General features: G+C 38.0%; 2 protein-coding genes and 1 long non-coding RNA gene across 8 annotated transcripts; 1 reads left to right on the top strand and 2 right to left on the bottom strand.

Moving 5' to 3' along the window:
* The first annotated feature begins 4,095 nt into the window (after nt 1-4,095).
* On the top strand, nt 4,096-6,687 carry LOC136755560 (uncharacterized). Its single transcript, XR_010817685.1, has 2 exons — nt 4,096-5,538; nt 5,696-6,687. It is a non-coding gene; the product is annotated as an uncharacterized LOC136755560 (long non-coding RNA).
* Nucleotides 6,688-16,814: 10,127 nt separating this feature from the next.
* On the bottom strand, nt 16,815-85,148 carry LOC136755558 (sodium-dependent phosphate transporter 2). 6 transcript variants are annotated; one of them, XR_010817684.1, is made up of 12 exons: nt 84,749-85,146; nt 45,635-46,194; nt 42,914-43,054; nt 41,731-41,816; nt 40,135-40,231; nt 39,482-39,601; nt 37,643-37,855; nt 30,337-30,934; nt 29,796-29,981; nt 27,132-27,216; nt 25,375-25,459; nt 22,401-22,514 (listed from the first exon to the last, which is right to left on the bottom strand). XR_010817684.1 is itself a non-coding variant. In XM_066712254.1 (11 exons), the coding sequence occupies exons 2-11, from the start codon at nt 45,921-45,923 to the stop codon at nt 22,350-22,352; spliced, it is 1,980 nt and encodes a 659-aa protein (XP_066568351.1). In that variant the 5' UTR covers nt 45,924-46,194; nt 84,749-85,148; the 3' UTR covers nt 16,815-22,349. The 6 variants fall into 6 exon arrangements, 5 of the variants coding, with proteins under 5 accessions (XP_066568351.1, XP_066568346.1, XP_066568350.1 ...); XM_066712254.1 differs by lacking the exon at nt 27,132-27,216 and having other exon boundaries at nt 16,815-22,514; nt 84,749-85,148; XM_066712249.1 differs by lacking the exon at nt 25,375-25,459 and having other exon boundaries at nt 16,815-22,514; nt 84,749-85,144.
* A 2,738-nt stretch (nt 85,149-87,886) lies between these two features.
* Nucleotides 87,887-94,999, bottom strand: LOC136755559 (albumin 2). Its single transcript, XM_066712255.1, has 15 exons — nt 94,908-94,999; nt 94,461-94,515; nt 93,718-93,850; nt 93,206-93,417; nt 92,791-92,926; nt 92,593-92,690; nt 91,785-91,914; nt 91,320-91,540; nt 90,758-90,890; nt 90,417-90,514; nt 89,870-90,014; nt 89,499-89,722; nt 89,069-89,201; nt 88,294-88,345; nt 87,887-88,044 (listed from the first exon to the last, which is right to left on the bottom strand). The coding sequence occupies exons 1-14, from the start codon at nt 94,963-94,965 to the stop codon at nt 88,304-88,306; spliced, it is 1,818 nt and encodes a 605-aa protein (XP_066568352.1). The 5' UTR covers nt 94,966-94,999; the 3' UTR covers nt 87,887-88,044; nt 88,294-88,303.
* Nucleotides 95,000-101,303: the final 6,304 nt, after the last annotated feature.

The following is a 101,303-nucleotide window of genomic DNA, read 5'->3' as shown; positions in this document are numbered from 1 at the left end:
AAAAAAATTGACGCATGTCCTTGCAGCTGTTCTGTGTACACATTTAAAAAAAAAAAAAATCACCAACTGAGTAAATGTTTTTAAATATAATTTAAATACAATCAATATTATGTAAATAAAATCTACTAACGTCAAAGCCTATGAAACATTAATTCACTAGTTTTTCACATAGTTTACTATTCATGTTCTGAAAAATAGTGTATTTATGTGTTTATGTATCTTATCTGCTCATTTTATTTATTTTTTGAAGATATTGGCAGAGAAAATAGTTTGGGTTAAGGTTGGATAAACCAACCAAACTACAATAAATACATAGTAAATAAAAATGCCTCAATCATGTCAACTTGTCTTCACAACTGAACAGGTCAGTGTTTAAATATATTGAAATATTTCCAGTATTGTATTACACAGAAATGCTTCCCAAGTTACAGAAATTATTGCTGTCGGAGTATTTGTTAAACACAACAAACACTTATGTCCATATCCAGCAGAGGGCAACAAAGACCAATATAATGACAATACAAAGCCTATGATTACAGTGTATTTTGTAAGCATCTGAATTCGAGTTTGCTTATGGTTTCATTTAAGCACACACTCAGAATAACACCAGCAAACAAAACAAGGAAGAATTCACACACAAGCTCCCCTACCCCTTCTTTCTAGATAGACATAAATATATCGGTAAGAATCTACTTGTTAACCCTCTACTGAATATTGTAACTCGAGGATAACAATCCAGGTTTTGCTGCATTATACACATACAGATTCTTCAATTCCAGGCTGCCATTTGGTCAGGTGGCTTTTTTGTTGGTCATTTCACTTCCTCCATGTGCCTTGACTTGCTCTCGGACATCTTGCCTTGTCAGTGTGAAGAAATACACCCCAAAAACAGGATTTTCAGCATTTGTATCAAAAATTCATAATTATAGGTAGGTCAATAATTGTTTTCATTATTAAAATGTATTTCTTTAGTGTTGCTATGTAAAATGAACTCCTTTTTGTATGTAACCTGGAGGTAACGTGCAATTATGACATTGGGTGATATTAAACTTAGAATTGTATTGTCATTGTAATGTTATTTTACCTATTATAATGAACAATGTCATATTATAACACCATCATATTGCATCAATTACATTTTAAATTCTTTACTTTTGTTTAACCGTTCCAGTGAAACTGAGTCAAAGCTGTTCACATGCAGGCCCACAGAAAGGCGGATTTGTGCAATATTAGGTCTATTTCTGAGGTGCCCCAATGGAAAGGCAACCTACAAGATCTTGAGCATGTGAAATAATGGATTGAGTACTTCAGGCAATTACTGAAGCCAACTGTGATACAGCACTCTACTCAATGAGTGGCTTTGTTTGGGTCACAATCTGAGCCATGATGAAATGGAACAGTCCATTGGGTATATGTTTCTATTTGTCTGTGTTTGGTCTTCCACAGTCCTGTATGTACTGGAAATCTTCCAGTAGAGTTGATTTTATTGCCTCCTTAATTTAATAATGCATGCAATATCAGTTCCTTGAAATGACTAGTGATATATGGTTAGTTTTCACAGATAGGGGCATTTAACACCAAGACATTAAATCATTAAGCACAGGGATTTTTTTTTTTTTTTTTTATAGAATTCAACGGGTATTTCTGAACAGTTCGTGCACAGTTTGCAGAACAACAGCAGCCAACCGTTAAAAAGGTTGAGAGATGCTGCTGTACACCATTCTCTTCTAACAAAAAGATAGCTACTCCATTATTAACCCCAACAATAGACAAAACCCAACCCTAGGCAAAAGAGTCAAACCAATAATCATGCAATCATAATCGCACATACACACACCTTTCACCTTTCTGATGGTAACTCATGATGCTGAAGAAGTTATCCGTACGTTTCCTTGACAAATTACCTTTTATTTTTACTGCATCTCCTGTGTTTGAGTAAAAGGCCCAGCCCTCATGTTGCCCCACATGCTTGTTTTTCCCAAGACAACATGTTACAAATCTCCCTTGGGTTGTTGCACACCTTTTTGTCTTGAATCTGAACATTTTCTAATCCCACTGAATCCTCTTCTCCAGAGCTCCCTTGTCTTGGTACAATACAACTGCAGCTCTCAGCTTCATATAAACACAAAAACTCCAGATTAATGTTCTATATGACGGCATGCCTGGAGAACTACCAACTGATTCAATAATTGTATTTGTATCTGCAGTTTACTGACAATCCTTCCTTTTCCTGCAGAGGGTGATGAAGAGCTTTTAGATGCACTTCAATCTCAAAAGTACTGCAAGATGTGTTTGCAAATGTTGCAATCAGAAACCCGTGAGATCAGATAACAGAAGAAGAATACATCAATGTTATTACATAAAGCGGCTCATTATGCAAGCTGACTAGATGCACAAAGTGCTACACTTCTGGCTAAACTATTACTAATGTTCAAGCACAGCTTGTGGTGGTGTCTAAGGAACAACTGTGCTATACCTGGTCCAATATGCAGTGGTGCATGGCAGTGCATGTGACCACATTCTCAGTATTTCCCTGGCTGGTGCTGCAGAAGCTATATCAGGAGTCTTAGAGGGACGTTTCAGTTCAGATCTGCCTGGCATTGATTCAGGCTCTCTATAGAAAGGAGACGTATTAAAGGACTAATGCATAGAGAGTAGCACTGCATTTGACAACATGTGAGAACACAAGGAGTCATGAAGACTTCACAGAAGACTAATTATTTTTTTATTTTTGAAAACTGTAAAAGCTGAAGCATAACATAAAAATACATTAATACATAATAATAATTCTAGGTTGAACAATCCAAAACGAACAACCACTGAACAAGCATTTAATTTTTTGTTTTTTTGTTTTTTAACTCTTCAAGAAGATTTAGAAGTAAAAGATTTATCTAACAAGTCTTGAAGATGTAATGCATCCAAAAGAAAAAAAAAAAAAATGTCCGGAATATGTTGCTAATAAGTTATTAATAAAATAAAATAACTGACATTGTTTTTTGCAATGATTTATTATTATTATTATTATTATTATTATTATTAATACATATTATTAATTATATATTAAAGGGAAGTATCACAATTCCTAAAATTATGTTTTTATGCATATTTATGTTATGTTCTTGAGTTTTCACAGTTCAATTCTGTCATATAAGCAACTTCTAAAGCTTAAAAATGGAAAACTCACCAAATGATGGCAGATGTCAAAAAATGCCATCCGTCATAACATGTCATAACTTAATGGATACTGGAAACACTGCAAGAGCACTGGATTTGATTTCCCTGCGACAACTTCAGTCATGAGGCTGTTCAATGCTGCATTAATGTTAAGGTCTTACCCAGTAATAATAATCCTGATTGAAAAATCTCCTGAAAAATGTACAATCATCAACCAAACTCATAAAATGAATGTTAAAATTTAAACAAATGTATATGTGTGCATGTGCATTCAGACTAAAGCTCAATGGTAAGGCTGCAAAACTTTTTCCCCCTCTCAAAAAGCAATCTGTGTCACAACAGCATTAGAGAGAGCTCTTTAGGTGCTGATTGCAGTTTCTACAAATGTATTTACAGTATGCTATGAAATGAGTATTGCATATTTTAGACAAGGTATTACTTTCCAGCTTTGCTTTTTACATGCATCATGTTCACTTTGCAGATTTTTCGGTTATTATTATAATGCGGAAATTGAGTGTAATATATAAACAACACATTTTGTTACATATTACCAAACCAGTTTGTACTGGTTGTTTTTCGTTGTGTGTTTTTGTTCTGTTTGGGTATCTACAGAAGTGAATGTTTTCATTTCAGTTCGGACAAAACGTGATATTGCTGTAAAAATAGTCTTGTGAATTGCTTTGCCACAGTTCCGGAATGAGGAGGTGGGTACATCACTTTCATTTATGGGGGAATCATGTAAAAAATAAGGTATAAAGCAATGAATAAATGACATGCTTCACATATTTGATGCAAATGTTGGGATACACTGCATTATCACTGCAGCTGAGATTTCTTCCCCTTTTTTGAAAGTGGGGAAAGTATTTGCACAAACAATCTCCAATATTTGCGCATTAATCTCGTAGTTGCTGGAAAGGAGGAAATAATCCGCCTTCACTGTTTTTCCCCACAACCATGGACACAGCAACACTTCATTTTGTCCATGGTAACTATAAATATTATCAAGGACTAAGAGTGTGAAATGGTAACACTCAGTTCACCTGAAAATAATGACCTGAATTGAATCTGGTGATTTTGTAGTTTTTCTGCATTGCAGGAAGTTATGACACAACACAACACTGAAACACTGAGAGATCATATATGCCATCTTTTTATATCTACCATACTTTGGTGAGTTTTACATTTTAACATTTTAAAAGTGGCTTAGGCCTATATGATAGACTTGAACTGTGAAAAGTGGTATGCATATTATACACTATAGCAACACCTAAAGACGCATAAATATTGGGAATCATGGTAGTTTCCCTTTTAAGGACTTTGTCTTGCTTTTCCACATAAAATATACAGAAAGGGGAAATTAAATTAAGATTCCATTAATCTATGTTGTACTTAGAAGTATAAGAACCAACTAACCAGTTGTACATGCGAATGTTGGTCTATACAGTTACAAAATACCTATATCAACCCCCCCCCTAACAGTGTTGAAATGGAAGGATTAAAACAAACAACTCTTTGTCTGCATTCAGAAACTGTCAAATGAAATGTTTTTGAGAAGAATGACAGAATGTCAGTGTTTTGTTTCTTACAATCCTTGAAAAAAATACACTAAACTGGTTTAGCGCAATCTGCTTAAAATTCCAGTTCTAAGGCTTCTTATATACTTTTATGGATTGAAAAAATGTAAATGCACTGTATTTTTTATAATCTGCTTGGTCACTGACGAAACCTGCTGCTTGGGTTCGGCTCAGTAAATAATAATGCAAATTGGAATTAATGCTTGTTTTGAATATTGGTTTGTTCCACAGTCATATTTCTCATGCAAATAAACGGCTTCTTGGCAGACAGTGGCCTTGCATTTGTTACAAGAGGTGCTGGGAGGGGTGATTGGTGTTGCCTATTAATTGGTGTTATTTATTATGTTTATTTTATTATGGAGTTTGTGGGTTTTTAATTTCACTTGTCATTACTTTTGTATTTGTTATATTACTTGTTAATTTTCACTTGATTTGCTTTGCTTTTTTTCACTTAATTGTTTTCACTTAAAGGCAACATTCAGGCAACTGCAGACACCAATTAAGGATACACCCGTCTGATTGGGTGGTGTCCCCCACTCCTTTAATTAGCACAACTGTTTTCATTAATCTCCAGACCCCTACTGAAGAGCACCTGCTTTAAAAAGAGTGCAGAGAGCAGGAAGGGGAGACCTGGGACTGAAAAGGAAGGAGGACAGCACTGTGGGGAGCCAGGCAGGAGGGTGTGCGACAATGGGGAATAAGACTAGAAGACAGCCTTGAGGAACAGAGGAAGCTGCAGATGGGAACAGGGGAATTGTTCATGGCAGGATAAGTACTCTGATGTCTTGTGGTAAAACTCTGCTTGGTTTTGAATGGGTTTTGGCTGATTGCTGTGCACCCTTCTTGACTCCTGGCTGCCTCTGTGTAACATGAGTGTGGTATCCTGAGGAGAAAAGGAAAGTTAATTTTTGAGAATTGATTTCCTATTTTCCCTACTTATCTGACAGGGCTGGTAGAGATGGTGTTCCCCGAGTGGTCAGCTGGGCCTGAGATGGAAAGCAGTGCACCTGTGGAGAGACACACTGGCGAAAAGGATAACGGAGGGATGTGAATGGGAAAATAACCACTGTAGTGTGTGTGGTTTCACTTACTCGGCCTCGATGACGCGTCCCCTCTGAATGTCCTTTCCTTGTTCCTCTCTCCCTGCCTAGGATTGGTGGCACTGCAGAGCCTGGTCCAGGGGCTGACACCGTAGGAGGGGGACCCCGTACTGCCAAGCCTCCTAGGAATCCACCTGCCATGAACTCGAATGGATATTGGAAGACTCCTTACAGCATACTTGCACCTTAATTCCAGGACTTTGACTTTGGGGGGCCAAGACAGGCTTTACTTTTAGCATAGTTTTATTGGGGAATTTCTTGGGATTAGTTTTTTAGTATTTTATTTAGCCTGTCTTTTAAACCTTTTTCTACTTTTTTTTTTTTTTGATTGCTAGCGCAATTGCCTGTTATTAAAGGCGGTTTTAGTATTTCTAATTATAGGTAATGGGGCCTCTAGGCCGGTGGACTTCGAGCCCCGCCTGGCAACCATCGTAATAAACTTGTGTTGTAATTCCAAATATTGACACTCTGGTGTGTACATTGGGATCTTGCTAAAGCCTGCGTGGGGAGAGGGGGGAATAGTGAGACCCCCTCCTCACTGGAATAAAATAGGGGTGGCGTGGTCATGTGATGGTGGCAATTGTTCCCCCCTTTGTCATCGTCACACATTCACCCCTTGCATTGTCGGATAATAACAGAGGTGTTTCCAGCCCTCATAAGTAACAGGTGGACAGCTAGGGTTTCAGTGTGTTCTTTTTCCATTCTCTGCAGACTCTGAAAGCATAATTATACAGTTAGGCACAGGTCTTGGGCTTGACAGTAGACAGAATAGAAAAAGGATGCCAATGCATATCCCCTGATTGTAATATTTAGGAAGGAAATAATGGATAGAAATGTTTCTTTGTGATCCCTAAAAAGATAACCATTACCACAAATACACAAAATAATCACCATCGTTGTCATCATAGATATATATAATAATATGTAAAAGTAACATTCTTATACATTTAATTATTACTATAAACACACTGAAATACCCATTATTCCGTAATATATTATACAAATTGCGGTCTTCATTTCTTGCTGTTTACATGTTAGTGTCAAGACTGAGTCGTGTTGAGGAGTTCAGGGAGCTATGCATACTGTATATATAGGGCTGGATATGTTGTTCACTGGGACATGCCTATGGACCACCAGGAAAGAAACCAGAGAATATCCCAAGGGGGTGGGTTGGGGGGCAGACCTTAATGGAGGCTGCTGACCAGTGTGGAAATACGGGCAAAGGAAGCAGCACAGCTTGAATTACCCTCCAGTGTGAAGAGATTGTGAACTGGTTATAGTACAAACAAACAGTTTTAATAATTGTAAAAAGGCATGTTGTGTTAATCAGGCTGGATAGATAAATTGTAAGAAGTTGTCATCAAAAAGATCTCTGGGTGGCAGGGAATGGAAACTGGTGTCACAAAGAGGAGTGACGTAATGACATACTCAGAGCAATCATGAACAATGATCACAGCAGCAGAAAGGAGAGCAGCCAGCAACCCCACTAAGAAATGCATCTAGAAACATAAATGGACATTGTTTTTTGTACGTGTTGTCTTTGAGGGTTTGCTGCTGTCTCAGTAGCAGCAATTAGTTGATATAGAGATCTTGTTTAATTAATCTGATGCATCTGCCTCATGTAATGCTATATGGTCACTTTCAGCGAGACATCAGAGCACAGTCCCTACTAGAAAGGCAAGGGAACTAATCAAAGCTGCTCAAATGCAGGGTTAAGGAGGATATGAGATGCAGCCCCCAGCCAATACAGCAAAGACAGGCAAGAGACACTACTGACTTAATGTAGGCAAAATTATTCATATCTACGAGACGAGAGCTATTGTTCCGCATTTGCACATTCAAAACTGCCCTTACATTTGAGCCTTCAGCGCTCAAATGTTGTTGTGTTTTCTGTTGGGAGTTTTATGTTTTATTTTGAAAATGCTTCCTTAAGTTCCCTTAAATTTCACTGTAATTTCACTGTAATGCTTTAATCTATGTATATTTTTGACTTTAGGGATGCAGAATCCTAGTTATAACCAGAATAAATGTTGATTAGTGTCCGCATACACATTCATGCTGGTTTTATTCACAAACTGGTTAAAAACAAACATGCAGTGCTCTGTAAAACTACTAGTTATTACGGGCAACTATTAATTAGCTATTCACTCAACACAAAATGTTGTGAGCAGCACAAGCACCTTAGTATTTATAAAACCAACTGAGAAGCTTTTCTGGAAAATTTCGGCAACACCAAAAATATATGAAATTTTAATTTTGCTAAAGAATGATCCGGTTCATGGAAACTAAATCCCAGGCCGTTTAGCCACTGAGAATAAAGTGCACTTGCAATTAATAATGATGTGCAGTTTTACACAAAATTGTGAAATGAATGTATCTGAAAAAATGTATGTGTGTGCTCTAGGAAATATTAAGAGCTTTCCCTGGAGTCTCCCTTCAACACATCAGCACAGCAACCAAATGTCTGTAAACGCATCTTTGTTTTTTAAAGAGAGGGGGAGAGAGAGAGAAACATTACTCTGTAGCTTTCATTATAGTAACAGTACGTATGCACCATCTGTTTTGATACCAGAGTTGGTTCTGATCCAGAGAAGGTGGTGAATTTCATTACATACATTTTGATGAAGATATACACAAGTGATAGCGAAGGTCAGGTGTGTCAGAGAGTGAAATAAAGGTCAGGGAGGCACATGGCTACATGACAGAGAAGCCCTGGCATCAGATAAATGATTTTATTAATAGCTGCTTTGACAGCATGTTCAGAGCTGACAGGTGGTGCTGCTACAAATGCATTGGAAACATAATGACTTTTTTAGATTTAATTTAAAAAATCAGTCTGATATTAGGACACTGTATTTTCTATAATGTTGACATTCTTTGGACTAATGCAGAAATCAGTTTACACTACTTATTTGCACTAATCTATATATATACACACACACACACACATTGTACAGTATTTGTAATGCGTTCTTATTGTCAATACGTTGTTACTATTTAACAGACTTGCTATTTGTACCTACAACAATTACTATTTTACTAATTCATCAATGATGCTTTCTTCATACAATACAATATAATAATAATAAATCTCTATGATAATAATATGTTAGCCTCACACAGCTGTAGTTTCAGAATGCCACCATTTTCTGTGCGAATCTATTCACATTTCTCTAATGTAGGAGGGCTAGAGCAGGTGTTTGTGCATGAAGTCTATCCTCAGCAGACTACAGCTCTGTAGAAACTGCCTGTCAGTTGCTAATCTAACCAGACCATTGATCTAAGACAAATTAGAGTCTAAAACAGACTTCAGGCATGAGGTGACAGGTATCTAGCACCAACGCATCAAAGACCCTCAGAGATGAAATGGTACTGATGTCCATACACATGGTTTCAGACATGCTTCATGTTTTTCCTTGAGAAATCAATCAGTGAGCAGGTGGGCTGGTCTGCATGGTATCCACTGTCTCGGTTTCAACAGCAGTCGGCGGTGACGTCAGATGTGTTGCAGAGTGACTGTCAGACCAGCCCACCTGCTCGCTGATTGGGTCAGGAAGACCCGTCACTCAAACCTGCTGGACCAATGGAGACCCAGGATCCGCGCCTCCCTGTAAATCCCGCCCTCACGACAAAACCGCGCCAAAACTCGTAACGAGAAAAATAAACCGAAAGCGAAGAAACTGGCGCGAAAGCAAAGATCGCAGCATCGCAAGCAAAGACAGGGACTGCAGGCGAGTTTTGATATTTTTACACCCAGATTAAAATTCCCAACAACGCTGGGAATATTTTCTCCACTGAGTTTGAACTGTATTGATACGTGTGGATTTAAAAATAAACTGGTAGAAAAGACTGTTACGTTATATACAGTGTTTTGCGATTACGTATACACTTGTTTTGCAGAATTTGGCTCATTGTGTCAAAACTCTACACACAAGCCAAATAAGACGCAATACTTGTAGATAAACATCTCACTTCTATGTCAAAATGAAACTCTGCAATCAAAACCTCACAATCCTTTTTCAAAATGGCATTTTTGCAACACAATGATACACACATGCACCATTTGAATCATCACTCTTTAAAAGCAGCAACAACACACTGATGTACTTTACACAAAACACTGCTGTCTTTAGTACTTTGTATACCTTTTACATTTTCTCATACAGGCTTCTGTGAAAGATTGTTCCAGTACAGTCAGGGCCGGCCTTTTGGCGATACAGGCGAGATTTGATTGTGGGGCCCCCACCTCGCCGCAAAACATTTTAGTGGTGCCCATCTTTATGGCGGAGAGAAAATGTTTAGGTAAAACTAAGAGACACCCAAACATTTGAATAGTGCACATTACAGAACATGTATTGCATTTTACAGTTTTTCCCAATTCTTTACACACTAAAATTGGAACATGAAACGCAATCACCGGAACCTGAAACTCTTGTACCAAATCCCTAAACCAAGTCTGCAAAATTGCAAGCACAATTCCTGCTTTACACTCAGTTTCCAATTCTATATCACACTTGCAAAACACAGAGGTCAATGAGTGAGAGTAAGAGGAGGAAGACGAGGATGAGGACGAGGAAGGACAGTTGTCTCAGTTGAGATCAGGGCCACATTGGTTGACCATGTGCTCAACCATGGATTGAGTATGAGGAAGGCTGGGCAGAGAATTCAGCCTAACCTGAGCCGCTACACGGTTGCATCTATCAGAAATGAGAACTCGTAGGTTACCTACCATCTACACTGTGCTCTTTATGAATGCATACTGTAGTATACTGCAGTCCGACATCTCAGTAGGCCTATGTTTCTCAGTGATTGTTGGCCAATGTTACAGTAATGTAATTTCACACTAAAAGAAAGTAGATTATTTTATCTTACTGTAACCAATCATATCATATTTGTGGATCTTCTGCAGAACTGAGAGATGGCCATATTTTGGAAATAAATTACAATGTTTTTGTTACTGTATTGCATTTGTGTGTGTTTATTTATATATATTTTAGTAGGTATACATTCTGTGTCAACCTTTTACAACCAGCTACAGTGTAACACTGAAAATGCAAAAGGCATAAATCTACTGATGGGATATTCATAGTATTGTTTTGTGTTGAGCACATCAGTGTGTTTGTTGTTGGTTGGTAGACAGATCTATTCATATGACGTGTGTGTGTGTGTGTGTGTGTGTCATTTTGATGCATTTTGGAAAGAGATAAAACAGTTTTGGATGCAGTGTTTGCTTTTGCTAAAGATTTGTAGACTTTTGCATTTTGTGTTTGTGGTTTTGTTTTGTGTTTAGAGTTTTGGGAAAATGAGCCAAAGATTCAGCAAACGTGTGTAAACAATTGGGAAAAACTGTAACATACACTGAAATAGATTTAGTAATGCATACACATTTAAATAGTACACTGTGCACATTGAAATAACAGCAACAACTAATAAAGATTTTGGGTAAAAAACACCCACGCCATAAGTACTCAGCACTGACAATATTATATTACACATTAAAACACAAAATGTATTAAAAAATACAATACTGTCAAAAATAATTAGCTGTAGTAGTTAACTACTATTCATTAGCTATCTATCAAAGTGATCACATCACCAACATTTTCAAAAATTTGATTAATTACTTAATCTGATTGAGCTGGATTATAATTGCAAGCCATAGGGGGGGGGATGGGGGGAAATATTGCATGGGGGGGAAACGTGGGGGGCTTTCTGCGGCTGGATCTGCCAGAAGATTCTTTCCCCACTTTTGATATGAAACAGGGGGCAAAAGTTAAAATCAGGGGATTGTTTTCTTCATTGTAATCTCCCCACAGTGCTCTCATGAAGAGGTCACCCAACCCCAACCCCCCCGACCTCACTTCACATCAGTCTTTTAATACTTTTTCTTTTTTTCACATTTCCCCCGGCATGCATTATGCAAATGTGCAAATTGTGATTGTGTGGATAATTGCAGGGTGAATAACATCTGCAAGTACACGTGTTCTGTGTCGTGTCTGTGTTGGGACTGTGAAATACAATGTGTTAGTTACACATCTGCGGTGCGCCGGGGTCTCTAATGGGCCTGCCTCGAGAGGGCGGGTCGATGGGGTGAGACTACTGACGTGGGCAGTTGGGGGGGTTTCCCGCGGCACCCGGGAACCCCGTCAGACCCCCGAGTGGTTTTCCACGTCACTGATGGAGCAGCTAGCCGTGAATGTCATCTACAGTGAGGGAAAAAGTATTTGATCCCCTGCTGATTTTGTACGTTTGCCCACTGACAAAGAAATGATCAGTCTATAATTTTAATGGTAGGTGTATTTTAACAGTGAGAGACAGAATAACAACAAAAAAATCCAGAAAAACGCATTTCAAAAAAGTTATACATTGATTTGCATGTTAATGAGGGAAATAAGTATTTGATCCCCTATCAATCAGCAAGATTTCTGGCTCCCAGGTGTGAGTGAGGGAGTGCTCCTAATCTCAGCTCATTACCTGTATAAAAGACACCTGTCCACAGAAGCAATCAATCAATCAGATTCCAAACTCTCCACCATGGCCAAGACCAAAGAGCTGTCCAAGGATGTCAGGGACAAGATTGTAGACCTACACAAGGCTGGAATGGGCTACAAGACCATCGCCAAGCAGCTTGGTGAGAAGGTGACAACAGTTGGTGCGATTATTCACAAATGGAAGAAACACAAAATAACTGTCAGTCTCCCTCGGTCTGGGGCTCCATGCAAGATCTCACCTCGTGGAGTTTCAATGATCATGAGAACGGTGAGGAATCAGCCCAGAACTACACGGGAGGATCTTGTTAATGATCTCAAGGCAGCTGGGACCATAGTCACCAAGAAAACAATTGGTAACACACTACGCCGTGAAGGACTAAAATCCTGCAGCGCCCGCAAGGTCCCCCTGCTCAAGAAAGCACATGTACAGGCCCGTCTGAAGTTTGCCAATGAACATCTGAATGATTCAGAGGAGAACTGGGTGAAAGTGTTGTGGTCAGATGAGACCAAAATCGAGCTCTTTGGCATCAACTCAACTCGCCGTGTTTGGAGGAGGAGGAATGACCCCAAGAACACCATCCCCACCGTCAAACATGGAGGTGGAAACATTATGCTCTGGGGGTGTTTTTCTGCTAAGGGGACAGGACAACTGCACCGCATCAAAGGGATGATGGACGGGGCCATGTACCGTCAAATCTTGGGTGAGAACCTCCTTCCCTCAGCCAGGGCATTGAAAATGGGTCGTGGATGGGTATTCCAGCATGACAATGACCCAAAACACACAGCCAAGGCAACAAAGGAGTGGCTCAAGAAGAAGCACATTAAGGTCCTGGAGTGGCCTAGCCAGTCTCCAGACCTTAATCCCATAGAAAATCTGTGGAGGGAGCTGAAGGTTCGAGTTGCCAAACGTCAGCCTCGAAACCTTAATGACTTGGAGAGGATCTGCAAAGAGGAGTGGGACAAAATCCCTCCTGAGATGTGTGCAAACCTGGTGGCCAACTACAAGAAACGTCTGACCTCTGCGATTGCCAACAAGGGTTTTGCCACCAAGTACTAAGTCGAAGGGGTCAAATACTTATTTCCCTCATTAACATGCAAATCAATGTATAACTTTTTTGAAATGCGTTTTACTGGATTTTTTTTTGTTATTCTGTCTCTCACTGTTAAAATACACCTACCATTAAAATTATAGACTGATCATGTCTTTGTCAGTGGGCAAACGTACAAAATCAGCAGGGGATCAAATACTTTTTTCCCTCACTGTATATATATTACACACACACATATATATATATATATATATATATATATATATATATACATAAGTTTTAAAATAGCTGGCGTTACAATAGTTTTAATACATCTTAAAGGCGGGGTGCCTTATCCCAGGGATTTTATATGGAACAATTATCCAGTCAAGGAAGGAAGGACAGCAGCTCCCGTCTAAAAACAGTCCATATTCACCGATGTCTCAAAAAAAAATTATTAGAGAAAAAGTGAACATCATAATGCTTATGCGTTTCGACTTATCTTCCTCAGAGCAAATATATACATACACACATTATGATTTACTGTCACATAACAACAATACCACAAGTAATAGTAATCACGCAATACATGCGCTGTAAAATGGTACAGATTCAGGAAGATTTACCGGGTTTATAGTGGCGCATTAACATCTGCTAGACAGACATTTCTTTCTGACTGTCACGTCTCGATTCTACTTACAAGTACTGCACGTTGTTAATACAAAATAGTTATAATAATAGTAGTAATAATAATAGTAATACAACTGTTGAACCACTTCACCATCTTAATAAAAAGAAAATTATACTTTCTGCATGTGTTTGCATTGCTTTCCAATTCATTAAAATGCAAACAAATGTTTATTAATTTTATACAAATGATATCAGTCTAAATTGGCGGGGGTGGGGGGTGCCTGCAGATCGAGTTGAGCTCAGCGACGAGAGCGGGGCGGAACATGTGCGCTTGCGCATTAAAGCATCTCTTGGTTGTGCTGGTTATTGTGTCGGGTCTCTCTCCTCAGTCTGTCTGTGTTTCTGATGCTCATTTCTTGCCGCATCCGACACGTGTGGAAGAACGCAAAGCGTCCTAATGACGACAAATACTGCCGTAAAGATTGCAATTTGCGACACCTCGATATAAACGATATAGCATAATATGAAATGATAGACGTTTTTCTATCGTCATACGATATATATCGTCATATCGCACAGCCCTACCATGTAGTTTTGCGGGCTTTCTAGACAGGTGTGCACCTTGCAAAACTGATGATAGCTCTTGAACAGTTATTTGTAAACATCGGTGTTTTGTATTTTAAAGAGAACATTCTGGGGATTTGTATACATTTTATTTTATGTTTAGAAGCCGAGTTAATTTTGAAAACAACGTTGTTTTGAGAATAAAAATGGTGTCTGTATAACAAAGGTTTCTTAGCTGTATTAATTCCCAAAACAAACTAATTATAGAAAGAATGAAAAACTTAAATGTCTTGCGTTTCTTGTGATGTATAGGTTTCATCTGATCACGCTGTGATGTGTGGGTGAGTGCTGAGTCCAGACGAGTAGAGCGGTTGCTGTGAGCCTGGTACTCTGAGGGTTAATAGAAGCCTTAGGCAGTACATTTTAATCGAGGATTTGTTCTAATCAAATTACTCGAATCGTGAGAGCCGTAAAGTGGAACCTTGTAAAAGGCTTCAGTTGCAATTACATTGACCTAATAATCAGAAACAGAGACACGTTTAATCATGCTTAAAGGTCAACTCGCAATAGATAAATATATAAGAAGGGGTCCCTCTCAACAAGTGTTAGATCCCAACCCTAACACTTTGTTTGGAACCAAGCAAAGATGTTAACAGTCTGCTAACAGAAATGCTAGGAGCTAGATCAAAAACCGTGGAGCAATACTATGGATGTAGAGCAGTACATTAAAGTACACTTGCATTTAAAATAACTTGGTGTACCATGTAGATGTAGTTAAAAAACATAATCATTGAATTGTGTTATAAATTGTAAGTCACCTTGGTTAAAAACTGCACTGAAAAAATATGCTCACATCGAATCATAAATCACATAAAACAGAGTAAGGGGAAAGTGACATGCAAAGGATAAACATCTGTGACAGCCTGGCTTTCACATAATGCGGGACTCACAAAGGCTATTCGAGAATATTAACATTTAATTTGAAAAATAAATGACAGAAATCATCAAAATCTTAGTAAGACAGTTTGAAATAAGTTCCATCATTATCAATGTCAGGGCATTCTTATCAGGCAAATCTCACTGGACACAGATTAGCTTGGTTTGTTTTGGCGGCGAGCTTTGCAAACTTTGCAGAAATAACTCCCAGCATACAAAGTCTGATGATTTTGGATGCCACATATAGGACCTTATCTATCGGCTCTAGTAATTACCAAGACTGGTCACATATGGGTGAAGGGGCAATGTTGTGCTGGAACATCCTGTGCTAAAGGTTAGTAAGTGAAAGGTCATCAAAATGTATCTGTTTTGGATACCTCACCCTCCGGTGACTCATAATTTTATCTCTATTACATAGTCACATGGATTATTTAAATGTTTTGTTTTGCGTGTAATGCAAGTTAGAAGACACTTTGGATAGACCACCTGTTTGTTCTGCCACAGTACATAGAATAATACATTTTGAGCCAAAAAACTAGCATGAATCAAACCATCAGTCCTTATTTATTCATTAAAGGAGATTAGTTGAAGATAGCTCACACTTCCTGACTGGGATCTGTATCACACAAATGAGTTTTGATGTTGACTCTATCCATTGGTGTGTTTCTTGAACAGGACATCGCTATCATTGCAAGGTCAGTTAACAGTCTTCATGACAGGCAGAAGATACACTTTCTTTGTGGACCATAAGCTGTGACCTTTGAAGAGGGACTATCCTCAGTTTGTTGCTATGCTGCATTAGACAAATTGTGCCACCACAATATCACAATCCCCCTCATATATCACTAGTGCTATGGAGGGATTCAGTATACATTGGTTCTATATTTATAATAATTTAAATGAAGTTAATGATTAGATAGACACATTTACCTTGAATTGTGCTCAAATTAATTGTACTTTAAAAATGGTGAGGAAAGGGGTAATACTGCTCTCTTTTGGGGCAGGTGCCAGGGTTCAAAGGCTATACAAAATGTAGGCCAGGAACTGAAACACCTACTACTGTTTTGCACCTATGTTGAACTGTACAATGTTTTTGAAAAATGCATAGAAAAAAACTCTTAGATGCTCCTGATGTGTGGGTTTTCTAGGGTTTAAGACCTTGATGTTATTTTCTCCATATAACATGTTTTAAAAAGTGACAATGATAGTACATGTTTTTAAAGATTTCCGGTCACATGCCAGTGAATCTTTTATACCAACATGAAAATGCTCATTGCTATGTAGTTTGTCGAGACCAAAAAACACACACAACATAGGTATTGGTATTCTTTGTAATTTTAATTCCCATAATTTAATTTTTAATGCTGACCATTTTCACTTAAAAATAAAGAAAAAATACAGTACAATATATTGAAAACGAACAAACAAACAAAAATGTTCTGTTAGTTTTAAGTCCAGTTACTAGCAGCATTATTTCATCTACAGAAGACAGGGGAACTGAAAGACAGCCCGGGTTGGAGAGACTTTATAGCAAAACAATTGCAGTAAAAGTACAACACAGAGCAAAATTAAACAACTGGGTAGGTCAAATATGCCCTATGATATAGTCACCAAAAAGCCACCATATTGATAAGCAAAACATTGAAAACATGCGTTAGAGCCAAAGGATTCAAGTTTGCAACCAAACCCTGACAGTAGTAACAGACTGAAGATACTGGCAGCTTTTATTCATATGGCTGAATCTGTTAACCGATACTTTTAATTTTACTTTATGGTAGAAATCCCTCAGTGGAAACATACCAGTCCCTTATGACGGAGAGAGAGGCCCCCATTATTATAGATGAAGGGCATAACCATGGCATGAGAGTATGACATAGCTCTAGCTTGAACACTCTCTCATTTACACTCCTTTGACATCTTCATTTGATCTTTTCAGAGCCTCAAAGTCTTATGAATCCACAGCTCCCAGTTGAACAGTGTGGATACACTGGTGTATCACCAGGAGGAAGAGTTGCTCCTTGAAAGGGCTTTTTGTTCTTGTGGGGAAGAGACATTTTGTAATGGTTTTGTACACTAAATAAACAATTATTGCCTTTTACTCTGTGCAATCTTGCACATGGATGAAATAATTTTACTGTTTACAATAGCTTGACATATTAACATTTATTAAGTTGCTTACAGTTGACTCAGGACACAAAGAGCACTCTGCAAAATACACGCCAAATGATCAAATTCCAATTAATTAAACTGTCAGGAAAACAACAAACAAACATGTTTTAAAAGGCATACATAACTCCAACAAGTTGATTCGGTAAGACAATAACACACAGCACACAAAACTGGATTATTTTGACCAATCCAACACTTTCATGTTGTTTATCCGTAACAGTTATATTGTATATTCAAACCCTAGGAGTAGTCAAGCATAGCCAAACAGGGCAACAGTGGTAATGTGCAGACCTACAGAAAACACATCTTTGAGCCCAAGTGTAAGCCATTGGTGCACTCACCTGCACACAATGTGTTGTGTGTGTGTGTGTGTGTGTGTGTGTATTTGTGGTTTCGATCATTTTTCCAACTGGACAGCTCTTAATTTAAAAGTGAAAGTTGTAGCTCTCGCTACGGTGAGTGGGAAACAAAATTACAAAGCCTTTTATATAGAATAAAAATAAATAAATAAACCATTGGAAAAGTTGAACTCAAATCTGTCAAAAACCATCATCAGCTGGGACAGAAAATCATGCTCTTTCAAAACACTCAGGAATCTGAAAATACATGATATGGGAAACTTCCACATTGTTTCTGAACGTTGTTCTGTACTGAGCCCTGGAGGTAATTTAATCAACCAAAAATGTTAAAAAGGTTAACTAAGATATGGTATAAAAATATATTCAGATGGTACTCTTTTTATGTATGTGTATTTATTCATTTATTTAATCTCAACCATTAACGTAATGCAATGCTCAACCATGTAGTGCTGGCTTATTCATATAAAAAAAGAAAAAAAAAAAAAAAAAGAATGCCACTACTCAAAATTTTAAAATAATGTTTTACTCTTTCTAGACACTTCTGGTTATTTATTTATTTATTCATAAATTTACAATATTTTCTCTCATTGGTATCATTAGTCTGCTGTTCTGCTGTTATGCTATTACACAATAAATATCAATCTACTGTATCTACACAATATAAAGAAAAAAAAAATCTGCTTGAAAAGGCAGTGTGCACTATAGATTTGTTCACGTGAAAAAACTTGCCATAAAAAACAGTGACACAGCACATTGTGTAGATGTAGAAAGTGTAAGCTATGACACTGGCTAAAAACTCACAAGCATTAAATAATTTCTTCCAATATGTAATATAACGCAGCCCTGCGCAAACCCCTTTTACCCAAGCTGAAATAAATTCAGAGATCATATTGATTATCACTGGGCCTTTTTGACCCCAGTCATGAAGAACAGACACATTGAAAACACTCAGTTTTATACAACCACGTCTGAAGAGAAGCATTACTATATCTTACGAAATAACATGCAAACAAATCAAACGGTATGAACTCTTGTATCGTGGGACACAGGACTGACATTATTAGAACTTTCAATGTCCAAACCTGCCCTTAGTGTGTTCACACAGACCTTGTGACACTACACATTTGACTTTTTAAGGCCAATGCACACTACATCCATGTCTTAAACCATATTTAGTATATTACTCTTTCTTACAAATTCACATACATCCTTCACACACAGTACAACAATGTTTAGCACCTTACAACACTTTTATTCAAACTGAGGGCAGACAACCAAACGACTTAAGACATCATACAAGCTTGGAAAAATATCTTAAAGTTCCTATACATAAACAACTAAATTGCATTAAAAAACGTATGTCTACTGGTTTCAGAACAAGAACTTCAATGCTTGAATACATTGCTACTGGGCAATAGGCTACACTAACTAACATTCTTTATTTTATTTTTTTGGGCAAAGTTTTCTACAAGATTTGCCATTGCTATATCACTGCAAAAGCTACACATAGGTGACATACAAAAGCAGACACTGTTCTTCTGTGTGTAGTATGATACACGTGCATAGCATGTAGGGAATGGATTGAGTGTGCATTGACCTTTACACTGAGTGAATCTTAGTTGTATAAGTAATGGAAATTAAATGGCAAATCCTGTTCTGTGTGTCTAGTTACTTCATCAACACGTTAACTCAAATACACAACAAAGGGAAATATTTACACAGGGTTAAAACATTATACTTCAGTGAAAGTGGGAAAAAATTATATCAAATGAACCCCATTGCTTTGCTAAATATTGTGATACTTTACAGATAATCACTAATCTCTGTACTATTGTACCAAGACTGACAGACTCTTTGGGGTATGTTATTCTTCTTTAAATCTGGGAACTCAGAGGAATAACCAGTGTCCACAAAAAGTAAAACAAACAAGTTACTTTTAATGGATCTCAATTTTTGCTGTTGTTGTTAAAGAGAATACCATATTTATCTTTTGTATTCCTCTGGATCTTTGGTAAATTGGATTCTTCTCAAAAAATGGGCCATGAGAAATACACTCTGGGCCATTTCAACATGATTCAACAGCAGAGAAAGCCTGGATTTTAAATGCCATCACTTGCAATCTACAACAAACCCAGGACATAGTTGTTCAGAGCTAAAGTATCCATATTTCAATATTGAAATGTACCTGCTTAGCAGATAAGAGAAGTGAAAACTGAGATCAGTCAAATTAACTGATAACCTAATTACTGGAGGAGGTCTACATTAAATGTGCTTTAAAATAGTTTACAGATCTTCCTCCTTCCACCTTCAACAATGGCCTCTTTCTTTCTTTAATTCATTATATCAGGTATATAACTCAATAAAAGCATAATAACAATTTAAGAGAAACATTTCTGCTTCAGCAATACTCGGTTTTATTAGATGGATATTAGGTTATGCAATTCCATGCCTATTCCAAATACAGTAAACAAAACAATATAATAATTTCTAATTTAGTGGATCAAATATTTATTCATGTTCTGTGACAATGGAATAAGTCCAATCCCGTGTGAAATGTATGGAGCTTATTACTAACACAAGTCTCTTTGTAATACTGAAGAATGTGAGCCATACCATGGAGGTTTATTTCTACAGTAAGCACCCTTTGCATTTTTTTTTTTTAACTTAATGATGTTTTCTTTGATGTTAAAAGTATAATATCCAAATAGTTTCCTAGTTGCACTCTGACTCTGATGTAAGAATGCAAGTTTCCATGTTAGAAATGTGATGTTTCTCCTTAGTTCGCTCAGTGGTTTGCGTGGGCAGAGTTTGGTACAACTCTAATTGGCACAGTCATCTTCTAACCGTTGAATCATCGTGCAATGAGACCTCCGGTAAAAAAATAAACTTGGTAAGAAAGTATTTACAGTAGAAATTACATTATATTACATTATTAAAAATATGTAATCCATCTCAAATCTTACAGGAACCTTGTTTAATAATTTTTTTTAAATCATCTTTGTTTATGGTAATTTGAAACAAATACAGTACTATGTATCCACAACCCCCTTCCCTCCCCCTCCAAACAATTAAAACTAAAAATGTCAGTGTGGGTGAATGAGTACCTCGCTGAAGACCATGTCACTAGGACATGCTGTGTTTGCTTAACCACACTTTTTGTTTCTTAAAGCAAGCTTCATTTAAAAAAAACAAAAAACAAAAAAAAACTACTCAAATGATACAATATTTACATATTCTGTTTACAAGTTTACTACACTGGAGGAAGAAAAAAAAAAAGGCTACTTAATAATAACCACCAAGATTCAGGTAGTGTAACATTATTCTATATGTATAGATATGTTTTTACTATATATATCTATATATCTGTATATATTTATGTCTAATTCTGCAAAGTCAATACCTATTTGTGAGTAATTAACCTTTCTTAGCTTTGAGCTGAATTTGTCTCCATTTATTTCCTGTTTTTAATAAACACTTTAAAAATCCCTGAGGGAAAATCACATGGCTCTGTGTTAAGCATATTCAGGCCACAGCACCTATTTAGAGTAAATGCTTATTATTGCTAGCTTTAAAAGGGAAAATAAAAGTTTGATATATGTATCTTGGAAGAGATGTCAGATTCCAAAACATGTCGTATTCCCATTGATCTGTTACCTACACACATAAACCAAATGAAAATACATTAAACATAAAAACAGGCAAACTGAAGTTGAACTGGTTGCTAATAGAACATTAGAACATTTCACTTTTTTTTTTTAATTGCACAAAATATGTAGGATTTGTTATGCTTACTTTAATCCCTACACAAACACTGGCAAATAGCAATTTAGTTTACATATTTCAGCAGCCTTGAAATCTCTTTTATAAATGGTATGTTATTGTGCACAAGTTGCACTTTACTTTTCATTAAATTATCTTAATTGCTCCAATCAAACAGTTATTGGGATCTGTAACTTCCTGCCACTGCTCTGAAGCTCTACGGTAGTTGACTTAGCAGAATTAACTAAATATATATGTTGATATAAAGATATATGTAGATTTTTTTCTTTTAAATGCACCATGTTATATCACCATGTCACAAAAATGACACACTTAGTGTTATGTACAGCAGGAAATCATGAAGATAGAGAACTTTCTATGATTAGGCAAATACATTGCTTCTTTTTAGTTGAGGGAAAAAGATTATAATAAAATCAATCTGGACATTTTCCATGACAGCTTCTGAACCCATACTGGTTTCCGAGCTCCTGTGCTTCTGCTCCGCGCTGTCTGAGCACCAGTTTGTCTAGTGCCTTTCTCGGCCGTCTCCATTTGTGGTGTATATTCAGACAAACGGAAGAATGCCATACACAAAGAGGGCCATGACAGCCGCACTAAACAAGCCTGCCACGGGGACTGTCACAAACCAGGCCAGGAAGATATTCCTAAACAAATGCCAATCCACAGCCTTCCTCGACCGGATCCAGCCCACTGCGACCACTGAACCCACCTGAATAGGTTATAACAATTAAAACAAAACAAAAAAAAGAAAAAAGAAAATCAGTATATGCTGCAAACCAAAGACAATGTTAATTGTGTTAGTAGCTCGTCAATTTCAAGAATAGCTAAGATTACTAAGTAAATATTGGTTCCTTGTCAATCAACTGCAGTAAAAATAAGTCTGAAATCAATGATTTGCTCTATTAGGATAGAATTTCATCTCACTGGCTCATTAACATTTTTACAGAAAATAGAGAAGTAGTGATACTTTGTAAACTACCCAAAAACATTAAATTAATATATATACACATATATACTGACTTCAGACTTAGATATACTTTGCCTAATGTGTATTTAATATAATTCATGATAACATATATTTAACTCATTCATTCAACCGATGTTAAAACGTAAAGGTGATGTAAATGAATGGAATGATCTATGGCAGAGAGTGAAATGGAAATGAATCTTATACAATCTGTTTGATTTCCTTTCTGCAGTGATTTATCCAAGTTTATCTCTGGCAAAATCCTCCTCTGCCGTTTCCCCTCGTGTTACAGTAATACCCTTTTCCAAGAAAGTACGCTGGCCCAGGAACCCTGGTGAAACTCAACCTCGCTGCCCATGACTTTCCTTATATGAGAACTGTAACCTGAAACGTGGCAGCCAAGACGGGGAGAAAATATAAGAACAGAGCTAATTCTGGAGAATGAATCATAAACCGTGTCAAACAACACCGGATAAAAAGCTACGTTTATAATGTCACACTTGTTTACAATGTTAGGACATTATTTTACCCATTTACTACTTAACTACTGTCAAGATGTGGTTGAATAAAAATCATTAGTGTTTACCAATTGTTTTATTTATTAAATATATACATCTACCTTGTTTTTTTCCCCACTTTCAATTTTAATTGATAAGCGCTGGGTATATATTTGTTTTGAAAGGATAGATCATATTTGCATTTTGTTCTGTGATTCTATTCCTGCTCTTTGGGTTTGGTAATTATATCTGGCATTGTCTATGGTTAAATTGTTCTTGTACAATGACTAGCTATTCCACCAAAAATGGCAATAAGAAATTGTGTGTTACAGCAGTCAGAGCTGATATTATTATTATTATTATTATTATTATTATAATAATAATAATAATAATAATAATATGTATCAATAGTTATGGGGATCCTGAAAAGGTTATACTGTGCTAGATTATATGAAAAAATAATTCTTAGCGATTCGATTTCATAGCCAGCATTCAATCACCTTACACCTTAATTTGTTTTTCTCTGTCTTAATGGGTTAGACAACCTTTCAGGGTGGGATAGAATACCTTCCAAATCTATACAATAGCATTAGATAAATCACTGCACAACATAGATTGTACCTGAATTCAATTACCACTTCCATCACTTAACAAGGAGACAAGGTCAGCCTAAGTGGCCTTGTAGGAAATAGAGAGTATTTATACATTTCCTCTTGTAAATGTTTTATAAGCATCGCAGAAGCTATGCGTTTGCTATCTCCCTTACGTCACTGAAAATCATGTAACTCGATCACAATTAGAAAACGCACAAAGTCACTGATTTTCAGTAATCGCAAGGAATAAATTATATGCTTTTTGTATTTTTGTACCAACGTATACCACTCTGCTTGGACAAGTTAAGCAACCTTATGTCTCGAAGTACTCTAAATGATTTATATGAGGTGTTTGTCTTACTTTATAAAGTTGAACATAAAACAAATCAAGTCACAAAATGAATAATTACTGTTCAGTTAATATGGATTTTTTATAGTGTCAGTATAAAGAAGACATCAGACAGAAACGCAACAATTAGACACATATTAAGAAAATTAGGTGTTAGTTTTCTGTGTTAAAAGAGGTTGGACTACAAAAGTGTTAAAACACAGGTTTAAACAAAATGACAGACGAGACAGAAGAAAAAGCTTTTCAAAATGATTTGATTTTGTTTAATTTTTGTACCAGTTTCGCTACTTATGCATTTTGCCTTTGAACACTTAAGCTGCCAAATCCAACTGAGCTTCAGTATCTTCTATTATCTATGTTCGTACTGAGCATTTACAAAGACCCAAAAAGTCAGTAACTTATATTGAGGAAATTAAATTATAAAAATGCCACTGTTATATCATCAACAGTTACATACGTTTTAGTGGAATAAACTGTTGGCAAAACATGGATTTACTGCCTGTAATAGAGGATCACAAGAAAGGGGTCAGATGTCGGCTTATGCTCTTGCAAATGCCTTAATGTAATTTAATAGCTATTTTATGTAATCTAAGGACACACAAAAACAGCACTGTAGCTGAATGAACAAATCTTGATCTGGTCCATTCAAAGCATTTTTTGTGATTATAATATTTTCCCTTAATCATGCAGGCCATACAATTTCAATTTGGACACCACTTAATATGATGGCTTTGTTTTGGTATACTCTCCACTGCACATCTGGCAAACTATAATTTTTATTATAGAATAAAATTTAACTGTGATAAATGATCAACTAGAATTCCCCCTATTAATATTCAACCAATAGGTGTTGGAGTTTATCCAAGTCTCAGTCAATATCTTATCATACAGTTGCATTATTCTCTATTTGTCAAAAGATTTAGTTTTCTTCCTAGGGGCTAATACGGTCCACCTCCTCCATATTGTGGACGCGATCACCTCATTAACTGGTATTAGCCAATCTATTCAAAACAGAGATCGGACGAGCAGTTTGTTATGGCAAGGAAAAATGCATGAGAAAGCAATACTGGGGTATACAATTGATTTTAATACGTTCATGTCTTAAATGGGCTGATTTGAACAGTTTCTCGCTCGATCGCCATCACCACTGCACACGCCAATACCTTGCAATGAGTGGAGCTTATTGGGATGCCCACATTTGAGGCAATAAGTACAGTAAGCGCACTCATTACTTCAATGCAAAATCCACTGTGAAAAAATGGAACAGAGAATAAAACAATGGTGAGAGACTAGTACAGTAGGGTAGAGGACAGGTTTCCCATATACCACAACATGCAATGAGTAGGGCAGAGAGGGGTTGGTGAAACACAGGTGTGTGGAGATTGGTTTCAAGGCTCTTTTTGGCTTCCTCAGATCAGTCCACTAAGACAGCCGATGCCTGGGAGAAAGAAAATGCACCCTCTTTTGCTTAAAGAAATTAGTTATTGGATACATACCTATGGCAGTGGAGGCAGTAATCTGTTTATCTAATGTCTATCTCACAATTTCCCTGATGCCAGATGACAAGATACTTCGCAGTAGTAGCAAACACTAAAAGGAATTCAGTTAACTCCTTTTATAAAGTAAACTAAAAATACTTTTTGTAGCAATGTACCTAGTCTTCATACTGAATCTATTATCTAGCCCTTGTTCAAAAAGCTTTAAAATTAATAAATGTAATACTAATTTATGTATAATATAAAGAATGTGATTTTTACCACATTCCATTTTATTACATATTCCATATCACCAACATCTGGTGAGGAATTAGGTCAAACACACCTGTCTTTTTGGTTAACATAGAATTATACTCCGATCATTGGTTACATCCATAACATATAATATTGTTGATATGAAATTTTCAGTTCATTTGCATCAAAGGAATACAATTTAGCCTACATTTAGTCATGCAGATTGAGAGGTGGGTTTTATTCTGAGAATTTACCAGCCTGCTTTGGATTATATGTTAGTTTGTTGGGAAGCTCCCGTGGTTTTCTCATAAAGATGTGCGGTTTTATTTCATGGGGCACATTAGGTTATTGTGCGCTATTAAATAGAGTAATGCACTGCAAATTGGGATTCAAGTTGAGGGTTGTAGGGGCAGTGCTGCATCTTAAGCAAAAAAAGAAAACTTCCAGTGCTAAGGTGACTTTTGCCATCAAGTGGGATTTGATTCAAGTCTAGTCGCTGTCCAGTAACAGGCACGTCTGTATATTTCCCAGTCAGCCACAGAGGTCTATTTCTGTGAGAGAGGCTGGAGAGCTAATCTAAGGTTGCATGCTTAAAGGCGTATCTCTACTGCGCACATTTGTGCACCAGCGTGAATTAAAGTCACCTCTAGAGTCTTTTTCTCTTGCGACGCAGAAGCATTAGAGCACTTTCATTTACCCAGGCAGTCTGCCTCATTGAAGGCAGTCTTTCAATAACAGGCCTGTAATATATACTGTACACACACCGGCGAAGCACAAAACATTACAGTTAACCTGGAAAGGATGAAGGCGAGCAATTTTGCTTTCTTTTTAATTGACGCGTCTATCTCAATAACCTTGACGTAACCAACAGAACGGTGCTTCAGAAAAAACAGACCCATATGGCTTCTCCTTTTTAGCTCTAATTTCCTTTGTTAAAGAATAATTACACATCCACTGCCATAGGCTGCTTTCCGTCCTTATTAATCTGTTTCTATTCATTCCACTGTGCATGCTCCTTGCACAGATGTTATCCGAGGATGGTCCAGTAAACATAAAGGGCCCTATTCAGCATCGCCCTGCTTTCTCCGAGCGGTGCACTCTCTTCCCCAGACCCTGTCACTCCAGAGCAAACTGATCTGATGAACGCAGAGCGGACGAGGCCAGGCTGCAGTCACGTGGCTCAGGCATACCTTGCAGTGTGTGGTACTGATAGGAAGTCCAATATTGGAGGCGAACACAACAGTGAGCGCCGAAGCCAGTTCAATAGTGAATCCACTGCGGGGAGCACAAAGAAACAACACTTCACAGTCATTCTTCACTCTTTGGTTCTCCGGCCGCTGTCCTAAGAGCCACAGGAGCCGCATGCAATATCGAAGGCTACTTGCAAAAGAACCTGTGTCCACTCATGAATTACCTCACATGTCACGTGTGTTTGCATGCATGATGGGTGTGTGTGTGGGTGGGTGTGTGCCTGCTACACTCCTAGAGGACACTGTTAACAGCTCTTTCATGAGAAACAGTTTAATTAAATTAAAACTTGGCTTTTCATTGGTCAGTGATGTCTAATCAATATACCTGAATTGTTTTTCCATAATTTTTTTTTTTTTTTAATGAAAAGCAAATTTATTTTATAACTGTACTGCATTTTGTTTTCATGTACAATAGGGCAAAATTATGATTGCTTTCTATATTAAAGTTGCAGGCCCAGTCTTTGTTGAAGACATACATAAGACAGGCAAGAACCATAATTCTGAAATTTCAACACAATGGGGAATTCTATGGAAGTTCTGTCAAAAATTATGAGGTGTCAAGCAGGGAAGCAGAAAATAAAGATCACAGATTAAAGTACATGAATACTAAATCTGACAAGCATGTAAACCAGTTAGTGGTTTATATTACAAACAACATTACTTTTACTTTCATGCAAACGTGTGTGCGGTCGATTGAAGATCTGTGCAATAAAGAATAACAAACAATTCCTTATCTGTACACCAAAACCAAGCTATTTTCTTTCAGTATATTGAATATCATGCCATTTTCACAACTGCCTGTTCTTTGTTACAGGCATGTCATCATAAAGGCAATAACTCCCCAAGTTTGGATAAATATCCCACTGATTATGCAACACCTACACAGACAATACAAAAAAGACAATTTTAATAGTCTCAGATTAATCCAATTATTATTGTCTGGGTTAAGATGACGCTTACACGGCTTAGTTGCTCTTTGTCTATTGGCCAAAACTGGTCTGCAACACTCTGCACACTGTGCCGTTTCGAACACAGGAGTGCTGAAACACCCCAGGCTCTCACAAACCGTCACTGTTGTCATTTCGACAAAGCATTGCTGACATTAAAAGTCATAATGCAACACAAAATAAACAGTAAACGAGGGCTGGTTTATCCAGTTCTGGATCGACAAAGTCTGATAAACAAATTGAGAAATTAGGAATTCACTTCTGAATCAATCAATTCTAATTAAAGAGTTTTCTGGTAACACCGCAATACCTCAGAAAAATTACCACAGATTGAAAAAGCTCTTCTTCTCAGTGCTGAGATCCAGAAATGTCATTATTGCGATTCTATGCAGGCAGCGTATGAGGCACACTGTGTCTCGAAGTGGCAGATTCAATTCTGCATTCTGTATGCAGAACATGATATTGTGTATGCACAGCATGAGTATCTCGCTTCTGAATCTTAAGTATGTGCAGGCTTCGGTAATTGTAGTTGTCAACAGGGGATATGAAGCTCTATACGTGACTTTTTTTAACTTTCTAAAGACGCCAACAGACTGCGACTAAAACTATGCAACAAAGATTTAAATCATATGTCTTAATTCATTCTGAAATACGTGAATGGTATCAAAGTTCTCCAGGCTTTCGCCGAGGAACCTGAGGGTGCTATTATGAAACAGCAGTGAGCCAATGAGCTTCAGGCTCCTTAAATGATAGGGTGTAAAAACTACAGGCTATGGCATAGAACATGAGATTTTGTATTTCTTTTTTAAATTTTCAAACTATTTTCAGATATTAGTCTAATGAAATTGGTTCAAGATCATCTGGACTGAATCGTGATACTCTAACACCTCATCATTTTGAGAGATTAATTGACTTAATTGGCACATTATGCAACATTAATTTGACAGGAAAGACATCCTTTTTCCCCCAACTTCCCAATTATGCTGGTTCTGTTTTATGTTAGCAGAACATTGTCCTGCGTGATATGTTGAGATTTCACAAGAACAGCTCAATCATAACATGAATGTCAGCACACTTTCATGGACAACTGAAACAATATTAACATTAAATGGGGAGTGTAGTGTGCAAACTGTGTAGGAAAATAGAAAGTCGTTTAGCAGAATTAATACATTTTTCTGGCAAGTCCCTAAAAAAAAGTTCCTTAGCAATACACCGTCAGTCTGTGCTCCAATGTGAAAAGAAGTGTTATCATTCATAGCTAAGGAAAGATACAATTCTGGGTGTAAGGAAGAGAGAAAATATTGGTCAGTGTTGAGAAAACATTGAGAAGATTGTCTTCAAAGGGAAGGAAAACAGTTTTTTGGCACAGGTCAAATGAAAAGCAAGCCAACAATTCCCATGCTGAATTTTCAAGTTTACATTTTAATTACGTTTTAGTTTAATAATCTGCATAAACAGCGCATCTTTGGTCACTTTTCCAAAAGAGTGAACCCTAATCATGCAAACAAAGCCCTGCGGTTATCAATTTCCAAATATTGATCAAATATGGACGGATAAGTATTTTAACAGTTGTGCTTCACAAACTACTGCAACCACTTAGATGCAAAGTAAAACCAAGAGGCTCAAAACATATACTTCCAATAAACCCTTAGCTTACCTGGATGGTGTAATGGGCGTCAGGTCCTTGCCCATGGTCTGTATGACCCTGCGACCCCAAACCCACAAGCCTGCACAGATGCCAACACCTCCGTAGAGAAGCAACCAAATTGGGGTGGGGGCGTCCTGCATCACTCCACCCTGCTTGTAAATCATCCACAGGGCCACCAGGGGACCAATGGCATTGCTGTGAATGGAAACTGAGAAGTTAGCATATTGTAAAGTGATATTAAGGTAAACCCTCATTTCTTAAATCTCCCTGAATTAGTTAGTTAATGTAACAGTCCATGTCATGTCAATAACGAGGTACAACATCAACGTTATTGGGTCATATTTAGAACATTTACAACTCTTGGGGATTAAAACATACATATTTAAGAGATATATATTTTGGATAGTTTCCGGAGAAAATTATGGATTAATTTGCATTGTATTGCTTTGTTATAAAAGAACAAAAGCAAAAGCTGGACTGAACACTGAATGTCATAAATATTTCCATTTTAAGCTTCTCTCCTTTTTGGGAACAGTTGCTGGGGACTCACCTGACGTCATTGCCTCCGTGGGCAAAGGAGCCAAAGCAAGCAGTGAGGACCTGCAGGAAGTGAAAGAGCAGGAAGATCTGGGGCTTGTCCTTCTCATCCTTGTCCTCCTCCACGGGGTCCTCCAGTGGGACGGGGGGTGTCTGCATGGCATCGGTGGCCAGCTTCACCTCCACACCCCCTTCCTCCGCCTCGATCTCGGCCTCGGCCACGGCGTTGCAGTAGCTGGAGTAGCTGTCGTAGCGGACGCGCTTCTTGGAGTAGGACACTGTGTCGCTCACGAGCTTCTCACTGTCCTCAGCGGCCGCGGGCTCTGAGGAGCGGAACACGGGCTGCACCGGCATCCCGCAGATGGCCGCTGTGTAGCACGTGTAGCTGTTGTTGCGTCGCAGCAGACGGTAAGAGTTGTCCGCAGGAGGGACGCTGCGGTCGTCGTCCAGGCGGCCCAGGTGGATCTTGTGAAGCAGGTCCTTGTACAGGCCCGAGTCCTTGTGCACGGTGTGGTAGACGTGTCCGTCGCTGCGCATGTGCCCGTCGAAGGTGAAGCTGCCGTTGGAGATGGGAGACTTCAGACAACCATTGGTCATGGAGTGCGTCCTGCCTGCAATGCAAATTAAAGCACTGACCTAAGGCTGTTAAAAACGGGTCTACCTCCAACTCAGAGCTGAGTTGGAGGCAGAGTTACTGAGAGATGTATATATATTGCACCTGTATTGTAGTAATGGCAGCGACTGTTTGTTAGTTAATTAGCGACTTAATTACCACACTTTGTCCATAGATCGACATGCAGTTTCTGTAAATCAGAAGCGGTTACATTGTAGGCTGTTATTATTTAGCATTGTTGCGAGCTATTGATCAGTGTAACTGTGTGTGTCCGGCACTGCCCTTGTCTGTATTCAAATCTAAAGCAGCCATTAATTGTGCTATAAGCAGTCCTGCATGGGAGGGACTGCCATCCTGACAGCCTTGTGTCATTCAACTAATTAGCTACAGGTGGAGTATTTAACAGCCCCCAGGACCTCTGCACCAGCAGCCTTCAGTGATCCCCTTCTGAAGGGCCCCATCTTCAAAGGGCAGGGACTCTAGCTGTGTGACTCCAGCGAGGAGAAGACTGTAAGGAGATGCCACACAGCAACAGGACACAGTGACAATCTGTCTGATTCCCATCCTGCTCTCTCCTTCCTTTCGTCGTGCACCTGTACAACCATTGCCTCCCTAATCCCTCTAACCTCATCTCCCTGCCACTCCCCTCCTCCTCCCTCCCCTGTACTCCACTCTCTGGAGGCCTGTGGATCTGCCACTTAGCTTCCAACAAGGCTGACTTCCAACATCTCCGCTTTTGCCTCCCACCACTCTCTGGATTTCCTCGCTCTCACCGAGACATAGATCTCCCCAGACAACTCAACCACCCCTGCTGCCCTATCCTCTCTGTTTGTCCTGTCCCACTCCTCTCATCTTACCGGGTAGAGCCCTGCATTTCAGCCCGAGCCTGATGGGCCCCGACTTATTTACACTCCTTGGGCCGGGCTTCGGGCCAATTTCACGTCATAGTTCACACGCAGGCCGGGCATCGGGCCTGTTTTAGGCTCCTCCTCCTTTTTATATTTTAGACAAATTAATTAAAAGAAACTATGAGAAGTTGATGATGGTAAAACAAACATAGAAAGATGTTTTATAACCTGTCACACTGACACACATGACAGTCTGCTCATGCACACACACGCACACATTTTTCCCATGGAGAGCATGCTACACGCCTGTGCAGACCGGCTCGCACGGTGTTAGTGTCCCCGGCAGTGGCAGCAGCAGTGAGCGTGTCTTCAGCGCAGCTGGAAGAGTTAGAGAAGAAACAGGACTGGACTGAAACCTCCACTGTGGACGCTGTGCTTTTTCTCCATGATGCTCTGTAAGAGACTGTTCTTCTGGCTGTAGCCATGTTAAGACTAGGAGGCCATCTTGTTTTTCGTTTGATTGGACTTTATTTTCATTAGTCTAACTGTTGGATATAAGAATGGCCATGTTCTGTGGTGACGCCTTGATTTTTGAGGTAAGATAACCTGCGTGTTTTATTTTATGTGTTTAGATCGTACAGCCTGTTTGTTCGTTTTTCCGCACACCGTTGCGAGCAGCAGAGCAGCCTGGTCAGCTTGTCAAAAATGCCTTTTTACTGTGGTGGTGATAAACATTTAAACTAACATTGTGTGATTTGCTTGAAGTGTTTTATATCTATGGATTTTATTATAGGCAAGTCAAGTGTTGATTTGAGAGGCAAAATTGATCAAACGTGATCAACTCAATGTCGGCTGCTGGCCGCATAACGACCCAGGGGTTTTGACCACAACGGGGACTTGAACCCTGTTCTCCCACACCACATTACAGCAATCTTACTGCATCCCTATAAGGCCCAGGCCTATTAGTGAGGCTCAAGATCGCTACAACACTTTGCCATTAAAAACAAAACTGAACTATTTTAATGGCTGCAACAGTAGTATAGGCTGTGTAATGGGGGAAAAAAAACAAAAACAAACAAACAAGAAAATGGGCTCCAGTCGGACTCGGGCCGAGAATTGTGATAAGCTGTCAGACAAGGGCCGGGCTGGGGCCTGAGCATCTCGGGCCAGGGCCGGGGTAGGGCCTAGATTTGAGGCCCGTACAGGGCTTTATTACCGGGCGGGGAGGAGGAATATGGCTCTTGCTCTCCCCTTCTCCATCCCCCACTTTATCTCCTCTATCATGACTAACAGCTTTGAATTCTGCGCAGTAGTACTCACCTCTCCCTTCTAGTTCTCTATCGCCCTCCCTGTCCACTTGCTTCCTTCCTGGATGAACTTGACATTCTTCTCTCCTCCCTCCCCTCACTGTCCTCACATACCATCCTCCTGGGAGACTTGAACATCCACCTCTCCAACCCCTCCCACTCTGCTGGATTTATTCCCTTCCTCCACTCCTTTAACTTCTCTCTCTCCCTGTCTCCCCCAACTCACAGGGTAGGCCGCCAGCTAGATCATATTCTCTAGAGGCTGCTCCCCTTTGACGCTCTCTGTGACATCCCTGGACATCTCTGACCACCACTTAATCTCAACCCCTCCCCACCCCACCCCACCCCACCCCACCCACTTCCGCCGTAATCTCCGCTCTGTCTCCCCCTCCACCCTTGCTTCCACTGCCCTCACTCTCTTACCTTCCATTGACTTTTTCTCATCTGTCTGTCAACTGTGCTACCTCCTCTTTGTTCTCCTCCATCACCTCCTCCCTTGATTCGCTCTGCCCTCTCATGTGTCGTCCTGTCCGTCCCACCCTCCCCTCCTCAGCCTTGGATCTCTTCCGTTCTCCGCTCAACCCGATCCAGTCTGCGTGCCCCTGCCCTCGAACTCTACCGCTCTCTACTGTCCCCATTCTCCTCCTCACTCACCTCAGCCAAGAATCACTCTTTGAATCCTCTGTCAACAACCCCTGCAAACCCCTGCAGATGATTTTGCCTCCTTCTCCTCCGAGATTACAAACATCCGCATGCTCTTCAACAGTCCCCCCTCCTCTCCCATCCCGCCCAAGTCTCACACCAATCAAGCTTCCTTTTCTTCATTCTCACCTCTCTCGGACTCTGAACTTTCCTCTCTCCTCCTACGTCACAAACCCACAATGTGTGTGCACTGGACCCTCTCCCCACTCGCCTCCACCAAGCTACTGCTCCTGATCTTCTCCCCTTCATTTCCTCCCTCTTCAACTCCTCACTCCTCTCTGGCTGTTTCCCCTTTGCTTTTAAACAAGCTGCTGTCATCACAATCCTCAAGAAACCTACCCTTGACGCCACCTCTCCTCAGAACTACTGCGCTGTCTCCCTACTCCCCTTCCTCTCAAAGACTCTTGAGCCGGTGGTCCACTGTCAGCTCTCTGCCTTACTGTCCCAACATCATCTGCAATCCAGCTTCCACACAGCTCACTCCACTGAGACGGCTCTCCTGGCAGTCACTGACTCCCTCAGCTGTGCTCGGGCACCTCCCTCGCCTCGGTCCTCATCCTCCTTGACCTCTCCGCAGCATTTGACACCGTCAATCACTACATCCTCCTCTCCTGCCTCGCTGACCTTGGGATCTCTGGGACTGCTCTCACCTGGTTCTCCTCCTACCTCAGTGACCGGACCTACCAAGTGACATGGCAAGGTTCCTCATCCACCCCCCAACCTCTCCTCACAGGCGTTCCCCAAGGCTCCGTCCTGGGCCCCATCCTCTTCTCTCTCTACACTCGCTCCCTGGGCCCCCTCATCACATCCCATGGTTTCTCCTACCACTTCTACGCTGATGATGCCCAGATCTTCCTGCCCAGATCTTTTCCTCCTCCGACACGCCCATTCCCTCTCGCATCTCTTCCCGTTTGTCTGCTATCTCTGCCTGCACTCGCACCAACTCAAGCTCAACCTCTCCAAATCAGATCTACTCTTTTTTTTTTTCCCCCACTCTTCCTCACCTTCTGCTGATCTCTCCATCTCAATCCCCTTGGAATCCACAACACTCTCTCCCTCTTCTTCCACTAAGGACCTAGGACTCACCCTCGATCCTGCACTCTCCTACACCCAGCACATCACCACGCTGACACGCACCTGTAGATTCTTCCTGAGCAACATATGCCGGATCCGTCCCTTCCTCACCGACTACTCGACTCAGCTGCTCGTCCAGTCACTGGTCCTCTCCCGCCTGGACTACTGCAACTCCCTCTTGGCCGGCCTGCCTGCAACTACTACCCGCCGCTCCAGCTCATCCAGAACTCTGCGGCTCGTCTGATATTCTCTCTGCCCCGATTCGCACACACTACTCCACTGCTCCTCTCCCTCCACTGGCTCCCGATACCGGCACGCATTCAGTTCAAGACATTGACCCTCACCTACCGCTGTCTCGACCACACTGCACCAAGCTACCTTCAGACACTCGTCTCTCCATACATCCCCTCCAGACCACTGCAGTCTTCCAGTGCCAGAAGACTAACTCTACCTCCTCTGCACTCCCCTTCCTCCAGAGCCGCTCCTTCTCATCCCTGGCCCATAAATGGTGGAACGACCTGCCCACTGAAGTCAAAACAGTCTCCGACCTCCTTCCAGAGAGTACTCAAGATACATGTTTTCAGACAGTACTTGTAATTTAGTCATTTACTCTGATGTAAGATAGCACTTAACATCTTGTCTGCACTTATCAGCTTACAATCTAGGATGTAAGACCTTATATATTGTTTACTGTATATCTTGTATACACTTGAATTGCACTGTATTATTGCAATTTGTATTGCTCTTATTTTGTAAGTTGGCCTGGACAAGGGCATCATCAAATAAATAAATAAATAAATAAATAATAAAAGGAAGTCAGATGGGAAGCCTGGATTCTAATTTGGTGGCTGTACACTTGTATGCATGTCAAATTTAGTTTAGCCCTAAGCGAAATATAGTTGAAAATATAATAAATAACATTACTGTTAAAGCAAAATATTTTGTCTGATTACGAACAACATGTACGAAGAGCTAATAATTGAGTTTATTTTTACAGATGCAGAGACACTGACAAATGACATTCAGGTTAAGCTTGAATGTGATAACTGTAAACATTTAAAAAGCTTTACATTAAAAAAGCAACTGTCCGCATGAATTCAACTTTTGATATCAAATTATTTTTAGAACATATATACGTCTGATTAACTTTGATCATCTATTTATTATAGTACCAATTTGCATTAGTGCTTGAAGTGCAGGTCTGTGAAAAGAGTTATTTCTAAATGCAGAGGCTGAAACATAAGATGACCAATTAACTCTCTCTCTCCGCTGAAACGAGAACTGACCTAAACTTTGCAAACAGTCTAAAACTGTAGATTAAAAATGCTAAAATTAGTCAGACCAGCTTTAGGCTAATATACATATAGTCATTTATTATTCCTTTGGATGAAACATAACCAGAAGCATAAACATTGAAATGGGTTTTACATGCTAAAAGAAGAGAATAAATGTAGTGTTTTTTCTTGCTTTAATACTAAACCACTGCTACCTTTGCAACTTTTTGACTAGCAACTAAATGCCAGCATGAGTAACTGGTCTTGTGGCTGAGCTATGCAGCCACCTGGCTTGTCTCCTCAATTTGCTTGTGATGAAGGTCAGCGAATGCAGCATTGTGTTGAACGTGACCGGCATTGCAATTGTTCCTGCGGTTTCCCTCAATGCAGCTCAGACAGCATTTGATAATACACACCTAATCCCATGTAATTATAAGCATTAAATTTGCTAAACGTTAATTCAAAAAAGTGCATTTAAAATGGGTTCAATAAATTCAGAACAAATATGTAAACCGGGTAGCAAGGGGACTGAATATTCTTCTTTAAATTAATTATTAATATGTTCCCTACAGGCTACGTAACCCAAAGCCAAGCTTTAAATTCCGTGTAATCTTTTTTTCCAGTCAGACTGAGAAGTATAAAAACTAAAACCCTAAGTTTACAAAGCAACATTTCTTTTCAGCACATAGCCTTACATATTCCCATCTGTGAGAATCTGAAAGCCTGAAAAACATTTAAAATAGGCCATTACGTACCAAGTGAGTTTTCTCCCTCAATATATGAGAATCAAAACATTATTTCCTATTGCTTACCAAACAAAGCTCAAAATAGAAAGCATTCTCATCTTGATTTGAACTTTGTGGTCCTGAAACAGTTTTCTGAAATATTGAAATACCAGCCCCCCTCAAGATTAGCATCATCAGAAATAACACAGACCCTTATGGTATCATCTTATATTCGTATCTAGAAAAGACAATACCCCACATACACGTGAATAAATATTTGACTAGTATTCACAAAAATTACACAGTATGAACTTCTCCTTTTTTTAACTACTATTCTCCTCTAATCTTAAACAAATACACAATCTCTAATAGCTTTATTTGCCGCCATTTCTTTGTACATACCCACTAATTTGAAAGACGCGGGGGCTTAAGCAGAGCTGAATAGTAAGTGCTTTATCCCAGAAGAGATGACGACATCGTAAACACGTCATCGAAACCGGCATTGTCAAGAGACCCAATTCTTTTTAAACTGGCAACCCAGAGTGCAAACAGCGGGGCTATTGTGTGGGAGAATTGAGGATTCTTCAACTGACTTCATTCAACCCAACTCTCGGCTGAAAGTGCTCTGCCTGTTGGGAGTTTCAGACCAGTCAGCTGGCGCAATTTAAAAAAACCTTAGGGCATCCAATACTCTCCTTTACCTAACGAGCCACCTAGGGGTTAGACAGATTTTGCACATGACCATATATGGAATGAGTTCTGCAAACACGGCCTACCATAGACTCTCCCATTAGGTAAGACAGAGCTCCCATTGGTCAGGTTCTCTTGTTCGCCTGGTGACTCCAAGGCCCTGCTGGTCAAAGGAACCACACTCTCATCGTTCCCCTTGGCCCCTGGAAGCTCCTTGAAAACCGGGGTGTCTTCTTCCTGGATCTTATCTAAACTCTCATCTGATATTCTAGACAAGGCGTGCTCCTTCTTCAGCCGGCCTGCAGACATAAAATACAGGAAAATGATTGGAAATAAACACATTCGGGAGACACCAGACACCAGTGCAATATTGCATTAATATTATTTAATAATGAATTAGCTGAAGTGCTTTCTGTAGATATCATTATTAAATTAGGAGATGGCAGCAGGGCTGTGACTCCAGACGACAGGAAAGAAAGGGCTCTTCATGAGCACAGAGCCCTCAGTGTTTGTTCCCCCTCACTGACAGATTGTGTTTACATGAATGGTTAGTTGTCTTTCCCTCTGGGTGGGCATCCCTTGTATGTCAGTCACAACTGTCATTGGATGCACAGTGCCGAACTCGGGTTTATTTCAGGACACAGGAGTATGGGATTAGTGCGCTGGTCAAACTTCTTGGCACATTTGCCTTTTAAGTCCGAAGGCCACAGAGTTAATACCACAAGGTCTCGAGGGAAAAGCTCATTAGACCCCCCCCCAACACCTTATGGCGTCAGAGACACTGAATTTTCAATACAAATTAAATATCTTAGGTGCTTGTCAAAACCAAAAACAAAAGTCAGTTTTGCGTCAGATGCTATTAATCCCATTAGTATTAAATTAAATAAATAGTTTGCTTTATTAAAATATTTCAGTTTTTATGTCCATTGCATCAGCAGTTTTGCATACAATTGCTAGATTTGTATATTTTGTGAAGCTCGAATTATGCTTGTACGATATTCTCTTGCCATGCAATTTTTTTAAGTGTCTTATTAGATATGTGGTCAGCAGTACAGATGTAAACCAGTGTTCCTATTTTATTTGTATGTATCCCTTTAAGGCACCACACATACCACTAAAGAGAAATAATAAAGCTTTTGAAGGGGACCAATTAAAAATCATCTACCCATAGAAACCTCAGACTGAACACATACAAAGGAGCAACATTTATTTTTCTAGAGCATCAGGAGTTCTCACACAGGGCTGTACTATTTAGTCACACTGCATCATCTGGATATTTAGTTAAGCAGACATGCATTTTTACCAAGAATACTACAGTCAGCTCTTGTTAAACCGCCTGGTAAAAACCATGGGCAAAACTGGCAATATAGTGGGGTTGGTGTTTAAAAAAAAAAAAAACAGTTTGCAGTGAATTCAAGGGTTTTATTTTAAGTATGATGCTTATTTCCAGTACTGGACTGGTGGTCATAATCTTTACTATATGTGGCACAACTTGGACATTTCTTTATATTCTAATGTTGGCCTTTGTGTTTTTTATTGTGGTTTAAAGAAGTCATTTATTTTAGACTACGTCAAGCCATTCAGATGCAACAAATCACCCAGAGACTTTAGATGGGTCTTCAAGTCACTCTTTTCAAAAAGCTAAAAAGCCTTTGCAAAGCTTTACGAACCTGTAGCAGGGATGTTGGTTCAGTATTTCATTGGTGCTATAACAAGGTAAGCTACAATGCTTATATGTCCGTTTCTTTGGTTGGGGAAGTTAGCAGTTGGCGGTCAACAGGGTGGTGATATAACCGGTAACAATGACAGATTTAATATTGGTAGATATTTGTTCAGAAAGAATAGCAGGCGGTAAATGAGGTTGGCGGTATAGCGGGGAGGACTGTAATACGAATCCTATAAAAAAAAAAACGAGAGTTACCTACTTGCTATTTTTCTTCTCATCCACGGGCACACCAAGAACCACACTACAGCAGCACATACCAGAGCACCGGCTAATGTGATCAGAGCGATCGCCCACACTGGCAACAGCTCCAGACCAAGCACTGCGAGGAAAGAGCAAAGCAAGTTTCAGCAGAGTGTACAGGATCGGCTTTTCAAAGGTACATCATAGACACAGACTTACAAGCAGACAATTACTTGTCATATGATTTGAATTCTCTTTTTCTAGAGGGAAAACAAAGGGATATTCAAGCTAACTTCAAAATGATATATCTATTTTAACAATCAGTTTAGTTTCGTCCTCCCCAAAACAAATAAATAAAATATAAAGAATGAAAAGAAAAAGCCATCTCATTAACCACATTTCTGGAGGCATTTGTTATTTCTTTCATTTGTTACACAATGTCTTAAGATCTGAACGAAACTGGATGGAAAATTCAAAATCTCCGGATTAATACATTCAAAAGAGGTGCTTAGGTGCGTAAGCACTTTCCATTATAGCTTTCTTAGTCCAGTGCCAACTGAACCCTTGCCATGTTTTTTGTCCCCCCAGTACAAACACTTTAAAAAGCAGCGTTCAGAAAAACTGCAGCAGCAAAACAAGACAGATTTAGCTGCATAGAACAAGGGTACTTACATGGAGCTCCTGTGTACATGATTGAAAATGTATTAATTCCTATGGTAGCAGCATAGAACAAGGGCAGAGCGCGGAGACCATTGGGAACTGGGTCATCCTGGAAACATGAACAAAAAAAGAATAGTTTTATAACAGAGCTGTGGATAAATACCTGAGCTTCCTTACATGAACCTGCACACTATCTAACCACTCATGTGAAAGACACCAGCCTTCACAACTTTCCCTGTGACTACATTTATTTTAATCAGAACTGTTTTATAAAATAATCAACTGTAAGCATTTGCATTGTGCACGCATTCCTAAAAATGATTGAGGTCTTTATGAAAAGACAGTTTCTAGTGCATAACCTTTTCACTGTTCCATTAATAATAAACAAGAAAACAATGTATCACAGATAAATAATCACTACAGTTAAAGGGGAAATAAAGTGGCTGTCAATTATGTTAGGAAACATAAACATATTTACTGATTACATGCACAAATCTATATTTTAAATCGATAAGGACTTAATTTAAAGCAGTGCATTTGGACAACATAATCTAGTCTTGTACAACGGTAAGAAGTAAGTATAGCATGCTTTGACAATTTTACAAAATCGTTATAATAAATATCTCAACACCTTCAGTGGGCATAGAGGATACAAATGTTGTACTGAAATCACACAGAAAATGATTATTTACTTCCTTTTAAAACAAAATGCATATGAACACATTTAATTGTGTCTGAATATACACATTTACAACACTGCTGTCAAAACCTTGTGGACATGAGGTGCAACTTAAAATACTTAAAAACAACCGGCAGCCAAGCGGGCTTTAAACAGTGAACAATAAACAGAAATAAAAACCTCAGTTCTTATCAGCTCTTGTCAGCTCTTTTCAGTGATAAAAAAGGACATGCAACCAAATGTATGATAAAACTAAAACTGTTGTGTGATTTAAAAAAGAAAACACACAGCTTCCTCTTTGACATCAGATTTAATCTGTTTAAGTTATAGTCTGGGAAACAGGAATGCTTTTAAAGCATCTTTATCTTTGCAGAAAGATTCAGGCACCCTCTCTCTCCTAAATTATATCTCCTGCTTTTGCATTACAACTAAAAGCAAGGCCTTTCCACATAGAGTCCATCAAGAGTACGGACAGAATTTCTATCGAAGTCTCCAGCAGACACTTCATTACCATTGAATGCGGCAAGCTTACTGGTTGGAATGCAATGTACGAGACAGGTGCTATGTAGAGTTTTTTTAGACAGGGCACTATGACCACCAATCATCTACCAACATAATCATGCAACATCAACAGTTAAGCATTGGGGATTACTGCAAGTCCATTGCAATTCCATTGTTCCACAACTGGAATTGTCTTGATAAAACAGCAGCTGAACAAAATGAATTGACCCCACCTCTGGGAGCAGTATTCCTCCAGCCATCTATCAGAAGTATAGCAGGAGTCTTTAAATAACTTATTTAATTGTATTTAAGGTAGTATTTATAATATAATTAGGCCTCCATGATTTAATTACATTTGTTTTGTGCTTGTTTTAATACAAAACCATACTAAAAAAAAGAGGCTCAAATTGAACTTTTCGGGAACTCACCTTGTTCAAGATGAAGAATCTGATGAGGAGAAACAGGAGTGCGGACATGAGTCCAGACAGCAGAGGAGAAATGAACCAAGAGGCAACTAGATGAATAAACACAAAACACTCTGTAAAGAACCTGACAGAGCTGTAGCAACTGAATCAAAGCCTAGGACATAAATGTCAGAACTGAAGGGGGATTGAAGAATATGCAGCAAAACTATTGCAACCTAAGGATCACACTAGTCATTTAAGAAAACCTACTGTATTTCAACATTTATCAGAGGTGTAAACACAAGAAATCTAAAAACAAGCACAATGATTACAAAAGGCAACATTGCTGCTACCATGGTATTCTCTTCATTTGATTTGATATTCAGTTCAGTTGAGTTCAGTTTCGGTTTAAGTCTTTAAGCAGTGCAGCAACACACCACACACACCCGCTTAAGATTAAACTTGTGTTACTGTCTTTGGTTGGTCAGAAGACCACTCATAACATGGTAAATCCATGAAAGGACCCCTTGTACAAGATCCATAGAAAGGGGCAAAAGTTTACACTTGTCTGTAGGAAGTGAAAATGTAATCTTAGCTAAAAATCCTTAACCACACAACATGATAATATGAAATCAAATCACGTTAACAATTAAGTTGTATAACAATTCAGTATTATAATGTACAAGGTCTGGCTATTTCACTTTAAATGTAATATAATCACGTCACCTTTTCCTTGTTTATTTATATTTCATGTTTTCCAGTGCACGGTTTCACATCATGCATTGTGATTTTGCATGAACTGTAACTATGCAATGGAACCTCCCTATAGATGGGCACCAAACAAATTGTCATTGAGACATAATTATTCTAGATATATTTGTTTATTTGTGGTGGCCAGCAGACCTTAATAAATGCACCGCAAATCGTGTAATGTTTTTGATTTTAAAAAAGCAACAACTAAAAACTAACATTAAAAAAAACTAAATGATTTAGTTGAATGCACAAAGATACAGTATGAGCAGAAAACACAGGCTGGGCAAAGGGTTGTTAATAAAGTAGTTATTTGTTATTGATTTGAAAAGTCATACATCTTAATTTGTGAGAAAAAGTCTCCGTGTTATACTACAAATGAAATACTGCAACAAAGATTCACCAGTCAATGTAGTTATTTCACATACCCTCACACATAAAAGGAAATGTCAATTACCAATCTTGACTAGCTGCATCCACTGCACACCCTTTGTACCGATAGCAACCATAGAGAACCCAATAGTGGATCCCACAATGCAATGCGTCCCAGATATGGGCAGCTTCAGGAAAGATGCAATGAGCTGCCAGACTGCCGAGCCTAAAAAGAGAAAGAAAGAACAACATTCATATTAGGTTGTTATTAGTCATGCAGATCCTGCATTGTTTTCAACGGTCATAACACCTTCAAACTGTTTAGTTTTCCATATTTTTAACAGCTTATACTGTAAAAACTAGGACACACTGGACCAATGACCTTGAAAATTAAAAATGGTTTATTTTAAAATAACTCTCTATGCTTTTCAAGCTGGTGCCTTGAAACTCTAGATCAATATAAAGCAGTTGAATAGTGATGTAAAATCCAGTTCTAGTCCCATGTTGTCCTTTGTGATATCATGCTTCCAATTCTGAAATATTTTGGCCAAACACTGCTAGAGGGATTTTGTCTGTGGCGTAAATCTGTATCCATGTTTTATTCCCAACTACATTTGTTAAAATCAAATATAATACATTTAAATATGTTCTAATCTATTGTATACCCAAGTATAAACTCAAAGCTATACATTTATATTGACAATTGATAGAGTGCGGGTTGTGCACATATGTGAACTCTCTGATGCGGGTCTAAACCAAGCTACTATGCTTCAGGGAAACAGCTGGACTACCTCTCGGCTGCCCCGATATAAAATGGATCAGGAGTTGCTCACATTCATCAGATTATGCCATCTTCAAAGGCCAAAAAAATCCTGAACCACTAAGGAAGTTTCTATAAACATGTTCAGTACTGAACAGTTCTTTGTTTGTGTGCTCTGTTTTGAATATGGCATTTTATTATATTCCGTCTCCGTGACTACATCTCATAATATTCCTTGTCCTTTGCTTGAGAGCTTGTCGGGGGCTTTCTTTAAAAACAGAGCAGCATATAAAACTGCATTCCTCCAGCCTCCCACAGCCTGATCTGGGTGATTCCCAGCCCGGGACTGACACTACAGCGAGCAAGAAGTGTGCCTGTTCTGCTAGCAAGGGCCTAGATCTGTGAACAGAACTGAACCACATTATCTGAAAGAATAAATACTAAATAAATACAAAATGTCACAACCCTAGAATTTTGTTCTTAAATAATGTTGTTTTCTTAGTACTGACATTGTGTGCATTGTGATGCCGCCAGCAATGTTACCTATCCCATTAGGAGGCTGTAGCTCATAGATTCAAAAATGCATGTTCTTTTTCTCAAGTTATTCTGAGACATACTGATATTTTTTTCTAGGTCTAATTTTAGAACTGAAAAATGCAATATATATTTAGCTCTCGCTGTCTATCACTAAAATAAACATCTAAGATATTGTCGGTTAGTCAGTGGAGTGTGGGCAGCCAAAGAAAAGACAAACGCCAACAAAAAGAGGCCCATTTCATTAATTGTTGTTTACAGAAATGGCCCAGTAGATAAACAAAAAAAGAGCCAGCCGAACAAGGACAGAATAAAATGGTTCAGATAAACATGCCAGAACTGTGGCAGAATGTAGGTCGGGGTTCACAGGTCCAAGTCTTAATCCTCGTAAGTCGGTGGTTGCACAAGCACGCACAGAGTGAATATGATTAACGGGTTTCTGCTACCAAATTAAGCAGTTACATTTTAATGTCCTATTTGAAATAATCTTTCCATAAATTCAGTGTACGTTTCAGTCAGGCATCAATATTTCAACAAACAATAGTTCATGTGAGAAAGGCAGAGTGCCATATTCATAATACATTCGTCTGCCACAATAAATAAAAATGAACAATTAACTCCTAATGTTACAACAGGACAGTTAAACTGTTCCCTATAAAACTCGTACACTAGCATCCAGAGGAATGTGTATCATAATAGACAATCTTACAATTCAGTATTTTCAGCATGATAAATATTATGATTATTTAAATGTATGTGTCTATTATGGGTCTCTCTCATCACCTTATACACCTGAATGAATGTGTCAACTAAAACTATTAATTTATTTGATTTATTTCTTGGCAGCTCCTATCCAGGTTTCAGAACCAACAGATTTCGCAAAGCACTTTTCGTTTTATACTCTGTTTGCACAAAACCACTAAAGTAGGCTAATACAGTATTGTACCAATTGCAGCAGAAAAGCTTGCACAAATATTTTAATCCAAGGTGTAATTATTGTGACATTAGTGCTCTTTATTACACACCTGAGGTAAATAATAGAGCATATAATTTTCACCTTCTCCGTTCCATGAAAACATTACAGCAAATGTTACAGTAATGGGACCGCTGTTATAAAAAGAAAACTACATCTTGAAAAACAGGTCCTTTATCCTCTTTATCCTATTAAGTATCAGTCTTGCTGGCAATGACACATGTTGTTCAAAAGATCATTGAAAATCTAGTATCATGTTTTTCATGAACTGGAAACATGTTTTCACAAATGTCTTTTCCGGGTTGTCAAGCTGAAGTTCTTTGTTCGGAGGCAATATTAATTAATTAGATATATCCACATTGCCTGTGTTAAAACATTAAAAGTTTACATCCAATGCCCTCTGGGGACTCAATCCAACTTCAGACATAAAATCTTTGTAAACATCTGCATTAGATACCATTATAAAGGAATACGCAGACAGACTACATACACATACAGACAATACACCGAAGGTAAGTGGAAACCTCTGGACAACTTACCAACCATAGCACTGACCTCCCCAGCCATCAGCACGGGCACAGTGTCGTTGTAGAGGTTGACGTCTATAATGCCCTTTCGTATAGTCTCTCCCACTTTGGCCCCTAACAGCACAGAGCCCAGGGTCTCAAATATTGAGGCGAGGATGCATGCCTGCCGCAGGGTAACCACCCCCGAACCCACGGCTGTCCCAAAGGAGTTGGCCACATCGTTGGCACCCACAGAGAAGGCCAGAATGAAGGCGATGATGAATCCCAGGATCACCATCCACAAGTAGTGGTCCATTTCCATCTTGGCTTCTAATTAGTAGTTAAACGATTAAGAGAAAAAGGAAGGCTTGGACAGTTTCTGTAAACAACCAAGATATGTTTGTTTTTAATTGATTTATGCTCTTCGATTGGTTCCCCCTAACTAAGCACAGCACTCAGTCTTGATTGAGGGCAGAAACAAAGTGCTAACTGCGCGTTCTCAGCAGACCCTCAGTCCGTTTGGTTCTGCTTTGTGTCAGGAGGACGCATTCCATATTTTACTGCCAAAAACGTGCAACGTTGATTTCCCTTACCTGCAGACAGAAAGAAAGGGAGAGACAAAAAAACAAAAAGTTAGTTGAATGTTCTCTGCCTTACATTAAACAGATTTAAAAAATGTTCTATTTAAGCCTTCAAAAGAAAATGCTGTATTAGTTGTAAATTATATTCAACAATGTTCTGCACATTGCTTTAAATTGGTTGTAAATTACACACTGCCATGTTCTGCATGTTACTTAAAAGGGGGGTGGGAGGGACACTGTCTGTATTACTGTCACTTATGGCTGTCCTTGTCTTCAGTTTTACCTCTGAGGGTCTGTAATCTCTGAACAAGGAAAATGTCTCCAAAACTGGAAGGCATAACCAAGAACTTTGATAACCAAGAACTTTGACTGTGCAGTTGGATAGAAGAGGAAATGTGTTGACAAGAAGTGAAAACTGAAAACTGAAAAACACGTTTGGGGGGGACAACTTTTTCACCATGCGTGGCTCCAGACCCCTGAGAGAGGGTCGTGGGTTCAATGCCAGGTAGGGACACTGCTGTTGTACCCTTGAGCAAGGAACTTGTACCTAGATTGCTCCAGTAAAAACCTAGCTGTGTAAATGGGTAATTGTATGTACAAATAATGTGAGATATTGTAAGTCACCCTGGATAAGGGTTGTCTGCTAAGTAATAAAGTAATGATACTAATAATAAATAAAAGCTACAATGTTTCTAAGAACCACTTAGCACTCTGAGATTCTGATTTTTATACATCTTATTCACAGCAGCAGTGGTGGCAACAAAACATGTTTATAAACTAAAACACATATCTGCAAGCAATCCGAGACAGCAGGTATTAGAAGACTAGACGACATAATTAGAGCAACCTGTGTGTCAGTTATATAAAAATAAATATGATCGACGGGTAAATCCCTTCAATATAATTTGCTGCCCTGGTTGTGACAGGGTAGGATTTATGGAATCTCAAAAACAAGCAAAAAACAACAAAAACAAATATTTGTACCCATTTAGTATCAGATTATGGCCAGTATTACCTGCTAAATGACAGCTTTTGAGATTTCAGATTTCACCAAGATCTACTGCACAGCTTGATAACCAATATCATGATAACTTATCTCCCCAAAAATACATTTGTTAAGGGTGACATACTGGTATAGCTAAGAAGACAATCAAAGTTTGATATAAAGATCACATTCAATTTTGGAAACAGAACTCCGATAAAATTAACAATATTGACATTAAAGTTAATAACTATTTAGTGTTATAATGACATATATATGTCATTATTCTGTGTTTCATGGCCATGTGTTTGTATACACTACTGTATCTACGGGCTGCAATATTCGGTTAACTTGTCACATAATTTCCTTTGACACACAAGTGGCTTAAAGGCTACTGTTTATAGAGATTGAAAACAATTAAAATAGGCCCAACTAAAATTTTCTAAAAGGATAAACTGACCTAGTTATTGTGTTGTAATTCAATACTATATGCTGAATACATTCATATTTAAAAGTTGTTATCTGGTTCATTTAATTAAAAGCACTTTGTAATTTCAAGCAACTTCATTAACGAACTTTTTACAAAGTAAATCAAACAAATCAAATATTAAAATCAAACATCTTGCCTGCATTTTAAAGGTTTAAACCCAGATCGAAATATTGAAAACACCTGCCAATCCCAAATTACAGGATTATTTGATACTAGATGGAAGTTTGTTTCTGTGACAATCTTCCAAAACTCCACAACAGTTGCTGACAAAAGAAATCTGGAGGTTGTGGGGTGTAATGAAAACATTGCTTACAACTGAATCTGAAAATCTGTTCTTAAATATTCTTTCAGGAATCTTGACAACAGGGAACAATCAGACTCCCAGCTGTATGATAATTGGTATTTACCGCAGAGCACAATGCACCAAACCAATTACTGTTCATTGTTGATGAAAGGCAGGTAAAATAAGTCGCCAATTATTGTTTTTTGATAAGTGTTTTTTTAATCCAGGTCAGATGGAACAATGTTTTCACTCTGTAGCACAGCCACACCTAATGAGCAGTAACTAACTATCATGTTAAAAATGGGATCAACAGAATAAATCAAATGGGTAGAAGTAATAAAATGGATAGTATACTACAGATGAATATGTGAATAAATGCAGGAGCAAGCGTGTCCTGTAACATATTTTATACATCTTTATAAAGATTTATTTATCAAGAAAGATAATCAGATAAGGGCAAAAAAATGTCAATGTGCAAATGAACAGACTAAGGACAAGATTAAAACTAAATGTTGACTCACTTGCTATAGAAAACTACAATCCTGTACTTGATGATGGTCTATTGTTTTGCCTGATGCTTCTTTCTCCCAATCACGAATAGAACTGCTATCAAGTACGTTTGTAGTTTATGATTAGCAGGTGGGTCAAGCCTATTAATCTAAATTTCTTTAAATATAATGATAATGAAATAAAACTGATAACACTGATTTCAGAAATTCTAAGGTGGATTTCAGGAAGTAACCTGAATTCTAAATCCACACATTCCCTTTTCACTTTTTCATTAAAATCAAACAAACAAAAAAACATTTAAAAATAGTTTTAATGTATTTGATAAGAGTAATTACTTTGAGAAATGAAGTCAAAAGCATTGGCTCTTTAGAGGTTTCCTAATTCTTTGAGCCATCACTGCAAAATACCCACAACCTATCCCATTTTTTACATCATTCTTCCCCTTTAAATAAGTGACAATCCACATTTTATAACTGTGTACCAGGAGCCCAGTGACAACTCAGATTGCTCTGGAAATGTGTGTGAATGAAGTGGGATGGCATTTGCAGCTTTAGAGATAAAATACCCAGCTCTGTAATTCAATTTAGCTCCAGCTAATAGAACTGTCAGGTTAGCATTTTAATGCCTCTGAATAGAAAATACTGTAAAGATGACAACTGCAGTGGGTCTGCGGAAAATACCTGGAGCTTTCTAGTGTGCTGAACTGAATCATGAAACTATCCAGTGACTAGTATTCACACGTTTATTCTTCTGCAGTGGAACAGAAAACAGCTCTTTTGGAGAAATTCAGAGGGTATATGATAAGATGAAAATGTAGCAAGTTTATATGGATAAAAAAAATAAAACATAAAAAGCTGAAGAAGTTCATGCATATATATTTTTATAACACAACAAATATTCATTCTCTCCTAAGTTGACATGTCTCAGAGGCTGTTGTTTATTCACATATGAATGATATTCACATATTAAAGATTTGCCTTCTCTGACAGAATAGCCAGCCAGCTGCTCAAACAATTTCCATTCTGTGTTGTTTTGCTAAAGAAGTTCACCTCTTGAGATAAGATAAGGAAGGAAGGAAAAATAAAAAAGGGAATAAAATATCTTGACTTGTGTACAATGTATGACTATAATTAATTTGGAATTCTCACCCCTAAGACAAGTCACATAGTTGCGTTAATAATTTTACCAATGAAATATAAAAATCACACTGAATAATACATAATAATACAAATAAACAGTACAGTAGTTGTGTAAGTCAGATCTTATTCGGTAGCCTAGAGCTGACTGCACAATGCATGTGGTGCTTTAAAGTCAAGTATTAATGGTCTGTTTAAACAACTTAAACTAGTGATTATAAAGGTTGTATTTTTAGTCAAATAAAATAAAAATAAATTAATAATTAAAAAGAATTTCAGGCTGAAAGAGATTTTGTTGAACGGATTTGGTTTCTGGAGATGCATAAAGAACCAAGGTAAAATCTCCAAATATATAGGTGTTATTTTTTATGAATATGTTATAATTTCAGCACTTAAAAAAATGCATCAGTAAAGAATAATGACAAGCTGATAAGGGACGCAGTGCAGGGAGAACAAGCTAATTAAAGCTGTGAAATTTGATTTTGAATCAGAATTGTGCCAACAAAGTTTGCCCATGTTCGTACATTTTCATATGCTTGAGTTCTATGCTGATACTGTAACGATGTATGGGCTATAAATAAATATTCTCCAAACTGCTAGTTTAATACTGTTTCAAAAATTCTAGTGTTACTTTACATTATAATGCAGTGAGGCATAGAGATAGGGATAATATCCAATTAAGGTCCAAATGAGAGCCAATTAATATCATAAGGAGGAAGTATACAACATATTCTATTTAAAATCAGTTTCATTAATACCTTTTTGCATATAGAAAACTCAAACGTACAATATATTACATTTTTCATCTTATAAGAACACTATCATTATATAAACAAATAAATCTGTGAGTATTCCAAATGGGATAGCACCAGCTGTAATAACACAAATATTAAAAATGAGAGAGTATTGGGTCTTTGGCAGAATGACCTTCTAAAAATGTATGAAACCAGTTCCACTCCTGCACCCACCACAATGTCTAGCACAACACTCTGAAAATAATGCTGTTCCTTTCAGCTTTTTATGTCAACAAAGATGCATTTGATATGGAGATTCTTTCACAGCTCAATACCACAGTACTAACTACTGGGCACAGTATCTAGCCCACAATAACAGATTAGTAAAGGCAGACACCCTGAAGCCGGAATCACTTTTGCAGCTCTGTTTCTACCATTTAACATTGACATTCCAGCATAGACTACACTGTCCCTGCGTTAAAATGAAATATGCAGCAAAACAACACTGACCGAAGCAAAGCAAAGCAAAGCGATCCAATAATCTGAACACACTGTCTGTTCTTTATGATTAGAAGGTTTAAGACCTTTTGTGTTTTTGTGCACTGGGAAAGACCTGTAACAAGCATGAGGATCCAGTCACAAAAAATACAGGGGAAGCTATAACGCATTCCTCACTGGTACAAAACCGTGCGTGGACACACTGAGTCAGACACTGGCTCCAGCTGACTCATTAGTGATGCCTTACAGCACCTGGCTGCTGGTACAAAAGCAGCCGTTGAACTCGGGAATGTTGCACAAGGTTAACAATATATAGAATTTACCATGCAAAATTAAATCCAGCCCTGCCCTTGTAAAATATTCATTTCACCAGTACACAGGAATGTAATTTGTCAACATATAATTACCAATACCTATAAATGTAATCTTTTTAATATGCACACACTGACAAAGTAGTTTCTCTTCAGGGCATGCCGCCTTCATCATTGGCAACCTACTACGATGTGTGCTTGCACATGCTAGGCATAAGGGGGGAGAAGAGAAATGGAGAGATAGAAACCCTCTGTGTATTAAAAGAGACGCACACTCACTCAGTCAGAAATTACCTGCAGTGAAACGTATTAGAGAGGTTCCTAATCACAGCAGGAGGGAGCTATCCGTGTCTGAGCAGCCACAGAAAGTTAAGTCATCACCTTCACAGCCCGCAACCTCAGACAAATCTTGCCAACGGGGCCCTTCGGTGCAGGAAATCCAAAAATCTCTTGCAGTCACGTTGCACTGTAAACAAGCAGAGATGCCCCTCGCTGAATGGGAGACGGAGCGAACGCGGGAGGGCCAGAGGAGAGAGCCGTGCTCATGACAGCACCAGAAAGATTTATTGGCTCAGCCGGAGTCCAGACTGCCTCTTAAAGGAATGCATCTGCATGAGGGAGGGCAGCCAGGCAAAGACGCTACCAGGCATCACTGTATCCAGTCCAATAGCACAAGGGAGAGAGGAGGAGCAGACAGCAGTGGTGGGGGGGGGGGGGTAATGACAGTCTAGCTCACTGCACAAGGACTTGCCGAATGCACCACAGTGTGGAGCCCGGATTGCACAAGCAGGCACATGATGGATATAATTTACTAAAATTACCCCTCCGATTATGGCAAGTGTGTAAACGACAGTTAGCCAGCTCACATAATTTGGGCCTATTTGTGAATATTACTCTTCCAACACTGGATTGATTGTTTTTATAGGGCTTTTGTGTGTATTTTAAAGGCTATTAAAAACCACAACCTAGTAAAAAAAAAAAAGAATGATACAAATAAAAAGCCACAAAAGAACTTCTTGCAATTAAAATGGTTTGATCCATAATGGGCCAAGGGAACAATGTATTTTTATTTGTTCTTCACAATCACGCCTTTCAGCTGACCCCCTAATTTAGACCATAGCGTGACACTTCCCAAATTATGATATGCCGACCGCGCTTTATTGACAAACTGGGGGATTCTCACCATCCTTTATAAATGTATGGTTGAAGAGTACCATCATGAGAAAACGGCAGTACAAAACAAGGGACAACTGTTAAAGATCACCCTGCAGGATGGGTATTAGAGCCAATCCTTCCACACAAACAGATCAAGAATGAAGTCCTGGTAGTATAAGCATAGATCCTACCCAGCTGGCTTCAACATCATCCAAGCCTGCTAATGCAAATTAAGGTAATCATATGATTTGAATGGTAGCTAAAGCAGTGCACTCCACTATGCAAACACTGCAAGAGAGCAAGGATAATGAATGAGCTTTTCTCTCCCATTATAGTCTAGTAACTAAAAAATATGATTTATTTTCCTCGCCAATGAATACAGAGGTATCACCAGAGGGGGAAAAACATATATTCTGGTAATCTTGAAGTGTTTTGTTGACTGTGAAGCTAGAATAAAACATTTATGTTTAGCTCTCCACCCCACCACCCACATCAAAAGAGAATAAACAAAATCAGACATCATTTAAAACTTAGGGGAAAAACAGAGGGTGCGAGATTCAGGAAACTGCTTGCTTTTGAGGTCCGTTTTCTTTAAAAAAACTGTAGCTTCCTTATTCACAAAATGCCTTACTCACAATTCAATAAATACCTCTCAAGGACATTCTGCAGTCCATTCTATTTTAATACATCACTCTCATGAGAATATTACATTTTTGTGACAATGTGGTAGAATGCCTACAATGCTGACAGCACTTCCAAATCCAGCTATAAACACATCAAATCTTAAATATACATACTATATGATACTTATACTGCAGTAGTTGTGCAGAAACCCTACAAAACATATTGCCTTATGTCTCTATAGGCATAATCTCTTTTTTTTCATACTTGGATATAGACAGTCGCTTGAAATTATGATTCATTCTATGGAACTGGTTCAATTCTTGTTGCTTACAATTATTGAATAACATGCATATATTATAAGAATGTGCAATTTTTTTAAACACATGCTCTGAAAGTGATACTGTATCAAATGATTAAGGCAAGTGGATCTTCAGTTTTGGGTCATTAGTGTCAGAGGTTGAAACTTCCAGTATTCTTCTCTAAGCGCAGAAAATTTCTAATTTCAGTTGCCACTGAAATGAGAATATGTTTAAATGGAAATCTTGCTACTCATCAATGTGGTAATCCAGACTCCATCCCTAAGCTACATAAAACAGTGGAAACATATACCAGAAGTTTTTAATTTGACAGTACTCTACTAGCAGTTAAATAAAATAGATTTTCCATATCAATACCAATTTCTTTTCCTGCACTTGTATCTTTTAGTGTTCAACCTGTGGCAGGTTGAATAAACCTGTAGTGAAAATAGAAAGATGTTATATGTCTTCTTCTAACAAGTATTAAACTCTCCTGTAATGAAGCAACTGTATGTTTGTCTAAGAGAGTAACACATTTCAGTACAGGGATTTCAATTTTGTGCCTACTATTACAGATACAGTTGTTTCAATGCTTGTCTGTTTGTTACCTACTGAAGGAAACGATCAGTCTAATGTGTCACACAGAATTTGCTACTGTGTCAACTAGAAAACCCGACTCGGACTAAATCTCAAAGATGCTGGCTAAGATCTCCTCCCAATTCCACACCACCGTGTCATCCCACCAGGGAGGGGCTATAGGCGAATGAGCTGCAATATCCACAATATTGTGATCCCATAATAAGTGTTAAGGATTCAGGCAAATTGTTGACAAGCCCGGAATAACTGACAATGCCAGACTAGACTAGTCCCAAAATTAAGAGATCTTCAACTTCAAGTTCAAGTTCTAATTGTACACCACAACTGACAGACACACCCAATGGGAAGTTTCCACTATCTGGGGAGAAAGTCGTGCTTGACTATTAACAATGTAAGCTGTCCCACCCTCAAGAGCTCAAGTCTGCTCTTCCTCCTCAGTACATGTGAGGTTAAAGGTGGAGGAATGGGATGAATGGTTCAAGGCTCATTTGATTTGAACAACTTGAGATGACTAAGTTCAACTTTTCCATTCATTCGTATTTTATGTGTGCCGAGGAGCAGTAAAGGCAGATTGTACTGGATTGTGTAGCTTTCTGTAGGGCTGTCTCTGAAGGTTTCAACGTTTGAAGGCTTGTTCGGTCTCCAGATGTTCAAAGGTTCATCACGTGACAATCACATCGATTTTTTCTCTCTCTTGTTGATTGAAATTGAGAATGTTTGAATACTGTAGCGCCACCGCACCCAATAATGGGGTAATGGTGTAAAGGCAGTGTGGTGGGGAGGAGCGTAGGGAGCGAGGATGAAAGGTGAAGGGAAGTGGAAGAATGAGTCAGTAAGTTGTTGCACCTGCAATGATAAGTTGAGTCTACTCAAGCGTTACAAAACTAAACCACACTTCAGATGTCCCGCTATCTAAATTAAAACATTTGATTTGTATACTGCCTATTACTTAAATAAAAGTTGCTGGATATAACTAAGTTCAAGACCATAATAAAAAGCCCCTCAATTGCCACTGTCTTGTCAGTGGGCATTGGACCAGATTAAATACAGACAATGTATTTTGAAAATATACGATTACACTGATACAAAAAAAAAAAAAAAGTTTCTTCTGAAAGAGAACTATCCCCCATTTGCCAGTATCCCAGCTAACACACAACTAAATTACATTGTGGTGACATTGTGTGTTTGCAGGGATACCTGTGGACCACTGTGTTATTATGCGTTATTGTTTGTTCATCCGCTACCTTTACAGCTAAGTGTGGACATGTAAAACAAACATTTGCTGTTGGGATTTTCTTGCTAAATGCACAGAAGAACCCCAAAAAGCTTAATGTTCCTCCGTGATATACCAATTGCAAATTTACAAGTATTTTCCGGGATCATTTAACCAACGTAATGTAAGTTTCAATTATGTGTTATTTATTAGTCTTAACAGGTCAATTGCATAGAACTGAAAGCAGCAAACTGGAGATGATCCATACAACTCTGCAAGTTCGTTACAATTGACCCATTATTATGTAATAATAATAATAATAATAATAATAATAATAATAATATTAATAATAATAATAATATAATGTTGACACAAACTCTGAACTGTAGAAGGGAGTCTTAATTATATTACTTAAGTTACTTTGTTTCGGCATCTAATATTTACTAATTTCAGTACAGTACTGAACACCAGGATATATTAATTTTCATGCAAGTAAAATCAACAAACTGTGTGCCTGTAAAAAATAAATAAAAACATGATCACTGTTCGGGATCTACTACTACAAGGGGATGTTTTATTTTGTTTATATGGATTACCTGTAATAATAATAAAAATTCAAATTGAAACACTAGTAGCTAATGTGACATCATCGATAAACTATGTAAATTAGCACCAACCTTCACAGGTTAAAATGTACCCTTCGGGACAGCCCTAGTTGTCTGTATATCACAGCGCAGGTACAGCATGCCCGGCTGCCATATGAGTCTCCCCATCCCCATCTGCAAATGTAGCTCGACTACATTGTTCTAAATGTGATCTCTATTGGTGGATGAGAGGTTTGTTCCATCGTCATGGCCATAATGCTATCTACTGTGGAGTTGTAAACAAGCTGTTCAACTGGAAAACCCCTTTGGAAGAACACTATGATCAGATAAATGGAAAAAAAAACTGCAAGTATATACTATGCCAACACAGAGTAACTATATTATAGGAACTGTATGGAACAATGAATGAGGTTTGATAACAGCGCTCAATTTGTTTCTGGTTCTCATGCTCCTTATAGGATGAAAAAAATCCCGGTATTTTCATTTGGTCAAAACCAAGACAATTGCATCGGCACAATACGGTGATCAGACGCAAAGGAAGGCCTGAAGTCATAAGCTTCCTATAATTTTTCTACTACCAAGGCTTGTGCGTTTGTGCTGCGTTCAATGTATAATCATGACTGTTTTCTTTTTCCTGTCCGAACTGTCCAGGGAACTGAAACATATGAGCAATAAAAGAACAATCAGTGGTTTAATGGCACCCTCCCATCTGTTTTGCTGGGTGTGACCTATCCACAGCTCTCCCAAGTTCTATTTTTGTATTATTTTATCCATTTAAACCGAGTCGCTATGAGACTTGAATAGTTCAGGCTACAATGTGCTTGCTAATGTCCTGGTAGACTACCTACAAAACACTTAAGCAAAATGTCAGTGTCACTTCACTTAATGCAACGGCGTTGAACCGCAATCTCTGTGCAATGCCATTATGCTGACATGCTAGCCCACTGCCATTCTATGCGTCTTATAAATAGCTATTACCGGGCTGAGACAGTGAGGCTATCTGATAGACTCAATTCAGATGTAATTAGGCCTTTCCGAGCTAAAAATACATGTTATATTCATTTTGTTTCTTATTTAAAGAAAATGTGGAAGACACACTATCATCTTTGCCTATTTAGATCAAGACAACAATATTCATACAACCATAACTCCATTCTTCCCTTCTTACACACTGCTACAACATGCGGTTCCTGATGGTGGCCTCCAAATCTGCATTGAAATGCAAAGGTGTCTCACATCTGGTGCCAAGGCAAACCTCTCCGAGTGCTGGGAGTGGTTGCTGCCTGGTTGAGTGCCCAGTTGTACAGAAGTGACTCGTGCTACTAGCTCGGCATCTGTGGGTCTGGGCAGTGCGTCAGTAAAAGCTACACCCTTCCTCTTAGTCACACAGGAACTTCAGTGGACCTCTTTGGGAACTGCAGTGCCAATAAGAAGCTTCTAGACTAAATGTTTATGGGAAAATTCTGAATCCCACATAAAAGATGAGAATGTGAGTGTAACAAGTTTTATAACTAAATAATAACTTCCCTGCTTCCTTTTTTTTTTTATTTCTGTTTCAAAGTCTTTGGGATTTTTGCGAATCCTCCTGGATTACTCATTGCTTTGTCTGTACAAGTCACTGCAGTCAGCTTTGAGTAATGTATGCACAAGGTATTTGAACCCCTGAACTGTGCGATGGGGTCTTTGTGACCCAGGGCACTCTCACAATACACAACTTTTTCCAACCTGACAACAGCAAATAATTAAGTGAAGGGATATACAAAGCACCCAATGCATTGCTAATGCTTGATGGTATCTTTGTTCTCAAAAAAAGGAAGCATGTTACTTCTATACAATTTCATTTCTTACAGAAGCATCAATTAAAGCAGGTATAGAAGATTTAGGTTAGAATTATTCTAGGGTGCATATATCTTTGACTAAAGAAAGCTTGTTTCTCATAACTAAGAAATAAACAGGAAACAGAGTACCGATTAACTGTGAAACCTTAACATGTGGTGAAGTAGTCAGTGGATTCTACAAGGATAGATTTTAGGCACACTGATCTTTGGGATTTACACCAATGATCTTAGCTTTAATAGGCAGTAGACTCATTAAACTTGGGCAATTTGTGGATAATACAATAATATTAGTACAGATAAGCTGCATCAAAGGACATAAAACAGGCTAATAGACTATTCTGGAAAGGGCAGACATTTAGCAAAGAGCATTTCATACCAACACAAGCTAGGCAGTATGTGCTGACAGAAGAATAGTTGGCACTGAGCTTGATAAATCAAACTATGGAAATGATTGGGAAGTCTGTGTTGCTTTTTCATTGTATTCCTTTAGACAATGTGGGAAAGTGATATAAAAGGTTAATTCAAATCAAAAGGAAATCATTTTAAAAACATACAATGCACAAGATTGAGATATCAGTGTTCAGTTTTGGATACCAAATAACAAATGCATATTGCTATCCTAGAAACATTAGTGAAGAGTAGCTCCAGTAATGCTCGGCCCCAAAGGATTGTTGTATAGGCAGGATAATGGAAGCGAGTATCTTTAGTCCTGAACAAAGGATCTGGAGGGAAGCTGATTCAATCAAGTATTCAATATCCTGTAATTTACAGACAACCCAAAGGACTACATCCAGCCCTACAATGAAGATGGAATTGCAAAAAAAGTGCCTTCAGGACCAAGACAAGGAGCTCCCTTTAAACAAAAAGAAATGTGGGAGTGAGCCTCCTAGCCAAGCTGACTCCGTGAGCTCCTTTGGGAAATAGCTTGAAATTCTGGGATTTATGAGCTAAATCTCCTCTTGTTTATAACTTTTATGATTTATATAACTTTTTAATTATGGCCCTTAGATGTAAAACACAATATGCAGCACCTGCCAAGAAATGCTATGTCAACAGGACCATTCAAGACCGCTCAGAATTTATACAACACAAATTGATATGATATTGATTTAGACAGATATACAAGACAATATATTATAGTTTTGTAAACTTCTTGTAGAGTCATTCTTTCTGCTGTGTCCTGAAGATAGATTTACAGCTGAATATATATATATATATATATATATATATATATATATATATATATATATATACACAGACATGCAAAAATGTGTTGGTACCCCTCCATGAAACGAAGAATGCACAACTTGAAACTGACAAAAGTAATTGGCATCCACCATTGTTTGTCCATATTTAATAGAAATCAGCCTAACATTTTGTTGAACAACCTTTAGAGGCATTCACTGCTATCAAACGTTTTCTGTAGCTCTCAATGAGACGTCTGCACCTGTTAACAGGTAGTTTGGTCCACTCTTCCTGAGCAAACTGCTCCAGCTGTCTCAGGTTTGATGGGTGCCTTCTCCAGACTGCAAGTTTCAGCTCTTTCCTTAGATGTTCGATAGGATTCAGATCAGGACTCATAGCAGGCCACTTCAGAACAGTCCAATGTTTTGTTCTTATCCATTCTTGGGTGCTTTTAGCTGTGATTGATTGTGACTGAGACAGAGCTTTCTGACACTGGGCAGTATGTTTCGCTCCAGAAAGTCTTGATAGTCTTGAGATTTCATTATGCCCTGCACAGATTTAAGGCACCCTGTGCCAGGTGCAGCAAAGCAGCCCCAAAACATAACCAAGCCTCCTCCATGTTTCACTGTAGGTATGGTGTTCTTTTCTTTGAAAGCTTCATTTTTTCATCTGTGAACATAGAGCTGATGTGACTTGCCAAAAAGCTCCAGTTTTGACTCATCTGTCCAAAGGACATTCTCCCAGAAGGATTGTGGCTTGTCAATATGCAATATGGGTCTTCTTCCATGGAGGCCACTTTCGCTCAAAAAGCGACAGATGGTGCGATCAGAAACTGACGTACCTTCACCTTGGAGTGCAGCTTGTACCTCTTTGGCAGTTATCCTTGGTTCTTTTTCTGTCATTCGCACTATCCTTCTGTTCAATCTGGGGTCGATTTTCCTTTTGGGAGGTCGTCTACAGTTCCATGGACCTTGAACTTCTTAAAAATATTTGCAACTGTTGTCACAGGAACATCAAGCTGCTTTGAGACGGTCTTGTAGCCTTTACCTTTACCATGCTTGTCTATTATTTTCTTTCTGATCTCTTCAGACAACGCTCTCCTTTGCTTTCTCTTGGCATGTTGAGTGTGGTGCACCGTGCACACAATGATACCTACTTTCCTCCATTGAAATAGGGCTGAATGACTAATTATTAGATCGGAGACATGTGTGATACTAATTAAAGAAACAAATTAGTTTGGAATATCACTATAATCCAATTATTTATTATCTTTTCTAAGGGGTACCAACAAATTAGTCCAGGCCATTTTAGAATATCTTTGTAGAATGAGCAATAGTTCATCTTTTCACAGCTTCTTTGCTTTATTCTATGACATACCAAAGGCATGCAAGTATACATGATGCAATAGCTTTTAATTTCATCACTTTTCAGGAGGAATGAAGCATTATTTCAATGAGCTGTAAGGGTACCAACAAATTTGAGCACGTCTCTATATATTTATACTATTATTTTAATCTTTATCTTATCTGTTGTCAGTTTTCTTCTTTTGAATGCTTTTCCATATTTTCTTAGGTATTGTTTATGGTCTTATGTTGATTAATGCTAGTTTTATTTTTTGTTCAGTACTGGCAGTTTTCCCATGTTCATTCATTTTGAATAACAAAACATTGACTTTATTGCCAGTTAACCTCACCAGTTATTGACGTGAAATAATCTTTGAACAGATTATGCACTTTATTTGCTTTGTTTGAAGCATGGTTGCCCTCTACACACGGCTCTACAGAGTCAAAATAGCTCTGCTCGTCATTGTTACCTCTGGCAAGTCAGAAGTTTCTGAGATTTTCTACAGCAGTGCACTGTACTGTAGATCATTCTGTGTTTTTCCAGATTAAGCTGTATGAAGCAGAAAAAAATAATAATACGTGTATAATAGTCCAACAATAACAATAGTATTGTATAATCATAAAAAAAATATAATCTATACTTAAAACATTTATAGAATTAAAATAACGTTTATCGTCATCCCAACTTTGCTCCCTATTTAGTTCTTTATTTAAAAAAAAAGAAATCTTTTTGTTGCCTTAGTGTTACAGCTTTGTTTTGGGTTTAATTTTTAGCCAGATTAATAAAGTATTTTATTTCAGATTAAAATATGAGCTGTATTATGATTTGATTTCAGGCAAATTGCTGCTTTTGCCATATAATCTTTGTATTCCAATAACTAGGCCTATAGGAGATGTTTATTCTTTTTAATGGTTGCTATAGAAGTATGGCAAAAATTATTGGTCTGGTTCCATTTAGGCCTAAAGGTTTATCGTTTTCATAGCAACAGATTTGTAATTTGGTCCTCTGGTCAGTGATCGTAAGCCAATTAACCTGTCGATTAAAGAATGGCAGCCATTTTGAAATGTTGCAATTCTTGTATTTCCCTCAGTCAGTATTGACAGAATTACTGTTTTAATGTACTTTATTTGTTATGAAACATAACTTGCATTTAAAAGGGCTTACATCTTTTTGTACCCATCTTACCTACAAATATACAGTTGGGTATGTCACCACAATGGATTTGAAAGGAAACAATCAAGATGTGCTTTAAGTGTAGATGTTCTTTCATCTTTAATTTGAGAGTAGTTACATCCAAATGGGGTGAATGGTGTAGGAATTACACACATTTTTAGGGGCTAGGGGCTCAAAAGTAATTTGACATAATCAAACTAACATAACCATGAATTAAATTGTGAGTTTGGGCAAGTCAATCACCTGACCTGAATCCAACTGAGCATGCTTTTCCTGTAGGCAAAACTGAAGGCAAAACGCCAACAAGAACAAGCAGGAACTAAAGACAGCTGCAGTGCAGGCCTGGCAGAGCATCACCAGGGAAGAAACCCAGTATCTGGTGATGTCTATGGGTTCAAGACTTCAGGCAGTCATTGACTGCAAAGGATTTGCAACCAAGTATTGAAACTCACAATTGAATTCATGATTATGTTCGTTTGTCCAAAAATTGGGGAGACCACATATAAAAATGGGTGTAATTCCTACACCGGCCAAAATGATGACAATTGTGTCACTGTCCAAATATTTATGGACCTAACTGTATATATATATTTATTTCATGCATAGGTTCTACTGTCCCATTATTTGGAGATCCTACTGCATTGTACTTTCCATGCTGTGAATTACAGTAGACGTGCCATCTAGTCTGACATTATTAAAAATAACATTTTAATTAAATGGCACACACACTGTGGAACAAGCAGCCCAACCTGTATAACACATTTGGAACTAATTGTTCTGAATGTAAAAAGTTGTGGACATTCTTACAAATTCATATTTCTCAGTGGGTGAAGAAAACAACAGTGTTTTTCCCTTAGTTGCATTTTATATTTATTTAGTAAAAAAAAATAGCTCAGCAGCCAGATCATGAAAATAAAAATACAAAGCAAGGCAAGCAGAACTGCTGAGGCCAAATATGTGATTTGATATTTAATCGGGACGAGGGAGGGATTGTGCGCAGGCTTCATTTTGTGATCTGTTCAGGATTAGGCCCTGTGACAGGGGTTTACAGCCCTGTTATCTCTGAAGTGCCACAAGACCCTTCATTCCCAGCATTGCATGACATATGTCTAACATCTCATATGAAAGATAGCAGAGCTTCCTTTAGCTTCGCACTTGGGTTTTGGTTTTCAACCTTTGGGTCCAAGTGGAAAGTAACACCTATTGGAATATCAACATGACTACACAATTAAAAAAACAAACAAAAAACAACAACAACAAATAAACAAGAAATACATCCTTTCTAATTGCCGGCAAGGCATCTCCAATTGCCATACCAGACAGTACAGCTTCAGCCCCTTTCAGGGAATCAAAGCCAAGTCAGTTCAAGAGGCACTGCAACATACTTCAACCAGTGGCACTATATGCATGCATGCATTCAGGCATGTATGTATGTATATATGTATGTGTACATATGTAGTTAAAAAGGGTGTCCAGTTGTTTACTGCTAAAAATATATAGGTTGCTTTCTGACATTGATTGATGAAGTTCACTGCAAGGTTAACACATTCACGTGTAGATGACTCACTTGTACTGAGAAAGCATAATGCCATCAGATTTAAAAAAGTAGCCCACACATCTTGTGTTCATTCAATTTTAAGTTCTTACACAGTAAGTAATTAGACTGATTAATGGCTAAAATGTGTTTCTTTCTACACATATGTATTAGTATTAATAATTAAGAAATGGTGGTGTTTAATGTATCAAAGTAAACTATGCATTGTAGGGTTTACAGGTTGTGAATTATATAACTGGTCATTTACAAATGATCAGATCTATCATGGGTTTAACTAAGAATACTTTGTATATTAAGCATAAAACCTACCATGCTTAGAGCTCATATGGAGCCCATATTTCATAAATGACAGTCATGCTTATACAAACACACAAATCGTGACTTAATTCAGGCTCCATATTTTCAGACTGAAGATTATAATGCAAAAATAATTGATCAAAACCTACACGGATTTCAGACAGAGTAATAAAAAACTAAAAAACTGACAGCCCTCACAACTCCAAATGTACATGATTTCTCCTGACCTGAATCTGTCATAAGCAAAAACATTCGCACAACATATCTAAGATCTCAATGTCAGAAATGACAAAATTAGAATAAGAAATGTAAAAATATTGTATGGCTTGTAATTGTGACCTAACTTTAAAAAGCACTGATCTGCCACGGCTGTCCTTGGACTAAATTCTGCTCCTCTCTTCTGTTGCTCCTTGCCATTAAACAATCAAACAAATGCTCTCTCAAGTTAGGTCCAGAATACTACTCAACATCCATGAACTGTGCTCCCCGATCTCCACATGCACACTTTATCATTTTATCTTTTCTATTACATGTTCAAGAAACAGATTGTTAGCCCTCCAAAATAAAAGCTATCCTCACCTGCTGCCTTGTTATTTCTATAGGTTAGCACGTTGCCGGTGCCTTCTAGGTCAGCCCTCTATTCAAACGTTTTTCCGATCTCCTAAACTCAGTCTTGTTGGCTTTTCCCCCTTACTTTTGCTTTCCACCCCATTCCTAATCCAGCCCTCTCTCCCGGTGTTATTCAATGCAGGCAGCACATGACCAGGGTAACAGAATTATGGGATGCCCCCTGATTATGGGGGGGGGCGTGTGCATGTGCGTCTCTATGCCCTCCTGCACATGCAGCTGCCACTTGTTCTGCAGGAATGCCGGGCCACTCGCCCAGCTGTGGATTAGGTTTAGCTTGAGCCACTGACTCATATTATTCCATATAGCTCTGACCCAGGATTTGAAAGGAATTAATCCAATCACATGTGTTCCTGGGGCAAACTCAGACACAGCTGAGAGACAGATTAAAGGAAGCAAATTTGTTCCATGAGCTAAATAAACATTCAAAAGTAAGAATTAAGTCTGCTGGTTATTTTAAACAATGGCATTTAACAAAGGATTTTGTTCTACTTAGGGTCCTTTCATGCGAGTACCAGCACTAGCATTTGAGTTCATCATTAAACTGCTCTGACATCCAAAGGTAATATTCAGTGTCAGCGTCTTTCTTTATTTTGCTCTGCTTTCTTTCTTTTGCTTTATTTTATTTTCTCACTTCCAGGCATCTATGGGACAGCAAAGAGGAACCCAAGCACTGCCTATCTGTAGGTAATGCTGTTACTGTTTAGTAATGGTAATTTGGTGGCAGTTTAATATTCTAAATTTGTGTGCTGACAGTCAATAGCAACAGTCAGCATGATAGCTCTTTCCCATTCCTGTAGTGTCAAACATGGTGTCTTATAACTATCGTCCAAACTGTTAGAAACTAACTTCTTGCTTTGCAAACTTTACACTCTCACATGCATGCAAAAATGTGATGCCTGCACCGTGAAGAGCCTTCAACGAGCATTGCAATGGGGACGAGTGCTACAAATAGTCAACAAGTCAAGGTGATAAGAGTCTCCAGCGCCTCCAAGATGTATTGCTTTTAATTCTTCATCTTCATATTGAAGATGAAGTGTCAAAAGTAACAGCTCTCGTAGCCACTTGTTACTTTGTGATACTGCATCGCTGAATGTAACTGTAAGAGAGTTCCTCTACCGATGCAGAATGATCATATCTAACCTGGATTATCTTAAATATCATGCAAACAATGAGATCACTGGCATTACAATACACTGTGCATTCTGGATATTGAAAAAAATAGACAAAATAACAATATAGATGTGGTGGATAATTGAAGCATGTCAATAGGCAGAGTGTGGCTTTGTGGCTTGCTATGCCCTTGTGAGCAGGCAGTGTTATCAGATGCTTTTGTTATGCTCTGCTATGTGTGCTGTGAGTGGCAGCGTGAAATAAAACAAATGGCATTGCAAGCAACATACATTTTGTCTACATCTCTGCGGGGGGATTACATAAAATGTATATACAAAAATATATAAAATGATGCATCTGCTGTGAAATTGCAGAAAATACATGCAAGGAAATTACTAATGCTTTCTGTAGATGACATTACAATACAAAAATGTGCGTCCCCAGTAATCATTTCATTGGAAAGTTCTCACAAACATGAGGTGCATGCAATGTACATAGTAACTTACAGGAATGGGCTTTGAGTCAATGTTAAAAAGAAGCAAGATCATCACCAATATTAACTGTGTTGTTTTCAAATAAATTACATCCTCATACTGAACTCTAAGCTATTTACAGCAAACACTGATCCCCAAAATGGATTAACACTTAAAATGGCAATACAAATGTTCAGATACACAATGGTATGTTGGACATGTGCATAAACAAGTTAAATTTTTCCCCAGTGACTACTAACACAACTTAAATATAGGCAAATTATTTAATAGAATAGCAAAATAATAATAAAAGATTAAATAAAACAACATCTAAATTATACACACACACATACATATAGACACACATGTATATATACATATGTTATTATACACATATATACATGCATATACATCATGGGTGGCTAAACCTGGTCCTGGACAGCCACAGGGTCTACAGGTGTTTGTTCTATCAATATCGTTAACTGCTTAATTGAACCAGTTGTGGGTCTTAGGCAAAATATCTCTGTGTTCAAGGTATCCAATGATTGGTGATTTAGAGAGACCTGGAAAACCTGCAGGACTACAGCTCTCCAAGAACAGGGTTGGTCACCCCTGCTATACATGCACACATACGTAAGTATATATTTATATATATGAACACATAGATTATTATTTTAAAAGAAGTGTCTGGAACCCTGTCAAAACAATCAAATTGGGCAACATTAGACCTATTAGTACACGATAATATACTGTCAACCTATTATTTGAGCCTAGTTCTAAAATCATAGTTTATACATCAAATAATTAGGTGAAAAAGATACTAATTGAGGAAAGTGTTACTCTCTGCTCAAAATAAACACCTGTATTTATGATATCATACACAGAATGTTTGAAAACAGAATTCTTATACCCTAATCTTTAAATCCCACACACAAAACCACATACGTAAACACTGTTCAGGACACACAGAACTTATATAAATAAAGCATTAGAAAACACTTATGTTCATGAAGAAAGAAACAAATATTTCTGAATACTATTATGATCTACTTGTAGGGTAAAAAGCTTGTTGTTTTTTCTTGCTCAATGTTAGATTTGATTATATATTTTCCCAGTGTGCATATTCCATTGTAAACTCAACATGCATGTATACCACACCGCCAAAACAAACAAAGGAATAATCATCATGGCAAGTCACTTAAGGACCAGAAGGCATGATGTAGTGAAGAAATAAAGGTTGTAAAATTCTACATTTTTTTTTTTTGATACTACTAAAAAAAGGGCTTTACATCAATTAGAAATACAGTGTGTGAAAACTATGCATTCGTTGTGATTCTCAGGAAAAAAAACAAAAGCCTCCCTAAGCTACAATATGGTATACATAGACCACAATAAGTTGCACTTGTCAAATAAATAAATAAATAATTGAAGACATGAGAAAATAAGGAAAAGAAAAAAGGTTCCACTAAAATCTAAAAATAAACAAGCACGATAGAGAATCATTATGAGACAGGCACATACAGTTTAATAAATAAAACTCATGAATTCAACACCGTTAAGGGACCAATATAATTGAAGACTATTGATACAGCTTCACAGATTGTTTCTGATTTTTTTATTGCATTACATTTCCGTACTGCGACTCGGCAAACTTAATCCTTTAGACAGTGCTGAGAAAAGCGTCCTCTTAATAGGTTGTGACAAGCAGTCTCCTCTTGTTTCAGAGACAAAGCAGGTTCATGGGGAGACAGATTTATTAATCCCAGAGAGCCTGCGTGTTTCCAAATTTCCTAAATAATAAGAAATATTTTTAGACAAAGGGCTAAGGATCTCTGCTCATTCCCACTAAGCTACAGAGATGTGTTAACAAGCTGCAGGCATCTAGATTTTTCAATGCAGAGACAGAGAAACAATGTAAAACAAAACACCAGAACTAGTTAAACAATCCAGATTTAAAACTTGAATTTTAAATTGAAAAGGGTGACAAGTTTAAAAATTGGTTCCATCTGGACTTATTCCAAAGTTAAGAACACCATCTACAGTATTTCTTAATAATATATATGTAAACTTATTGTACTGTCATGCTTTGTTCAGTTTCAGTCTTTATACCTCGAACTAGAGCTACCACATGCGCCCCCTTCTCTATATATTGCCGAGGTTTCATCTTGTTCTAGGAAAAGTACTGACAAAACAAGATGTTACATAAAGCAAAAGTAGGAGTATCCAGGAATGCCGTGAACTCAATGTTTATTCAGGTGACTTTTTTTTATTATTATTATTATTATGTTTTAGAAAACACTTTAAAGGATTTGAAAATGGCTTCTTATCAGTTTAGTAAAGGTGTACTTGCATTGTGTTTTACATAGTCAGTTTGTTACACCACGTGCTTGTATGGACACTATAAATAAGCATTTCTGGCTCTGTCCGTCAGGCACTGGTTTGAACTGGACAACTCGTATCTATACGCCTTCCAGATTGAAATGACTCTTTAGTCTCCTCAGAGAATTAGGCGGAAATGCAAAGCAAATGCGTAAGACCTTGAGATTGCCTGATCTCTCATTTCTCCTAGCATATTACAAAATCGGCCTGTTGTTTATGGAATATTGACCAACAGTTTTTAGAAGTCAAGTTAGGTTATGCTTTAGATGACAGACTAGTTGTTTAAATAGAAAATAACCCATAAAGCCACATGGAAACAGTCATTAAAAGATTACAAGTATAATGTCACCCTCTATGTATACTGTTATGCAGTCATGAAGCCATGAACAATTTGTCTGAGTATTCTAGGAACCACAGTGCTGAGCCACCTCTTCAAAATGAAGATTACTTACCGTACGTAATATTAATTGAAGTTTAAAGCTGATTTAGCAGGATATTTTATGTTTTTTTCCGCCTTTTTTAATACTAATTACATTACCCTGTGCACTTCCTGGCAATTAACTTTGAGATATTTTTCAGAAGCTTAACACCTCCCCCCAACTTCTCAGTTTGCTATTACTTTCGGTCACAAATCTACACATTTTAAATCCATTAACAAGTAGTGAAAAAAAAAATCACATTGAATTTCACATTAATTTTTATTTTACTAGAATAGTTAGGATGACAAATAGCACAGGATCATATATAACACCTAAAGATTAATATTATCAACACATGAAATTTAGTTTAATTTAACTTCTAACTTTTTGGAAGCCATACTAGTCACATAAATAAAGCCATATAGGTATGTTTATTACAAATCTATTACACTAAAAACAGATATTAATAAGGATTGGTTTTAGGAATTGATGTTTCTCAACACCCCATATTAGACTGTGAAATTAAAAACTATATTTGAAAGAATCTGCATAATGTACAGGTGGGAAAATGTTGTGAGCTAATGCTGTGCTCTTAATTTCTTAATTGAACCTTCAACTGAACTGTTAGTTCACTTAAGGGACCAATTACGTAATTGAGAGCTCAGCTGGAACGAAAATCAGCAGGGCCCACAAGGACCGGGTTGGGAACCACTCAGCTAAAGTAAGCAGAGGAAGAAACAGCTTTCAAGTGGAAGGTCATTTTATGTTACAGGCTACAAATGTATTGACTGAAAGTATCTTCATGAAGTACCAATTGATTTATGTAACTAATCTGGTCCCATTTCTCTAACAGGCCTCATTGTGTATATTACCATAAAGTGTGGCTTGAAATTGTCATCAGCCTTTGAATCTAGAGCAACCAGGGAGTTTCGAGTCAGAAGTCACCTCTGACATCCCATCTGTGGACCACGTGATGCCCTGCAGTGTAGCAAGTCTATTGCTGCTGCCATTTAGGGAACACGACACATTTGAGCTAAATTAAACTCTGTTTTTGTAGTTTTATCTGATATCTCTTTACTTGGGAACTTTTCAAGAGTCTTTGAAAACTATGTGCTGCATAGTGGACCCAGACTTTAGATCTCAGACTGCATAGTGCTTATGATATTATTTATTAAATTTATTTGCAGATTGGTTTTAATACTGGTATTATTTTTGTGAATCTGAGAAGTGGGAGACAAGCTTGGATTTCTTTGAACATCTATCACACGTTAGCTGCGGGAAGGCTGTGTAGAAGTACTGCTAGGTTTCTTCTTTATCTGTATTCTTTCCCTTTGTTAACTTGCACAATATATTTGTCATGACTGAGGTAGAGCAATTAGATGTGAATCATGCATATTACTCCTGAAATTAACTAAATTCCTTGCATCTATGGTATATTTACTAACCTCCAGCTTCATGACAATGTACAAGTTTTTTTTTTTAAACAGAAAGAATGTAGTTTCCTTCACTACTCTTATGGGTACCAGCACATATTTCTTCCTGCTCAGATATAGGTCAACACAATGGACATAACACATAGTTCTTTAAAAACTGATATCTAATTAATTAAATCCAAACAGGGGTCGTGCGCCTAGGCTTGCGTCTCCTCCAGTGTGAGATTTATATATGCCTTTGCCTCCCAAGATATCGCATGTCTGATGTTGTTGCTCCAAGAATGTTTTCTCTCCCTAACAACAGCTGGGGCCATTGCCAAGGGGGGTGGGGGTGGTGGGCGCTGGAAATAGCCATGTCACATGGTATCTCCTGGCATCTACAACAGCCAACCTCCCTTACATGGATTCTTTCTTCTTCAGACACTGCACAAAGGAGCTGCCAGAGAAGTCAATAGCACACAGCGCTGCCGTGGCCTGAGAATACAGATTGTGACCGAAGGAAAGGGCAGTGGCGCCCGCACATCTGACAATGGTGGTCCAAGGGAGAGAGACAAGGGCCAGTCAAGGTGTTAAGGTAGATCAATTAAAGTTCTTTCAAGCCTCCGCCAAAAAAGATACAACAGCAAAAAGCCCCACCTGTACACACAATAGGCCTGTGAACCCTTCAAGAAATTCTTCACGTGAAGATCAGAGGAACATGAGCACCATTTTCTAAAGCCCTGATCTTTTTCTTTTATTTATTTTACTGTCACATGACCTCTCCTTTGTCAAATCCCTCCCAAAGTACACTTTAGGACAATTAACGTTTGTCCGTTTAGTAAGCAGGTTAACGTCAACACAAATCACAACAGCAATCCGGAAAAGGCATAGACTACAGGCATTGTTCCTAAGACATACAGTCAATCCTCTTCTTTACACTTCCCAACACAATCATTGTGGCTCTACTGTAAAGCTCTGGGATGGCAGGTGCCCAGCCAAAAAAAGGGTCAGTGTTGAGTGGGAAGCCCAGCATTCACCGCTTTAACATATTCAATTTGGGAAGTGGTTCGCCAATGAGCCTGTTCACTGTTCTCACCACCCAGAGCTGTCTTGTGTTGGATGCCGTTCACCTTATTGAGCTGTAGGGTTATGCGTGGAATTGTATTGCTCTGTAGGTGTTTCAGGAGTCTCATATCCAGTTAATTGTATATCTTTACAGAGCTTATGCACTCTCATCAACATCCCAGGTCCTTCCTACACACCTGCAGCCCTCATTTTCTAAGCATTCATTCTCTACCCTGAAATGCAGGAAAATACTGATCCCAGGACCTTGAATTGAACTGAACTGAGCAGATCCTCCAAGCACCTCAAGTCAATTCCATGAATCAGATTATCTGAATGTCCATGTCTTGACCGGATTCCTGGAGTTTAGGCATTTCAATACCTTTATATCGATTTTTCCTGATTTTATGAGTCAAGAGGCTTTCAACATTCTTTTGCGCTAACTGGAATACAAAATAAATGTACGACTACTGTTCCTGAAGTTAGTTAAGGACAGAGATGATGCCTGCCAGCAGAGACCGCAGTAAACAAGATTGTATATATAATTTTATACACCGATCAGCCATAACATTATGACCACTGACAGGTGAAGTGAATAACACTGATAATCTCGTTATCATGGCACCTGTCAGTGGGTGGGATATATTAGGCAGCAATTGAACATTTTGTCCTCAATGTTGATGTGTTAAAAGCAGGAAAAATGGGCAAGCGTAAGGATCTGAGCGACTTTGACAAGGGCCAAATTGTGATGTATAGACGACTGGGTCAGAGCATCTCCAAAACTGCAGCTCTTGTGGGGTGTTCCCGGTCTGCAGTGGTCAGTACCTATCAAAAGTGGTCCAAGGAAGGAAAAGCAGTGAACCGACGACGGCCAAGGCTCATTGATGCACGTGGGGAGCGAAGGCTGGCCCATGTGGTCCGATCTAACAGACAAGCTACTGTAGCTCAAATTGCTGAAAAAGTGAATGCTGGTTCTGATAGAAAGGTGTCAGAACATACAGTGCATCGCAGTTTGTTGCGTATGGGGCTGCGTAGCCGCAGACCAGTCAGGGTGCCCATGCTGACCCCTGTCCACTGCCGAAAGCGCCTACAATGGGCACGTGAACATCAGAACTGGACCACAGAGCAATGGAAGAAGGTGGCCTGGTCTGATGAATCACGAGTTCAAGGTGTTGACTTGGCCTCCAAATTCCCCAGATCTCAATCCAATCGAGCATGTGTGGGATGTGCTGGACAAACAAGTCCGATCCATGGAGGCCCCACCTCGCAACTTACAGGACTTAAAGGATCTGCTGCTAACATCTTGGTGCCAGATACCACAGCACACCTTCAGAGGTCTAGTGGAGTCCATGCCTCGACGCGTCAGGGCTGTTTTGGACCTACACAATATTAGGCAGGTGGTCATAATTTATGGCTGATCGGTGTATATGTGATCTTTCACTGCCTACTAGGCTATGAATATTATAATTAGTTTGTCAATAATCTGGTGTTTTTACGAACTTCAAAATGTGTCTGCCACCTGTCCGCCATAAATTAAATTAACTTTTTTTGATAAATGTTATAACTTAATGTTTAAAGTCTTAAACTGCAATAATTAGTTTGTCATTCAAAATATTAATTAGACTACTTGTCAATTATTCTGAAAATAAGTCCTAATGAAGGATGTAAAAAATACAACCAAATATTACAAATTAAATAGAATACTTTGTTCATTAGTATAACGGTTTAATTAGGTTTAATAAAATAATTAGGCTCAGTCTCAGAAAAGGTCAGGCCTGAGCGAGATTTCTAGAATGAATATTAGTTGCATAAAACTTAATTAGCGGGATGCTGCATATCATTCTTCAGTGATTACTTTTCAATATATATATACACTCACCTAAAGGATTATTAGGAACACCTGTTCAATTTCTCATTAATGCAATTATCTAACCAACCAATCACATGGCAGTTGCTTCAATGCATTTAGGGGTGTGGTCCTGGTCAAGACAATCTCCTGAACTCCAAACTGAATGTCTCAATGGGAAAGAAAGGTGATTTAAGCAATTTTGAGCGTGGCATGGTTGTTGGTGCCAGACGGGCCGGTCTGAGTATTTCACAATCTGCTCAGTTACTGGGATTTTCACGCACAACCATTTCTAGGGTTTACAAAGAATGGTGTGAAAAGGGAAAAACATCCAGTATGCGGCAGTCCTGTGGGCGAAAATGCCTTGTTGATGCTAGAGGTCAGAGGAGAATGGGCCGACTGATTCAAGCTGATAGAAGAGCAACTTTGACTGAAATAACCACTCGTTACAACCGAGGTATGCAGCAAAGCATTTGTGAAGCCACAACACGTACAACCTTGAGGCGGATGGGCTACAACAGCAGAAGACCCCACCGGGTACCACTCATCTCCACTACAAATAGGAAAAAGAGGCTACAATTTGCACAAGCTCACCAAAATTGGACAGTTGAAGACTGGAAAAATGTTGCCTGGTCTGATGAGTCTCGATTTCTGTTGAGACATTCAGATGGTAGAGTCAGAATTTGGCGTAAACAGAATGAGAACATGGATCCATCATGCCTTGTTACCACTGTGCAGGCTGGTGGTGGTGGTGTAATGGTGTGGGGGATGTTTTCTTGGCACACTTTAGGCCCCTTAGTGCCAATTGGGCATCGTTTAAATGCCACGGCCTACCTGAGCATTGTTTCTGACCATGTCCATCCCTTTATGACCACCATGTACCCATCCTCTGATGGCTACTTCCAGCAGGATAATGCACCATGTCACAAAGGTCGAATCATTTCAAATTGGTTTCTTGAACATGACAATGAGTTCACTGTACTAAACTGGCCCCCACAGTCACCAGATCTCAACCCAATAGAGCATCTTTGGGATGTGGTGGAACGGGAGCTTCGTGCCCTGGATGTGCATCCCACAAATCTCCATCAACTGCAAGATGCTATCCTATCAATATGGGCCAACATTTCTAAAGAATGCTTTCAGCACCTTGTTGAATCAATGCCATGTAGAATTAAGGCAGTTCTGAAGGCGAAAGGGGGTCAAACACAGTATTAGTATGGTGTTCCTAATAATCCTTTAGGTGAGTGTATATATAGCCCTTCCTAATCTGCCATTTGAATTAAATTCAATAATTAGCTATAAATAGTAGAAGTGCAATTGCTTTCATAAATATTAATTTTAGACTTGACCCAGCATTAAGTTCCTGCAGAAACAAAGATCCTGATCCTATGTAAATATTAGTCACAATCTTGAAATATTCCAGATATTATTCAATATATCAATACACTAATATATATAGAGAGAGATTGGTTGATACAAATAAAATGGCTTGACCCTTTGGGAACATGCAGTGTGCAAAGCTTTTTTCAACTCAGCTGTACAAGGAGATGATTAGGTTCTTAAGAACAAATTCTAATTGCTCACCCAGTCTTTTTAAAATGAATGTTTAATATTTCTCAAAAAACAAGGGCTGTGAAAGAAATATTCAATGAATGAATCACTAAAAAAAAAGAATAACCAGCCCATCGCACCATGGAATGTGTTGTGTAAGATCTCAGTGATACTCCCACAAAGAGAAATCCTGAACCATGAAAATCATACTTCAGGCAACTGTACAGCCACTCTATTATATTCTTCTCTCGAGTTTAATAAGCCTCCGGTCAGAATGCAATTATTACAATTAAGCTTGCTGGTTGTTGGGTTACACTAGCTTGAAACATGGCCTTCTTGACCTCTGGCAGAGGTGTTGCTGAAGCAGTTCTTTCTGGTCTGCAGTCCTCAAGCTCTCCGCAGCCCTCTGGGGTGCCAAGCGACCTCCAGGACCACAGCTGGAAACATTCCCTGGCAGCGGCTCAATTCGCCGCATAAAGAGTACAGTACAGCCACGCCATCAGGTACCCCAGACACTGACACACATGTTTTTAACCTAGCAGGAAATTGCTAGGAGAAAACCCTGCTGTCCATTTCTTCACCCATTGCATACAGTTGCTAAAAAGAGTCAAATTTAAACTGTTTAAAAATATATATCTTTCCGTACAAGCATAAATACCTATCAAAACACATTGAATTCCTTTCCAATAAAGAATTACCCAATTTAACAAATGACTGATGGGTATCACAGAATGTAGTTATTTATAATTCCTTATCTGCCCTGTGCTATGCATGTTTATATAGTACTAATCACAGAAGTTCAAGAGACTAAACAACATTTAGCCTAACCGTGCAAACAAAGTGAACTGAAATTAAAAGATACTAATACTATGTTAGCATCCATTGCTAAAAACAACATTAGGAACTTGGGAGAACTTGCAGTCATAAATATTGAAATCAGAAACCATTAAACACTGCATCACAATACAGTGCACGAAGAAAACTAGATTGATCATCCTTTTTGTTACAGTGGTTGTATTTTAGGAACCTTACCAGTGGGGTTTAGATGACATTAATATTATTCTTTATGCATTTGATCGATGCCTTTATCAGTGACTTACGGCTAATATGGTTGCATTTATAGTGGAACATTTTAAACTTCTAAACATTATAACTGTAAGCAGTAGTTCAATACCAACGAAAGCGATGTAACAAGATGCAGGATAAACATAATGTAATAAGTCAGACACCGATTCACTACTTACAGAGGATTCAAGCCTTTCATGGGGACTGATAATTTTAGAATCTTATAAGGCCTCTGTGCCAGGTATCGGCTGTCTCTCCTGAGGTTACTCTATTACGCTACTGTATGGCTGTGGCTGGTGGGTACAGCCAATAGAAAGCCTGCCAGGCTGGAACAGAGGGTGGAATCACAAAATGACCAACCAAACCCCTCATTTCAGTTCAACAGGTGGGACACTTTCCAAAACAGTCAGGTCGCCGCGGCAACGAGCGGTTACACAGCTATAATTCGGAGGGGCTGGCCGAGGCCTTGGGCTATTTTTTTTATGCAATATAACCTACACATTATGAATTAATGGCAAATAGTTCGTTTTTGTCCCATAAGGCATATGTTTTGCTAGTGTCAATTGGTGCAGCTGGTACAAGTGGTATTTGATCAGTTGCAAATGCATTGATTATTATAAACATACAATTTAATTACAAAAATGAATTTAGACTTACATATTACTATATGCTTTCTAAACAATTAAATACAATATCTTTTTTTTTTTAGCATTATATTTGCGACTTGAAAGTCAGACACTTGTAAATATACAATGTAATATATATATATATATATATATATATATATATATATATATGTAAAGTTACTATTACTAATATTTTGCAACAGAAGCCTATATCTTCAATAAGTACAGATTATAATCCGATATGAGTGGGATATTTGGACCAGTAAGCCCTGCAACCAAAGCATATGTCTGTAATGTATGGTTGCGGAATTATAATTAAATAAGAGCTTAATAGAGGTTTAAAAAACACCCCATGGACCACACTGTTCTTGTTAACTACATGTGGCTGGATGTTCATACAAGCAGAATGATTTGTTTCGTCAGAAGTGACAAAACCTATCAATCTAAAGTTGTTTTTGAAGGAAAATCCACCTTGAAACGTAAATCAAAGGCAGTGATTTATTTCCAAAGTATTAATGGCATAAATCCACCTTGGTATTTTCCCCACTGAAATGGAAAGCTTATGCAAGACCTTTTGTTTTTTGATGAATTTTGTATTTTGAGTTTGTTGGTTACTTCATATGCATACTGTATGTACATCTGTTAATTTAAGTGCATTATGCTTTATGAATTACATTCATAAATTCATATTTTATGGGGAAGAGCATGTGTTGCCTGTTTTCCCCACCGGATATCCTTTATATATTTTCTCTGATGTTTTCTCTGTTCTTTTTTCTTCACATGAAATACAGAGGTTAAGTATCTGAATGCTTTGCAAAATAAAGATTGTATCTGCATCAAAGCATTAAAGTAAAGTTGAATTATTCTGAAGTTTAACTGCATTTTCACATACATAAGTCTCTTTTATGTGACGTATACCACAGGTCAGAGACTTGTACTGAACAACAGAGGAACAGTGCAGCTTTGGGGTGAAAAGGACAATTGTCTTTATCTTAAAAATATCTTGGCATCCCTGTCCTCAAACCTGCCCCTCTTTAAAACTACATCAAAGGAACTGATAAAGTAGCTTTCATGGTAAAAAGGCAGTTAAAAATGTTTTTTCTGAGACAGTTGTACAAGTGTGGAGGGGGTCTGAGTTGCCTAATAAATCTACCTCAGGCACTTGCTGAATTTCTGTAAGCAGGTAGGCTTTGCTTTTGAATGAACACAAAAGCGTGGTGTGTTTGGTCAAAGAAAATAAGACTTTAAAAAAAGAAAAAAAAAATTAAACATGCCATGACAAACATACAAAATAATAAAAAGTAAGACCAAGTAATGGGATGCTGAAATATAGAACATTATACATCCTCACGAGTTGCTGCAGCTGCAAAGTGTGTCATTTTTCTCTTTACCGTTTGCAATGTGTTACAATGCCCTACACTTCCACTCCCAAAGACATTCACTTGCTTTCATCTGGGGCCGTGTCTTTTGAGGCTAATGTTTGTCTGGCGTCAGTAGCGAGTTGCTAAGAACTGTAATACACAGGAAGCTCCTGTAGTTCCCAGAACCCTAGATAGTAACATACAGGTTTAGGGGTGTTTGTGAAGTAGCTGCAAGTGATGACACTGAACATGAGTTCCAGTCAAGCTGCTTCTTGAATACAAGGGTACTGGATGTTGTAGTCATACAATACATGCTGTAAGCACCCAAAAGTAATTTATAAGTTTAAATATATACATACTTTATAACTTCTTTCTTCTCAAGAAGTAGGAGCTGCAAATCACTCACTCTGCTTAGGTTCTTCCACATGCCACTGGCCAAAAGAACACTGTCAGATGCTTTAATTAAAAGACATATTGCTTCCAGTGGATAATTTGGAAATCTCAAAGAGCCACCTGATTTTACATATTCCAGAAACCCTGCATTACTTCAGATGCCCTGTAGTTTGGACTGCTTCCAAAAGGCCTCTACAAATCATGAACACACTCTTATTTGCTTTCTCCAGGCTCAGCAGCACGAAGGTGAACCCATTTTCAGATAGTACCTTAGGTTGTTATTTTAATTTAATGTATTGCAGAAGGAGATTTTTTTGTAAGCATTGAAGGAAAGTTATTGTTATCTCACAGTTTGTACTCAAATACGTGACTGCCCCCTACAAAAATGAGATTAAGATGATTGACACATCTTTCTTATTTCTGTGAAAGCACTTCCTAGCTAAACTGCAGTGGCACAAGTAACTTAAAGAGCAAGCGTTTACCTCTCCTGGAGAAACCAGTAGAACAATATGCACAAAATGTTTATCCTGTTTTAACCATTTTTTGCTTCCAGTGTAGAATATTGAAAAGGGTCTCATTCTGGATTTAAAAGTCAGTTTGTCAAAGTACATCTGGCACCATTACATTGTATAAGCATCTCTCCTACCAAGAGTTAAGGACAAATCATGTGTCCATTAGCGTGGTAATTGTTAGACGCATTTGCCCAATGAAAAGCATCTTCACAATTACAGTGAAGATTACGCACATCTTTAAAACGTACAAAATGTCTCTCCAGAATTATCCCACTGCACATTGTCTTTTCAGTCATGTGCTGTTCTCACAATGCAGACAAAAGGCTAACACAAATAACAAAGCAGATTGTGTTTCACTATCATTTTTAGAGCATGGATGAGCTTATCTGAGCTCTGCTGTTCTTCCGATTGATCAGTGTCAGACTATGCAAATAACAGCCGCAGCAGCAGCTCCGCACATTTAAATGGAAATGCAATTTTAAAAACTGTTTTTTTTTTTAATGTATTATTAATTAAAACTACTTTGGTTCACTGTATGACTTCATAAGCTTAAAGGGGAACACGTGCAATTCCTAAAATTATAGTTGTATGCATCATATAAGTTGCATGCGTCATTATATACTGTGCTTTCATAGTGCTTGTGTGTTATCATAACTTCCTGGATACTGGAAACAGCGGAAAAACTACAAAGCAACATATTTGTCTGTGCCTTGACTACTTAAGTCATATTATAGTCAATATACACTCACCTAAAGGATTATTAGGAACACCATACTAATACTGTGTTTGACCCCCTTTCGCCTTCAGAACTGCCTTAATTCTACGTGGCATTGATTCAACAAGGTGCTGAAAGCATTCTTTAGAAATGTTGGCCCATATTGATAGGATAGCATCTTGCAGTTGATGGAGATTTGTGGGATGCACATCCAGGGCACGAAGCTCCCGTTCCACCACATCCCAAAGATGCTCTATTGGGTTGAGATCTGGTGACTGTGGGGGCCAGTTTAGTACAGTGAACTCATTGTCATGTTCAAGAAACCAATTTGAAATGATTCGACCTTTGTGACATGGTGCATTATCCTGCTGGAAGTAGCCATCAGAGGATGGGTACATGGTGGTCATAAAGGGATGGACATGTCAGAAACAATGCTCAGGTAGGCCGTGGCATTTAAATGATGCCCAATTGGCACTAAGGGGCCTAAAGTGTGCCAAGAAAACATCCCCCACACCATTACACCACCACCACCAGCCTGCACAGTGGTAACAAGGCATGATGGATCCATGTTCTCATTCTGTTTACGCCAAATTCTGACTCTACCATCTGAATGTCTCAACAGAAATCGAGACTCATCAGACCAGGCAACAATTTTCCAGTCTTCAACTGTCCAATTTTGGTGAGCTTGTGCAAATTGTAGCCTCTTTTTCCTATTTGTAGTGGAGATGAGTGGTACCCGGTGGGGTCTTCTGCTGTTGTAGCCCATCCGCCTCAAGGTTGTACGTGTTGTGGCTTCACAAATGCTTTGCTGCATACCTCGGTTGTAACGAGTGGTTATTTCAGTCAAAGTTGGTCTTCTATCAGCTTGAATCAGTCGGCCCATTCTCCTCTGACCTCTAGCATCAACAAGGCATTTTCGCCCACAGGACTGCCGCATACTGGATGTTTTTCCCTTTTCACACCATTCTTTGTAAACCCTAGAAATGGTTGTGCGTGAAAATCCCAGTAACTGAGCAGATTGTGAAATACTCAGACCGGCCCGTCTGGCACCAACAACCATGCCACGCTCAAAATTGCTTAAATCACCTTTCTTTCCCATTCAGACATTCAGTTTGGAGTTCAGGAGATTGTCTTGATCAGGACCACACCCCTAAATGCATTGAAGCAACTGCCATGTGATTGGTTGGTTAGATAATTGCATTAATGAGAAATTGAACAGGTGTTCCTAATAATCCTTTAGGTGAGTGTATAAGTCAATTGAGTGTTTGGTGTTTCACAGTCTTATTCCTTGATAGTAATTATAGTTTCCATAGAGAACATGTGTCCATGGCTGCAGGAAAAACAGTAAAGACGGAGTTATTCCTTTGTCCTTTCCAGCAAGGAGATTCATGTGCAAGAGAACAAACCCACATTCAAAAAAAGAAAAGAAATCTGCAGCAAACACTTTGATTGCAGTGCATTCCAACATTTGCATCCTGTGCATCATTTATTCTTTTTTGGGTACTTCATTTTTTACAGGATACCCCCATAGATGTCAGTGAAGTACACATCCCCCCATTCCATAACTATAGCAAAGCAATTGTCAAAAACTGCAATACCCATTTATAATATATTGTAAATACACTTTTGGAGACTTTAAATCGGCACCTAGAAGCCCTCTTATGTTGCTGACACACAGACCACTTTTTATTTGAGAGAGTAAACAAAAACTGTGTTACAGCTTTAGTCTAAATGTGTATATATACAGTATATGGTGTTTACAAATATTAGGCCTACTTTAGGAATTAGGAATTGCACATGGTCCCCTCTAAGTACGTATCACTATTGAATCCCATATGGCTATTCCTGAAGCTAAGCATTTTTGTTTTTAAATTTACCCTTTGATCTCAGTAGGGTACATTTCAGAATTTGTGTAGTACAGATTGACATCTTGCTAACTTTCAGATTGAGATTGTTAATTTTAAATTAAGGATTTAATACAGATAATTGAGATTGAACAGAGTGCTGTGTAACATTTCTCTTCACTGTTGTAGCCTTCGGAAAAATGTAATGATTGCAGAGTTCTATAAGATACAGATGTACTTCTTGATCTATTAATTGAGACCCGCAGTTGGTTTTGTAAACACATAAAGGGTCTCCGCTTCCCTAGGATATTTATTTTGCATTACTGGATTGAGTTTCTTCAGGAATTAATTTAGAGCATTTCTGATTGTGATTATCTTTCTGGCACACTGCCTGCCACACATTGTCCCAAGTCAGTCATTACTTGATAAACATTGGCACATGCTCTCCCACAAGACCAATTTACACTAACTGATTCAAACGTTTCTGGATTAAGAGTAAGGTGTATTATTTATTACATTTAAAGCCATAATCTCCTGGGAGTCACTTTCATGCACTTTTACATGCCACAATGCTCTTCAAATGACCAGCAGTGGGCCTGCTTACTGCATGTTCTCCAGTAACAGAAAGTAACGTAAAACCGGTTTGAGGGTATCTGACGTACGAACACGAGACAAAAACAAAACACAGCAGTAACAAATTGTGGGAAGGGTGTGGCTTCAGAACATCTTGTTTTATGAGGGTACACTAGTTGCTGTGAGGACACCGGAAAGTAAGCATTCTTGCTTGCTTTGTTCAGACTTGTAGAACAACTGGAGTTAATGGTTCTACTCTCTATCTAGCAACAAGTAACAACTAGGCTATATAAAACACTACTGCTTAGAACATGGAAATTAGTGAACAATTTTAATTAAGAATAAGCAATTTAAGTTTCTTAAGTAATTTAAATAGCACTATTGTTTAAATATAGGCCTATACAACAATATTCACTAACCTGAAAGACAAACCTAACAGTTTTCCTAAGATTTAACGGAAGAAATTAATTGAGAAATCTTGTATTATTCTACAGCTGTCCAAAATGACAATTTGATTAAGCAGATTTGTTTCTCAATGCTTTTAACTAACTTTTCACGTTAATTTAATCCACTAGAATAACGTGTCTACTTTTGATAACGACCAACAAACAAAATCCAAGATGCATTAGGAATGTCTTTTCTCTGTCATCAAGCCAAAGCATTTCTTTCCAAACACAAGACGCTGTACATGTACTATTATTATGTACATTGTGTTCTTTGAGGACACGAGACACGAATACCACACATCTATTAAATAACAAACACCTGCTTACATGGCAAAAACAGGTGCTTCACTGCCATCTGCTGGGTAGATCTTCATAATGTAAATAGTTTGAGGAGTGTAACTCAAAGTTGAAAGCCAAGAGGCTAACAGGAAGACACAGTACCCACCAAAGACATGAAAAGGCATGTACAACTGTCGGTCATTTACCAAGATTCACAATAAATGTTTTGCTATAATTCAACTGTTCACAACTCCTTCCTAATGCAGTGTGGCGTCGTGGTCAGGGCTCTGGACTGCTGAGCGGAAGGCCGTGGGGTCAATCCCAGGTGGGGGACACTGCTGCTGTACCCTTGAGCTTTTTTTTTTTTTTTTTTTATCTAGATTGCTGCGGGAAAAACCCAGCTGTATAAATGAGTAATTGTATGGAATCAATCACGAGAGATCTTGTAACAATTGTAAATCGTTCTGGAAAAGGGCATCCGCTAAGAAATCTATAATAATGAATGCTATACGGGGAGTCTGCGTTGCACCTGTGGCTATGTAAAGGCTAATACTGAGTCGTGACATTTCGTGCTCAGTGGCACAGGCAGGGTCATGGGAACTCCAGGGGTAAATCCTGTGCAATATAGAGTCGTCACAATCTGGAACAAACCAGAACAAACCAGCGATGTGGGTGAAGCTGAAAATTTGGGAACATTTAAAAATAGACTGGATATGATCCTTGGATCACTTAGTTATTAATGGGCACCAAACGACCGCGATGGGTCAAATGGCCTCCTCTTGTTTGTAAACTTATATTTAATTACATGCATTATAGAACTGCTTAACTGCTACCAAACAAGCAAATATTTTTAAAGCAAGGACACCTGCGGCTGCACCAGAGCAAAAACAGGATAACTGCATTTGTTTTACGCAGTGTACATATGCTGGCTAGGTATTGGAGCTTTTCGTATGTCTTCCAATAGAGTTGCCAGTCTTCTAAGAGGAATGTACTAATGTTTGTACACAAGGCCAAAATAGACAATATTTTCCCACTTGTTTCTTAGGTATTCTGTTCAAACAAATTAAAAAAATGACCAGAAGAGGCACAGAAACAAGTCACTCTTCACATCCTGTATATTTTTTTGTCAACATCCCCTGTCTGAACTCCAGAGGAGATGACTGGATCATTGTGACAGTGTCAGGGTCCTCTGAGGTTACAAACTCTCTCTTGAGTTGGGGTGCCAAAGCTGGCCCAAAGCCTGGGATAGGGAGTCAGGCCTAAACTGGACCTACCAAAGCTGGTGTGCCAACACCTGGATGTCAACTTTGAACCAGTACCACCAACTCCATCTAAAAGCCACCAGGTGAACTCTCCTAGTTTTCAACGAGAAGCGTGACCAAATAAAATAGTTGGAGAAAATACACCCAGGCTTGCGTTAGAGCATCAAACCCAAGAGCCAAATAAGTTACAGGAATGTCACTTAACTCGGTAATGCTTGTTTATAAAGTATAGCTGCAGCTGGCCTAAGGAGAAAAGAGTCTACTGGAACTGGGTGTTATGCCGTCACAACTTCAATTATTCTACTCATTCTGACTTCTGTGCAATCAAAACTATTACCAGCACTGTGTAAATTCAAGTACTGCATTTGTCTATGACCATGGCATGCATTTAGAAAGATAATCTCTTCCATTAAATTGTAACACTAAGACTGAATAATCCTCCTTAGCTGAAGAAACTCATTTATAGGCTACTCTGTCTTCATAATCTGCAAAATCGATCTTTTAAAGGCAAGAATAAAGTAAGATGGTTAGTAATAAGTGGTTTAATTAAAAGATGGCTTTGAAACCACTAAACGGACAGCAGTAATGTAATTTTAGTAATACTGTAAGCTTACAACACTTGAGAAAGATTATTAGGAAAAAAACAAAATGAATAAATGATAGGAAACACACTCTACGGACAGTTACACTCATAATTCATCAATGTGCCTCTTACTCCAGTGTGCAGAAAGACCCACATGATTCATATTATAGCTGTGGATTTGTATCTCCCAAATATTATTTTAAAGATTAGTCATGGTTATTACTTTTATTGATGTCTTGATTATGAACCAAGCAAACAAATAGGGAACCATATGGTAACAATCCTGCCGTCTCATGTCATGTTTTTAATAAAGTTGGTCAATAAAGAAATGTCTTTTCTAGTGGCATATATGGAAACAGCTGCTATGACTCGTTATCACAATCTGCGCAGACAGTACAAGGTGACCTTTCTATAGGGTGTCCAAAACCAAATTCAAAGGCTTATCTGGAGGACAAGGTGTCATCTTGACATCGGTTTCGCAACAATAAGACATTTGCAATATCTGGTTAATACAGCTAGGAGTAATCGGTTGCACCATGTTAATCCAACATTTCTCACCATTTTCTCTCATGTATTTATTGTGCTATATATGTGAAAAATAAAACTACTGTGCTTACTATCACCACATTATTATAACCCATTTCCTACTGCTGCTGCTGCTACTACTATTACTATATAATACACATCTGATGGGTATTAAGTTAAGTATAGCCTACTCATAGCAGTCACGACACAGGCAACGTGAGAGAATCGCATATATGCATGTAACTACAATAAACCAGATTTTCCTTTTATTCAATGTCGTTTTAAATATTATTTCCACGTAGAGATGCAAACCCCCGTGTCAAACGATGACTTAAAATCCCTGGGTCTGACAAACCCGCGTTTACAAATGCAATGGCAGGATTGATGTCAACATGCACGTCGGGTTACAACCGACACACGTGTATTTCACTCGCCGAGGAGGCAGGCGTGATCGATAAGACCAGCCATACCTGCGACACTATTGTTTTTTATGATGATGATTAGGATTGTTGTTTAACACATACAACGTGTAAATGCCCGAGATGCAGCGAGGCCTACACCCGTCAATCTCAATGACTTCCTTGCTAGTCAGTATTTGTACAGGATCCCCAACACGCCTCCCCGGCTGCCGAGCATCGGACCAATCCAGCCTTTAATGCCATTTTCCTACTCACCGCTCAATCTGATCGATACGATACGATATGCTCTCCCTGTCCGGGCTGTCCTCTCTTCGGTCCCCCCCGTGTCTTCTGCCGGACCAGCTCCAGTCACCGAGACCACCCCAACACCGTCAGAGCATTTTGTGGAGAAAATGGCCAGAGCAGAAGCGTGCGCGCAGATCCAGCGAGTGATGTGCAGCCGGGAGGGGGTCTCGCCGTCTGCCGCCCCGACTCGGGAGAAGAAGGAAGTGCGTTGGGTATGACATTCACCCAGCAGCAGCAGCAGCAGGGAGGGCGTGTTGTTTTACTCATTCATCGAGGGGATGGACGGAATATCGGTGGCGTTCTCGAAGCGCAGATTTCGGCATCTCTGCGCAGATCTGCACGCGTACAGCGATCCCATTGGTGGAGCCGCGCAGAACTGCGGGGATCTGCGCTGCTCGAACGCGTTCCTGTTCCTGGCCATGTCGGGTCTAGTTGGACAAAAGTAAACCGCAGAGTAGTCAGATATATTATTAATCAACGTAAACGGAACGAGACTTGTGACTTTCGAGAAGTATGATAAACTCGTTTAAAAATAGCAAGACGGCAGTGTGGACGTTTTATGGAAGACAAAGGAGCCTCTCTGTGTAGCGCACATGGTGTGTGTTGTACGTCGTTATAATGTATATATGTATTTGGGTAGTTGTGTCTTGCAGTAAAGCCCATACTGAACATGCTGTGTGCAATCAGCCAGGTGTTCTTGTTTTTTTATTATTATTCACTTTTTGGCCTCGCACACGTTGCCATGTGGGTCGCGTCCGTGTAGCGCAGATGTCCGCAGCTATGCGCAGATCTGCGCCGCTCCACCAATGGGATCGGTGGGATTCTGTGGGGGGGAAAGTAATGCAAGTTGAGTCAACACCCTGCAGGGGTGGGGTAAAGCCACGATTGGAGAAAAAAAAAACCGCTTGCATTCCCGAAATAGTTTTTTTTGTTTTTGTTAAATGAACTCCATCAAATTACATACCACTGAGATATTCATCATACTGTTCAAATTATTAAAATGCTAGACTTCATGTTTGATAACTCTTTCTTTAGGTTTAATAAGCGGGAAACTTCATGTATGTATGGCTGCTTTCACAGACCTTTGTTAGCACTAGTAGTCTAGGACGACTCTACCTTTATTTATTCATGCAGAAGTGCAAATGTAAAATATACAGTTAATATAAAATGCAAGTCCTATATCGTAGTTCTAGAAGTTCTAATAGGTAACAAGTGCAGACAAGATGCACTGAAGTCATAGGTAAGAGCTAAAGGGAATGGGCCATAGGGGAAATCACAAACAACAGAAGTACTAGCAATGTTTAAAAAACAATGTAAAATAAAATCTAAAGTAACACTGAGCAGTCCATGACTAATGCTAATTGGGTATAGAAGGCTATCCATACCAAAATTAAAAGAGAAAATAATACATTAATAAATAAATGTAATAAATCAATCAATTCATACATAAATGTTGAAATAGATACATGGACATTTATCTATACCTGTTGATTTCAATATGTATTTATTAATTCATGCATTTATTTCAGCATTTATTTCGTTGATTTTAATTTCCTCTGTGTATTTATTTTTCATTTTAGCATGGATAGTCCGCCATAATTGGGTCTGTGAAACAACTCTTACATTTGTATTCTGTATGTAATGCTTGCTGTCGTCAATTGTATAGCCGTCGTTGTTTATATGCTGTCCTGTTGAGGAAACCAGAGAAATGTATTAAGTCAGGCGTCCAAGGAGTAGAATAATCTTCTAGTACTGCTAGTCTAAACCGTTTTCACACGTTCAAATAGGCAGTTAATAAAGTTATGACAATCACTAGTCTATTTCAATACGGTGCAGAATTTCAGAACATGTGGATTCAAACAGTTTTGCAGATGCATACTGCAGGAAAGGCCTTGTGAATTAAACAATTGTGCCACAATGTAAAGCTTGGCTTAGTAGAGTCTTAGTAGGTAGTCTGCCTACATCGATCTGTACTGGCTGAAAGTAGGAGATAGGAAGACCAGCAGAACATAAGTTATAATGGTTTACAATAAGTAATAGGAATGTGAACCAGTATTGCTGCTTTTTTCTAAGAAATCATATAGGTTTTAATTTTGCAATGTTCCTCAGATGATAAAATTGTGCTTTCACAACAGTTAAACTGGGCATCCACACAGACTAATAAACGCACAGTAATCGTATAGATTGTTCACACACTGAAAGAATACGAGAAAAGTTGTTTGCCCAGGATATGCATTTTAAATAGTTTTAATTAATGAAGGCAATCCAGGCAGTATATATTTGGGTGTCACCTGCATAAGACTGGAAGCCGAGGTAACTTTTTGATATGTAATCTTCGAGAGTGAATATAAACAAAAAACCTTACATAACCTATTTGGAAAGTAGATCATATCATATCTGATCATATCTTGTGATCCACAGTGTATAAAGCAGCAGAAGCGCTGAGCAATGCTAAAATACACAAAATACTTTGAAAGCCCAAAACAAGGTCACTGCACAGCCTCAATAGGGCAGCCTTCTCTGATAACCATTTCTATCAATCTGATCTGGTAGCTGAGTAACCACAGCTTTTCTGATTGATTTCACAAGAAGAGACATGTTTGAAATGGTTGGGTCCTGGACTGTATTTCTTGAAAAGGGAATTCATTTCTTATGGTGAACCTTTCCACGTCAGACATAAATACTAAATACATCAGACTTTCCAGCGGATTCATGTAAGAGCCGCCACCAAGACTTATTTCTAGGACTATGTTCTCTTTCTCTAGGATTATGTAAATCTGTTTATGCATTTTGTGCTTGATGTCGTGGGATTTTTTTTTTTTATGTAAGAGTTTGTATTGTATATCTATATGAATAGTGCTTATACATTCATATCCTATTGTCTTACATATCAGTTATTCTTCACCGTTAAGCTGCATTATCCTAAATACAAATTTACACTGATGGAACTGTACCTTTTAACACTTACTTGTTTTGTTGATATGCACCTAATTGCAAATGGCATCCCTTAACAAAATGGGGCCAAACAGGTATTAGTACGCTATATAATTTATACATTAAACAGATTAGATTTTTTTTTGAGATGTGTAAAACAAACGAAGAAAAACATTTTGTAATTACTTCAATTTATTTATCTTTTGACTTTCAGGAATATTACAGCATGTAGACTCTTTACAGAAGCACTGTGAATGTTTACATTTTGCAAATCATGCATTAAAGGTGCAAGAAAATGGTGCCAGTGTAGCTTCCTTGTCTTGAAATGAAACCTGCAATAACAAGAGCAAAACCCAGCATAATAAAACAGAAAAGACAGAGAAAACATTGAAACTAATAAAAGGCTAGTTCTTAAGAATGAAGGCTATACGCCCCCAAATAAAACTTTTGAAACTACTAAATCAGTGGTGTATCTTTAGTTGTTTTCTTGAGGGGTGTCCTACATGTTATGAAATTGCAGTTTAGATTTTTACCCATTTAAAATAATGCAATAATAATAATAATAATATTTAAATATTTACCATAAATCCATTAGGCAACAAGTGCTTGACTGTCAATCACCAGTTGTTTTCGCTGTAAGAAGGAAAAATCATACAGATAATCAACAACAATTAATTATTCTAATAAAAATAATTTCAAATTCTCAAAAGAAAACTATTTTTTTTATCAACAGACTAGTCAGTTATCACACCTGCACATACGCTGTCCATTACCTTCGACTGTGTTTCTTAGTTCAGTCCAAATCCTTTCCCAATGCAATTTTAGGCTAGTTGCATTTTTTTCCACTGTCCTTAAAAGCTCCCTTAACATTTAAATGGTTGACTGTTGAGACCATACATTTCAATATGGTTCTTTTGTCCGTTTTATTTGTCTAAGGTTGAGTCTGGTTGTGTGTTTAGGATTATCATCATGTTAGAAAGCATACCATAAACCCACCAATCACCTTCATCAGGGTGTTATATAAATAGAGTTATATTGAGGAATTCCTTGATGACATTGCTAATAGGAGAGTAGTATTTCGAATAAGAAACAGTTGTAGTAAATGCAACTTAGTTTGCATTTTCTTCAGAGAAGCTTACTAAAGTCTCATATGAATCAATAATTTGTGCCATTTCTTTTCTAACTGCCTAAGTGAGCTTGTTAAGTTGGCCCCATACCATTGACCATTAGTGAATATGTTTTTGTTTTGGAGTAAAATGTTAAAGCTTACAAAAAGGGAAATAAATACACCATGGATATACAAGATCTTCCTTTCTAGTTTTTTTAAGTTCCTAAAGTGAATAACAGAAACATTACCCCAGCTGCAAAGCAAGCTGCGATGTCAGCTTCAGCACAGCATTTGGTCTTTAGGTCATGGAACGATGTTATTATTTTTTGAAGTTTCTCTGCTGGTATAGTAGTCTTCAGTCTCACTACAGTATAAAGGAGCCTATAGAGGAAACAAATACATATTAAAACACAAAAAACAATTACACATTTTAAAACAACAACACTGCAGATTAATAACTATATTAATGAAGAATATTAAATTAATGTAGGATTCAATTAGTTAATGTATAGATCAATTGTACAAAATATACAACAAAACAAAATGAGAGCAGGCAATAGCTTAAGAAATTACACAAAATCGAAACCATAACAACACATGGTGGTTTCGAGGTGTTTTCCAACTGGCTCATTTTGTATCTGGGACTTATGATGTGGGGGTCACACTTGATTCTCTCACCTCTTTGCTGACTTGAACAAATCTTTTGGTGTCCCGTGACACAATCCAGGTCCCATGGGAAACAGGTCTTCTGAAACTGCTGGTGGCACAAACTCTGTGTCAGGTTTGATCTCGCGAAGGCAGGGTCTTCTCATTGAGTAGGATTTGTTGCAACAGTGTGCAATGTGAGCATTTATGGTAGCAGGGTCATAATCTACACAAGTCTGATCAATAGCATTGGTCAGCTGTAAAGAAAGAGAAATATCAGTATTTCAATTAGACAGAAATACATATTTAACAGGAACATTTAGTGTCAAGTGACCCCTGGGTAGGAATAACATCATATAGCAACGAATAATTGAGCATGCTATGAAATAGAACACAAGACTCACTTTCTCCTCAGCACAGGGAAGCAAATGATGGTCGAGATCTTTCTCTCTGCAGCAGTGATCCATGACATCAGCTATTTTATGGGCCACATATTCCACGCCTTCAAAACCAGCTTGTGGCATTATTCTTGTATACTGGACAATCATCCTGAAATATATACTTTCCTTGTATTACTGGGCTACAAAGAGAAGCTGTAGATCAAAGCAAGTGGAAACATCTTGGGGAGGCCTTCATCCAGCAGTGGATCGATATAAACTGATAAATATATATATGTTGTCAGCTTGTCTGAGGCTTTTTAGACAATTGTATATCTTTCTCTATAAAATAAATTGTAATGTTGGTAACACACATTATCCTACATTCATAATGGTAAAGACAGCATTGACATGAGATTGTTTAGCTGGCTAAGCGCTCTCGGTTTTCTTCACATGAAATCATATTTATTTATCAGCGTTTCATATAATTAATTCATACACCAAGAGCCCAATTTACAAAGCTACATCTAAGCTGTTCCTGTACATATATGTGCATGAAAGTCGATTTTCTTACTGTTTTTCAAATGCTTCTTCCCCCTTGGTGGTCTCAAAGGCACACATATTTTTAAAGTGCAGTAGCTCAGTCTCAATAGCCTTTGCTAGTTGTGCATCCTGTTAATTCAAGATAAGTAACATGTCATCGGATATATGAGGTAAAGCAACACGGAAACAAATAATCATGACGTTTTTCATGTACAATTGTAAATGTATAAGTTGGATCTAATTGTGCGACCAAAGATGTATTTTTCACCCATGGATGACGTGGATATTATCAACCTACAATATGTTCATGAATGCCATTTAAGTCTGTGTATATATTTCAGTATTTCACTCTTAATGATTGGTATGACATACAGCTGAGCCATAGCAGGTAGGAGGATCATCAGTCTTGCAGCACTTTTCCAAAACCTCTTCATAGTTTTTGGTTATCCTCAAGATAATTTGTATAGACAATTCGGGATGCCTTCTTGAATATTCATAAAGAAACCTGAAAGAAACAAAATAAATAATCAAGTTGTTAGTAATAACAAAAATTACAATAAAAATGTTCAGCCTACAGGGCAAGTGTGACTGTGACTTTGTCAAATAAATGCATTCAAGCATTCATCTTATAATTTGTAATATTTTGTAGATTTCCTTTATATGTTCAATGTCTAAAAAAGGAATAGCAGGGGATTAGTTCCAAAATATGTAGATTTAATTTCTACACACAATATGGTAAAAATAAACTAGTCAGGCTAAGGTGTCATCCAGTTCTGTACGAAATCTGAAATCCTGAAATGTTTATCTCCTCTTTGTTTAACTTATAGGTTCAAAAGTCATTCGATTATGGTTTTACTTTAAATTAGCATTATCATAAGAATTGTTTGTCTGGTTTTGCCTCGTTCTTCGCCTACTATATTTTGCATTCTCTTACTTTCCAATATACAAATCACGGGCTTCTGCGTATTTCTGACAGACATCTTTGTCTTTGATGAAACCTTCAACTTTAGGTGACAGGCCCTCAGGTTTGTCATCCGCCTTCATTTTCTCAATGCATGCCCCCCGTTCAATTATAGATGCCTTGCAGCACTCTGCAAAGTGTTTGGTGCGCGCCAGAACTTCATGATTTGCGCAGTATTCATCGATCATGTGTTTCTGCAGACAGAAAAGGCAACGATGAAATGACAATGCAACCACCTGCTTGATGTTTACTAATCTCAAAAGGAAAGCTTTACTTAACAAGGCACCGTAATAAGTCGTAAGAAGATAAATGTGTCACAAATGAAAAACAGAGTTAATAAAGAAAATGGCGTGTATAGAAAATGTCTCGTTCCTCATGTCTAAACAAAATTGCTAATTGTTCTATTGGAAGCTTAGCTACATAGAAAGACACACCTACCCTTTCTTTCATGCATTGAATCATATCACCACTGCAACAGGTGGCTGTCACATTTGCAATTCTCTCAGTAATAGCCTTGACTTCTGCAAAGGTTGCTTGTGGCATCTTCTGACTGTATTGCACCAGTTTCCTGAAATGAAAAACAAATTGACACTAGCTACATGGAATAGATGTATTAGAAAGTGCTAACTGTGGTAAGCAGGGGGGGTAAGGACTTTGAATGGTTTATGATTATTTTTCTTGGTAAGGTTAAAGTAAAAAAAAAAAGTTTTTTAAAATTGGTTTGGGAAATAGCTGTGATTGATCTCCCATAAGTCACCGCACTACCCAAACAGACCCATATGCTGGACAATCTGTCATTTTCTGAAAACAGCATTTCAGATTAATCAGCTGTGCATTCCTGGCACAGCTCTTTTAATTAAATATAGGGACTTATGTTACTTGTTCAGTGAATACTGAAGTTTTAATAATTCATTTTCACTTGACACTATACTTTTGTGTTAGGTTCCATGTCAGTTTGCATTCCATTGTAGTTGCACCTTTTGCATGTTTAGAGTATATAGTAAAAACAAAATCAGTACATCAAAATGAGGAGTTCCTTCCCTTGGTATTAAAAGTTTTACTGCTACTAGCTTTTGTATTTCTTCAGTTTCTAATGCCATGTAGCAATCTTTACCTGGTGATTTAATTATTTCTTCATAGTATAACAGACAAAAGTATTAAAAGCTATCTTGCTTGAACATGTATATCGTTCCCATCCAACATCTCCGATCTGCAGTGTTCAGAGGACAAGGAGTCTGATTCTTACTTGGCCATGAGAATCCGCTTTCCAAACGTATGATAAATCACACATGTAGATTTCAACTCGGAGACACGGTTTTCAATTGCATGCTTAAAACCAGCCTTCTAAGGAATGAATGAGAAAAGATGAAGGTTGTATTAAAAATGTAGTTAGATTTAAATTGGTCTTTTTCTTAATTGCATAATTTGAATTTGCTTGACTTACTTTGTCATCGAAGCAGGTATGGACACCTTTGGCATCTTTGCAGCATTCTTTGATAATTTTTTCATATCCTTGAGCAATTCCTAATATGACTTGTGGCTGCAGAAGAACATGACGCCTTGCAAAGTCATAGATAAAGCTAGAAATAAAAAAAATATTTAAATTTTTTCATAACAAATTCAAAATTTGCAATTATTTTTCTGTAATGCGTAGAACAGGAATGTTCATGTAAATTGATCTCCAGGCCTCAAAGCCTAGTTGAAGTGGAAATAATGTTTGAAAAATCTTAATCACCGTCTTTAAAATATATCACCACTAGATGTCATACACATCTTCAATGATTAAATACATGAAAAATCATTTTATAATTACTTTTTTAAAAAGAAGAAATTAATAAATTAAAGTAATAAACACTTACTGGCCCATAAATGTCGAACTGTCTTTTTCATAGTCTGCACACTTTTCACTTTCTGGTATATCAGGTTTTAAAGAAGCATCGTGTGGAATTTTGTGTTTGTGGTCGACAAAACAATGAGTTCTTTGGGTGCCATGTAATTTGCAACAGTCATCAAGACCGTTTTTCTCTGTGATTTCATGAGAAGCGCATATCGCACTCTGGAAAAGGTCTGCCTGCGAAGGGGAAAAGATACAATCCATAATGGTCATTCACTGTGATGTGTAATTATCTATTTGATTGAGGACATCAGGACTTTTCCTAAAAACATATGCTCTACATACATATGATTATGTACTTCTTTATCAACATGGCATCTATCTATACATCTCTAGTGTTCTCCCTTAATAAACCATTCTTAAGAAAACCTCCTTAATGTAATATAAATTATTTGCACTATTATATCTAAGGAAAGGCTGTGTGGAGGTGAACACACATTCAGACTGGCTGTCTCTCCAGCAGTAGACTGCTCTTACCTCCTCTCTTGAACAGTCAGCGCTGGGCTCAGCTCCACAACAGGACTGTGCCACTATTGCGCTCTGGATGAGCAACGGCCTCAGCTCCTCATAAGTGCTCTTGGGCAGATTCTGAGCCAGCCCGACCAGAACACTGGCAGGATACATAGAAACAATTATTATAAATACGTATTTCCCTATATGTTACTACTCTTCCTAACATTGCGTTCAGATTGCCATGGCTACTTAAATTGGTATTGGAGACTCTCTCTACGTGGAAGTGCATTGTAAAGCAAAAAGTGATTCCTTACCAGTTCTTGGACCTTAACACCGTGCATTTAAAGTTTAGTATAAAGCATTACAGTTATCAATATGTTAAGATTATCTTTGTTTCCTCTATATCAACTAATCTCTTATTTATTTCCAGGCCAAATAGAAGTTGAAATGGTGAGGGATACTTGACCAGCATAGACTAAGGCTAATTTTCTGAAGTTGTGTGCACCTCATCTGATACTGCAGAATAATAACATGGTTAATCCCCCAAGTTAACTACCACTAAATGTGAGAATTTTGGCTTATTCTTTTTCCCCATTTGAAAGGTTAACCCTTAAGAACCCAGTATGTCATACATGTCCCAAACATTTCACATGTTTGGAAAAAAACAAACATATCCCAATTCACCAGGCCTCTGTATGTGACTTATATATCATACAGGGTTCCTGAGAGTTCAAATAAACAAAATCATATTTTTGGATGAGACTTACATGGCTTTGAATCCCTGTTCCTTTACAGCAGAAACAAATTCACAGACCCGGTTTGCTGCAGATGAAAGAAGAAAGCAGAGATGTAACCTATGTAAAATTTCAAACTGTAAATCCATATAAAGAGAGCACAGTGGTAGGTGTGCACGGGTTGTTTTAAGGCTAGAAAGAGACAACAAAAACAATGTGAATAAGGTAGTAAAGTGAAACTGACAAAACCTTTATATCTTTCTACAGTGAACTGTGCAAAGCTAGCACCATTCTGAGAGCTGCACAGATTATTTTCAGGATAATACATGCATTTTGTGTATTAAGAAACAATTTTTCAAAATTAAATCCCCAATTATAATAATTATTATTATAGTAATCACAGATAATAACAATAATGAAGTATGTATCATAGCATACTTACGAAAACAGTAAATGTGATTTATTTAAATGTGTGCTTACCAGAGGTCTGAGGAAAGGATATAAAAATTACAAGTGAAATTAAAGTTACCCACTTCATTTTAAAAATGGCTGATTGTCCCACTTTACAATTGAGGGATGGATTCACAAAGAAAAGCTGTCTATTTATAGAGGTTACAAGAACCATAAAAGTAAATCATTAATCTGTGATGGATTTTTTTTTCTCCAAATGTTATCTATTTGGCATTTGGAAATGTGCAACAATGATTGACAATATTTAATATGTTTCACAAGACTGGGCTGAGGAGTTCCTGTTGTCCTTCATTGATCTTGTACCAGTTCAAAATACCTTTAACACAGTAAACATCTAAAATATATTGATACACTGAAATAGTAGTATTACTAATAGTAGTAATAATAATAATATATATATGTTACTCACTTCATTTTAAAAATTGTTATTTGTCCCACGTTACAATTTAGGGATGGATTCACATAAAAGAAAACATTTATAGAGGTTGCAAGAACCCATATATAATATATATTTTTGGCAAATACAAGTCAAGGAAAATGTATAACATCACTGACAATTCATTGAAGAGAAGAACAAAAATCAGGAGCTTATTTTACTTATAGCTATCAAATTGAGCAAATTTGTCAATAAATATTATAGGTTTTTGTTCCTCGACTCCTTAAAGAATTAAGGGGACAAACAGAGAACAGAATCACATGAACACACATCCTTTTCACTCTCACAGTTTTTTTTCTGCTACATCAATAAACATATGGACACTTCAATTTTTCAAATGTTCTCAAATGTTTTGCTCTTAAAGATGCATTTCAATCAACTATTAAAGCATCCATGATCAAATGAAAGTGGGACCACCCGCCTTTTACAGAAAAAAGCTTTGAAGGTTCTCCAACAAGTATTTTTACATTTAAATGTTATTTCAATTGAACAGATACAATATCAAATTCAGATGTTTTTTATGATTTTGCTTCTTACAGTTCTTAAATGCTGCACCAGTGCATTAAAATCATTAATCAGATTGTAATTTTAAGTAAATTAAAGCTGTTTTTGACACAGTTAGCGTGTACTGCACATTTTGCATTCTTTTTGGTGTCATTATGCTATAATCATTGTATGGGTTAAATAAATAATTGGCACGTTATTAATCAATTTTGGAATTCCGTGGGAGTATTTAACTTCCATACATCAGGTCACTTTAACCACCTCAGTCTGGGTCACACTTGCAAGGGGAATTGCCAACTAATGCTGTACTGCGTCACAAAGTCACACTCTGACTGTAGTGGTCGCGTATAATCTGATGAAGCTAAATAAGAACCAATTGCACCCTCTTTAATATATTTAAAACTATTCTTAATGTACTACAAGAATCCACCAATCCCAAGCTCCCAGATCTGTTCATTGAAAGTGTATTTATGAATATGACACATACAGCATATAGGGGAAGTGACCCAATTAAGCCCAATTAAGTGCTCTTTTATTTTGAAATACAAAAAAGACAGAAAGTATTAGAAGGAATATTTGTTTCACAGCAAATGTGCAAAGTTACTGTCATGTTACTTTTTATTTGGAGTCAATCAAATGTTTTGTTCTGTATGACTGTGCTGCCACTGTGCAGCAGACTTTTTAGAAGTCACCCCAAAACTTTGCTTTATAAGGGGCCCTCCCAAGAAGCCATGTTTCTTGAATTTGGTGACCAAACTTGGTGAATATTGATAAGAATTATAAAATGAAGAGATTAATACATCAAATGAAACCTTATATGATGAATTTGCTTGGTATTTAAAAGCACTATTTTGTATTTGAAAATATACATTTCCTGAAAAGAAATTGAGAAAACCTGTTGATGACCATAGTAAATAAAAAAAAATAGATGCTTCTTCAGATAAAACAATATTTAATAATCATTTTTTATAATCTTAAAATGTAAGTTAAGGAACAGTGTCCATAAGAAGCCTATTAGCACATGGCTTCAAAGCAGAATAATTATTGAATTTGTTCTACCAACAATAATAAACATGGTCTAAGTAGTTAATGTAATGTATTTTATTTATTATAAAGATATTACATGTTTACATTAACTCTATAAAATGATTGAGGTTAATTTCCCATGGACCACTGTTATTCTTAATAAGCCCACTAAGCCCAGAACTCATTTTACCTCATATTAAAAAAGCCTTAAATTAATTAATATTACTCAGAATACATCCTTTTCATTCATGAACTTAACTACTTACCTTATTTTTATTATGAGGACAAAATGGGTAGGCGGAGAAAAAAACTTATACGGAATGCAATAAATAACATTATGAAAGCTTGCTGGGAATTTCGTGTAGATCACAGATGGACAGAGAATAATAATTTAGTAGAGTAGTAGAGTAGAGTGTTTTGAGAAGCTGTTTTTGTCAAACATCTCTGACATGGGACTGCCAAGAGTTTAAATTTTTGACGGTCATGTGTCAGATATTTCCCTGGCATTTGCGACCAAGGCCAGAGAAAATGGGCTTGTGCTTTTCCGGCTCCCCTCTCACCTCACCCACATCCTCCAGCCACTGGACAAGACAGTGTGTGGTGAAGTCAAAAGAAGGGATGCACCGATATCAAAATTCTGTTTCGATAACCGATATTCACATAATAAGATGGGACGATACTGATACCAATATTTTCCTATTATTTATTGACCTATAGAACGGGAGCAGGTCGAGGGGGAACTGCATTGCAGTTCGTGTGCGTCATTCATATTTTGTTAAATCCACACAAGAAGAATAGAAATGCTTAGTTGCTTAGTTAGACGCAATAAAAGCCGCTCCATCAGACTGAAATATCGGTCAGAAATATCGTCCATTTTAAAGCAATCGGCCGATAGCCGATATAGTAATTTTTTGCCATTTTGGCCCAATACTGATTGGTGGCCGATCGATTGGTGCATCCCTAGTCAAAAGGTAATGGAGGAAAGGACTGTGCTGCCATTCCCGTGTTAGCAAGGACAAAATTTCAAAGGAGGAATTCCTTGTACTTTCCATGGTCAGAAAACATCATCAGCGGCTTTGAGAGCACCGGAATATTCCCTGTGAGCCAGAGCCGGGTGGACAGACAAGTGTCCACAAATCATGCTCCTTTTTCTGAAGCACCTGTGCAGACTTCCACAGCCCCGACAGCCCCGGCCCCAACCCCAACAACCGAGCAAACTACCTCTACATGTGCAACAATCCAATGTGATGGAAATTAGTCTCAGATAATATAAAAATACAATTTGAATTGTTTAGGTTGGTTATTTCAGATCTGAATTCAATAATGTATAAAATGTTAAGTGCTTAAATCAATACAAATTGAAGAATTTACTGTTAAAACTCTCATGGGCTTATTTGGGACACGTGGGCTTAAAGGGTACATATGCCCACTCCGGACTTTTGCAATTAAATAAGTTAATTTAATTTAGTAAATGTATGACAAAATCTACCACAAGTGTTTAGAAGAGAGATTCATCTTTGATTGAATACCCACTTTATTGGGGAAGCAATTCACATATCTATAAGAAAACTTTGATTTTGGTGGGCTTAATTGGGTCACTTCCCCTAGCAAATGGACAAAAGTCAATAATACAATCAGTCAGTAATGCAAATTGTGTAATAAAGTAGAAAGGGCAAAAATAATCTTTGAAATGTAGAAGCAACATTGTAAAGTTAAACTTCAAAAGTCATAGTATTATTTGGTTTGAAAGCCTGCAAACATTTTGTTTAATTTTTAACTAAACAAACTGATCTGGTTTGATTACAAATTTGGCTGCTGTATTCCAGTGTGTATAAACTGAACCTTGATCTATCACCATATTTGAGAGTAGGTTTCCTAGGGATAGACCAAGTCAAATTTGACCTACCTGCAAATCTATGCCCTCTAGTGGTTTAATGTCAGAGCCCAGTTTCAACTACTTATAATTACAATGCAGTAGCGTATACGTTTTTAAGTTAGGTAGGTCAAAGTTTTGGTCTAGGCCTACCTGCTTATTTAAACAATTAAGATTTGTTGAGTCAGATTTTTGATGCATTACAGTTTTTCACAATCATTTATACGTTGAAACTGGTTCTATGTACAAATACTAATTTTAGTATAGTACTCGATACACATTACCACCAGAAAATAAACCTTAAGCAGAACAGTAATAAAACTGCATGTTAATTGTGAAATACTTTTACTCATATTAATATTTTTCACCATATTCCATTAAAACAACAAATCATAACATGGTTAACGGTTTTGATTTTTCAAGAAATGCTGTTTAAGTAAGTCAACATGCCTATCTTCTTGTAGGTTGCAAAATACATAGCATGGTATGCTGATAACACATAATTGAGAAAGCAAACTGCTAAATCTGCAATGAAGTGAACTAACAAACAATTTCAAGTGCAAAATAATAGTCAGCAAATTCACAATAAAAAATGAGGGGCCTAATCTCTATACTTTACACTCTCCATTTGAAACCTATTGTACTTAAAATCCCTGAAAATTGGGAAATAATCTGTATAATGTGTTTGTTAGTTTCCCCTCAAAAACAAAAACTGAAATAATAATTTACAAAAAGTTATCAATTAGGCTCTAATTGTTTCACTACTGGTATTTTTTTTGCAAGACACCTGTGTTCATCTGTGTTTTGCAACATCGCTCTTTGTGCAGCTATCAGTCACCATGCCTCCACCTCCATGCCACCCTTGACCCGAAAAACACAGGCCTTGATGGTGTACAACAGGGGTTCCCAAAGTGCGTCCCGGGGGACCAAATGCAGCCCTTGAGGATGTTTGGTGCGGCCCCCCAAAGCCAACCTTCAACCACTCCTTTTCTGAGCTTTTACTATATTTTTACACTTTATTCAAAATTGCACATGTAATTTGGGGGAAAATAATTAAACCAAAATTTAAATCCATAAATGTTCCCTACTAGAAATGTATAGGAAATTAAAAGGTATGATTTGGGACATATTTCGTTTTCATCTGTGGTTCATTTTCTACTGTGGCCCTCATGCCATGCAACCTCCGGAAATTGGTCCTCCATCACCAGACAAAGGGAACCCCTGGTCTACGAGATGCTCTGTTCCCACAGGAGCAAAGGGAGCTGGATGGTCAGAGCAGCCCTGTTACGTTGTCATTTCCAACGTGCTGCTCTGGTTGTAACTCGTTCACTGACAACCCAACAGTCTCTAATCTGTTTCTTCTACCGAACTCACCATTCCTGAACCCCATGGAGGAGTTTCTCAGCATGGCAGTGGAAGGGCCATGACCGAAATCCCTTTTTAACAGGAAAACCTTTTCCAGGCTATGGAGGAGGCTTGTGGGGATATTGCTTTGCAGTCCTGGCTGGGGTGGATGAGGCATATGAGGGAGTATTTCCCCCACTGCCTGGCCAGGGGAAAAATATTGCCTGTGATGTAGATGAAAACCTGCAGTCAGGACATGGAGGCCAAATGGTCTGCTTTTTACCCAAACGCTTCTTGACCGTTAGCAAATTCAGTTGAAATTCTGAAAATTCTCTCTAACAAAATGTACACAGATTACAGTAGCATGCTGTTGCAAAGTGCAAGATGTATACTAGTATTACTGAAAACCCATTTAATAATTGTGTTTTCATTGATCTCACTGGTGTGTAATGGGTATTCAGTAGGATCTATTTATTTGATGGCAGAGTTTAATTGAGATGGAAAATAACATGTTTTTGAATATAGAGCATCTAATTTTGTCTGAGGCTTCTGAGGTTTGGCCAGTATGGTGTGGCTTTTGTGTTTTGCGTAAATAGAGTATAATTTTAGGAAACGTGTGTAAATGGTGGTGAAAAACAAAGCTGATGACCCCCATATTTCTAAATGTTACTACATTTCAAAATTGGTATTTACATTGTTTTAACTTATAATGAAAGCATACTCTTAGTTTATCCTATCTAAATAATAAAATACATTTAATTTAAATTTCCCATTTTAATTTGAAAATTATTCTCCTGTAATTGAACTCTCTGATCTGAAAATGTGAATAAACAATGGAGAATTTAAGATAAGCCATAACCTTTAACTTCAGATCCATGTTAGTCCAAGTGACCAAAGTCTGAGTTCTTGTTATGATAGTCTGGGGATAATTTTTATAGAGGTTCACAATGTTTCTTTACTCAGTACTTATCACACAAGCAAACGTGGGTTCAAATGTAAAAACATTTGGATTTAAATGTAATTAAATGACAAAACTTTGAACTATGTACACTGCATATTTGCATATTTTGAACAACAAGCATTTAAAATTATGAGAAAGCTTAAAAAAAAAAAAAGTAATTTAAATACTTTGTATTCACTTGTGTATGACCATGGTCGTAAGTTTGTCTGCAACATTGAGAAGGACGCTGCTACCCGTTTGTTGACTTCCCCCTCCGCCAAC

Source organism: Amia ocellicauda, chromosome 8 (genome assembly GCF_036373705.1).
Source record: "Amia ocellicauda isolate fAmiCal2 chromosome 8, fAmiCal2.hap1, whole genome shotgun sequence".
NCBI lineage: Eukaryota > Metazoa > Chordata > Actinopteri > Amiiformes > Amiidae > Amia > Amia ocellicauda.
The sequence above is the reverse complement of the archived record's forward strand: the minus strand, read 5'-3'. Positions and strand labels throughout refer to the sequence as shown.

Excerpts from the sequence above, each read along its gene's own strand:
- LOC136755558 (XM_066712254.1), bottom strand. The coding sequence starts at position 45,923 with ATGGAAATGGACCACTACTTGTGGATGGTGATCCTGGGATTCATCATC. Across the intron at positions 41,817-42,913 it reads GATGCAGCTAGTCAAGATTG|TTGCCTCTTGGTTCATTTCT; the intron begins GTAATTGACATT and ends TTATTCATCTAG. Across the intron at positions 37,856-39,481 it reads GATGAGAAGAAAAATAGCAA|GCCGGCTGAAGAAGGAGCAC; the intron begins GTAGGTAACTCT and ends TTATGTCTGCAG.
- LOC136755559 (XM_066712255.1), bottom strand. The coding sequence starts at position 94,965 with ATGAAGTGGGTAACTTTAATTTCACTTGTAATTTTTATATCCTTTCCT. Across the intron at positions 94,516-94,907 it reads ATCCTTTCCTCAGACCTCTG|CAAACCGGGTCTGTGAATTT; the intron begins GTAAGCACACAT and ends TTTCATCTGCAG. Across the intron at positions 93,851-94,460 it reads GAACAGGGATTCAAAGCCAT|TGTTCTGGTCGGGCTGGCTC; the intron begins GTAAGTCTCATC and ends GTATCCTGCCAG.